Genomic DNA, 144179 nt, shown 5'->3' on the forward strand with positions numbered 1-144179 from the left:
GAGAGACAGGACTTCACAGACAGAACAGTACCTGGCATTGCTCGACTTGACCGATCACAGACAGCCTGCCTGTGTGAGTGTGTGCAGCTGCGTGCAACAGGTCTTTGCACAGTGCATCTTCCACCGTTCCGGGTGCCACTTGGTGGCCACAGACAAGACACGACAGTGTGACCAATTGACAGACTGACACAAACCTCATATATAAAAAGTGAATTTCATAGAAATGATGGCAGAAAATGACCAAATGGTCCATCCAGTCTGCCCAGCAAGCTTATGGTAGTAACTGCTGGCCATTCAAGCCACCTTTATAATTATCAGTTTCCCAGACTGTCAAAGTCAGGGCCCTTGTTGGTTGCTGTTTGAGTCCAATTCCCCATTACCTCTGGCCATTGAAGCAGAGAGCAATGTTGGAGTTGCATCAACAGCATTAAGGCTTATTGGTTAAGGGTAGTAACCACTGCATCAGCTAGTTACCCCTATGCACTCTTTTCATTCACATCTTCTAGCCTTAAGGGATCCACAGTGTTTATCCCAAGCCCCTTTGAAGTCTTTTACTATTTTTGTCTTCACCACCTCTTCCGGAAGGGCATTCCAGGCTTCCACCACCCTCTCCATGAAGAAATATTTCCTGACATTGGGTCCGAGTCGTCATCCCTGGAGTTTCGTTTCATGACCCCCCTAGTTCTACTGATTTTCTTTCCAGTGGAAAAGGTTTGAAGTTTGTGCATCATTAAAACCTTTCAGCTATCTGAAGGTCTGAATCATATCTCCGCTGCACCTCCTCTCCTCCAGAGTATACATATTTAGGTCCTTCAACCTCTCCTCAATAATGGAGACCACCCACCATTTTGGTCACCCTTCTCTGGACTGTCTCCATCCTGTCTCTGTCCCTTTTGAGATACAGTCTCCAGAACTGAACACAGTTCTCCAGGTGAGGCCTCACCAAGGACCTATACAAGGGGATTATCACCTCTTTTTACTTTCTGGTTATTTCTCTCTCACTGCAGCCCAGCATTCTTCTGGATTTCGCTATTGCCTTGTCACATTGCTTCGCCATCTTCAGATCGCTAGCCACTATCACCCCAAGGTCTCTGTCTTGTTCCGTGCACAATAGCCTTTCACCCCCCGATGTTTTGCTGATGAAATGAGCTTCCCTGGGTCCTTTTTGAAGGAAGGCAACATATAAATTGAAAAATTAAATGGCACGAAATTATTCAAAATAATTAAATGTGAGCTGATTGCGAGGAATTGCAGGAGGAACTTGCGAGACTGGGTAGCTGGGTATCTAAATGTCTGATGAAATGTAATGTGGGGAAGTGCAGAGATGCACACAGGAAAAAAAGAATCCCAACTATATGTGCACAATACTGGGTGCCATTCATGGAAAGGAACTTGGTGTGTGGCAGGAGGAAAAATAGAGTATTAGCAATTATTCAGAAAGGAATGAGGATGGGGAATAAAACGGAGACTGCATGGTACAACCATACCTTGAATATTGTGTGCAGTTCTGGTCACCCCATTTCAAAACAGAACGAGCAGAACCAGGAAAGGTACAGAAAAGGGCACCAAAAATAATAAGGGGGATGGGAATGGCTCCTTTGTGCTGCCCAGTTTAGAGCTCTTCAGCTTGGAGGATATGATAGAAGTTTATAAAATCACAAGTGGTGTGGAACAAGTAAATAGGGAATGGTTATTTGCCCTTTCAAATAGTTCTAGGACTGTTGGACAATTCATTAAACTATCTGGAAGTGGATTTGCAACATTTTAAGAAAGTTAGATTTTTTTTTTAAGTCAATGCACAGTTTTGCTAGAATGTGTTGCTAGAGGATGTGGTCAAGGCCAATAGCAGAGCTGCTTTAAAAATAACAAAAAAAAAAACCCCAAACAAAAAAGATTTAAAGAAATTTATGGAGGACAGGGTTTCATTAAGAATTATTAGCCAGGTAGGCCTAGGGCATGCAGCCTCTTACTACTGAGCGCTAGGAGTGAAAAACAGGAAATGGATCTCCCCAGTGGGATCTGATGGGGACTTCTTCCAAGTGACCCCGATTGGGCACTGTTGGAGACAGGATGCTGGGCTGAATGAACCATTGCTTTTATCCAGGATGGCACGTGGGATTATCCTAAAAATAGTAGTAATGTAGAATAGTGACATTATTTTTAGGAGTAATTACTATATATTTGTGACATAACTTGTGAATATAATTACATTGTAAATCGCTTTACTACATTGATTTTCTGCTATATTAAACTCAGCTGTTGTGCACCTATAATACTACTGATCCATAGCATTATGGATCAAAATACAGCACATGCTATGTATACCTTCTGCCATGAGATTTTTTTTTCTTTGACCAATTTTTTCTTCTTAGTGGGAAACATTGGTAGGATGTGTCCTTTCTGATTTGCAAACCTGTGAAAATGTCTTCAACAGGAGAGACAGCGTTAACATAAACGACAGATACCCACATCTAAATCTGACTAAACTAATTGAGGTAGTAACCTATTTCTAGAGTCTTAAGACAGAAGGTAATAAGAGTTAGCACTGATAGATTTAACACACTTTCTTCCCCAAGAGTGACATCTCACCGTTTCACAAGTCAAGAAAGCAGCTGCTGTCTCGAACCAGTGAGCAAGCTTTGCACACGGCACTTCCTGACATCTGGCTGGCTGTCAGGGTGAGGGGTGCACACTTTACCTGTGTTAGCCTGAAAGCATTGGTGCTGTTGGAGAAGCAGAACCACCAGTGCTAATTACTGGAAGGATTGGACTTTAGAAACCTGCTAATTCTCCGTGAATGTCTAATGGTAGGCCAAATCCGATAGCTTTGCTTGGCACCGACGTACTAAGCGCTCCCCGCAGGAGTTGGGTATGGATGCATATGAGCTCCATCGCAAACTTCTGCAGGAAACTGTTATTGAGCCCAGCTGGTTAAAAAAAAAAAAGAATAACTACACCTCATTGAGAGTGGGGAGACTTTACTTCTCCACCCCATCTGTTTTGTGGAACCAGTATGCTGTGTTTTGCTCAATTCTGAATTAAGGAGCTGCTGTGCACAATAACTCAGAATGCCAGTAACCTCTGGCAGGTGCTGGACCATGCATGAAGGTTTACTATTTTGCAAAGGGGCAAATTTGCAAATTTTATTGCAGTTAGGGCTTCCATGTGAAAAAACAATTTAAAAAACGGACAAAACGTTGACATGTTAGCATTTTCTGCACTTTTTCTCATTAAGGCCCCATTTGTGAAAGCATTTTGCATGGTGGTAGATGTATTATTTACATCTGACAATTATTTTTTTTTGTATTACAAAACTTTAACCTCCTTTTGGGTGGACAGTAAATGTTTTAAAAATTAAATTACCGTAAATTAGCTAGAACTTACCTTTCATCAACACAAACCCCCAGAATGGAAAGTACAGAAATAGTTTTATTCCTTCTTTTTATTTTATTTACATGTTTGGAGCCATGCTCATTAGGAGCAGGGCCTCAGTTTCAGCTAGGTTTAGAGGCCCAAACAGGGCCTAGGCATTTATTTTTAGTCTCTGGTATCCCCGTGAGAGGGGGGACACCAGATAAGTTGTTAGAGGCAACGTAAAAAAAAAGGGGTAGAAATAGTCCAAAATGGAACAGCAGAAGGTGCTACAAGCCAGAATTTGAGATGCACTGGTAGATCAGCATGGGAGGTCCAGGATCAGAGCAGCATTTGAGATGAATGGATGTGGAAGATTAGAACACCAAAAAGGTGTTTGCTGGTTAGGCTTCTGGTGTTGACAGAACCATAAAAAGTACTCTGCCAGAACTTCAAGTCTGAAGGCAGACTTGAAGTTCACCAAGAGAAGAGATGGGTCATGGCAGTCATATTTAGCGGTTTTGAGTGTTCAAATTTCAGTTGGGAGAATAGAAACCTTTGAAAAAGAACCAATCAACTTTCATCCTGGTTCCTTCTAGAGGAAGTGTCTTTAGATTATAGACAGTCTGCAAAAGCAGCCATTATTATGTTTGTCATGGTATCACTGCTTTTAGACTTTCATCGTTCTACAAAACATTAACCACAAGAAATAAGGTGGAAAAAACAAAACAAAACACCAGAGGCAACTCAGTACAAATAGATATCTCCCTTTTATTAGTAAGTAGTTCAACAAAATGTTACATTAATAAATGGAGGTTTTTCTGATCAAATAAACCAAAACAATGCCAATAAAAAACAGATTTATTTTTTTAAAGGGAAAGGGGAAACTTCCCTGCCCCCCACCTGACAAGATAAACTGACATAGTTCAAGTTCCATGCAAAAAAAAATCCAGGCCAGGTTTTTCTTTTCCGTAAAAATGCTAAAATAATTGTTAAAAATAAACAGTGCTCTCTTTAGCGTCATTCTCAATATGTTCCCACCTGAAACTTGGGACAGTAGCACCAGCTTCCAGACCGACACAGCCAAGCGCTGGGAGGCTGGGACTGCTCAGAGACTAAAGTGCGGATATCCCCATTAGAACTTCTGAATGCCTCACCGCAGAAATCTGTCCATATGCATAGTTTGCTTTTGCATTTCCTCCATCCTCAATGCCTGGCCATATTCCTTTGCTAACAGGAGCTCCCAACCTCTCAGCATGAAATAAATCAAAACTTAAAATGGGAATTTTTTTTTTATGCTCAACATGCACGCAAGCTTCTCCTATAGCCGGGCTGCACAGGACGTTTTCAGCCTAAGAAAGAGGTCAACTCACTTGACTTGGTGAGAGAGTTTCCCCGAGGCTGCTGGGAGCAGCAGAAAGGCAGCATTTCCACAAAACAGGACCCGCTGCTACTGCAGCAGCACAAAATGCGATGCCTCCAGCGGCCACAGGGAACCGTTTTCAGACTCACTTGGATCTAAACCTTCTTGTCCAGTATCTGGCCTCACCTTATGCTGCGTTGAAATATTCTGAACACGGGAGGTTTCCTCAATGGTTGCATCAAGTTACATCCCTTTCATAGCTGGTTACGTAAACTGAGAATGCTTTCCATGTTTGTTGCTGTCCCAAAGCATACCGTGATGCAAAATTTAGAAATGACTTTGCAAAATGATAGGTTGCTTGTTTAAATAAGTTAATATCAACCCAATTTGACACCTCAGAAGATTTTTCCTCACCTCTTTCTTTTCTCCTCCTCACTTCTATTTGACACATTCTACCTGGGTTACAATTTGAACTCCAAACCATCTCCATTTGTTTTTATTTTACTAAGGGAATGGTATTACATTATATAGTCATAACATTCACATCAAGTTCTTTTTAATGAGATGTTGGATTCCTGAATCTTTCGTGCGTGCTTCGCTTTTGAAGATGTTTCACTTCTATAAAATAGGATGGAAGCAACTTAATTCCAAAAGCTTTACTTTAAAATCAAAAACAAAAACAAAAAACATGCAAACGCTTCTGCATTTAGAAGCACAGAACTGTTTTCAATCCCCCCCCCCACCCCTTAAAAAAAATAAAAAATGACCAATTCACTGGTAACACCACTCTGGCACTGTCTATTGCTGAATGAACTCTCTGCTGGTTCCCAGCAGCAGTCAAGTCTTTGGCCTCGGTGTGACCCTGACATTGGGCTGTGGCCAGTTTTCAGGAATTTAGGGTCCACTGATTTTGGGCAGCAACAAGTTAAGGCTACCTACAGTTTAAAAGACTGGGACGCGTGACACATTTATGCCCCCCCTTTAAAGGGAGGCTTTGATTATATTTCTACCAGGGCAGCTCTTAGAATGGAGAATGTTAGTGTTCCCTTTTACAGCGCCTACCTTCTACCCCCACAGAGCAATGGGAGGAGATAACCAACGTAAACACTGACCTCCCAGTGTGTACACAGAAATACAGGCTTATTTATTTATTGTTCTTATTTTTACAAAGTAAAATGGAGCAAAAAATGAAAAAAAACACAAAAAACCTTGCTTTAATTGTACATAGACCTGCCTGGTCATAAAAGGCTCCTGGGACACACGCGCCGTGTGCAGATCTCGCTTACTGACAGCAACCCCATCCTGCACATGCAGAACCGGAACGGTTACCCAGGGAGGATCTCCAATTATAGATGTCTCGGGTACTTCCAAGGAGACTGGGCCAGTTTTCAGCTAAACTGTGTTGAACATTAAGACTGGAAGGGTGGTAGGATAATCGTACACTCAACAGGAGACAAACAAAACACAGTGGTATATTATATTCTGTACAATGTGGAACAGTTCATAGGTTATTCCTTCTCGGCGCAAGGTGCAAATACAAAATGCTGCAATGGACTTTCTTTTCAGCTGCCTTGCACAGCGTTTAAGTTTCAGTCCCAGCTATGGTTTATCTTGCATAGAACATGCAATCTGCTTTACTCTTTAACCCCCTTTCACATTTTATTTTGTTCAAGAGGAAAAAAAAAAAAAAAAAGGAACCAGTTATCAACAGAAGGTACTATTGCAAGCAGGAAAAAAAAAATCACTTCCCACTGGTAAATAAATTAATGCAATGTCACTGAATATTAAGAATGGACTGTGCCAGTCAATAGTAGCAGTTCCATGACCTCACCTATTCTTTGAAATCTTATCCTCTAGTTCAGTTCATCAACACCAGAAAAAGAAAAAGAGAGAGTAACCAGGTATGAACAATCCCCTACCCAGTCCTTAGATGTCTGGTTTTCTAGTTTCATTTCAATCAAACACAAAGGAAGCAGGACTCTCCAAAGCTAGTCAAAAATATATAGGGCCCATTGCTTTCAGTTTCAGTCAGTTTTCACCAATAAATTCCTGGGTTTTTGCCAAGGTGATTCTCATCTTAATTTCAAACACATAGCTGCAGGTTCGCAATGCTGTCCAGCATCTCCTCTCCCAGAAGACAGATGAAGCATGTACAAGAATTGGGCCTAGACCGTACAGGCAAAAGAAAAGTGGGCGCGGCATACACATGCAAGCTGCAGCCATGACCATATGCCCTCACCACAAGAGGAAGGAAGCTGCCGACGGAGGGAGGGAGCGGATCTACTGCTAAAGATGGAGTCGCCACTGGAGCTGCACTGGTGGCAGTCCCAGACTTGCTTTTGGGAAGGAGGGGTCAAAGCTGCTGCTGGAACTGCTGCTGAACAGGGAGGCACGGAGAACTGTGGTCTTCGGGAGGTCAAGGGTAGGGATGCTGGAGAAGGGAAAGAAAGGTAAGCCACTGGATGAGGGGGAGGAGAGATAGGAGAAAGGGAAAAGGGGAGACACTGGAAGAGGGGAGGGCTTGAAAGGAGATGTTAAAAGAGGGGAGATGCTGAAGTAGGAGGGAAGGAAGCAAAGAGATACTGGAGATGAAGTCATTCAAATTTTCATCTGGTCCTGGCAATGATTTTGAAAGTTATGTGGCTTTCTTCACAAGAAATTGGGAAACTCTGCTCTAGGATCTTAAGCTGTTTTACATGTATACATATAGTTTTTTTGTTTTTACTGTCCTGGCTTCTGTCTACCACATTTAACTGATATTTACTTTAAAAAATGGAGCCATTTTTCTTTAACACAGATTTCCTCCCATTTTTGTTCTTGTAATAAATACTGATCAATTCACAGGAGAAATAAAATAAAAACTGAAAATGAAGGTCTCACACGATATAATCTTCAGGTTAAAAAACCCGCAAGCACCTGTAACTTGTTTGTTGACGTTTATTTCTATGCTATTTAATTGGACTGACATGGCAAGCACACTATTTACGTCTCCTCATCATGCAACAATAAACTTTTTTCCGCATCCAAAATGGTTACCCCGCTCCTCCTTCCAGACTACTCACTGTCAGCCCCATACAGACAAGTCTCATCCTGTTCCCCTGTCTCTTTGCTCTGCTCAGCCCATCCCTCACCTGATCAGACAGGCAGTCTCATTATTAGCTGCTACAATGAAGTAATTATCACCTTGGCACTAGCTGTGAAATTGTTCTCTGTAATGCCACCAAGAATTACCTCCAGGGGTTCTCATTTGCTCAGTCGCCAGTTAATAGCATGAGGTGCTGATGAGTCAGCAACACTGAAGAAATGTAATCTCTTTGTGGAAATTGTGATGTGTAGGGCGAGAAATACCTTCCTGGACAGAGGCACAGCTTAGGTGTGGTTGTACAGGATGCCAAATAGATGGGAATCCTCGTGGAGGCCAACGAAGCAAATGTCCCAAAGACCAATCAATGGTTTCTCCAACACGGGCAGGAAGGAAGAAAGCCTTGATCAATCAACCCTGCAAAACGTAAACCAAGCTACAGTGGAGATGCTAGCAAAACTTTACGAAGACTGTTTATTGGAATAAATAAAGAAACTGAGAAATATCTTTACAAATCTTACTGCCCAAGGGGCCCCTCTATCTTCCCTTTCATGGTTTATGTCACTAACACCACTCTTCTTTTTTTTTTGGTTTTTACAAGTATTATGGTACAAAGGAAGGAGGCCCTGAACATTGTTTATTTACACTCCCTGGGAGAGACAAAATGTTTTCTAGAGAAATGGAGGGGGTAGCCTAATGGTTAGAGCAGCGTGCTGGGAACAAGCCAGGGTTCAAATCCTCTTTGTGACCTTAGGCAAGTCACTGTCTCCGGTGCAAAGTTATGGCCCTGTTTACTAAGCATTTTCCCCATAGACACAAACTGGGAGAAAGCCTGGAGTGAATTGACTCTCCACTTTACGTTGGCAGGGACATTTCTACCTGTACCTGAACTGGAAACTCCATTTTGAGCATGGGTTTGCAGCGGCAAGTAATGAAGTCCAACTAGGTCACCCACTCCTTTAGGAATGGGAGAATGTGTGGCTCCAAGGGTACGTAGCCATAAATTCAAAAATAGTAACAGTAAAAGCCACCTGATACGCAACTGTACCAGCCTGGGGAAGAGAGAGGGTATTGCAACATTATGTTTATGTTCTTACAGGTTGATTTTAAAAGTATTGCTCATGCAAAAATGCCCACATATGGGCCGAGCATGAGCAGTGCAGTTATGAGGAAGAAGGGGGCAGAAAAGGGGGAGGGGCATGGGCATTCCGTTTTCGGGGGGGGGGGGCAAGGCTTATGCGCCTAGCTCCAAATTTTAAAAACGGAACCCGCAGCGCGCGCGTACGTTAGATATCCGCGTAGCTTTACTGCTGCTCCTCAGGAGAGGCAAGTCGGTGGCTCTCGAGTTTTACGGCTCTTAGGACCGGGTCAACTGGGCAGCTTGCAGGACGAAGAACCACAGGGGTCTGAAAGGCCTCGCTATTAACTGGACAAACCGGCGGACTAATTGGAAAGGTAGGAATGGGCCCTGCACGAGCACGTTTTAAAATTTGCTAACGCAGGCGCGTAAAAGCCGACGCGGTCCTATTGAAGACACATGCGCGCTAGCGGTACTAGAGTAATCTCTTAAAATTAGAAGCATCCGTACGCGTGATTGGTGAATTTTAACAGATATGCGTGTAAGTGCACGCACGATTAAAAATTCCAGCGTATCCTTGCTTGCGCGCCAATATGCGTGTGTATAGGCGCAGACGCTCGTTTTAAAATCAGCCTCTTAGGTAGCAGTCCTGTCCATGGATTACAATTATTACAATTAGTTTTCTCCTCCGGCATCCAATCAGGGACACATTTGCATTTACTCGTTTATAAAATGGTTGAGCAAATCAAGCACTGCAGTTTGTCCAACTGCATCTTGTGATTTTGAATTCAAATCCATCAGTGTAGAGTAAAGACCAGAACGGCAATGGAATTCAAAAGAGCATGGGACAAACCAAGACTAGAAATGAAAAAAAAAAAAATGGGGTAACTTTTCCTTCACCTAAACTTTACATTTCTGCCTGGGGCAGCAGTTACGATCCTAAAAAAAAAACTTGCTGGACAGACTACAAGGACCAATTTGCTCTCTCCTGCTGTCATTTGCTGTGTTACTATCACATCACATGGTAGTGATCAAGGACAAGGAGCTTTGACAATGCTTAGCGACATCACAATGTGTTTTGCCCTCAAGGAGGACTGAACTGAAATTGAATCTGAAGTACAAAAATAAAGGATACAAACTGGACATTTTTAAATTTGAAAGCAAAAATGCTCCTTTTATATATATATATATATATATATGTATAGTAACATATTATGGAGATATGTTCTTAGTTTTCAGATGGTTCCACAACTGTTTTAATCTCCAGCTTTGTGCAGTGAATTTTTAATAGCAATTCAAGGTAGGTAGTTCTTAGAGATAAAAAAAAAAAAATAAAGAACGAACCAGAAAGCAAGGAGATATGGGGATCAAGGCGGGAGGCGCTCACGATCTGAGCAGATTAGAATGTGTGTTTTGTTTTGGTTTTTTTTTTACTTCAGACCTGCTGTACTGAGCATTTTTCCAATAGAAATACTGGAGAAAACTCTAACACATCTGGTCCATAGACAACAGCTGCACATTGATTTTGATACCTGGGCTAGGACTCAGATCCCCAGGCCATTTGAGGTAGGGGGATGTTGCAGAGGCAGTGCTCACCGCCTTTCAGGGAAGGCAGTCGAGATCCCGGAACAAGGGTGGTACCTGGTGGCCAGACTCGGGCGGGGTCCATGTTGCTGCATTCCAGAGGGAGGCATGGTCCGAGGCCCATGATCGAGGATTGTTGCAGAACTAACTGAACTAACAAGCACATCTTAAAACGTGCGCCCGTAAACACGCTCAGTTTTATATTGTGCTTGCAAATACGCGTGTACCACTTAAAATATCCCTTCCGCGAACGTGTTGGAGCCTTACACTCGTGCAAGAGAGAGACTGACTCTTTAAAGGGCCAATCGGACACTCTATAATCTCCCACTGTAAAGAGGGCACGTTCAACTTAGGGTGGGTTTTAGGGGGGATGATGTTAGAAGGGACTACAGACCCTTGCACCCTAAGCAGATCAATATAACACTGCTCCCCCCCCCCCCAAAACAAAAACTCACCCTGAGTTGAACGTGCTTCTCTTACAGTGAATAGAGAGTGTCAGATTGGCCCTTTAAAAGAGGCTCGCTCTCACGCGCGTGTCGCCATGGTCAGCCTTGCAAAATTCCGGCATTACGCGCTTATGTCTTGGCCCCACCCTGGAATGCTCATTCCCCGCCCCTTTTCTACCTCTGTATTCTTAACGCGTGCACAAGTTTGTACGCTTGTACTTCCCGCTTCTTAAAATTCGGCGTTGCTCGCACGCGGCCCACAGATGCGTGTATGGGGCGGTTTTTTTGCACGAGCAATGCTTTTAAAATCTACCTGGGAGATGGGAGGGGATATGAAATACAGGAAAAATCCCCCGGCAGTTGCTTATAGGTGCTGGATGCCAACCCCAGTTTTGATCGAGCTGGATGCCCCAAGAAGCAGGAGGAAACCGCTGGGCCAAAACTTTTTTTTTTTTTTTTTTAAATAGAGCTGGTGGAAAGTTCTGGTAAGATGCTTGGCCTTCAGTCTCTCAAGCGTGGTGTCTTGTTTGTGACCCTTTGTTGGGCCTTCTTGAGGTCTTCCGCTGCACATTTTGAGGAGATATCCGCATGCGAGTGAGTGTTTGTGCCTGTCTAGTCACGCATTGTCCTACAGTCTGAATGGCACAGTCTGAATGGCGGGAGAACGCGTGCACGTAGCGGGAACGCAGCTTGCACGTGGCTGGGCGTAGGCGAGCGCAAGAAGCACGAGAGGGCCGAGAATGGTTACAGCGCAGAGTGGGCCGGAGGGGCAAGAGAAATGAGTGCAAAGTCACCGAGAGTAGACCCGTTTTTTTTTTCGGTGGGAAAACACTTGTAGCTCAGGCCTTCTGAGGACACGGGACTCTACCCTGAGGAGTAAAAGTTTTATTCCATTCAGAAAATGGACACCAATGCCATCTGAAGTCTAGTGAGGGAGCCTCGGTTTAAAGCAGCTGCCTAACTAGACCCTCAGCTTGCTGAACAAATGAGAAATTAACCACCCCCATATGAGAACAATTATTTCCTTTTGGGATGGGGGATGGAGGGGGATGGGGGAGTGCCCTGCAATTTCCTGCATTAGGCTTCCAGCTCAATCGGAACAAGCCTCTGCTGGTCTAAGGCACCAAAAGCCTTCATTTGCAACTCCCCAGGGGATTTTTTTTCCCTAATCTTCTCCCCCTCCCAACACCGCTCAACCATGGCAACAATCCTTGGCCAGGGGCCATAGACTGCGGCTCCATGCGGGAGGCAGCTAATGTGGATGCTAGATATGGACGTCAGGCAGCAGCAGCAGCGCCGAGCCATGGCCGAGATTCATTCCCACCCCCCCTCCCCCTTGCCATGGGCTAGTGAACGCTGCACCCCCAGCCCCGGCCAGCCCTAGAAGCAGAGATCAGGGCCCCCCGCCAATCGAACGCAGGGAGTCCGTGCACCGGCTCGCCTCACCGCCAGTGAAGCCTCCGGCCCCGCTGGCCTGTCAGCAATTATTTCTAAAGAGTTTCTTATTCAAAAATGCCCAATCTGAAAGTTTCTTCAGCTAAAGCTGAAACCGTACTTTTAACCGGCTCCGCATGCCGTTTGCTTACAGAAGGGCAACCGCCGCAGACTTCCCCTATTTCAATTTTTAAAGCGATTCGAAATAAACGCTGGACTGCATACTTTAGCGTTAGACATTTCCAGGCTTTTACAGCTTATGTTGAAAAGGCAGATCATGAGACAGCCTAACTGAACACAAACCCCTGGAACAGGCGAGTGCTTTGGATCATGAAATAAGACTCTCATCAAAAACACTACTCATTTGCTGCGTTTTAGTCAAAGCTAATTTACTGACTCTATAGCTTGGCTGCCAGCTCTTATACTACTATCTGTACCCTTCAGAAGAGTGAAGACAACTGGGAACTTTCCAAACTCAAAAGTGAAATAGTCCGCATCATAAACTGCTTATCATCCGAAGATGTGCCACTCTGGGCCAGGCCCAAAGGTCCATCAAGCCCAGTGTCCTGTTTTCAACAGTGGCCAATCCAGTTCACTAGCAAGTCTCCGGCGGATCCCAGAGGAGAAGCCCCAGTCCACCTGGCTAATTGTTTAATGGTCCTTTCCTTCAAGAACTTCTCCAAACCCTTTTTAAACCCTGCTACGCTAGATGCCTTGACGGCATGCTTCGGCAACAAATTCCACAGCTTAATTGTGTGCCGAGTGAAAAAAAATATCGTCTGCAATTTGTTTTAAAATTTGCTACCTGCTACTTTCACTGAAAAGAGACTCGGGCAATCTGATGAGCCTGCTTGGAGATTTTTGCCAGGTGTAGCTTTAGAAATAGCCGAATTTCCATTTGAATCAGGGGCACAGAATATTTTTCTGAAACACGAGAGGAAGATCCTGTACCCAAACAGGATCTAGAATAAGGAACAAACTACATGGGGTCAATCTTCTGCCTGTGTTTATATTCCACACTAAGCAGCCTTTACATTTAGGTGTGGCATTAGTGTTAAAACTTTAAATAGTTTGCAAACTGAGACTGCAAATATCAGGATTCGGTCAATCCAGCAATCTAACTGGCCAAAGCACGTGACATCAGAATCTACCAGCTAGCAGCAGACGTAGCCAACGCCCTGCATTACAGAAGGAGAAGTTTCACCAAAAACTGGGAAAATTAGGCTCGGGCCGTTCTGGCTCCGTTCACTTTTGCTGACAGGGAGGGTCATTTTCAGAAGTGACCTCCGAGGGTAAAACGGCGTTCCACGGGCAGAAATGGCCCTTTTACAGAATTCCCAGCCTGGCGTGCGGGCAAGCCACGGTTTGTCACGTTCGCACAGACGTTCACCCCAATCGAGCAGGGGTGAAGTTGGGGAGGGGGGCGCGGACTTGCACACAGATTTTCACGGAAAACCCGTCCGGACGTTTTAGCGGGCGTAACTCGTGTGGCGTACCAGATTGTGCGATCGTTTTCCCAAGCGGACCTTATGCGCCTAAGTCCGCCCTGAAACTCGGAGTAGCTTACGCACATATCTGTCGGCTCGCTTCTGCGTGATGATGTTACAAAAAAAAAGAGGGGTGAATGAATAAAGGAACTCCTTTTTAAAAAAAAAGAAAAGAAAAGGAACGGGTGAAAGGGTGGAGAGGGAATTCCACTTTTTAACCCATTTACTAAAGAGAAGACTTAAAAATATCATTATTAAAATGACAAACTGCAGTATCAGAATTAGTGCTCCACCGTTAGGCTATTTCTCACCTGTTATGCTTTCGCATGTTAAAAAAAGAAAATTATCTATACATAGGGAGGGTCATTTTATAACATGGCAGATAACTTATGCAGGACTACGAGCACAAGTCTGCTTTGAAAATTACGTGAAAGAACGCAGACAAACTTCCCCTCCCACCCAGAGTCACTCCTGCTCTATGGGGGGTCATAAGTTGTGCGGGTGAATTTCCGCAGAAAGTTTTAAAAGTACGTGTGAAAACCCAAACTCCACCCCCGGAACACCTCTTCCTGTGAGTGCGTGAAAGCGTGAACAAACCCCCCGTGTTGTCCGAGGGGAAATGGTGTTGAAAATCCACCCCACCATGGGGAGGGCGCTTTTCCAAGTGACTTACACAGGTTAAAAAAAAAAAAAATAAGGAAGAGTTTCACCCCCATTAATTGGCCGGCTGAGAATCCGCCTCCCTCGATGTGGCATGGGACGACGACTTTTAGCTACACCGAGAGGAGGCACTTCCCAGGGCACATGCTGAGGTCAGGGGATGAGAGAACAAGGCAAGCAGGTTGTGCATTTCCAACTCTATGTGCGGCGATTTAAATGGAGAAAAAAAAAAAAAGTTACCCAGCGAAAAATGCTGGCGCAAACGTCCACGGGTACTTTTTAATCCACGGCAAAATTTCAAAGCGAACGTAACGTGCACACTTTCACTTTGAGAAGCGGAGGAAAGTCCGCAGGAAAAAGTACTCGAGGCTTTTGTTCAAACAACGTGTGGGAGTGGTGGTATGTACGTCTGCTAGCTGACATCCAGTGAAAGGTTTTCCCCATCCCCTCCTTTCCCACCTGCAAGGCCCCCAGTAACTGCAAAGCTTTACAAAGCTTTACAATGATGGGGAGTTTATAGTTGTGTGGGGTTTGGTTTTTTTTTTTGCAGACCTCTTTCTGGTGATTTCTGTAGTTGGCCCATAGAGAACTCCCCCCTCGTGGCCACCGGCGGTATAGCATGGAATCAGACAGACACCACTTTTCTGGACCCAAGCATATTGTAGACAGATACATACACATACAGTTATTATGAATTGGGGTTTTTTTTTTTATATGAATCTCATGTGATCTTAGAATTAACATTTTTTGGCTGAATTCAGCTAAGAATAGATAGTGCTAAAGTGAAATTTTCATTGAGAAAAGTATTTTTTTTTTTGTAACATGACTATTTGGAAGTTTGTAGGGGGTCCCTTATTGCTGTCTGACCTCCATAAAATATAATCATCACGCAAAAAAACATGACACCCACGTTTTAAATGAGCTGGCCCAGCATCAGCGTGTATGCGTGTGCTGGTAATGCACTGCAGTATTTGTAGACTATTTTTTTTTTAGTGATTTTGTAATTCAGATAGCACCACAATACAGATGGCATTCTTCCTTTATAAAGAGTCTCTATCCTGGAGGTCATTCTTCACTTGTTCATGCTGTATCTGTATTGGAGGCATATAATGGCCCGACTGCTGAGTTTATGGTACCAGGTTTAGCCTTAAAAAGGGGTGCCTGAAAGTTTCACTTATTCTAAATTCCAATTTAATCTGCACTTCTCTAGTGGTGCTGTATACAGAGGATTAGACAGAGCCCGTGCACTACTCTCATTACCTACTATATATAGAGAGTGGGATCTGTGTTTTCAGCTTTAATTTTATTTTTCCTAAGAATTTTTCAGTATTTATTTGAATAAACAAAAATGGGAGAAAGTCAGTGGGGAAAAATGACTCCTCTTTTTTTATCACTAATTTTTCTCCTATTTCTGTTACAATAAATCACTGAAATTCCCAGGAAAACTAAACATAGAACCCCAAAACAAAGATCCCTATTATAGAGAGAGGATTAGATAGAGCTCATGCTCCCCCAAATAACTCTCTTAATTGAGTATTTTATGCTTCTTTTTTCCAACCTTCTCTGGGAAAGAAAGAAAAATATAAAAAGTAGTCTCTGCAAAAAAACCCCCAAAAAACAAATCTATTCCGTTAACTCAGTTGCCAGTGCTGGAAGCCCACTTGGGGAGGTAGCTGATGGCATGAATGCACATGCCCAGCCGTCCCAGGAATAAGAGGCTACAAAAGCACTGTGTTGCGTTCAGTCTCAGCTAATTCACAGTTTCATACTGTTCTCTCTCCCTTTGTCCTTAACTTGCTACAAAAAACGAAAAAGCTGCAGCCGGACGAGCGCAAACCATGGAATCTTGATCAACTTTTCTTTCCTCTGGGCCTCATAGATCTTACCGATCTGGGACTCGCTTGGGAGATGCCATCCTCTCTTCTCACCCTTCCGTTCTAACAACAAAACTCAAGAGGCAAATCCTCTTGAGCCCTTGTAGAGCCCTTTGGCTAACCTCGCCGACGGGCCCCCGTAGAGTACATCCGGGAGGCTTTCATACCTTCTGATCGCCACGGTTTAAGGACACTTACCAACTTAAGTGACTCCAACCACGGTAACTCGTGTGCCTTTTCAATGACCAACGGATGGCAGCCCGGCTGCTGCTACACAGCCCGCGTTCTTGGAGGGCGTCTTCACCATGACTCATCGACAATGCTACTGAATCGGTCCACTTTGGGACAATTCAAGGGCTTGAATAAGAAATGTTAATACTGAAATATCCTTTAAGAAAAAAAACCAAAAAAACAAAGAAGTGGACAGAGCAGCACCTTACTATGAGTTGTACCCTCATTAAAAAATAAATCATATTATCTGTCAGCCTATGGATTCGTCAATCAGACTCAGAACATGTCCACCATTTGGCATAAGTGTAAAAATAAACCGTGACTTGTACTTAACGTCTTTTCGGGCACAAACAAAATAAAAATAATAAATATTTAGCTATTTCATATTTCAAACCCCCTCGAGTAGCCCTAAACCCCTCCCCTTCTAGCCCAACAAGGGCCAGACGAGTGGGGCAAGTGCAGAGGGCTCAGGCACCAACGCCCGCCTGCAGGACTGACAGATCAGGTAGGCAAATCACACGGTGATGGTCGTGCCCCCTGGTGAACCTCAGTCTGTTACCACAGGAAAAAAAAAAAAAAAGACCACATACAGTATGTATATCAGAACTGAGCACTCCCAGTTATAATCTTTCATGCCAAGCAGTCCGTCCAAAACTGCATCTGAAGAACCATGTAACAATGTATAAACACCAGCTCTTCTTAAAAAAAAAAAAAAAGTCATAGCTTTCCGCTCCTACAGACCGGTTTAATGCAATGTCATTTCATTTTTATGTCCCTCATTTACAGAAGTCGATCTGTATTTCCAACGGGACCCCCTAGTGCTGATGCCATTCGGCGACTGATGCAGCTGCCATTGTCCCTCTAAGCTTGCAAAGATCTCTTGCCATGCATCCTGTAAAATCCCCTCTCCGCAGCTCCCTGGGCACACGTCCTGTTCTGTGGTAGTGTTGTAATCCTCCAGGAAAGCTGAGCAACGTGACCCTCCCAACTCTGTAGTGGCACTGGCAGCCCAGAAATGGCATCAGGTACAAGAAACCATTGCACAACAGGACCTGACCTTTAAAACAGGCAATTCCCAAGTCTGTACAGGAGTTCGCGGAGGGGGGGGGGGGGGGGGGGAGTGCGTTAGAGATGAGTCAGTGGCGTCCGCTGACAAAGCGATGTGGCACTGGCAAACCAACTGAGGGACTCCCATTACCAGAGAGCTCGCCTCAGGCGCAACCACCACAAGCTCCCCCAGCCGTGGCAGGTTTTTCTTCTGTATTGCTCGGAAAGGCCCCTCCTCCCCCTCTCTCTCGTGTGCGACGTATTGCTTGTGGGTTGATTCGGGCTGTTCCCGGAGAGCCTCTCTCCTCTTGGCTCCAACATGGCAGGTGACGGAAGCAGCAGCTACCTGGTGTTCTGCAGCTCCTCTCTAAGCCACGTCGGCAGCGTCTGGCCCATTTTGTACAGTAGCTTAGAAAGCTCAATGTTGTGGTCCCTATAATAGTCTCTCAGGAAGGCTCTAGACTGCAGGAGGAGGAAAAGAAGGAGGAGTTAGCGTGGGGGGGATACCATGCAACCTGTCTAGACGCCGGGCACTGATTCGTAAGAGCTGCAGCTATTGGTCTTTTCAAGCTTTCCATGACATATAAAGGATTTTCTTTTTACCATGCATTCAGCACTGTTTGTTTATGTAAAGAGGACATTTGTTAATATTTTACAAAATATGCTCTCTTATATCCAAGGTTGGGTAAGCAGGGGGGAAAGGACCTGTAATTTTTGTTCACTCACAGAATCACCACAAAGGCAACATTTTATTTCACAGCTACCTGTCTGCTTAAGGGCCACAATGTTTTTTCTCCTTCTCCCCATAGCCTGATTTCCCTGGGATGTCATTTTGAGTTGCTTCTTTAACTGTAGCCATTTCTTCACGACTCTCCCTGATCCACATGTGTACTCCTGAAACACAGGATGCCCGGGATGCCCTGTATCCTTTTGTCTTCCATTCTGATTCTGGCAGGGTCCCGTGGAGTAAACCCACTACACTACACTACAAAAAAAACAAAAACAAAAAAACCCAACCCCCCTCCCCCAGAACTGCAGCAAAGCAAACGAGGATAGAGTTCTAGCAAAAGTAGCATTGGAGAAACAGCAGGAGGTGGAAAAACCCCACAGTAATGATCTTCCCTGGAAGGAACAGTGAGGAAGCTTTGAGTACAATTTGGAGACACTGATGGGGCATAATGAGTGTTGCAGAGACCGAGATTTCATCCTAATGTAGTTTACAAAAGCGGCTTGCATGACTTCTTCCTATAATGTCATTAAAAGAAGTTTATTTGGAGAAAGTCAATAAGAACAACTATTTTTCTGTAACTGAATCACTACAGGGGTTGGGCACTCAGGAAAAAAATAAATAAATCTCCGGTTTCTTTGCCATCTGCAGGGCATGAGTAAGAGTTTTACTCCCACACAGCCACTGCAAATTCCAACAGCTCGCCCATAGATGGAAGGCAAACCAGCAGCTCAACGGACGAGTCTTTTGTGTGAACGAACATGTCGCACTGCAGTGCCCGAACGGAGGGCACAGTACGATATATAGCAAAAAAGGCGGCTTTTTTTTTTTTTCTCTCCCCATTACCATAAAACCAGTGATCCAAACAACAAAGGAATAAAATTGCAGACCCAGTCATTCTCTCAAGGTTTGCATTCTGCAGTAGTCTCTCATTTCTGGACATGTGTAGCTTCATGCTGAAAGCGAGTGCTTTTTCTTTTTTTTTTTTTTTTTATTACTGCTCACATCATAGAATCCGGTGACAGCTGTAATGCAGATGTTTCTCATTGGGCAAACCCCTTAGGACACCCAGTCCCTAAAGGGGATTTCGCGGTGTGCCATCGGTGCTCTGCATGTGGGAGTTTGCATGCTACACATCCATAACGTCTCCTAGCACCAAGAAGCAGTAAGATTACTTGGATTGGGTCTGCAGTTTTTGGTTTGTTTTTTTTAATTACTTACATCGGAATCCATCTCTGGGTACTTTCTCCCTTTGCTTTTCCCTAAGCACCTGGTTTTCCCTCCTTCCAGAAGCTGGCACCAAAATCCTTTCTTTGGATCAAACCTAAGCAAAGGCAAAACAAAATCAGAAGAAAGCAAACCAGGTGTCTTGACAGAACAAAACAAATGCAGTTTCCAGCCAGCAGCAGCAGCAGCAGGGAGCTGCTTTGCATAATTATGCAGCTCATTAGGCTATTTCGCAGGTGGCATGCACAAGCTAAAATTTCCCGCGCAGTTTTTCGTAAATGCCGTTTTGCACACTGTCTGCCCTTTTTGGTTTGCAGAGCAGTTTGGTGCAGTGGCCCCCTCTATGTGCTCCCTCCCGAATAAGGGCTAGCAAGAATTTGAATCCCCATGTGACCAAATCACCTTCATTCACAGTATTCCCATTTACGCTCTTATGGTAAGGGTGACAGCCTTCCTTCTTGCCACTTTATTAGCCATTAAGCAGTTTGCAAGTGTTGAAAATGGCCATCTAGCCACCTATGCAGGTGGCAGCTGCCTGTGTTGGGTCTGCTCTCTGGCACGGGAGTCAAATGTTCTAAGCGCATGACCAAATCATCATCTGTGTTCCTTTCACCGGGTACATTTTTGGCAGTCACACGCTCAGTGCGCTGGAAGAGACACTGTTTTAGTGCGATGGCAGCAGGATCCCAGACTTCGGGCCCCCGGGACCATGCACTATATATCTAAGAGTGGGCCACTCACGCCAGGATTTTGTGATAGTCGATGATGTTGGTCACTCCCAGGAATTTCTGCACCGTCTCCATCACATTTGCTGGCTCAGTTCGGAGCAGCTTTCCATCCAAAACCAGAATCTGAACAAGGGAAAAAAGAAAAAGAAAAAAAAAAGAGGCTGAAGAAAAAGCCGATTAGCCCCGCCACACCCACCCGGTGTCTCCTCGTTGAGATAGGGGAGCTATCTAGCTCCCGTAGCTCTTCTCATTGCAAGAGGATTCCCCCGATGCCAATGCATGTTGGCAACATGATAAGCGAACCCGGTACTGGGTTTGTTCCTCTCCTTCAGGTTAAGAACATAAGAAGGACCATGCTGGGTCAGCCCAAGGTCCTTCGAGCCCAGCATCCTGTCTCTGACAGTGGCCCAGCCAGGTCCCAAGTCCCTGGCCCATCCCCAATAGTTGATCCATTTCTTGTATCTCACTTCCAGGTTTAAAGCGCTGGCCTTCCCCGAATCTATCTGGCTAAAAACTGTTATCAGTCCAACTGTTGAAATCTGTCCAACCCTCTTTTGAACCCCCCCCTGTTAGGTGGCCACATCTCTGGCAACAGATTCCTTAACTTGATTGTGCACTGAATGAGCAAATACTTCCTCTATTTTAAATCTAATCTGCTGCTAGTTTCATGGCGTGTCCCCTAGTCCTAGTGTTGTATGAAAGGGTAAATAACCAGTTCCCGTTCACCTGTTCCACCCCACTCATGATTTTATAAATCTCAATCCTATCCCTTCTCAGTCGTCTCTTTTCCAAGCTAAAGAGCCCTAATCTGTTCAGCCTCTCTCCATAAGGGAACTTTTCCATTCCTCTTTATACTTTTCTATGTACACTGTGTCTTTTTTTTTTTTTTTAAGATAGAGCGATCAGAACTGCCCCCAGTACTCAAGGAGTGACTGCACCATGGATCTATACTAAGGCATTATGTATGATAGTCTCAGTTTTTGTTCCCCGTTCCTTTCTTAATAAGTCCTAACATTCTAGCTGCCTTTTTGACCCCACGGCACACTGAACCGAAGATTTCAAGACGGCCTTTCCCTGGGTGGCGACTCCTAACATGGAACCCAGCATCCTGTACCTGTAAGTTGGGATGAATTTTTTCCCTACACACATTACTTTGCACTTGTCATTTATATGCACAGCCCCTAGTCTCGCAATGTCCCTCACAATCCGCTGCTATTTGTTAACCACTCAAAACAATTTTGTGTCATCTCACTCGTTGTTCCTTTCTCCAGATCATTTATGAATATGCTAAAGACTATAGGTCCCAGTACAGATCCTTACTGCACTCCACCAACCACCTTTCTTCCATGTCAAACAGGCATGAGCAGCAGGAAAAAAACAATTGTTTTGTCTGAAAATTAATTTCCTGGTGATTCCAATTTGTTTCCTTATTTTCAAAATGAAAAAAAAAAAAATCATTTTTTGTTTGATTTATTTTCGTTTGCCATGGAAGTCAATGGGGGAAGCATTACAGCCTACACTGGGCAGCCCAATAGGCTCCAAAAATTGGCATTTTCTAATCAACCGTCTTAGAAATTGGGGGAAGAAATCAGAAGGAGGAATGAACTCCAAGGTTCCTAGAAAGACTGTGGGGGCTGGATTGTGGCACCACAATTGGCATGAATAGCCTAGGACTCCCTAAGAAGGCAAAAGGGTAACCAGCGTTGGCAGATGTTCTTCAAATCATTGTGAGGAGTAAAAAAAAAAAGCAGCAAAATTGGGACCACCACCCTAAAGCTCAAAAAGAGGAACCAGCAACAGTGACATGAACCCTTGATGGCATCTCACGTGCCAACCTGGCATCAAAGGTGGAACCAGCATACTAAGGCACATGGTGAGATACGAAGCAGAAAAGGTGGTAGAAAAAAGCCCAAGGCAAGCACTGATCAAGGGGCCAAGAAGCACAAAGAGTGGCTTCAAAGCAACCTGAGAGGTGCAAAGCAGCACCCCCCAGACTGGCAAGGTATAAGGTATCGGGTATGACAGCAAGGCACAGGGCATGGAAGCAAGGCTGAGTGGCACAAAGACCCCCAAAGTGCAGCCACTATTGTTTCTAGTTTTATGTTTTTTTATTTTATCTCTATTTGTATATGTTTTTTTATTGGTTTATTCTATTTTATTGTTTTTTAGAATTTTATGTATGTATTCTTTGTAAACTGCTCCAAACGTCAGAGGAGGCGGTATATAAGAACTTTTAAGTAAATAAATACATAAATAAATGGGCTTTCCAAATGCAAATATTACACATAGCACACGGAAATGGTTTCACAATGATGGGGAGTTTATAGTTGTGTGGGGTTTGGTTTTTTTTTTTGCAGACCTCTTTCTGGTGATTTCTGTAGTTGAATTTGGACTGTTGCATGTCCTGATTTTGTGGTTTTACATTCGTACTTTAATCTCTTATAACCTTCAATACAGTAAATGTTTTCTCTCAAACATCTTTTGTCTTGTGCCATTATTTTGTCCTCTGAATGAGGGCTTTTTTTTTTTAAAGAAACCACTCCAGTGTAATCAACCATTGAACAGGGTGGGAGAACTAAGCTGAGATTGTGGAGGGGCTTCAACTTAGGTGCAGGACTACTACTTGGTTGTCACTGACACTGCCAACCTGGCCAATTTTGGAAACGTTTCCTTTACCTGCTCTGCCTTTCTCTACCCCTGACATACTTGATTCTGTCACTGGGGATGTGAAGATTAAATGAGTTAATGATTTGCAGAGGTACTGTAATACCCAATGACTGTGCCAGTGCTAAGCGCGTGTGTGTGTGTGTGTAACACAAAGACACTGCCGCAGTGAGAGAGTTCCTGTGCACTAGTTCTCTGACACCGATAGGCTTCACAACACAGCCTGGTATGTTTCAGTCTCTGTCCTGCCTCAGTGATCACCTTGTGCCCAGCTCACTTCCCAAAAACAGTACCAGCTCTTCAAGCAATTCTCCAGTCTGCCTCCAGTCACCACAAAGATAAAAAAAAAAGAACAAGCAACAGCCCAAGATTTCAGAACGATCCTCCAAGCAATTATTTTCTCAAAGTTAGATTACTGTAACGCTATCCTACTTGGGTCTCCCTTCCTCCTACACCAAACCGCTCCAATTGGTACAAAACACAGCAGCCCGTTTACTAACAAACACCAGGAAAAGAGACCATATTTCCCCAATTCTAAAAGACCTTCATTGGCTACCAATTCACTTCAGAATCATCTACAAATCCATCTCCTTGATATACAAAATCATCCATCAACACACCACAATTGACCTACAATTTCCTCTCCGCTTACACAACTCCACAAGTCCTACCAGAGACGCATACAGAGGATCCCTCCATGTACCCCCTACTAAAACCACCAGTCACATTACCTTAAGAGATCGCGCCCTCTCCACAGCTGGCCCACTGTTATGGAGCTCCATCCCTCCCGATCTCAGACAGGAGCCTTGCCTCCTAACCTTTAGAAAAAGACTCAAGGCTTGGCTGTTTATGCAAGCTTTCCCGGACTTAACTTAATGCACCTCGCCATCAACATATCCAACACAGCAGCTGTACCTCTTCTCCTTGTATATAATTTAGTCTCTGCTAAACTATCTTTATTTCCTCTGATCCCAGTTCAATAGTCCTTGTTAATTGTAACTGCTTTCTTCGACACGTTATTTCTGTTTTGATGTATTTATTGCACCCCTGTTTATTTGTAAACCAGCATGATGTGATCGCTTCATGAATGCCGGTATATAAAAACCTTACATAAATAAATAAAGTCTGCTCTCTGTGACACAGCGCTCTTCTGACACAATGCTGCTGCCTTGCTGCTTTCCTATAGTGTGTGACTGCCTGGTACAGTGACAGTCACAAAAGGGGAAATCAGCAAAAAAGTTGTTTGGAAAAACAATCTAGAACTCAGCGAGAGCTCAAATAGCGCCCTTCTTCACAGACAAAGCCTTTAAAAGAAATGCACAGCAAATCTCTGACATGCTCAGTCTGCAAGAGCAGCGTCACTGGATCCAGAGCGCAGCAATAGGACAGACTGGAAAATTGCTTCGCTGTGATACGTCATCCCTGTTGTCTCCTTGACAACATGTCTGTCCTACCCATGTCTGCTGGCTGTCTGCTCTATAATTTGTATCAATTCCTAACTTTACACCTGTTGCTCTCCTATTGATTTCCATGAGACCATGAAATAAATAGGATTCACTTAATTCGGGGATCCTCTCAGTTCACTTCAGGGGCCCCAGAAAGAAACAAATTAGTCCCTATTTGTTTTGTTTTTCAAAATTGTTTGAAACTAACACACATGCTTATTGTCAAATGCCTTCTAAACATTCAAATACACTGTTTCAACCAGTTCTCCTTTATCTGCATATTTACATATTTGAAAAAAAAAAAATCTAGTAAATTGGTAAGGCAAGACTTCCTTATGCAAAAATCATGTTGACTTTCTCCCAATAAACCATATCTATCTATGCGGTCAGTAATTTTTTTTTTTTTTAAGTATAGCTTCTACCATTTTGCCCAGCAACAACATCAGGCTCATCAGTCTATAGTTTCCCGGATCACCTCTGGAGCCCTGTTTAAAAATTGGTGACACATTGGCCATCCTCTGGTCTTTTTCTGGTACCATGGCCATTTAAAATGATAGGTTGTAAATCACCAGAAAGAGGTCTGCAATTTCATATTTGAGTTCTTTCAGAACTCTGAGGTAAATACCATCTGGTCCCAGTGATTTGCTATTCTTTAGTTTGTCAAGCTGATTCATTACATCCTCCAGTTACACAGTAATTTTGTTTAGCCACTCAGAGTCTTCACCATTAAAAAATGTTTCTAGTATGGGTATGAAGCCCCGCCCCCTGACATCCTATTCAGTAAAGACAGAGGCAAAGAATTAATTTAATTCTTCTGCTATTTCCTTATTCTCTCTGAGAACCCCTTTACCCCTTGGACAGCTGGTGACCTAACTGACTGATCAATAATATATTTTCAGAAATAGGAGAAGATTCATCACAAACCAAGCTATTCATCAAACCACGCTGTGCCGGTATCACGTGCATTAGGGCATTGCGGCAGTACTATGCAAAATTAGGGGAAAGGGAGGAGTGTGGGTGAGGTTTGGATGGAATTAGGTCCCAGCAGCGCTGCAGGTGATAATGTTTTCTATATTATTGCCAGCAGCACGTCAGGGAAATAACCACACCTTTCCCCGTGGCGCTATGGGTGCGAAACTGTGCAGCCCGGCTGCAACCGCAGCGGGTGAAAACGCACCGCCGCGATGCGGCCGGCTGCTCAATATCGCCCCCTGCCCCTTTTTACACGCATCTCATCATTCTGCTATAAATATAGCAGACTGATGAATCTAGGCCTTAATTCTGTTCATACAGAAGACGATTTTCAAAGACATTTACCCCACTAGATTGGCCTGTTTGAAACTTGCCCTCTCACGATCTGGCTGAAAGGGCATGCAGTCTTTTACGACCTACACATTTTTTGTCAGATCAAGGGGAGGCATTCCCAGAGGAGGTAAGGCGGTAGGATAGGGAAACCATGAGCGTAGGTTGCGCTTTCAAATCTACATGCATCTTCCTGCAAAAGTTTTGCCTGCTGAAAACATGGGTGCAAAATCCCTAAGTACTTTGTAAGCACAGGCAATTTTCAAAGGGACGTGTCCGAGTAGTTTTCCTTTGTAAATGAACTACAGGGTGTGCAGCTACAAAGGCTGTCTGAAGATTGCTCCCAAAAAGCTTCAGGAAAGTATTTTAATCCTTAGATGTCCAGATAAAAACAGCAACTCTTGTTGCATACAAAACACTAATTGATACTGTATGTTTTTTTACATTTCCTTTTTTATCTTTTTTTTTTTTTTTTTTTACTATTTACATCATACATTTGGTTAGGCATCTAATTATTTCCATCGCCTGTTCCCCAAGGCCTCTCACAAATGCAGACTCTGCACAGTTTCCCATCTTGTGGCTGGGTGCAACACGCTGATATGTGAAAGGCCAGTATGCAGAAAAGCACAATAATGGAGCACAGCTCATCCACTGAAAACAGTATAAAAATTAAATAGCACAGTGGAAACACTAGTTCCAGAAAAAGAACAAGCCCTATTTCTGGCCTTAGTGATTCATTTTGTTGGCCAGATCTGTCGCCTTCCTGGGGTATATCTCCTGATCTTATCTGCCAGATGCACAGGACCAATTCCAGCCAAAGCATGGAAAACCAACAGGGTAAGTTCAAACTGGATTCTGGAGGATGACTGCAACCAATGCAGAGACTTTAGCAACTAGGATGCTCTCTCCCCACCCAGGAATGCCAGTAATTGTCCTGGCAGCTGAATTCTGTTCTGTCAATCTCTTTGAGAAGCCTATGTAAATATCATTGCAGTAATCAAGGCTTTATAGGTTGGACTGCCTGTAAAAAAAGAGTCCTCACATCTTGACACAGGAAAAAAGGGTGAATGTGTAACTAATCGTAAAGACAGAAAAGCTTTTCAAGTGTCCATGAGATGAAATCAGAAACCAGAAAAACCAGGAAAAATGTGCCACAAAGAGACAGCAATACTATCGGTCATCAAAGGTGCTACTGGCCTGATTTAAAAGAACTTCTAAGATCACCTACATAAGCTACTGCAGTATATTGAAGCAGCTCCAGAAGGGAATTTTCTCTGGCACAATCCAAGTATTAAGTGCTGGCAGTAAGCAGGAGTCAGATTCATTCTATCAACGTGTGTACAAAAGAAACCCAATGAGAGACACTAACCCGAGGGGCTCCTATAAGGTCAGTGTCTCTTAGTCATCCCTGCGAAGACCAGATTTTATCATCAGAAGATTACAATGCTGCATTGGGGTAACTGACTTATCACAGTTTTCAGCAGAAAACGGCCACATTTCTTCTTCTCTTGTTCCAGTGATATTTTGTACATGATTTTAAATTCTTAATAAGAAATTATATTTGTTATTCCTGACCAAAATAAACTGCTATAAATCCAAGTACTATTGCTCACTTTCATACCTTGTCCTATACATTGATAAAACCCAATTTAAAATGTCAATAGTTCATGACCACTCATTTTGCTATTAAAGACATTAGACTAGGATTATACTGAAGGAATCACAGTTCTGCAGGGACAGAGCTCCATGGAAGAAAAAAAAACTGCAGAAAAAGCCGTGACATTCTACAACTCGAAGTAAATCCCTTGGCTCCCTTCCCTACCTGGTTAGCATGGTAATGGTTCAGCCAGCGTTCAACGTGGGTGGCATACCAGCCTGGTATTAGGCAGCGGTTCTGCAGTGCCCGGAGCTTCTGCGCAGAATCGTGCCCCGCCGTCACAACCTCGTGAAAGGTATACTTCAGGGCCACCGGGTCATCGTGTGCTCGCTGGTGCTTTTCAAAACGAGAACAAAAGAAAAATGAGTTTTCCTCTGTACATGCTGTGCCACCTGCCATCTCTAACACACATGGCCTGCAGGCTCCACACAATGCCACAAGGGGCAGCGACACCTACTCCTGGCAAATTCTGTTCTACTCAGGGGTCTTGAGAACTCGCATGTTATCAAGATCCTCCATTAGTATATGAAAGAAGAAATGCAAGGGGATCTACATGAGCTTTAAAAAACCCTGTTGTACTGCCTGAGTGATTGTGCCTTTGAACTGCATATCGTTGAGCATTTTTTCAGATGTCCTCCTAAATTATATTGTTTAGGTTGGATTGCTTGTGTTTTGTGTTTGTATTTCTATCATTTTTTTTTTTATGTTTGTATTTCTATTATTATTATTATTTCTTTTTTACCACTGAGGATTATATTTACATATACATTTTTTAAAAAATATGAATTGCTTTGTGTCTGGCAGGATGATCAAAAGCACTCTCAGCATACGAATTGTCATATAGGTCAAAAAAATTATTATGATATGCCATATCAACATATGCTTATAGCATTCTGTGAAATTATTTTGCTTTTTTTTTTTTTCCTTTTTGGTTATCACCTTAATTTTCTACAATAAAAATTCTATTCTAACTAAAGGAAGTATGATATCTCCATATAGGTCAGGAAAGAAGTAAAAGTGATATTTCAAATTTGGATCAAAACTAAACAAAAAAAGAAATAGCAGGTGGAAATAGTTTAAAAAAAGGTCACTGTTAATGCCATGAAATTTCAGTGAGCAACGCACATACTGCACTGGCCCGATGGCTTAGTGGCAGTTCTGTGTGGCTGCCGATTGAGAGAGCTGGGTTCAATTTTCAAGCCCAGCATCTAAACCTGGGGCCAGCAGGGCCGAGGGTGGTGTGTGGAGGCTGCACTTACAGTCCCCGAGGGGAGGGAGTCATTACAAAACCGTAACACCTGCTGGCCAGACTCAGGGGGCGCACACACCCGGTTCCACCGGGGAAAAATGCTGGGTCCAAAAGTAAAACCCAAAAGGCATATACTGACAGATGTTTGCTACTATAACTAACGTGTTCAATATATATATATATATTTTTTTAGTTTTTGATTTTTACAGGCAGTGAAATGCTGCTCGGTGTATGAAACAGTTCACTTCCCAATCAGGTGGACTCCTAAGGAACCGATCCACATGTCGGTTCTTTCAAGAGATACTAGAAAATGGTCCAACAGTACTGCAAATGTGGGTGCACATTGTTTAAATAACATCTTTCGCTTGTCAACGTCCGCGACATTATAGAAGCCCTGAAGAGATCCATTCTCAAGCCTCCACAAAAAAAAAACCCAAAAAAAAAACAGTCAGCAGAAGGAAAACTCAACCTCCCCACCCCCTCCAGAAAAAGGGCTGAGCCGATGAGAGGTCGGGGGATGTACAAGGGAAAAGGCTCAGTTCTATTCTAACGGAGTATCCCTGCCCACAAGCACATCAGTGTGTGCGGGCACCTCCTGGCAGGTCACTCCGAAACTGGATGTAAAGATCTCAGATAAAGCCAGGGCAGACACCAACATCCCCTGCAGAAGCGTTAAGAGCGCTGCCTGTGTACGGCAGGGAAAATGGGAAGGCACTTCTGCACGAGAGTGAGAGATTATTCCTCTCTCTCTCTCTCTCTCTTTCATTCCCTGAGCTCAAGTCCAACCCCGAACCAACAAGCAGGGCAAACGTAAACCTCCCACCTTCAGCCTCGCACGTGCACGCTTCAGGGCTGGCCACAAGCGACGGACGACTGCGGCGGCCGATCCTGCTAGGGCGACGCCGCGACTCCGAGCGGCACGACAGCGCGACGGGATTACCTGGTACCAGGAGTACGCCCGGTCCGCGGGGTTGATGAGGATCGTGAGGATTTTGGCCTTCGGGAGCAGAGCCGCAGCACGCCTGGGGCCCACTTCTGAATCAAAGTAGTTGGCGCTCTTCTCATAGTAAAAGTCGGAGGTGGTGTTTGAAGGGATAGGGAAGAACTCCATATACCTGAGGAAGGGAATTCAGAGTGAGACGTCCTGCCTGCACGGTGGCTTGTAATACTGCCCCTTTCTCCGGATGGGTAAGCAAACGGTGGAAAGGCCATTGCCTCTGTGAGTGGCTGCAGTTTTGTAAGCTCACTGGTCAGAAGAACATATCAACACATTTCACCAGATAAGTATTTTCCCATTTAAACAGGGGAACACAATTAACACTTCTTAATGCTAAATTACCCACAGTACATGTCATGTGCTACAACGTGAGGCCACGAGGGCTTGTCAGGATGATCAGTGGCAGTACTGTACCCCGCCATGCGGAGAACTTTGTTTCATTCTCAGTTCAGGTTTTTTTTTGTTTCTCAGGCTGGCCAGGACTGGGCACGCTGCAGAGCCAGCACTCAAAGTCACTGAGGGGAGGGGAGGGGAGGAGTCTCAGTCATTAGACAACAGTGACACCTAGTGGCTGGATGCAGGGGCCCATGACTGCAGGATTCTGCAAGGAGCCCCAGTGCCTGGGCCTGTGGTCGAGGTAAGTGGGTAAGAGGAGCTGGGAGAGAGGGGAAAAAAAAAAATTCATCCACCGGGTAGCTGTTAAAGAAGTTGCAGCCCACCGGATCCCATCCCTGGTCCCGATTCAACCTCCCGAAAAAAGTAAGAGAGACTTCTGTGTATTCAGCGATGTCGAGATCTATGTTGCATTTTCCTAGTGCCAGTTCTTCCGGGAGTGGGAGAAGAGAGGCAAATGAGGCTAGGGGGTGGAGAGGGGGGGGGGGGGGACAGGGACGCTGAGGTCTGGGAGTGAGAAGGGCTGTAGGACTGCTATAGCCCCCTTCCCTCATCTACAGAGACTGGGATGGGTCTGTGAGGAAGGCCAAGTTTTCGTTTGCCTGCGGATGACGTTTCAGGCGGGTGCAGTCAGAAAGATGGATGGGTTATTCTCCTGCTTCTGAGTCCTGAGTGGCTACGGCCCAGACGACTGAGTAAATAAAAACAAAGCGGGTAAGGAAGAAGAAGGGGGGAAAAAAACCTGGAGTGATGGAAGAGAAAAAAGAAAAAGGAAAAAAAAAAGAGGCACTGAGTTTGTCAGGTCCCTGCTCTTTTCTTGTTTTCCCTTTGATATTATTTTCCTGATCTGTGGATGTGGGTTTATTCGCCCTCTGATTTAGTGGATTGCTGTTTGATGGATGATACGATGAATGGTTGTATTTTCCTCGGGGGGTTTTTTTTTCCTGTATTGAATAATTTCTTGTATTCCATCATCTTTTTCCCTAACAAGTGTATTCTTAGATGTAATTCAGAAATCTGCATAAATTATAAATAAAAAGACACTGAAAAAGACTGAGATGATAAAGGGAACGGAGAAAGGAAGGAAGGAGGGAAGTGTGGATGCTACGACTGTAAAGTGATAGGGGGGGGGGGGACGGGATGATTCTCACAGCCGTTTACTTCTTGTCATTTCCCGGTCTGCACTAAACGCTATGCGCAGGCTTCCACAGTGCACAGACCTTCAAGCCCTTCGGAGGGGAAACGTTTCCCAGGGGCAGGGCCAGAAAATAACGCACGCAGATTTGGATTTTCAAAATTTAGGGTGTGGGCTGTTTTTCCAGCCGTAAAAAAAATCTGCCTGCAGAAAAATCAGGTGCAACCTTTGTACCTTTGAAAACGCGGCACGAGGTCTCCAGGTAGAAAGTACCCGTGGGCTCAGGCCCTGTGAAAGGAGCCCCTTTCTGTACAGTGTGCGTCTGTGCTTACTGTCACGTCCTGCACTCAGCTGCCGGCCTTGAAGATTGCACGAAGCAACCGACCGACCGCTGGGCGGGTGGGAGATCTTTATGTCATGCATTCCTCCACCCTGCCCCCCTCTCCCCCCCCCCCCCAATAGCAACGGCTAGCTCGTTATAATGAAACCTCAGGCATAACCTTTTAAAACGAGCGAGGGGGCAGGAAAGCGCATTACCAGTCAATGCCTTTGTGGTAATTGTGTCCATTGAAGAACTGGATCTCCTCAAAGGTCTCCGAGCTGGGGTAGTTACTGCTTAGGTCCGGGTGCATCCCCAGGAACAGGTATAGGGCCGTCGTCCCTTTTTCAAGAGAGAAAAATTCACAAAGTGAATCCAAGCATCTGCTAATACCTGGACAGCATACGACACCACAACGCATCTCAGCGGGCTCGCCGGCAGCCCGAGGCTTCCTTCAACCCAAGGAAATCCACTGAATTCCAGAAACTTTTACCCGCTACGAATAAGCAATAGTTTGAAGGGGCAAAGAACACATGTCTGGCTCATCCGTTATACGCAGACAAGTCATTCATGTCCATGGGTCAGATCAAAGAAAAAAAACAAAAAAAACAGGCCGCTCTATCAATGCTTTCAACTGCAATACTCTGTAATGAAGAAAACCCACATAAAACAAATTATGAAGTCACAACTCAAAAATCAAAAGCATATTGTACAGGAAGGCTCCAACAAAGGACTGTATGTCTAAACTGTACAATATCTTGCTAGGAGAACTAAATAAGGAACCCTCACACATTAGGATCTGGAACGAGTAGCTTAGAAAGCCACGGAAACCACAGCAATGACAAGTTCTCCGCACACAATGATTCAAGTGCTCATGTGCAGTCAACTCTAAAAAAAAATAAAAAATCCCAATACATAATCCTCCTCAGAGCACATCTGGCCCCAATGAAACAAACACTGGAAAGTCTGCAGTGCCGATGGGTGGGAATGTCCAATCCTAAGACGATTCTGCTCGTCAGTTAGGAGACTGGACAAGTAAAATTAAAAAAAAAAAAAAAAATCAGAGTCCAAAAACATTCCTATTGGGATACAGAGAAGGGAATGCAGGCTTAGGCGCATACACACACAAATCTGGTCCTACACTTATTTCAAAATATGTACATCCCCCGTCTATCCCACCACACTGGCAGAGAAATGGAATTGGGAAACAAACACCAACTGGTCCAGCTGTTGAGCAGTGGCTGGCCAAACCCTGGAGGACACCATGGAGAAATAATTGCATCACTAAGTACATAGCTATCTGGACACCCTTTGCTGGAGCAATGGAAGCAGCCTATGAATATGACCCAGGACAATGGAGCCTATAAGTAGGACAAGGTAGTCAAGATCATTGACCAACCCAATCAACAACCCTCAGAAAGCACCATGCTGTAAGATACGTAATTTAACTTAATCTGAGACTCCCCTGCTTCTGCTACAACTATATAATGATGAAGTCTTCACATGTTAAAGGGAGAGTGATTCACAAAGGTATGTAATAAAACTCAAAAGGAGATACACCTCACCAATCTAAAAAAAAAAAAAAAAGTACTGAATAGTTAAGGACCTTGTACATTCTGTATCTCTGTTCATGAAAACGCAGCGAAAGAAAAGCAATGAAGATCCTAGCACGCATAAAATCAGTTGTGAATGTTACATCTCTGAATTGTTTTTCCAGCTGATCGCCGTCACAGTTTGAGCCCCAGACATAATTATAGGGTCCACATCGCACAAGGACTCAAAGATCTCAGCATGCAAAAACAAGCAAAGCAAAACACTTAATGGAATCCAAAAGCTAAATAATCCAGAGATACACCTAAGGGGCATCATACAAAATGATTAATCCGAGGAAGCACAATAATTATCTTGTGCCTCCCCCCCTTGTAACGTCTCTCAAGCTGGTTCTCCTAATGACGACAGCACGCAAGATGAATTTTTCAGGAGTAAGCAGAACAGGTGAGGCGACAGGTGCTGGGGGCGCAGCAGGTGACATGGAAGGAAGTGACATTACCTGTTTTCTGAGGCCCAATGATGAGCAGCTTCGGGAACCGGTCACAGGTTTTCTCCTTCGACCAAATGTCTTTGTGCCGCTTGTCTTCACAGGGGTCCTGATATAACACAAGGCAAGAACGGCATCAGAAACACAGCTGGCGAGGAAAGCTTTAGTGGCGCTGCGGTAGTAGCTGAACGTTTTAGGCTTGTATTACTTTTTTCGTGCATTCCGTTAGTGTTCAAATAAGTCTTTCATACATCAGTGAATGCGCATTTTCTCTAGACTAACTGCAGTTTGCATTCCCTCACACGAGAGATCAAACCACCTTAATCCTGGACTACCTAGTCCCTTCCAGGTAGGCGGTTTCATTCCTGAACTAATTACTCCAGTAGCAAACAATACTGAATTAAATGTACGTGCATGCAAGTTTGACATCAACTCCAATAATGAGGAAGAATCGGACAGCAAACTAATCCACATTAATATTGGCGTAGAAATCTGATTAACTAATAAAGACCTACATGCCGTATTAACTAATCCAGAAATAAGAGGTTTTGTGTATAAAAAAAAAGTACACATTTTTTTTATACAATGTGCCAAGAATGTAGCAAGAAATCCATAAATCGTATTGGGACTAAGTCTTGTAAAACACAATAAATCTGCCTTCTTTCACATCCACCAGTCTACAGGATAAAGGTAAGATAGAATCGAGCAGGCTGCAATACATGAGCAGGTTATCAGAGAAAATTTGAGCTTGAAGAGTGAAAGGAAAATCTAAAAGCTTTTCTGTTATGTCCTGACACTCGCTCCGGGATTCTCTTCTCTTGTTCCCCCCCCATTAAAAGGTCCTATCAAGCTCCTGTACCTGCCACAGAGGGTCCTTCTCCTCGGGGAAGATCTGGAAATATCTCTGTGCAAGCTGGATGGGAGGCAGTGTCTGCAGCTTCAGGTTAGTCCAGGAGTTCAGGAAGCGGACCAAGTGCTTGAAGGTGTACAGGCCCAGGCGGTCATTCCCGTAATTCGACAGGTGAGTCATAAAAATGCTGATCTGAAGCAGAGGGGAGAGAGAGAAAGGTTCACCAGCTGGCCCTTACATGCACCCTTTTAGGGCTCCTGAAAGAATTGAAAATGTGCGTTTAAAATCTGAGAACAGGCCCTATCAATGCAGATTTTAGTGGGAGATCTCTGTCGAGCACTTCCTTCCGTCCACATTTCCAAAACTGCTATGCAGAATACGGTAAACCCGAATCTCTGCAGAGGGCAGGCCTGGAATGAGAAGGCAGGATGAGGACGACTACAAAGGCAGAAGACACTAGAGAATTCACCCTTCAAGGGGGGGTTGCTATAAACAGACATCCCTGCAAGCTGCCGGCTTCTGGACCATTCTGCTACCATCCGCGCGAGGTATTGCGACCATTTCTCACGAAAACTATACTCAGGTAGGAAAGGGTTTGGTACTTTTAAACAAGTTGAGAGTCTGGACAGAAGTTTGGAGGAATGCAGACTTGCACCCAGTTCCTCCTCAGTGTCAAGAACTAAAGCGTTATCTCAACCTCCCCCATTCCCAGGAGAGGGTGGTTACTCCGATTCAGGCTCGATATCATTTGAGGAGCACAGCGACGGGTAGTTCTCATTGCGACTCTCCCATCAGACGTGTAACATAACACAAAAAAAAAAAAGAGGCACTCACATTTGCAAAAAGTGTGATTTAGAGCATTTTTGGCCAATGAAGTGGCTCCAGCCCTTAACTGCCTAAATATTCATCGCTCTGTAATTCTGCGCATAGGATAGCCCCCCCCAACACCATGGTATTAAATAAAGTAAAAGAAAAGTCACGGTTTTAGGGAAAAGCTGCTTTTTCCTGGCACCGGTGCCTCTGTTCTCTCAGAAGACCCAAGTTCTAGGTTCGGCAGCACTCACGGGGTTCAACAGCACGGTCAGGAAAAGTTCCCCTCCGTTAATGATCTTGTCGAGTTCGCTCGAGCCACCCGGGTATTCGTTATAGAAGATGGTGTGTGTGAATAAGCCACAGGTCTGCCGAGGAAGAACCTGCAAGGAGGAAGAAGAATTAGTCAGGGAGGGTAAGCACTTCAGACAGGAAGAGAGACACCGGGGATGATACAGATAGCACTAGATTAAAGCTAACACTGTGATTGTACAGGAGGCCTGTGATACCTCATGGATGGCTGTTGTACATGATCAGAAATGTCCAGAAAAGCTAAGTCACGTCTAACTTGTATTGTTCCGTTCTAGATCACACCGATCTCCAAGTTGGTGATGCAGATGGGCCGACTGAGGCAACCGAGGATATCGACGTGGTTGATGAGGGAATTCCTATGATCTTCCATCACTCCCTGCCCGGCCTTCACTCCCCCAAGCGCATAGGAGGGGATTAGAGATGTAGGTTCAAGTGAGGAACATCTTCTCAACACTGCTACTTCAAGGAGGAGGAAGAGAACAAGAAAGAGAAACTTCTATAGGCCTCTGCTGGAGGAGAACACCCCCTGTGCCCATGTCACTGTCTTCTCCTGTTGCAGCTCCCGTCTCGACGACTCTCTTTAAATGCAGCCAGCGGGCAAGCTGGACAAAGATGTATCTGTGGTTGGCGATTTTAAACAGGCGTAGAGACACAGGGCAGTTGCATGTGCTACATTAAGAGGACAATCTTCAGAAAGGGATGTACTAAAGCGTGGGAAGGATGTGGCAGGCAGGCCGTCTGAAGACGGCCTGCCTGCCACATGGCCAAGCCCCATGTTCTCCTGCAATGCACGCACTTTTACGTAGATGGAGAGGAGACCTTATGGGGGAGTCTGGTCAGAAGAGGAAAGGTAGGATGACATTTTCAATTCTTCACACACTTTTCCAGCAAAATTCAACCCACAGAAGGCGCAGGTGCAGGTGAGAGCAGTTGTGCCCCCGGCAATCTTTAAAAGCAAACGTACACCCGCACTTCTGCTCTAAGAATTGGTGCAAAGCTCACAGGTAAAAAGACCAAGAGATCTTCACATCAGCGTTGGGCTATTCGAATGTTGCTCCCTTTTAAACTCAAGAGGTATTTTGGCGGTGTCCCTTTGTGACCGGCCGCAAGTTCTTTTGGACGTTTCTGCGGTCTGTGGTCGACTCGTTCTGCTGCTGCTCTCGCGGTACGACAAGAGGGGGGAGCCTTGTCACGCGATGCAACCCTGACAGAACGAATGCACCCGACGGACAGCAGGCACTGCAAGAGACTCCGGGACAATCAAAATAAATATCCTGAAGCGACACGAATCAGGAGAGAGACTTCTGCTTTATATAAAAGTAATGAAACGGAGAACTTTACTGCCTACTGTTTCGGAAAAACCTGGAATGGAGATTCACAAGTGTTAAAAAAGAAAAAAAAAAGTCATCCACAGATTATAAAAGGGATGGAAAAATTCCAGGCGACCACAAAAATGTCAATCTTGGTGCCTGCCAGCAGAACCCCAGTGACTAGAGAGAGAGGGAGGTGGTGCTGTGGTGCAGCAGAGTCAACGCTGCTGCAGCCCTGCCGAAATAGTGTATTTGTTTTCATGTGGATACAAAGGACATTCATGGGGTGTCTACATGGCTCTTCCTTCTGCCTGATCCAAGCAGCTTTTCTTCAGACCAACTTCTTGTTTTTCCTCACGAGAGGGAAAACCCTATCTGCTTTTGCCACAGCTGCTCTTCCGCACTTCGCTCTTCACAGACTACAAAGGAGCCAGCGTGCACCAAGCCTTTTACGTACATCACCTTTGAATCCATGTTCAAAACCCCTTTAAAACGGTTACTCAAAGGTTATCCATCTAAATAGAAAACATGGCATATTCAGCCACTTATCCAGCTAAGTTATAAGTTATGGCTGGATAAGTAGTTAATCGGCTAGAATTTAGCTGGATCCCTGCCGAGAGCGAAGTAGCATCCTTGGGGAGCACCAGAAGCATAAACCGAGCGAGGTCGGTGCTTCCAGTGCTGCCTATCGGAGGCAGCGCTAGAGCCGCCGGGTGAGCGAGACCCTCGCTCCCGGCAGGGATGGTTTCTGTCACCGGGAGGGGGGGGTCTGGACTAACTTCTTTTCAGACTGCGTGGGCGAGTGGGGGCCACAATTCCAAATTTTTAATTTAAAAAACGGGAGGGAGTGCGGGAGAGGAAGAGATTAGGTAAGACGGCCCAGAAACGATTGTTCTCCAGCAATTTAAACATAGCCAGTTAGGTTTTTAAAGTTATCCGACTACATGTAGTGTGATAACTTTACGCAGGTATATTCAGACGGACATTTATTCAGCTGACTATGCTGAACAAGTTATCCGGCTCTCGTCAGCCCGATAACTTCTCAACTAAACGGCCTCCTGAAATTAAGATAGCCGATGCAGTTGTGGAGCACATACGGATGCCGTCTCCACCTTTATCACTGCTAGTAGGGAACTTCCTCACCCAGGGCTAAAATTATGAAACCAGTGCCCATAACGCTTCCAAGACCAAGGTCTTACAAAATCCACTGCAAGCATCACTTCTCACTAAGCCACCCATCGGCCCAGGGGAAGATAAAAATAGGAGCGATCCATTCACAGACAGAGAGAGAGTCTGTTCTGTCCAGCCCTAGCAAATAGGTCATGAAGTGACATGCATCAAGTGAGATGATCCTAATCCAACTCGCCAAAGGAGATTAGACGGGGTTAGATTCTGAGATACGCCTAAGTCTCCATTATATGACCTCCCCCTCCGCCTTTTACAGCAAGTTTCACTGTAAGGGACTGCATCACCTACCATGATCCCACTGTGCATAAAGCCTCGTCGATATCGAGCTGGTTTTAAGTGGGGGTACTCCTCTGTACTTGTGATTTTGATGCCCCAGATCTGCTTCCATGCCTCATACAACTGTACATGAACCGGGTATACCCCAGAATGATGGGGGGCTACTGCATACGCCATATCTGTGGGAATGCCATGCTCCTGCCAGGAAAACGAAAGAAAAAAAAGAAAAATCACAAATTTTGGATTCCAGCGCCAGAGATCTCTTTCCAAATATTACAAATCCGATCAATTTCTCTCATTGGGTGACCAGAGAATTGGATCAAGGGAGAGCGCTAGACATAGTGTTCTTGGATTCTAGCAAGGCCTTTGACACGGTTCCACACAGAAGACTTATAAGTAAATTGTGAACCCTTGGCATGGATCCTAGAGTGACTGAGTGGGAGGCAACAAAGTGCAGTGGTAAATGGAGATTTCTCTGAGGAGGGGGTGGTTACTAGTGATGTGCCTCAGGGATCGGTCGTTGGACCGGTTCTTTTCACACTTTTGTGAGCGACATAACGGAAGAGTTGTCGGTGAAGGTTTGTCTGTTTGCCAATGATACCAAAATCTATAACAGGGTGGACAGCCAGGAAGGAGTGGAAAACATGAGGATGGATCTAGCAAAGCTCAAGGAATGGTCTAAGGTCTGACAGCTAAGATGTAATGCTAAAAAATGCAGAGTAATGCATTTACAGTATTGGAGGTGAAATTCTTCTAAGCAAAAAGGAAGATCGGGATCTGGGGGTAATTGTATCTGATGATCTTAAGGTCACCAAACAAATGGATAAAGCAAAGGTAAAAGTGAAAAAAAGATGCTTGGCTGAATAGGGTGAGGAATGGTCAGCAGAAAAAGGGAGGTAATATTGCCCCTGTATAAATCCCTGGTGAGATCTCACGTATGAAGTTGTGGAGACCGTACCTACAAAAGGGTATAAACAGGATGGAGTCAGTCCAGAGGGCGGCTACTAAAATGGTCAGTGGTCTTTGTTCTGAAGTATATGGGGGATAGATGTAAAGATCTAAACATGTATCCCCTAGAGGAAAGGCAAGATAGGGGAGATATGACAGGCACACTCCAATATCTCAAGGTTTCCATGCCCAGGAATTGAGCCTTTTTCAGTGGAAAGGAGGCTCTAGAACAGTGGTTCTCAACCTTTCTAATGCTGTGACCCCGCAATACAGTTCCTCATGTTGCAGTGACCCCTCGCCCCGCCCTCGCCCCGTGAGGGTGGGGTGAGGGCGGGGCTTTGGTCATATGGGGGCGGGGTTATGGATGGGGTTGGATTTTAGTGCACACTTATCATTTAATTATGACATTTATAATGTGAATGTAACTCAACTCACCATAGGTTCTCACATGCATGGCACCTGACCCATGATCGTCACGGGGCTAGATGTAAAAGTACAGTTTGTATCCACAGGAACCCCCCTGACCCACAATAATGGATGTAAAGCAGAATTATGACATTCCCCATACAACTCACCCTACAAAAAAGATATTCTGGTTCTAGTGACATCTCAGTAACAGCAACTCAAACTCCTTCTATTTCCAGGCTCAATAGCCCTACTTATAAAAAGACAGCAGTTTACCACCAATGCATGTCCTCTGAGAAAACACAACAAATAAGACCGATACAAACGCTTACATGCTAGCAAAATATCTCATCTCGGTAACAGACACAGAACCGACCTAACATACTCCCAGGATCTGTAGTAATGCACATAAACTAATCCGCACACAGTTACACCTGTATTATGGAATACACTCAAACAGGAGCAACCCTATCTATGAAAAGGCAACACTACAAATATTAAATCAGGTCCTAAAAACCAATACACCTCTTATTAGGAAAACAGAACTAGCAAGCAGCTATAGATCCCCACACAGAAATAATTGTAAAACTATACTATACTAATAAGCAGAATAAATGTTTCAAAACAGCTATGAACATCCAACAATTAAAAACACATAAAAACTATTAAACATTCTCCAAACACCAATAAAATATTTCAAAAAAGCAGACATCACACAATTAAAATGGCAGTCAAGAAAAATAAACTTAAAAAGCCACCTTTACTTACCCCCTCCAGCAGCTCTCCTACTCCCCTTCCCTGCAGGCCGTGGCACTCACCAGAAGCAGCAGTAGAAGCTAAGCTCTATACTTATGGTCCTCTTCCTTAGTGCCCATGTCTCTCACACACACACACACCATACCAGTCATGCCCCCATGACCAGTTTCTGTCTCTCACACACCAATCATCTCCCAAACAGTCTTTGGCACACACACACCAGTCACCTTCCTGAACAGTTTCTCTCATGCCATACACACACACACACAGGCTTCCCACTCCCGTGTTCTACTTACATATACGGGCTTCTCACTCTCATAATCACTTTCTCTGTCTCTCTCTCTCTCTCACACACACACACTCACTCACTCACCAGTCTCTCACTCCCATGCTTGTTCTCTCCACATGCACAGGCTTCTCATTCCCATAATCACTTTCTCTCTGTTACACACACACCAGTCTCTCTCATTTCCATGCTCACTCTCCACATGCACAGGCTTCTCATTCCCTGAATCACATTCTCTCACATTCACACACACACACCAGTTTTTTTCTCTCACACACACCATCACCTTACCAAGCAGTCTCTCTCTCTCATGCATGCACACTCACCCTGGTTTCTCACTCCCATGCTTTCTTTCACCCCCACAACACCAGGCTTCTTACGCCCATGCTTTCTCACATACCCAGACTTCTCCCTTCCATGCTTTTTCTCTCTCTCACACACACACATCAGTCACCTCCCTGACTAATGTCTCACACTCTCACACACACATCAGTCATCTCCCTGAGCAATCACTTTCATTGTCTCTCACATACACACACACACATCAGCTCTCTGACCAGTCAATCACACACAGGCTGGCTGGCTGCTTCTCTCTCTTTCTCTCACTCACTTCCTCTTCTCCCCCGAGCACAAATGGGAGCTGCAGCAGCCTCGCTGGCCAAGAAAGAAGAATCCCATCGGCCGCGGGAGGCTCGTGCTGCTCTCTCCTTTCTCCATTACCGGCTGCTTCAACTGCTCGGGGGCCGATGCTGCAGCCGCCGCTGCTACTTTTTCGCGCGGCTCTCTCTCCTTCCCGCGCACCACGATTCACTTCCTGTTCCGGGTCACGGGAGGGGGGGGGGGGGGCAGGCGCAGGAAGAAGAAAAGGCCCAGCCGCGGGTGCAGAGCTTCTTCTAGCGCCGCTGCCGTTCCTGCTGGGCTTGAACGTGCTGACAGCCCGGCGGCAACGGCAGCGGGAGAGACCGGGAGCGTGCGACCCCTGCGTTTTGGGCGTTCGACCCCCGCCGGGGTCGCGACCCATAGGTTGAGAACCGCTGCTCTAGAACGAGGGGTCACGAGGTGAGGGTGAAAGGGCCAAGACTCAGGAGTAATCTTAGGAAATATTTCATTACAGAGAGGGTGGTAGATTCATGGAACAGCCTCTCCGTGGAGATGGTGGAGACAAAAACAGAATCTATTTCAAGAAAGCAATGGATAAATACAGGGGATCTCTAAGGAAGCACTGAGATATACAAAGCTAAATTAATTGGATGGAAGGGCAGGCTGGATGAGCCATGTGGTCTTTTATTGTCATCATTTTTCTTTAAGAGGGTCAAGGGTCCTCTTCCCACTCCAGAGAAAATGAGAAGCAGAAACAACCTTGAAGTTGAACCAAGACATAACATGGCAGAAGGCCAAAGGCTCCGTCTGAAGGCAGAGATTCCTGGGAAGCTGTGAAGGGATCCTAGGGGATGGGATAAAGTGCATAACCAGGTTTGCTGATTTCTGCATTAATATCTAGATTACAGGTGCGTAGCCCTGGGAAGTGAGTCGAACTTGATGGACTTCTGCTCCTTTCTCAATCTACCTGACCATGATCCAATTTTCACAAGATTTAGGTGTTAAGATCTGAATTTATGCTCTCCTAACACTCAATATGAGCATCCGTTTTCTCCTGATACCTGCACAGTATGGCCTGGACCATGAATATTCTGGGTGTATATTGGGCACCCAGAATTTTTTTTTTTTCGCAAATTTATCTTTTTAAATGATTCCGCTTCTGTGGTCCCTCCTACTTAGTATCGCGACGATACTAGTAGGATGAGCCTTTGAGTGTGGCAGATCTTCACGCCAAGCTCGGGCTGGCATAAAATTTGCCGCATTGCAAGGGTGTATTGGCCATTTGGGAAATTTTTCGTATCGCGGGGATTAACTAACGGCCTCATCTACACGTACTTTACATGTGAAGAGCGCTATTAGCTACGCGCGCGATTGGAAGCGCGTTTTGGACGGGCTAATCCCCGTATTGCATCAGGAGTTATGGATGCGCGTCCAAAACGTGCGTCCAATTGCATTTCAAGCCATGCGCGGGCCGCGGTGCACGGTACTGCATCGGCCTTGCTAGTTAGACCCTGAATATCAGATTTATTTATTTAAAATTTTTTTGTACACCACTTAAGCAATGTAGGTCGATTACGGCAGTTCACAGAAGGTACATTCCCAATAAAAACAGAGCTAGCATAAAAACATACATTAAAATAAAGTAATAACAGAAAGTCACGCATTCAAAACAAAGGGAAAAAGAAGACAATGTTTCGTGGTACTCATGGGGGTGACAAGGATAGGGCGGCTCAAACAAGGCCAGGTAGAGCTTAGTCTGCTGTTGCCTGCCTGTAAGCGATGGTGCATAAATAGGTTTTTAGATTTTTCTTGAATTCCCTTGTATTCGTCTGAAGCCTGAGGTGATCTGGAATAGAGTGCCATAGGATGAGACCTGCCACCGAGAAAGCACGACATCGGGTGAGGTCAAGCCTGGCAGATTCTACGTAACCTCCAAAAAAAACCCCACTCTGCCTTTCATTTGTCCCCCAAGTCCACATCTGGCAATACTCACCATAGCAAACTTCTTGTTCATCATCATCTGCTCAGCCAGAACGGACTGATTGTGGAAAAGGTGCGGCTGCATGTGACTCCACATGTGGGGGAACCACCAGAATTCTCTGACGTAGGAGAGGAGCAGGTCGTCTCCCTCGTCCTCCGCATCGGTACCTGGCGGGGGCAGAAGGCAGAACTCTGGACGGTGCAAGAATCAACAGGTCACAGCCGACTGGTCGAGTCGTGTCACGTGGTCAGACAGCGTTACCAACCCCCCCCCCGGGATCGAGAACCTGAGGAAATGATTTGGGGAGTCTGCCGCTGAAGTAACGTCGGGGAACGCTAGGTATTTAGAGGCTGACATTCAGCGAGCCAGTAAGCGGGGGGGGATTATCCGGGTAACACAGCTATAGCCAGGGTAAGTGTTCCACTAAAGGTACCCGGGTAACTTTATACCCAGCTAATGAGTTATCCAGGGAGCAGGGGAAAAAAAATATTTAAATCTTTGGGTGTTACCCGGATAAACCCTTTGACTATCAACCTCTGAGCGGTTTTCTCATAGAACGTAAAATGGAAAAACCTCTTTAATATATCTGACCTGGGTAATTTTCTACATTTTAAGGATATATTTAAAGAGTTTCCCCGAGAGAGTGGTGGAAAAGGACTTCCAGTGGAGATTATAGGAGCCAAAACTAATTCAAGCCCGCATGGGACAGACAAAAAGGGACTTTAGCGGCAGAGGGAGGGAGGGAGACTACCAGTTATAACGCAGCAGGCAAATATTAGTATCGGTAGGGAGTGTAATCCTAGTCTCCTTATCCTATCAGACCACCTACTCCTGCACTTCAGCAGGACACTGCTTTAAAAAAAAAATAAAAAAAATCTAAGGGTAGGAAGAAACATCCCTCAATTTGGCAGACACACAGACTTCTTGGCCCTGCTCCATAAATCCAGAACGACCAAGCAGATTCAAACTCAGCCCTTTCCCGGTTGGTCCCGAGCCAGCTCGGGGACACGGCTCGTTTAGCAGAATTCCGACGACGCTGGGTGACAATAACTCTTCTGCTCATTCACAAATGCTCTGCACCAGTAGAAAACTCGCATGTTTGCCTTCCCAATGGAATATTGCGTTTATCAAGGGGGAAATCGCCTCTGAAGGCATCATTACTTGCAAACTTACTGGGATTTTTATTTAAAAAAAATAAAGGCCGAGGCAGGGAAATCCCTTAGACAATCACATACATGTAAGCACGTGCCCTGTGCATGCCACCCTTTCCGCGGCACACAGTGTAACACAGCTATGCCTGTATCCCACCCTACGTGATCTATGAGGGCAAAAACCAGGAATGCCAGGCAGCACGGCTGAATCTGCTAAGGGTTATTATAATGTGGCTCTTGGATTCACCTAATTCTATCCCAATGCAATCTGATGGGGGAGGATGACCCCTTCCCCCTCTCGTTCCCTCTCTCTCTTTTTAAGCCTTCAGATCTCCCTGTTTAAGCAGAAGCTGGCCCTCGTGCCTTCCTCCCAGCCGACAGTTAATTTCTGCAGGGGGTAAGGGAGCGACGGGCTACAGCCGTTAACTGTGCAACACATCTCACCACTGTTAAAAATCTTTGTGATGGAGATCCCTTGCCTGTAGCGATGGTCTCACTACGCAGTGATAAAATACTCACTTTATAAATAGTAAAATCAAAAACACATTGGCATGATAGACAGAGCTGTAAAAAAAAACAAAAACCCCCAAAACATCAAGATTTTAGAGCTGCAAGGGAAGTCTGAATTAACATCAAAAGAAGGCTCAAACGAGAGATTTCAATCCCTAGGGCAGGATTTAAGGAACCGGGCAAGCCAAGAGTCCCTTTCAAAACAGTCGCTGAATTTCCTGCAAACTTCTGGAAGGGAAACATCGCCACAGAATCTTCAGTAAAAATCTCCACACGACTCCCGCCCGTGACGGCTTAAGTTTAAGGGACGAGCCCAAGCCCCTCCGGTGCCTCGGGGACTGGCGTTCTGGCTCTGTGGAAGGTTTCCCCATCCCCAGGGTCTGCAAGAAATTCCATCCTCGGGCACAAAAGACACCACCGATTTCGAAAAAGCACACATTTCGTTAAAAAATCTGCCCCAAAACTGAAAGTTCACAGGCACACACTGGGCGCATTCTCGTTTTTTACAGGAATGACGTCTGACGCCGCTCAGATCCCCCGCTCAAGGCGGAGATTTTTTGTCTTCCTCTGTTTATACCCAGCCAAGAAAGTCCACTAGCAAGTATCAGGTATTAGGAAAGGCAACGCACTCTTCAGACCCCGTGCCACCCCCATCGCCGCTCTCCTGCTGAGCCAGCACCGCGTCCTCTTACCGGTATGGAAGAATTTCCCTGAGTAGCCCAGGTTGAAGGTGAAATTCGGGATGTGAGTGCGCAGTTCGTTCTGGGTGTCAAATAAAGCCTGCAAGAGGGAAAAGGAACCTGTCATGATCAAATGGGACCCAGTCGTCTAACTCCCCCATGTGAGCTCTGGAGTATCCCAGGCCTCACACTCCCATCCTCTATAGGCTTCAGGACCCTCAAGCTTTTGTCAAGATCGATGGATACAAATGATCGACGGCTGATCTAAAATATCCCTCACGTCATCACTTTGGCTTCTTTTTGGAGACGGGCTCTGCCTTTCCTTATGTAACCGCATGACTTGTATTATTCATTCATTGCGTTGTATATCTATCAGTGGTGGCTGGTAGGCCACAAAATAAGTGGTGTGACAAGGTGACATCTCCCCCCTTCACGTCCTCTCATGCCCTCTGCCCTGTCCATCTCTCTCTCTACTGCTCCCCACCCTCATCCTTATTTTTCTTATGGTGGCATCTCTGTGCTCTGTATAAAGCTGTTTCCATTTAGAAGAACAGGCATTTTGGTGGTGCAGTTGGACCACTGCATCTTAACCCCAGCCAGCACCGATATCTAGGTTTACCTCGTACTGCCTACAATAATCAGCACTGGAGAAAAATAAACATATGATTATACCTTCACATCTTCAACCTTCATACGAGTGCCTTCCTTGCCCACAAAGATGTCATCGATATCCACCAGGACGTAGCGGTCCAGGGCAAGAGAGAGTCTCTTGCCGGTCAGGAAGGAAACGGCATCCACAAACACCAGCTTGTGGAGCCAGAAGTTCAGGTTGTTGCCAAATAGCACTCTCTGGATGCCGTCATGGAGGCCCAGGTCCTGAACCACGGTGGTGTGCAGCGCCGCATCCACGCTCATGTGCGGTATGGACTCTGCGGACTTGGTCTTGGCCAGCAGGACTGGCTCGTAGGTGGAGTGGTTGGACTGGAAGACCGTCCAGTCCTCACCGGGGAGCAGGCCCTTCTCCACCTCACTGGGGCGGGTTATGTACAAGAGAGGCGATTTCGGATTGATGCTGCAGTCCTTCAGTCCCAAGTTGGAGTGGAGAAAGAGGGGGAAACCTTTCAGCTGAGCACTTAATAAACTGTTTTCATTGGCCTACAAGAGAGAAAAATACAACTAATATGAGGTGTCTTCAGCTATAAGAGAACCTGCAGGAAAAAAAAAAGTGCCAGACAGAGAGAAAGCGTGTGTGTGTCTGTGAGAGAGAGAGAGATTAAAAATAGCCAAATTCCTGAAAGGATATGTGGGAAAGAAGGAAGATATAAGCAAAGAGAAGAGATGTCAAGTGTAAGAGGAAACAGTATACAATACATATATATACCGGTATATATTTTTTTTCCTGCCTTTTAGCCACGTCAAAGCAGATTACAGTCAATCCCTAGATCAGCTCTGTAGCACCTCGCCAGTAACTGAGGGAGCTGGAAATCACTTATAACTGTGCTGCTGCCAGAAGCGATTCTAGACAGGTTAGAACGCAACAGAACCCAGGGGCAGGAAAGTTCTAATGGGGAAGCCGTCCAGACGTCTAATGAGAGGCAGGGCAAGGTTCCAAAGCCACTCGCCCGGGGAACCCTCCCTGCGCACGGGCGGAGCAGAAACTCTCTACTTTTATCCCTGGGATCTGGGAGAGGTGGAAATTCTCCTATTTTCAAACCTACGCCGTCCCCAGTCTCAGCAGCGACGTGCGCCCTTGGGGCAACCTTCAAGGGGAAAAGCACGCGCGCACCTTCGCTCCGAGAACTGGCGCAGCATCCACGAGGGAAAGCACCGGCAGACTCTGCAAGAATGCGGACGCTTGTGAATAGTTCCCCACCACACACGAGATTTTTTTTTAGCTTGGTTTGTTACCAAACCATCTTACTCCACAATAACGCCGAGGTGCTTATTTTATGGCTTTCCTTTCTCCTATCAGCTACATGGCGGGGGTTTCTCTCCAGCTCCCAGCACCTGACATGTTTTATCCATGGCTTGGAGGCATCCATTTCAGATCTGTAACATCCCTGGCTGCTGAGCCCGAGGTATGCAGGGAAGATGCAGACTTTCCGCATTATCCCGTTAGGCATTTAGGCAGCTATTTTCAAGCAGCCCACGTAAAGACAGTAAAAAACGCACACAAGTTGCACCAGTTTTATAAAGCACACAAGTCCACTTTGATAATTATCCCACCAAATCTACCCTCCAGAAAGTTGTCCCTGCTATTTTGTACACAGAAAGGTAAGGCATCCTCTTAAACCCACCCCAGGAATGCTTATGCCCAGACGTGACACATGCACGTAAGTTTACTCACACATTGCGGCGGGGGATTTTGCAGAAGGCGGTTATTTTCACGTGCAACGTTTGCGTCCTAGTTAGGGCATTAACTTTCCCCTGCAGCGTGAGGCAGGATATGGTTTGGCAAACAACTTTAGACGCAAAATGACTTTTTTCTACTTCCATGAGCAGGTCCCAATACATTGTGCTTCTCCCCCTTTCCCCTCCATCTGCTTTCGCTTTTCCCCATGCCAAGCCAGAGCACAGGAGCAGCAAAAAGAGCCACAAAACTCACAGATGGAGAATCACACACACACACACACACACACACACACTGTAATGTACGCAGCCAAGGTATGAGTGCACATGGCAAGCATGTGCTGATGTGGGAAGGTCTGAGACCGAAGGCCAGGTACCTCTAACCATCTTTGAAGTAGACAAATCCTCCTCAAAGCATGGTCAGACAGCACTTTATTTTTTTTTAAGTTTAGAATCGGCAATAAAGCAAAAAAAAGTGTTCTATCAAAGTTGTGCATTTAGTAAATGTTATAGACAACAGCAATAGACCAATAGGCAAAAGGCAATAAGCAAAAGAATCCTCTCCCATCAAATTAACACAAGGTGTCCACCAAGGATCCTCCTTCTCATCCACCTCTTCAATATTTACCTCCTACCCCTTTGCCAACTCCTCTCTGACCTCGGCCTCACTCACTTCATTTACGCAGATGATGTGCAAATACTCATCCCCATTCATGAATCCCTCTCCAAGGCCCTCAAGACCTGGGAAGAGTGCCTCACTGCCATAAACCTCCTCTTCACCAACCTACACCTGGCCCTAAACGCATCGAAAACCGAGCTCCTCATCATATCCGCCGACCACAACCTCGTGCCCTCCCCCACTCCATCACCTTCTCACAGAACATTCGAGACCTCTGTGTCACCATTGACAACCAACTTAACCTAAAAAAAGTTCATTAACACAACAATAAATGAATCCTTTTTCAAACTTCATGTCCTCAAAAAAAAAAACTTAAACCCCTACTCCATCTAAATGACTTCTGCACAGTCCTGCAGGTCACCCCCCTCTCTAAAATTGATTATTGCAACTCGCTACTCCTTGGCCTCCCCACCTCATCCATCAAACCTCTCCAAATGCTGCAGAACGCCTCCGCCAGAATCCTTACCAACACCCGCAAAACTGACCTCATCACCCCGGTCCTCAAAGAACTCCACTGGCTCCCAGTATCTCACCACATTCTCTATAAAAACCTCTCACTTACACACAAAGCCCTTCACACAACTGTAGACATACACTGGCTAAAGGATTCCTTCCGCTTCTCTACCTCCAACCGACCCACGAGAGCAGCCTACAAGAGGAACCCCTATTACACCCCCACCTAAGAACAGCCATCTCAAATCCATAAAAGACAGAGCCCTGTCTATTGCTGGACCCTCCCTCTGGAACAGCATGCCCCCTGACCTCCGTCAAGAACCTTGCACTCAGATATTAAAATAATAAAAAATGCAAGACCTGGCTCTTTAAAAAGGCCTTTCCTCAATAATATCTCTACTCCACCTTTTCTCCCCCGCCCTCTAACAACCCTCCACACGAAAAATAAACTCTCCTCCTAATCCCTCCTCCAATTTTATCTCCCCCTCTCTTCCCCCCTTGCCTCCCCCCTCCTCCCCTAAAGCTGCTCAAATCCTCTTTACCCACGTCCTTTATTTTGTATTGTATACATTTTTCCTTGCCTCGTCTTTAATAACCGCCCTTCCCTCCTTCCTTTTTCCCCCACGTCCTTTTAACATTTAGTAGTCCATCATAAAAAAGTATTATCCTACATCCGCTATTTATATATTTCTCTTTTGGACTCCCCTTTCATACAGTCACAACAATGCATTATAATATACTCGCTATAATTATACTATTTTCCGTTGACTCCCTTTCCTCCAAATTGCTTTTCTCCCTGATCCATATATGTATTTGCTTTATGTTCAATGTAAACCAATATGATGTATACTATTTTCTGTTGACTCCCGTTCCTCCTCTCCCTGTTCCATGTATTTTTTGCATTATGTTCTATGTCAACCGATATGATGCATCTACGAATACCGGTATATAAAAGCTGTTAAATAAATAAAAAGGTGGCTTTACTGCATGCCCAAGTGACCAGCATTAGCCAGTGAAACTCCTCAAACGAGGAACCCTTTCCATCTGCTGCGAATACTACTTGCTTTATTTATTAGCCACAGTTATCAGCGCTTTGATGGCAGCCTGCAGTCTGCAAAGAGAACCCGCTGCGACCGTAGAGCGCCTTTTACCTGGGGTGGCTGGGACCAGCCTCCTTCCAGATCATGGATTTCGACAGCTAATGCGGGAGTTTTCCCAACCCAAGAATTTCAGATAATGGGAGGTTTTTTTCCAGGAGGCCGACCAATTTCCCTGTAATAGAAGTTTGGGCGGATAACGGAAGACAGGCCCGCGAGTTTTTCCAGATCATGAGAGGATTTCTTTTTTTTGGGGGAGGTAAGGGGGGGGGGGGGAGGAGAATGAAATTTCAAATGTCTGCAGGTGGTCGCAAAGTCCACGGGGACATGTGTGCATCCTCTCTGTAAACCGCCTAGGGTTCAGGACTACTGAGTGTGGTGGTTCTAGGTATTTGTTTTGTGGTTCTAGGTATTGTTCTTGATTCCAATTTCTGTATTTTAACTTTTGTATCCGGCACTGGGCCGGACCAATACATTAGGCAACTGACAAATAGCCCCCTCCAGAACTTTGCACCTGCTATTTCTACAGACATTTTTTTGTCGCTGAAAAATAATGGGCAAAGTTTTGAAAAACGCAAAAAACTACACACGTCGAATCCTCTTTGCCCTTTCCTTGCCTGCAGAAAGGCTGCCACTCAGTGCAGGGGAAAAAAAGGAACTTTCACCTGCGAAATGCTCTTATAAAGATGCAGTTATGCACTGCCGTTCCCTACCACTTCTACAGTGCATGCAGCACTGCATGCTCCAGAGGCACACAAGACACCGCTCCTTACAATTTAGTCAGGAAACATAAGAGCATCCTCTAGCTGTGTTATTCAGAGCTTCAGCAGGCATTAGTTTGCTTTAAAAACAAAAATCTTCAGCTGGGACGCAGGTCTGCAGGGAAGCTGAGGTGGAAGGCGAACATGCTAAGAACGACTGATAATAACTTACTTTTATTTCCTTTCACCGACTACCAGTGTAGGCTTTGTGGTGAATCTGAGTGCAGGGATTGCCCTGCTGTACATTTACTGTAACCACAGAACAGCACTGACAGCATGCAGGGGCTTAGGCACCACTGGGCACCAATTCAGCAGTATTTCTCCCTAGAGTGGGGCCATCCTCGCCTATTCTACCTGTCTGTCTCGCTTCACTTGCTCACTGCTTCCCAGACTAGCGCTGTGTACACTGTCAGCACGCTAGATACCAAGCAAGCAATAATAAGCTGCTGACAGGAGTAGCACCATGCCAAGTACCGGCAGTTTTCTATAGAACTAGATGAAAAGCAAGTTCTGTGCCAGTTGTTTTACGCAGCGCACACCTGTATGGCCCAGATGTGGTGGACCGAGTTAATTCAGTGAAAAGAGCGACATAAGTGAAGAGAAACTGGTGTGTGTGTGTGTGTGTGTGTGTGTGTAAATGTGAGAGAGTGAGTGAGAGTGTGAGAGAGTGAGAGAGAGAGTGTGTGTGTGTGTGTGTCAGGGGGGTGCAGTCAAAGCCGTTATTCTGGACTGCAAGCAAGCTTGTAAAACAGGAGTGCATGCCACACACCATAGGCTAGGACACCGTGCCATACCCGTTCCATCTACTGACTGGGGGTTAGGGTCAGCGGACCGTGCTCAGAAAAGGCGTTTCCTTAAAGTACCCCCCCCCTCGCAGCAGCCACATTGCAGGATTCCCCCACTCTGACTCGAGACGCAGCAGCCCAGGTTACCGAAGGCACCGAGCAGCTCCCGCCAGAAGTCTGCGACCGGCCGTGCGCTGAACTCCTCGCCATGTCTCACCCTACATCGCAGAAGAAACGTTGGCTATACATCCTTCCAGCAGGAGCTTTCACGCTGCTGGGGCAAACCCAGCAAAGTGGAAACAAACACTGATTTATTTTGCTTCCAAATGATAGCTCTCTGGGGAAGTTAGGGGATGCCTCGATTAGGGATTTTTTTTTTTTGGATGCTGGGACAGACAAGCCTTTTGGGCGGCTCCCAAAATTCACAGTATTATCCTTGGAACTAGTGGCTGCTATACTGTGTGTTGCTATTACAAATGCGGGTGTTAGGGTGGAGGCTGTAGGGCAGAAGGGTTTTTCCAGGCCCTGGTGTGGATGTTTAGCAGACAAAAAGCCCAGCGCATCTATGTAATGCAACGGAAACCAATAAAAAGAAAAGAGCAGCTAAAAAAAACAACACCTCCCTCTTGACCTGCGTTTGCATAGGCTATTTTCAGAGAACCCTTCCACACACGAGACTAATTACTCCACTACTGAGTTCCGTCTTCATTAATCTGCTTCACTCCCTGTTCCAGCCAAAGTGAGAAACTGCAGCAGGAATAAAGTCGGCTAAGTTTCCTGCCGCGCTCACCCTTAATGGCGCAGGCGGCACCAAAACTTCACGGATGTCTCTTCAATCCTGTACTCGTCGCTCCTGAAATTGCCAATCCATGGCTGGCGCTACAACTCTGGGACTGGGACTAGTTACTCCAGGCTTCATCTTCAGGGTTGGCCGTGCTCTGCCATGCACAAGTCCCAAGTTTAATTCTCTGGCTCGGCTTCAGCACCCCCAGGCCGGAGGGATTGGGGGAAGCAGGGATGGAAAATGTCTGGGCGCCCAAAATTTGGCACGTGGCGCCTGCTGATCCAGGGAGAAGAGCTACTACTGCGGGAGGTCCCGCACAAAAAGAACCATTATCGCCAAGGGAGACCCAAGCCCAACACAGCCCACCCCTCCTCCCCAAATGGTCTGGACTGCCCCTGCCTGCTCAGAAGATGACAGGTTGGTGAGGAAGAGAAAAGAGAGGCCAAAAGAGGTGAGCAAAGGGGGGGGGGGGGGAACCAAAGAAAAAAATACCCCAAGCAAAAAAAAAAAAATATATAAAAAAACAAACAAACCTAAGGAAAACAAAATCTGAAAAGCAAGCCCAAAAAAAATAAAAATATGAAAAAGGCAACACAAAAACAGACAAAAAGAAGCCAAAGGAAAGATTACAAGGAACAAATATTTTTTTTGCCCTGGCACCTACAATTTTTGGCTGGCACCCAAGTTTGCAAAATATTTTTCCAGATGGTCCTTGGCCATCACTCAACAGCAGCACCTAGTGGTCGGACTTAGGGTAAGCCACAGTTAGCGGCCCCCCCCCCCCCTCAGCCAGGGACTGTCAGTGCAATGGCTGGGCAGAGTTTGGAGGGGGTTACAAAATAGGATTAACCCCCATTCCTTGCCAGGGAGCTGCAGATGGAGACTCACAGTACCGTAGCCTAACAGAGAGCGATTCCAACTGACCTGGTGGCACAAGAGGAGGAATCCGGTCCCCAAAACTACCCCTCACGTTCCCAAGTTCATAAGAAAACACAAGTAGTGGGGTCTAGCGGAAAAGCGCATTCATGACCCTGTTACAGGTGGGTGCGAAATAGAAATTAGAGGCTATGTAGGCATGAAACGAGTATTCCGCGTCACGGCCTGGCGTCTCCTACTCCTCCCCCCTAATCATGCGAGTCCTAGTGCAGTGCCTCCGCCTGTTGCTATGGGGATTAAAGTAATATCACCTATTAAGCATGAACCTTTCATACTCGGGCAGAGATAATGAGCAAGCAAGGAGAAAATGATTAATCTCACTCATAATTAAGGAAGCTTAACGAGCACTTACAGGACGGAAAACAGGTTTACTGTGCGTACAATGTGCATAGAAGACAAATATATTTTTTTAAAGTTGTTTCTAGTCTCTCTCTCTCTATAAAGATAACTAAACCACTGAGGACAAACCTTGCCAGCCAGGTTTTCAGGATAACCTCAATGTATATACAGGAGCTAGATTTGCATTTAAAGGAGGCAGTGTATGCATATATATATCTCATGCATATACCTAGACCATGGGTTCCTTCCATGAGCGCTGGACTGTCACCAGGACGACCAGCACCCTGGCAACTGGGAGAGGGGGGACGACCCATCTGTAAAGTTTTGGTTGCCATGTTGAGGAAGGACCTCCCTGGCTGACCCAGCCCCTACCTAGTGACTGTATAAAGTGCTCATAACACATCCTACTGCTGCTGCAGAGCCAAGCAGCACTGGCACCCCGCCCCCACGGAGAGGCACGTTGGCGCCTACCATGCCTACCCTCTTCCAATCTCACTTAGGAACCGATTCATTAAGGGTTTTCTCCCATGCTGTGCTTATGGGAAATAGATGCTTAGTAAAATCGGAGCCTGAATTACCTAATGCTCATGTCCCACGAGACTTCTGTCCAATCCTAGTTTTTTTTTAAGCTAGTTGGTACAGATCCGTATGAACTGCAAATGGAAAAATCAGCTGTGTAGCAAACCACCCTATAAAATGGGATTAGGCTGGCAAAGGCTCTTTTAGCTGCTCGCAGACCCTGCACAGCCATTTTAACGGAGGAAAATCAACTTGTGTCTTCCCCTTCATGTCATATCAAACTGAAGGCAACAAGCCTTAGGCTCGGGAGCAACACATGACTCATGCTTAAAAATTCATAGATGAGCTACTGAGCAGACCGGTCATCCCTCAGAGCCAGTCTCCACTAGGGTTACCTTCACCCCCACCCCCATGTACACACAGGCTGGCTTTGCCCCACTGCAGTGCAATTCTGATTTGCCTAAGAAAACGGGAAGTACAATTCCATGCATGCAGTGGGGAACGCCCCTCAAAATTAGATCAGCCTGATCAACTTGAGCTAAGAACGTAAGAGGTGCCATGCTGGGCCAGACCAAGGTCCATCGAGCCCAGCATCCTGTCTCTGACAGTGGCCAGTCCAGGTCACAAGAACACATCAGATCCCCAATGGTTGATCCGTTTCTTGTATCTCACTCCCAGGGCTAAGCGCTGGCTTTCCCAGGTCTACCTGGCTAATAACTTTTCCTTCAGGAACTTGTCCAATCCTCTTTTAAACCCCAGTATGTTAGTTGCCTTGACCACATCCTCCGGCAACAGATTCCATAGTTTGATTTTTCACCGAGTGAAAAAAAAAATACTTCCTACAATTTGTTTTTAACCTGCCGTTTGCTAGTTTCATGGAGTGTCCTCTAGTCCTTGTGCTGTTTGAAAGGGCAAAATAACCGTTCCACCCCACTCATGATTTTATAAAAGTCAATCCTATCCCCTTCTCAATCATCTCTTTCCCAAGCTAAAAAGCCCTAATCTGTTTAGCTTTTCCATGCACTTGTATCACCCTTCTCTGTACCTTTTCTATGTCTTTTTTGACCTGCTGGAGATGATAACGTTTTGCTCTCCATCCCCTTGTTTCTCTTCACACTTCTCTGCATTTCTGCTTTTAGAGCTGGCTACATCAGAATGCCAGGTTTAAAGGTTTGCAGGCCAGCTGTATGCCCAGGCACGTCAAGCTGCCCCCTGCTGGCAAGCTCATGTCACCTGCCATGCTCTGGAAAGGCTTTTAAAGAAGTATATTAGACGGATCATATTTCATAAATGCTTCATGCTGCCAGCAGCCTTTCTCTGCCAGAAGAACAAGAGCATATCATTGCCAAAATTAGAAGGAAAAAAAGGAAAAAAAAATGGATGACAATCATATTTAAATTAAATTCAAATAGAACCAAAAAAATAAAAATAAATAAATAAGCTGTCACGTGTTCCCAAGCTGAGATTATTAGAAACAGGAAATGTACAAAGGCTGCTGGAGATGAAGTCGCCCCTTTGCCACGAGGGGAGCTGCACATGAATAGGGCAGGATTTATCGAAGGCAGGGTTTTCCATCCCAGTGCCGGAGGCACACCTGTCCCAGTCGCGTTTTCTGGATCGCCAGAGTCAACGCGCACGACGCAGATCTGCATGCATTGGGTCACCGACGCATGCAAATCTCGCTCCATGCATATTCGCTACAGATACCGTGAAAACCCCGACCGGTTGGGTGCTCCTCTGGGACGGGACGGGAGAGTCGCCGCCCTACGGTTTACTCCGGTGCAAACGATGCTCCAGATTTAGCAGTGAAAGTGGAAACGGGAGCAATGTCTGCACTGCAGCAAAACGGGGCTTAAACCTGCCCCGTAGGGAGCAGGGATGTTTAGGATCGGGGTTCTCAGTCTGGTCCTTGAGAAGCACTCACCAATCAGGCTTTCGGAATAACCACAATGAATCCGAACGCAGTGGAGGCGTGCATGCATCTTTATTGCGGATACCTTGAAAGCAGGGCTGGCTGGCTGGTTCCCAGGATTACATCTGTTACACCAGGGATTCGTGTTAGCACCTGTTCTACGATGCCTGCTCATTTTTCCTTTTTTAGCTCTTTATCACATTCACAAATGGATTGAATATCTGCCAGTATGAAGCCCACCTCTGTGCTCCTTGACATCCATCTAGCAATGTGAACTGAAGTGATTAGTAACTTTGTTACCTGAACTGCGGTGTATAAAACTGTTAAATAAAATAAATAAGGCTACTAAAAATGGCTACTGTACTTGCTCCTGCTGGTAACCTCATGAGGGTCTCCTCCCAATACACTTACAAATAGCGCTGGTCCACCTTCACATTTAGAAACCCTCTCTTCACAGACATACACTGGATAATGTTTGGCCCATTGCCAACATACCAAATTTGTTTTGGTATGTTGGCAATGGATTTTTTTTTTAATGCACAGTCCATCTTGGATCCGTGTCAAGCTGGTTTCAGGCCAGGGTACAGCATGGAAGCTGTGCCTCTGGCGCTAACAGATGTGATCCAAGGAAAGACAGATCAGGGATTGGAGTCCCTTGTGATTGTAGCCCTTCTTCTACTAGGGGGTCACATACAGTCCCAGTCTTTACTGCCCTGGGGAGTGGATTCTCCAAATGGAGGGTGGGGAGGAGAAGGAGGAGGAAGAGGCTAAACCTCCAGGGCCCAAGGCTTAGAGGTGAACCCTCTTCTCTGGGAGTACTTGTTGTTAACTCTGTGTAGATGCAGAATAAAGAGGTTGGACACTATGGCTGGGTGTCTCAAACTAAAAGTTCGGTAGGTCTTCCAAAGGGATCAAGTTTCACTAACTACACTTGTCTCTGATTACATCCACCTTTTTTCAAGCTCTTCCTCTCTCTGTAAATGTGTCCCTGAGATGTTCCTACCCTCCAGAACTTGGACTGGTAAAGTATCCCAGAAGGGCAGGAGTATCCTAGGTGTGGTGGGATCCCTTCTCCAACTGTACCCGAGATCCCGGTCTTCATCCAAACCTCCCAAAATACAATCCTCATCCTTTCTTCCTAAGTGAAGACTCCAATAGGGGGGGGGGGGGTTTTTCGCCAGTTGATATGAAACTTTACTCCTGTTCTCCTCTCAAAATGGTAAACTTGGCTCTCTCGGACTAAAAGGTCCTGCAGTAAGGAAAAGGTCAGCACCTCTCCTTTCCCAAACTACTGGGCAGGGAAAGGGGAAGCAAAAATACTTCCGCCCAATTCAAAAAGCAAAACTCTTCCCAAATACTAAAAGCCAAGGTGCTCCTGTGGTGAGTCAGCAGTGTTCCCTCCACGCGTGGTGAGATGGGCGCCGCAGGTCTTCTCTACCCCTGTCCTTTCAAAGGCAAGGCTCTTCCCTACCTAAGCCAGGACAAGGGATTCCCAAAACTGAATTTCTAGGAAAATAAGTCACTTGGCTCAAAAACCTGGAGGTAAACCCTACCAGATAGTGGGTACTGAACAGGTGTATGCCCCCTTTTCCCTACGCCTCTGACCGTGGGGGCTAGAAATAGAGACGAGGGAACATAAGAGAAACATATCCTACCCCTTCCAGAGCAAGCAAAAATGCCGCACTGTTCTCCATCTACAATTGCAGGGTCCTCACGGGAGGTGCTGTTCTGTGCCCCTCCTGTCTCCTAAGCAGGGGGTCTCTACATAGTGCCTGATTACTCAGCAGCATTCAGTACAGAGAGCTGTATGTTTCTTCTCATCCCCACTCGCCCTCCCACAGAGGTGATGATTGCGTCCTATGAAACATCCCCAGCCCTGGCTGGGGATGACCAGAAGGGACATCTCCCCAAGTCACCTGGTGATTAGTTATTCATTGGGCTTTTCTTCCAGGCACTTGTCCAAACCCATTCGGCCAACATGTGGATAGAAGAGCTCAACCGGAGCCGGTCCCAACTAAGACTATGTACCGTGAGCCTTCGATTCACGGTTACCTCTTCCAGTTACAGCTCAGCCACTGAAGCATCACTTCGTCTAGTGTGGCTACCCGCACAGTCAGGCACACGGGGGCTGAGACCGTGTCTCCTCGCCATCCGGGACTGTGAACACCGGCTCTGCAGCACCCCAGCCCTTGCCAGTCTGAGGAGCAGACACAGAGTATGGGAAGCAGCGATGTAGCAGTCCCATGAGGTTACAGGGCTGTACTATCTTTGGATCAGGCTTACGTGCCAATAATAAAAAAAAAAAACAAAAACAGATTTTCCCTGAGAGTAAGACATTTCATAGGACTCTGGGCTGCAGTTTGAACAGCAGAGAAAGGAATTTACTTGAGGCAAACAAAGAAATACTTCATAGTCCAGTCGTCCTCACCCCCTCCCCGAGACGTTTTGATGGAACCCCTTTGGCTGGAATGAGCTGTACAAAGAGGTACCAGCAGCCTGCCGAGCAGTTCACACCTTTGGGGAAGGATGAATGGCGCTCAGCCATCCTGACCATCTTTGTGACAACTAAGCAGAGGGGGCCAGGTCACCTCTCTGGGCTCTTCAGTACTTCCCCCAGTGGCACCTTAAAGCAGCAAGAGCAGCTGCAACATGATTTTATTTTTATTATGCTGTTACTTCAAGCAACAGAATCATTAGCTTCCTTTTATAGTACTGGCATTTTAGTCTTGAGGGAATCTTGCTATTTAAAACGTGTGCCGGTTCCTCCCACTTGGCCGTGCCTAGCATTGTGGATGCAAGTGGAAAGGCGGGACCTCGTTAACGAGACCAGTGAAAAGAAAGCCAGAAGGTAAGGGAGACCTCGGGCACTCTAGTTTCTCTTCAAATGGAATAAACTGGAGGGTCGTGCTCCGCCTCTTTTTGACTGGGATCCAACCGCTGGGTCTCCTTTCGGCTGAGATTGAGAACCTGTACAGTATGGGGGGCGCGGGGGGGGGGGGGGGGGAGAGTCTCTGTCACCTGACCCCCACTGGGGACAAACCAGGGAGAGCAGGGGAAAAGCCACAGGCAACATCCAAGGAAGGGGGTCCTTACATCTTTGAACTTTTTTTTTATAGTTTTATCAAACAGGTACCATCTCTACCCAACTGCTTAATTTTCTTTCACCCAATGGCATCGTTTTTTCAAAATTTCTGTTGGCGGCAACCCTGTAATTCCCCTGAAGCACTGGGAGTAGCCATGTTGGGAAAAAAAAAAAAGAGTCACAAATTCCTTCACCCCGGTTGAATCATCAGACCAGTCCAGACTGGCTACGATGTCACGCGTGGCGCTACCCACACTCTCACTGCATGAAACAAGCAGATCATTTAATAAGGGCCAGTTCTGCTCCCGTAGCGCTCCATGCACCTCCTACCCTCCCCAGACTGACAGCGTTTTCAGCCTATCCCAAGGAATATTCATGCCATAAAACAGATCAATGTAAGGATTTCCTGGCTAGAGAGCGCCCGAGGACTGGGAACAGCCCCCAGGTTCCCATGGCAGCTTAGGGGTAGACTAAGAAAATTATGCTGCAGTTTTGGGTTTTTTTAAAATGAGGTGGCAATTTGCATATTAAATAATGCAAATTTTATTTTGCTTCATGTTCCTTATTGATCTCTAATGCGTCTGGGTAATTTATTTTGTCCTTATTAAAGATTTTTTGATGGAAGATGAGGGATCTTCATGATCAGTGCGGGGATGAAAGGGGGTGGGGGGTGGGGGGGGGTTGGCAGGGGGATGTGATCGGAAATGGGGGAAAGGAGAGGGAAGGAAGGATCAGAAGTGGAGGGAGGAAGAGAGAGAAGAAATGGAAGAGGAAAAGGGGAGAGGGGAATAGTTCTGGGATCCAGGACTAAAATCGGGGAAGGAGAATCAGGAAGGGGGGCTAGGGGACAGGAGTGGGTTTGCTCTCCATTGATCCATTGAGATGTCAACCATCTCTACTGGCACCGGTTATCAGGGAGGGCAACTTGCAAAGCTGTTTATGCAGGTAAAGTGGTGCCTCATACATGGATTGTGGGCGTAGACTTAGGCGCACATCAGGACAGATGTTCCGGGGCGGAGTCGGGCGGGGCCTAGGATTTAGCTGCACGATTTTTACTTTCGGAAAGTACATACGTAACTTCTGCTGGAAGAGGTACCGTGCAAATAGCGGGCGCAAGCCTGCGCAGCCACTTTTTCTCTGCATTGCTTCTCGGAAATGGGGAGCTTTCCCCCTTTGAACGTCTGACAAAGCCTGCGGGGTTAAAAAAAAAGCCACCCTCCGCACTTCCTTAGAAATTAGCCCCTTTACCGGCGCGGACGACGGGCTTCCGGGGGGGAACTGAACGCGAAAACAAAAATTTCCCCCCAGAAGCCAGGCCCGACTGGGCCCGTTTTACCTTGAAGAAGCCGATGACGCCTACGCCGTACTCCACGCAGTACTTGTCGAGCAGCTCCCGGTTCCAGGCATCCAGGTTCACGTACTTCAAGATGTTCTCGTAGACAATGAGGGCGAAGCGACCCCGGTCCTTGTCGGTCAGGGTGGGCATGTCCCCTTTCCCGGGGGCGATCTCCGTTCGATACTTGAAGCGGCTCGATTCCAAAATGGCCACGATCTCCTGGCCCAGCTGGGAGTAGAGGCTCTCCACGAACACCAGCACCAGAGGATCCGTGCGGGACGAGTCGATCACTTTCAGGGGCTTCAAGGGGAGCAGGCGGGACGGGGCTACCTTGGGCTCATCGCAGTCTGGGGCCAAGGCATCCCCCGAGGGCTCCAGCCCCCTATTCCACCCGTACAAGTAATACGCAGAGATAAAAACACTGAGAAGGCAAAAGGCAAAGAGCAAAAGTAGCACCACCTGCGGGCTCACTTGTCGGTAAACCCTCCGTACCCTCAAAAACACAGTCATCGTTGCTTTATACCCAATCTTTTTTTGTTTCCCCCTCAAATTGTTTAGTTAAAAAAAAAAAGGGGGGGGGGAGTGAGGAGGGGGGGGGGGATTAAGTTTATATTTTCCCTCCAGTCGTGTCCAAGTCTTTTCATGTCACCATGGCAAGTCCATTCAGAGTCCTCTTCCAGCGCGAAAGAATCATCAGCGTTCCGGTGATGGCCGCCCCCGCTCGCTTCCCTTCCGGCTGACCCTGCTCATTTCCATGCACCAGGTTGACGAGAAAGCAGGCTGTCTTACGGGGAAGACATCCATCTTGGCTTTTTCGTGGCTCTGCAGCGATTCCTCAGAGCAGCACATGCTGAAAGCGAGAGAGAGAGAGAGAGAGAGAGAATCAGTGAGTTACCCGCTCTGTCGTGAGTGGAGGCGGTGGAAGAGTCGCCGTCAGGCCAATGCAAAAAGGTGTGTTCCCCCCCCCAACGCACGGTTTTACCTGCAGCTGAATGCACATCTTGTGCACGTCAACGTTACTGCAGATGCAGGAAGGAGGTTTACGTGCGCTGAAAACCTCGAGTCACCGCTTAGGGCCCTCGCATGGAAATCCCATGCAAATGAGGACCCTGAGCAGTACTCCCCAGTGCAGAGAGAGAGGCACTGGGTGATAACTCGCATTTTCCTAGCACTGGAAATTTTACTCCTGGCCAGAGGTGGAGCAAAGTTTACCCAACGCTGAGGGGGCCTGGAAAACCCACATGGGTCCGAGCCGGGCCTGGCCTGTCGCCAAGTAACTGGACGTATCTATGCATCAGCCCCCTCCGGACCATAAGGAGCATCACTGAAGTCTGCAAAAGTGTGTCCGTGCAGCTGCTCCGTGCCCAGCGCAGAGCGCAAATCTCTTTCCCTGCTCCCCACCGGTCCAGTCCCTGTCACATGTTAGTCCCTGGCGCACGCACACACACACACACACACACACACACACATACACAAACACACACACACTGCTGCAGGTTTCCAACTGTGTCCTCACACCCTGCCCTGGCTCCTGTTGCCAAATGCTTTCCCTGACATGCACGTGCGTGTCTGCCCGCCTACACACACACACACCTCATCCCACATCATTGTGGCGCAGTTCACCCGCCTCTTCTGCCAGCTGCAAGCGAGTGACCGAGCTGCAACACCTGCCGTTCCCTACCTTCCCTGGCTGCTCAGTACTGTGTGGCCAGTGCTGAGGGATTTCCCCAGCCAGCGGTTAATGGTGAGATCTTGGTCACTCATGTATACGACCGAGCATCCCTCCCATGATCCCCCTTCCCCCCCCCCAAGTTAAAATACGCATTCAATCTGTGCTGAATGCACATTTTAACTCGTCATATGCACGTTTTAATGCCCGATGCATTAGTAGAGAATTAGTTTACTGCATCAGGAGTTTAAAAAAATGTAATCTGTGCATTAAGAAACTGTGCACTGGATTTTAACGCACAGATTATTGCATCGACCTGTGTGTTTTCCAGGAGTTGTCTATTCATCTTCACATCTCTTTTTAAAAATGAGCCAACATAACTTCATCATCCTCATCAACTTCACCCATAGCACCACTCTGTCTCCCGATGGAGTGGATTCTCTAATTGCAACAATCCCAGGCTGAAGCACGGGGCTGACGATTGCCATAAAAGACTCTCTCAATTGGCACTGAGGCCAGCAGCAAGGGAGAATGAAATTCATTAGTAAACAGGCATCTCCAACACAATACCATATCGTCCACCAACCATTAAACCTACCAGCCGTATTCATATGAGCAGGAACTCAATAAGAGCTCAAAAAGTTGCTGGCATAAAAAGAGAAGAAAACAGAAAAATAAATCAAGTTAGTGATACAGATCTAGTTTCCATAAAACAAATCAAGGGGATGAAATACCCTGTAAAATAAAAATGTAAACCGAAACTGAATGACGGTATACAAAACACGACAAATAAATAAAATAAATAAATAAAAAATAATTAAACGTCAAAAAATGAGAAAGGAGGAGGGGCTAAATGGACTTTGCACCAACTTCCTAGCCCATACCGCTCATGTAGAGGAGTTCCATCAGGTTTATTATTCTGCTTGGAACACAAGGACAGGATACCCCTCAGCAATGGCAATTGCATGCTGGGTCTTCATCTAGGAATCTTTTTGAACTTGCTTCTTTTCCCCGTCAGGAAAAAAAGTGGAAGGTGGAGGCTGCTGCTGGATCTGACCTGTACCTTTTTTTTTTTTTTTTTATTTAGAAAATTACCACAGCCTCTCACACTACTGCCAGTGCAACACCGTCACTCGACATCAAGCAGCCTGACTGCCTCAAAGACTCAAGGACACCTCTACCCAAATAAAAAATGTATTCAACAAAAAAAAAAAAAAAAAAGTCTAAAGAACAATAAGCATCTTCCAGCCGAGCTAAATAGTGCTAAGAAGGAAGCCATCAAAGCCATCTTTTAAAAATAGAAAGCAGGATAGCAAATTACATGTAAAATATTAATAAAACACGCCAAGAGAGAATTTGAGGGGAGACATGCAAAGCAGCAAAAGGCACTAAAACCTTTTTCTAGTACATTAAAAACAAGAAACCCATGAAGGAGTCTTCAGGATGACCTGAAGAGGGGAGGGCAGGGTACGTGAATTAAAAGGGTACTCAGGAAGGATAAGATCATAGCAGATGATCTTTACTCTGGAGGATGTTGGGGAGATACCCATGCCAGAACCATTTCTTACTAGGTGATGATTAAGAGGAACTGAATCAAATCAGTGCGAATCTTTGTAATCCACCTAGCATAAGAAGCCTTGATAAAGGTGGAATATAAAAAAAAAAAAAAAAAAAACAAAACTTAAATAAACAAATCTGGAAGAAACACTACAGTAAACTAAACAAACAAGTAGCAAATTGCCAGGACCTGATGGTATTCACCCCACAGTGCTAGAGAACTCAGATATAAAATTGTAGAGCTGCTACTGATAATCTATAATCTATCACTCAAATCTGCCTCTGTCCCTGAAAATTAAAGGGTAGGAAATGTAATGTCAGTTTTCAAAAAGTGCTCCGGTGTGACCCAAGTCACTACAGACTGGTGAGTCTGACACCAGTGCAAGGTAAAATGGTGGAAGCTATTGTTGAGGACAAAATTACTGGTCATATGGATAAAACGGCATAAGAGGGAAGATTCTTACAACAGATGTCGACAAAATGTATACAAATGCACCAGAAGAATACAGCTCAATTCAAATGATATATTCACTTTTTCCTCTCTCTTGGACCATCATATTAAGCACTACCTTCATTGCTTTACACATAATCATTGGTTCTTGTGTACCAACATTTTTTTGTTTTTGCAAATACATTTTTGTTTTCAAAAGCCATTTTATCTTGTGATATTTTTCTTAATGATTAGGAACCCCAAAGTCCAGAAACATGCTGCATCTACATCAGGGGACTCTCTCAATTGGACGGTAAACGGTTCTTCCACCATTGGTCAATAATATGTGGCAACTGATTCGAATCAACCGGTAGTGCTTAATACAATGGTCCAATAGAAAGGGAAAAAAAAGTGAATACATCATTTGGACTAAGCTGTATTTTAATGGGGGGAAGAGCCAGCATGGATTTAGCAAAAGGAAATCATGCCTATATTAGAATAATTTGAAGGTATGAATAAAGCATGTGAATAAAGCTAAGTTAATATCGTCATTTGGATTTTCAGAAGGCATTTGATAAATTCCCTCATTGAAGTCTCCTCAGGAAATTAAAAATTCATAGGCTAGAAGATTAGGTCTTACTGTGGATTGGTAACTGGTTAAAAGATAGGAAAAACTAGGGCTTAACAGTCAGTTTTCCCAATAGAACGAGGCAAATAATAGAGTGCCTCGGGGATATGTAGTGGGGCCAGTGTTGTTTAATTTATTCATTAATAATCTGGAAAAGGGAGCAATGAACAAGATGATCATATTTGCAGATAATATGAAAATATTCAGAAGTAGCTAAAACAAAAAAAGACTGTGAGGAACTACAGAAAGATCTTGCTAGACTGGAGGATATCTAAAATGGCAGATGATATTTAATGGAGACAAGTGCAAAGTTATACACACAGGGAAAAATAATCCTAACTATAGGTATGCAATGCTAGAAAGCATCGCTCAGGAAAAGGATTTTCAGCAAGAAGTTGAAATCCTCAGCTTAGTGTGTGGTGTCAGTCAAAAAAAGCAAAATGGAAAGTTAGGAATTAGTCAAAAAGGAAAGCAGAACAGAACTGAGAACATCACAGTGCCTCTCTGTGTAGATCCATAACTGCACCTTGGTTACTGTGTGCAGTTCTGGCTGACCCATCTCAAAAAGATACAGAAGAACCAGAAAAAGCTACAGAGAACGGTAACAAAACTGATGAAGGGGATGGGAAGGCCCCCCTTCCCCCCGCCTTATAAAGAGAGGCCCAAGCAGGTTCGGGCTCTCCAATATTGTCAGGGTGAATGGAGCTAGAACCGAGGACCCTGAAAGAGCAGAGGCTGGGAAGCTACGGAGGAGCCGCAGTCAGGAAAAGGCCGAGGGGATGTTTACCTTGCAGTTGCCAGGGAAATAGACACACCCTCGGAAGGTTCCATTCACTCAGCCCAAGGTGTGCCCTGATTGGCAGACCTGGTGACACTGAAATTCTCATACACACACACACACACACTCTCCCTTCAAATGCACATATAATTAACATCCTCGCATGTTCACTCTCTCATTCTCCCACGTGCACACCCACACACTCTCTCTCTCTCTCTCTCTCTCTTTCACTCTCATTCATTCCCTTCCTTCCCATCCCAAGTCTCCTGCTTCAGGTCCGAACAGATGACAGGACTCCTCCTGTCATCTGTTCCGGCCATGCCAGGCTGATGCCAGCCCTACTCTTTCTCCTGGCTGCACAAGTCCAGGTGACTTCTTTTTCTGGAGCAGTGCGTCACCCGTGCTTTTCCAGTGTTTGCCCAGAGACCTGGAAATTCCTTTAGTATTCTGGGGTCTCCAGGTGAAATCCAGAGAGTTCCTAGATATGCCGATGGACGACAATACTTAAGGGAGAGCAACAGAGACACGCTTCTGCCGATATAACAGGCTCCCAGGATACATCCTCCAGAACCTCTGCTTGCCTGACCTTATTCCGGCACTATGTTCAGCTCTGCAGTACGCCCCAGTGCTAGGCTTGCTTTTACTGGCCTTGGCTCAGCCTTTAACCAGCCATCCAGTCTCTTCAGGTACACCTCTTCCCAACACACCATTTTCTAGCAACCAGACGTACCCTGACAAGCTTATTATTAGGAAGGGAATGGTTAATAAAACGGAAAATGTCATAATGCCTCTGTATCGCTCCATGGTGAGACTGCACCTTGAATACTGTGTACAATTCTGGTCGCTGCATCTCAAAAAAGATATAGTTGTGATGGAGAAGGTACAGAGAAGGGCAACCAAAATGATAAAGGGGATGGAACAGCTCCCCTATGAGGAAAGACTAAAGAGGTTAGGACTTTTCAGCTTGGAGAAGAGACGGCTGAGGGGGGATATGATAGAGGTGTTTAAAATCATGAGAGGTCTAGAACGGGTTAATGTGAATCGGTTATTTACTCTTTCGGATAATAGAAAGACTAGGGGGCACTCCATGAAGTTAGCATGTGGCACATTTAAAACTAATCTGAGAATGTTCTTTTTCAGTCAATACACAATTAAACTCTGGAATTTGTTGCCAGAGGATGTGGTTAGTGCAGTTAGTGTAGCTGGGTTTAAAAAAGGATTGGATAAGTTCTTGGAGGAGAAGTCCATTACCTGCTATTAATTAAATTGACTTAGAAAATAGCCACTGCTATTACTAGCAACAATAGCATAGGATAGACTTAGTTTTTGGGTACTTGCCAGGTTCTTATGGCCTGGATTGGCCACTGTTGGAAACAGGATGCTGGGCTTGATGGACCCTTGGTCTGACCCAGTATGGCATGTTCTTATGTTCTTATGAGAAGAGATGACTGGAACGGGATATGATTGAGCTCTATAAAATCATGATAGGAGTGCAAAATGTAAATAGTGGATGGTTAATTAACCTTTCAAATAATACCAAGACTAGTGGACACTCCATAAAACTAACAGGTTGGAGAAAGTATTTTGCTTTTATCCACTCGGCAAACAATCAAGCTGTGGAATTTGTTGCCAGAAGATGTGGTCAAGGTATCTAATATGGCTGAATCTAAAAACAGTTTGACAAGGTCCTGGAGGAAAAGTCTAAAAACAATTATTAGCCATGTGGATTCTGGGAAACCCACCACTTATCACCAAAAGTAAGCAACAAGCAATGGATCTAGTCTTCAGGATCCTGCCAGGCACTATTGCTTATTAATTAATAGCAGTTCATGGATTTTTCCTCTCGGAACTTATCCAAACCTTTTTTAAACCCACTTGCACTAACTGCTGTAACCACATCCTCTGGCAATGAATTCCAGAATTTAACTAGGTGCTAAGTGAAAAATAATTTTCTTCAATTTGTTTTAAATATTACTTGCTAACTTCATGGAGTGCCCCCTAGTTCTATTATCTGAGAGAGTAATTAACTAATTAGCAGTGCCTATTCTCTAAGTCAATTTGATTAATAGCAGTTTATTAACTTCTGCAGGAACTTGTCTAAACCTTTTTAAGCCCATCTGCACTAACTGCCTTAACCACATCCTCTGGCAATGAATTCCTTAATTGTGTATTAAGGTAAAAATGAATTTTCTCTGATTTGTTTTCAATGAGTCCACCAGTTTACCCAGTCAGTCCCTAGGTCATCAAATCCTCCCTGGTTCTTCAGCCTGCACTCCCCTCAGTTTACCCAGACCCTTCACCGAGTCAGAAATTGGTGTTATTGTGACTTACACCCGATAAAAATCAAAAGTTAATGAGTGCAGGTAACAGCCACACATGTGCTGTTTTGCGCCGATTATAAGATCAGAAGTTATGCTGGCCCTGCCCCTATTTTAAATAGGCTCTGCCTGTGCCAGTCAGTGTGAGGTTTATAAAATAGGTTGGACACGCGGTTGGTCATGTGACAGATGCACGTTTCTTGGCACGCACATCTCTTCTAACTTGGCTCTATTCTTTCCATATTCCAAGCATGCCTGAAAGACATCAGTGGGGAGGCAGCTTTTTAACTTGCGGTGCTGGGTCATCTCAGACAAAATGTTCAGAATGCATTTTTTTAAGTTAAAGAGGTCTCTCGTGCTCTATTTCTTTCTTACCCCCTTCCTGCCAGGCACATAGTAACATGCCATTGCTTAGCTGGTGGGAAGATCCACTTCCCTCCCTCACTAAACAGGGAAAATTCCTGACTCTTTGTTTTGTCTATTTGTGTTCTGTTTTGGCCTTGAGAAGTTTTAATTCCATCAATATAGTCCAATATTCTATTTATCTGCAGTCATGTACTAACAACACATTTCTAGTGATGAAATATATGAAGTGAGTCCAATCAAAAGGCATCACCTCACTTTTTTTGCTTTTATGCATTAATCTTTATTTCCACGCATTCAAGTGGCCGAACACAGCAGCCACGCTACTTTATACAAAAATATCCCCAGAATCCAGAATGGATCTGGCTATAGCAGAGTTGCTTACCTGTAACAGGTGTTCTCTGAGGACAGCAGGATGTTAGTCCTCACACCCAGATGCAGTCTCTCTCTCTCTTTCCACCTCCAGTCCCTACTCCCCCCCGCTCTGCCTTCTACCCTCTTCCTCTTTCCCCCCACCACTCGCTGCAGGCCTCTCTGCGATCTCCCGTTGATGACAACATCTGCCTCTACCCTCTCGGTGACTCTCTGCCTCCCCCACGAGATGCTGACCCCCATCTAGCGAGGCCAAATGGTCCCATGCTTTTAGCCGATCGGGTTCTCGTTAGCCTCCTTGCTAACGCGACCCCCTAATTTAAATATCGCATGGCGTCCCCAAGGGAGGTGCATTAAGAAAGCAGGCGCTGATAGTGGGCCGAAGAGATTTTACAAACATCACAGCTTGACTATAACTATGTACGTGCCTTTTATTCCAAAGGGGTGTGAAAGGAAACAAAAAATGTATTAAAAAACCCCAAAAGGCATCCAGTGATTAAGATGAGACAACAGCAGAGTTGTGAACCGGAGGCGCTGATATTTTGGGTGGCCACAAAGTTTGATACATGCTCTAGCTTTTGTCTTTTTAACGTACGTTGGTTATTTATGTCATATGGAGAGTGGTATATAAATTAGATATGCAATGTAAAAGGCTGAATCAGGAAGTGGATTAGACAGAGACACCCCACAAGTCATCCCTTTACATTTTAAGCCTTCTCATCTGAACACGTGAAATAATTTCCACCTTCCTGATCTTTCCCGGGCTCTGGCTTGGGAGCACATGAGCTGCGGCTACCGTGGTTTAAAAAAAAAAAAAAAAAAGTGGTGAAGTTTCCTTGGCATTTCCATAGCTACCGGAGCATCTCTGCCATTACTGCCTGCACCTCCGCAAGGGAGATGGGCCTCTGCCCAGTGCGGGCGACTTTGATGAGTGGAGGGTCATCCACCGGCTCCACTTTTCTTTTAGCCTCACTGGCTTCTGATTTTCCTCTCAGACCAGAAGGAAGCAGGACCTGCAAGCCCATGGATGGGGCAGGTGGAGGTGAGGGCCAAAAGCATGGGACCATTTGGCAACACTAGATGGGGGTCAGCATCTCGTAGGGGAGGCAGAGAGACACCAAGAGGGTAGAGGCAGAAAATGTCATCAACGGGAGATCGCAGAGAGGCCTGCAGTGAGTGGTGGGGGGAAAGAGGAGGAGGGACAGAGGAGAGGGTAGAAGGCAAAGGAGGAGAGCGAACGGAGTAGGGACTGGAGGGAGGGAGAGAGAGAGAGAAAGAAAGAAAGAGAAAGAGACTGCACCTGGGTGAGATGAGGAGTGGAAGAAAGAGAAAAAAGCTGCATGAGGTAGGTGGCCACTCCTGCCATCTGCCCCTCCCCCTCCCCTAAAAATAAATTAGTGGCAGGTGGAAGGTGGAGGCAGGAGCAGATGGTGATCAAGTCCTGGAGGAATTCGTCACTGTCATACAGCAGGACCCAAGAGCAGCTATTTCACTGGGAGACGGGCGTTTCTTTTTGCACCCCCTGGAGGCTCCACTAGAGAGAGCTCCTAGATACCTACCTGCTGCATTCTGGAGAGAGAGTGTGCGCAGACACGCCTAGTGCTCTCTTTTACAGAATGCACTATAGCATTTGTGAAAACTAGAGCTTCACTATTATTTAGTAATTCAATTCACCTGACTGCTTTTTCCTGTCCCAATGTCACTTTAGTAAATAATGTCAGCTGTGCTGTAGCCCTCATAGCATTCACGGTAAAAATACAGCCGGCTTTAAAAAAAAAAAAAGGCGCCATAGCACTGCCACGGGCCAGCGAGAGCAGCACGGCCAGCAGTTCCTCAGCAAGAGAACTAAAGCAGCGCGGCCCCATGAAGTTGACAGCGTGGTCGACATGGCCGCGCTGCTGATTCTGCTGGGGCCATGCTTACCACACGGCAGATTTCGGCGAGGCTGCACTGCTTTGGAAGAGGAGCGCACCCTGCCCCGCTGGAAGGAGTCCAATGTTAGAGCTGGGTCGGCCCCATGGCCAGAAGTCGTTCCCCTGGCCGCAGGAACTAAAGGAGGAGACTGCTGCTGCCTGCTACTGTAAGGAGGAAGTGAGAGAGAGCATGTGTGTGGGAGGGTGAGAGAGAGCTTGTGTGTGGGAGAGGGAGAGAATGTGGGCGTTCCATGTGCCTGCTGTTCCATGACAAATTCAGGGCATCTGGAAATCAAATGTTCTCAGGTATGGATAATGGGGGATTTAAAAAAAAATAATCCTTATTTTAATTGTTGGGTGTCTGTTTTGAAATATTTTATTGGTATTTGGAAAATTGTTATATTTTAATTATTGAATTAGTTTTGAATTGTTCTTTTTATTGGTATGGTTTTACTAATCTTGTTTTATGAGGAATGGTAATGTTTCTGTTTTTTACATTGTTGCCGTGCATACAGAATTTGGCTTGATGCGGTTTCCAGTTCAGTTTTTGTCTGTACATTTCTGTTTATACTGTATGGTCTCTTTATTCTGTCTTTGAGAGTTTATCTGTGTTTTGCAAGTGTGACTGAACCCAGTTATTCCATTAGTGCATAGTTTCTGTGTAGGAATCTATACAACTTGGCTTGTTCTGTTTTCTTAATAGGGGGAGGAATACCATTTTAGGCCTGGTGTAATATTTGCAGTATTAACTTTCATACAGGCCCATACAGTAAACTCCGCGGGAGAGCCGGAGCTCTGAGGCGAGTGCCCGCTCTCCCAACGCGCGCGATTCTCTATTTAAATTAGGGCCCGCGCTAATAAGGAGGCGCTAGGGACCCCAGCGTCGGTTGTCAAACCCGTTGACAGCCACGGGTTCGGAACACGGACGCCGGCAAAATTGAGCATTCGTTTTCCAACCCGCGGGCAGATTTTTTTTTTAAGAAGATTTTTTTTTTGTTTTTAATTTTTGGGGCCTCCGACTTAATATCGCTATGACATTAAGTCGGAGGGGGTACAGAAAAGCAGTTTTTTCTGCTTTTCTGTACACTTGCCCAGTGCCATCTGAGATTAAGGCAGGAGTTAATTTCTGAGAGTAAAATGTGCGGCTTGGCCGCATGTTTTGCTTTCTGTATTGCGGGTGACTAACTAATAGGCTCATCAACATGCATTTGCATGTGATGAGCGCTATTAGTTTCGGGGGGGGGGGGAGGGGTTGACCACATGTTTTCCACGCACTATTACCCCTTACTGTATAATGGGTAATAAAAGCGCGTCAAAAATGGGTGGCCAAACGGGGACTAATGGTGCGGTCGGCTGAGCGCACCGTTCTGTATTGGCCTGATAGGTAGTGTTGTTGCTGTCTGAGTGCTGGCAGTTAGTGCTGTTTTGATAGAGAAATTCTACTTTCTTGTTGCTCTCTGTGGGTCATGCCCATGCCTGAGATGCAATACAGTAAGCCAAACAACCATATAAGTTCCAAGTGTCTCTTGCTTTTTTGGTTGGCACGACTGTAGTACATATTTTAAGTGATTTTTTACCTCATAGGACTGTGCTTTGAATGTCCTTTGTCATGTAAAATCTGTTATTATAAATGCATATTATTTTATTCTGTGTGAGGAGGGTGTGATGAGTACAAGGCTGTAAAAAGGTTTTCCCAAGAGCACCGAATACCCTTGCACTGGCCATTTTTTCAATTCCCCGAGGCCCACAGTAACACCTTGGGGCACATCCTTGCACATTTCAGAGGTAGCAAGAGCACTTTCGGTTCTTTGCATGGCACCCTGTGGTATCCCGACACTCCTGCGTTTGGATGTGTGGCAGCTGGATTTGTCGCTTTGCCCATTCCTAGTGAGAGTAAAGTTGGTACGAGTTACGCCTCCAGGCCGTTAATGCATCATTGTATTTAATAATGCATCTGTATTTTATCGATATTTATGGTATTATTTTGCTTGTTTGTAAACCTCTTTGGGTTGAGTTTTGTCCGAGGGAGGTGGTCTGTACAAACATTGAACAGAATCTCCCAACTCGTGGCGTCATATGTTGTGTAACGGGTGACGGCGCAGTTTTTCACTTGGCCAAAAGGTGCCAAATTGCCTGGGTAGGGCTCTGGAGTCAGGGTTTCAGATTTAAAAGCAAGGAAGAAATGGGGAGGGAGGAAGCGGTCAAGCATTCGGGGAAAACGTGCAGGCCTGGTCATCTCCAGGAGAGCATCTGGAGATAGCTCGATGAGGTACATTTATGTGGGGTTTTGGAGGGTAAAGTTTGGGCAATATTTGTTTCTTCTAGGAGATAGGGTAGGATGGAAATTTATCTTATGCAGGCTGTTCAATGTGGGGGGGGGGGGGGGTTAGGATGCTTTTGTATAATTTTTAGATGCAATGGTTTTTAATGTCTGTATTTACGGGTGATCACCACCATGGGCAGACCATGTGTCTGATTTGGCGATATATAACTTCTCACCCACATGAATCAATAAGTAAGGTGAATCTACACTGTTTTGATGATATGCGCTTATTTATTGACTCCCCACTGTATCTCTGTGGTATGTGTGTTTATATATCGCAGAGGGACAGTGTCTGCTGCATGCTCCATGGATATGGCAGAGGAAGTAGGAGGCCAGCCAAGTGCTTCAGGGGAGCTCCGGAGGGCAGGGCTGGCCCTGCTCCCCAGGAAGTGCAGCGGGGGAGGGGGGGGTCCTGGGAGCAGCCGTTGCATACTCCGAGGCAGCAGGGGAAATGAAGGGCGGACCTCATGCTCCAGAGAGCGCATGGGAAGTCCTTGCTGTATGCTCCGCCATATAGGGATGGTTACGTGCACTGGGAAGGGCCGCTGTATGCTCCGGGGCTGCAGCAGTGTAGAAGTGTAGATCTAATTATGAACCACAGGGAGTGCAGGAGCCGCTCATCTTCAGGACACAATCTCAGACAGCAGTAGCCGGGAACCCACTGCCTGCAGGACTGCACAGCTGCTAGGACCTCACTTGGGCTATTGTGGGGTAGGAGCTGTTAAGTCCCTCAGAGGTCAGACCTTGGTTTAAAAAAAAAAAAAATATATATATATAAAATGTATAATGTTATTTCCCGTTTCCTTTAGAAAAAGTGTATAGCTTCCTAGTAATGCTCTGTCCAAAGATTCCACTTCCAGACCCCCTTGACCCCCAGCTGCCCTCTGCTGGGGGCAGAAGCTAGAAAGTGGGTCCAGGTACATCCACCCGGCAGCGGAAATGTGGTGCATGCCCCCTCTGAACCTCCTTATTTACTCTTGAGTGTTAAACAGCAATGCACAAACTGTTAGGAAGTGCTGGAAGGGGTGAGCGGAAAATATAAACCCAAGAAAATGATTGTCCAGGAACGCTCTGCGTTTCTAGCACGCTATCCCCAGCTCCCACCGCCAGGCACGCAGGCTGGCTGTCCCTTCAGGCCGGCTCACAGTCTTCCCCCTGTCATCTAGCTGCACCTCAACAGGAACCCATGGGCTTTCCTGAGGGTCCGTGCATGTTCTCTGTGATCAAAAAAAGCCTGGGACAGGAACAGATAATCTCGAGTTACCAAGGAGCCGGGGGACTCTTATCTGGATACACAGAACGGATAACCCAAAGCAGGAGAACCAAGGTCGTTAGAGAAAAAACAAACAATAAACGCAAAGACGCGTGGTAAGCCCTTGCAAGAATTCTTGGGCCCCGACAGAAAGCAGCAACGATGTAAAGAAAGTCGCAGATGACAAAATAAAGGCATCCGAAAAGATGCTCCAAACGGTCCGGCACAACCTCAACAAGGCGTCGCGGAGAGCGTCTAAAAGGTAAATGGTTTCACGCTAGGTAGGCATTGCACAGAAAAGCCTCTCTGTCACTGATGGGCAACGCGTTAGTTACTACAGGAAATCTGAGGATAAATCAGAAATGCACCACTCGAGATCATTTCATGATATCGATACCGCTGTAACGGCAAGAAAGGATGTCAAGTGTAACTTGAATGACTGTGCAATAGAAATAAAGTTTAAAAAAAAAAAAAAAAAGAAGCAAAAGCCAGAGGTCAGCTGTAGTCTATGAGAGAGTAATGGGGCTGGAACGGAGGTCCTGCATTAATATTGTTGCATTATCTAACACCGGAACTGGAGAATGGGGATGAACAAGCTGACCGTTTCAGCTCTTTTAAAGCCCTATTTTTCCAAGGTTTTCTGTTTCATACACTCACAGCATCTCTTTTCCCCCCAAAGAGCTTACAAATCTCCAAGTTCACTGTATAAAACGACGAGCTTCTCATCCCCTTCTTTCATAAAGGGATAAAAAATAATAATCTACATACACAAAGAAAAAAAAAAAAAGCAAAAAGTTTCCGCATGGCTTATTTCGTTTGCCAAGCAATGCAACGCTCGGATTTTTCCAGATTTATACCATGGGAACGCTACATGAAAAAAAAAACGCTCTCTCTCTGGGCTGGACCAGCTCTTGGTATCTCTTGGGGATGAAAAAGTTGGTCCCATAACCAGGAACCGGACAGGAAAGAAGCCATGTCCTTGCTTTCAGAGCTGGTGTAGTGCAGTGCCTAGCAGCTGCAGACCGAGAGGAGGAGCCCGATAATATTATCCAGCCACAGCTGGATAAACCCAGGCACAGGCAAGTCAACTGATCCCACCAAGGTCACACAGAGTCAGTAAGAAGACTTCAAGCCAAGGGACCAAGATTTTCCGATGGTCCCTCCCCCCCCCCCCCCCCCCCCTGCATCTACCACTGCTTTCAGTCTGTGGCCATGAGAGGAAGCAGCAACCATCCCCTGTCAAGTCTGGTGGAAGCCTCAGGCCTTGTATTCGCAGGACGTTTTTGCGTCAAGAGCCCAGCAGGGCAGAAAGCATTTTAAAAACCATGATCCTTGATCTCTGGAGTGGCTGCCCAGAGGACTCTCACCCTTACGTTTCATGCAGTGATGCAGTGCACCGCACTTTAAAAAAAAAAAAACAAAAAAACTTTTCCATTGCATTTCCCCCCCCCCCCCCCAACACTATTGAACTAAAAGTCCATTATCTCTGTAACGTTCCCGATTCCCCCTCCCCCCTCCTGGCAATGCTAGTTACATGAGTTAATCAGCTGCAGGGGAGAGCATGTAATTGCATTCACTCTGCTCAGTGGATTGGAGATGCTTAGTCCACAGTTTATAAAGAGAGCACTCTTCAGTCTGATGTTCCCTGCTTATTGGGGCCAGCCTCCTCTACTGGATTGTTATTTTTTTTTGTCCTCTAGTCAGGAGCATTTAACAATCTTCCCTTCTTTCCTGGGAGGCTTACATGAGGAATGTTTGCAGGAAGACAGAGGCAGGTAGGTTTGGGTTAAACCTTCCGCAGTTCCCGGGATTTCCCACGGCACAGCCTGAACCAGTCCGGCATTTATTTCTGTTTAAATTAAGCCACACCTCGGTAGGTAAGAAGCCCTCAACCGATTATCTTTCCAGGTCGGAGAACTCACATACACCAAATTTAAAATCCGAGTCAAAGCTGGGAACGGCCCACCGTGCCGCGCAACACCAGTGTTAAACTATTTCCTGCCTGGGTGTTGCGCTGCTCAGGAACTTCACTACAATTTTCTCTCAGAATCAAGGGTCCGGCCTGGTTGATTTTCAAACCACTTGAGTGCAGTTAACTGGAAAAAAGCATGATTTATTGGCTTGTAAACTAATAATCAGTCTTTCTTTCCTCAAAGTATCTCTCAGGAATCGGAGCAGGAGATTCCTTCTACACCGTTGTCCTGCTAAGACCCCCCTGGGATCTGATTTCTTCTTTCTTAGGACCATCAGTCCATTTCTTTGGCTGGGATAAGACCAGATGTTGTGGCGATTATTATTATGGGTGGTCCTGCAGCTTGGAGAGTTTCCAAGCACGTTGTACTTTTTCCACCTTAAGACTGAAACAAAATCTGATCCCAAAGATGAAAGATGCTTTATCCACACGAGAGGTCATCATCCGCTGCCCCTCCTTCCAGACTCTTAAGGGCTAGAAAAATATATTACCTGTCTTGCAGCTGGGATTCAGTGACAAGAAGCGCAGAGTCAAGCATCTGGGGTGTAGTAATCCAAAAGATCTATAAGTAATGGGGGGAGGGAACGACTAATGTGCACAGACTGGGAGAGGGGCCTTGGTGTGATAGTGTCTGGCGATCTGAAGGTGGTGAAGCAATGTGACAAGGTGATAGCTAAAGCCAGAAGGATGCTGGGCTGCATAGAGAGAGGAATAACCAGTAAGAAAAAGGAGGTGATAATGCCCTTGTACAGGTCCCTTGGTGAGGCCTCACCTGGAGTAGTGTTCAGTTCTGGAGACCGAATCTCAAAAAGGATAGAGACAAGATGGAGGCGGTCCGGAGAAGGAAGACCAAATTGGTGAGGGGTCTGTATTAAAAGACTTATAAGGAGAGGCTGAAGAAGCTGAATATGTACACCCTGGAAGAGAGGAGGTGCAGGGGAGATATGATATAGACCTTCGGGTACCTGAAAGGTTTCTATGATGCACAAAATTCAAATATTTTCTGTTGGAAACAGAACAGTAGAACTAGGGAGTCACGAAATGAAACTCCAGAGGGGACACCTCAGAAGCAACATCAGGGAGAGGGTGTGGTGGATGCCTGGAATGGTCTTCTGGAGGAGGTGGCAAGGCCTGAAAACAGTAAAAGAATACAAAGGGGCAGGGGATAAACACTGTGGGTCCCTAAAGGCCAGAGGTTGGACATGAAGAAAAAGGGGTGCATGGGGGTAACCAGCATGGAGCGGCAGTTGCTACCCTTAACCGAAGGCATGGGGATCACTACCCTTAAGCCAATTAGCTTTCACTCTTTTGATGCAATTGCAGTGGCTTCGATGGCAGCGGGGGAGGAGAATTGGATTCAGACGACAGCCAACCCGGCGCCCTGAGAGTTTACGGTCCGGGATACGGACACGCAGACATTAGGGAAAAAGCACAGGACTGCTTCTACAGCCAAATCCGAAAGCAAAAAAGCACATTCAAGCAGCAGCAGCACCGTATGAATCATCAAGAAGGCGGCTCACCCCGTAAATCGTTGATAGCAGTAAACTTTAATATGGGTTTGACAGCGACTTGTGTTGATTGTTACTATTACCCTTAACAGAAACACGGGGGGGGGGGGGGGGTAACCTGCATGGAGCGGTAGTTACTACCAAGGGAAACTTGCTGGGCAGACTGGATGGACCATTTGGCCAGTTTCCGCCGCCATGACTATATTACTGTGTAAACTTTCCCGCAATCTTTCAAGGGGGGGAGAAGAAAGAAAGAAAAAAAAAAAGTTTGTAGAAAAATCGCTCCCACGGTTCTCCCAGCACAAAGCCTCGGCAGGAAAAAGGCACTCAGATTTCCTCAGGACGCCGGGCTTTTCAAGCTCTCTCTCCTAATCCGCGACGCCTGCCAAACAGCATCGCCCATCAGCGCGGACCCTCCTGTGCTGAAATGCGAGGGGGGGGGGGGGGGTCATTACCATTTCCAAACCGAATGGGCTCGCCCCCCCATCCCCCATCCGAACCAATGCAGGCCACCTGCTCGCCGAGGCGCAGCGCCTTCTGGGAAGCTCGGGGGGCGCCGCAGGCAAAGAGAGAGAGAGAGAGAGAGGCTTAAAGTTCTGCGCTGGACAGAATCACCGCCACAACAAAGTACGGGATTGTTCAAAATCTACTTACAAAAGGCTGGGAAAAAAAAAAAAAGCCAGATTCTTCTGACTTACTCCGCGCGCTGGGCTGGACTCAAGACAGAGCTCCAGATTGTTTTCCTCACTGCGTCCCTCTTCGGCCTGCCAGCGTCACGCTCCTCATTGTTACCCTTGGCATGCTGCACTCACAGGAACAATAGCCCAGAGCTCTCAGCAGTAACATTAGAAAAAAAAATAAATACAAAAAGTATATTCTGCGTACTCTTCCCTCCCTGTGTTTGCCAGGTTCTGTGGTGGGTGCACAGAGGAAAAGCACGTGCGCCCCCTTTCTCTGCCCCCCCCCCCCGTCTCTCCAGTAATACAAACAGGTACAGTCAAGTCTGCAGTCTCTCACCCGCAAGCACCCTGCCCTGGTCACGTGCATTTCCCTCCCTAACGCGTCACGCAGGTACAGACGCGCGCGCGCGGGGGCAGGACCTGCAGAAGGAAACCGCTCCACCTTATCACTCACTCTCCTATTGTACACCTTTCCCGGGCCCCCAGTCACCCCCCGCCCTGCAGCCTCCTCGCTCGGGGAGCCTTAGAGAGAGTGCAGGAACTTGCAGGTTAATTACTTCCTTATGCAGAAGTAAAATGACTTTCTAGAACGAAAGAACTCAAACTAATAATCAGATCATTTTCTAGGTTTTTTGTTTTGTTTTTTTTTTTAATTCAGCATCTCTGTAACATCTCCCCCCCCCCCCCCAGTTCCTGCAGCGACGGCCACTCACTAGGCCTGACTGTCCGAAAGGGGTCATCGTCTCCACATAGGTTGAGTCTGTAAATACCGTGACAGGAATTAACCTCAGGACGTGTTGCGTACAATCTCAAATGGACTGCTAATGCTGCTCTTAATGCTTGCACTGTGCCAGAGAGAGCGTCCTTCTGGACCTCCTATGGTGCAAGCACGGTTATAGAGCCTAACATAGCATATGACAGCAGTTAAGCACCAGCAGGCTCACCCGGTCTGGTGCGCTAGCAACCTGGGCAGGTGGGCTTGAAAGTTCGTTTTTTTCAGGCAGGTCTGCGGTGGCCCAGACAATTAGTGCTATTTCCGTATTTTTTCCTGCGGCTCTTTCCTGGCCTCAGACTGCAGCACAAGTAGCTATGATAATTCTATTAGTGGTGCCTTTCTTGTGTATTCCTTCCTTACCACAGTATCTGGATTTCTGGCCCCCCGAGTCTGTGCTGTGGTTCCAAGTTTCTGATCGAGGGGCTCCTGCCAGCACTGCCCCACTTGGTGAGTCATTCTCCGGATCCAGAAAATCCTGCAATAAGTAGCCCCGCGGGGGCCGCCAGGAGTCTCCCTCCAGCGCTACGCATTCCCATGCTGTGCTTTGGGAAAGATCTTTTGAAAACGAGAGCTCAGGCTGACTTTGGAAACCCTAACACGACGCGTTTCTGGAGGAAAAAGTCCATAAACCATTATTAAGGTGGACTTGGGGAAATCCCACTGCTTATCCCTGGGATAAGCAGCTTGGAAGCTCTCTACCTACCCCTTGGGGGATCCTGCCAGGAACCTGTGACCTGGATTGGCCCCTGTTGGAAACAGGATACTGGGCTTGATGGTCCCAGTATGGCAAGTTTATATCCTGCATGCTCCATTGTTCGCAGCAGGTTACGACATAAAGATACATAACAAGTACAAAATTAAAGAACACCTATTACGGAGGAAAGTAAAACATCAATACCAAATTAAATGACTGCATTTCCATAAACATGTGTACGGAGAGAAAGGCCTTTGATAGGGCTGGACAATCAAGACCTTGCAACGCCATCTGGAAGAGATGAGGAGGGGCTTTTTTTTTTTTTTAGCTGTGTAGTTTGGGACAAGAGATTAAACGATGGTACTGTGGTAACAAATTCCACAAATCGGGGACCTGCCATCGGTCACGCGTTTCACCAAGCCGGAGAGACGGCACTTCAAGCCGACCACAGTCAACAGAAGGCAGAGATCTCGCTGGGCGATATTAACGAAGGCTCGTGTTTAAAAAACAAAGGCCTCATTTTTATGTTCTGTCGAAACCTCAGGCTGGCATTAAAAGCAATCTGAAAAATAATTGGCAGAGGATTACAACCAAGAAAGGTCACCACCAGTCACTTTTGTGGGCAAGTAATTAGTAGTCTGCGAGCAACAGGGAGGGCCACCCAGAGGCTCCGTGTGGACGGCGGCCCTAGGCCACTGCGTTGCCCTCTTCCGAATGAGGTCTGGAAGGAGCTGCCTCTTTTCATATCCCTAATACACATGGGAGGAAGCAGGGGAAAACTTGCAATAGGGGAGCACCTGTTGCGTCTCCAGCAGCACGCACACACTTCCTCTCTCTTTTCTTACCAAAAGTTAACGTTTTCCAGGACTTTCTGCTCAGACGTCTCTGGCTACCATGCGTCTCGCCCGCTCTCTCACCCCCATACTCCCGAAGCGCAGTTCGACATCACTGCCTGCACAACACGGGCACACGAGTAGCAGTAAAAAAAAAAAAACAAAAACCTGGAAAGCAGAGACGCGTCGTCGATAGCCTCCACCACCTCTCCCCCGTTACCAAGTCTCCCCCCCCCTTTTCTTTTCACAGTCACCGGATCACCGATACCCACAGGTAAAAGACAAAAAAAAAAAAAAAGCAGACAAACAAAGTATTTGCCGCGCTCCCCACTGCGTCACTCAATGCACCCAGAAGCACCGGGCAGGCAGGCAGGCAGGCTCGGAGAGAGACAGAATGGAAAGCTTCAAGGACACTAATTGGCCACGTGGGATACGATTTTCCTCCCGAGGTGAAGGGGGAAAACTCCATGTCTGAGAAAATACCAGTTACTCCAACAGAGCCTCGGCAGCAGCAAACTTAAAATTGAGAGCACAGGACACCGAGACAGGGGGGGGGCTGGGAGGAAGTCCCCGATGCAAAGTCACGGCCCTTCGTTTTATAAGGCCCGGTCCTCAGGACGCACCCAGCCAGCCAGGTTCTCAGGATATCCACGAGGTATGTGCACGGAGACAGATGTGCATACAAAAGGAGGCAGTGCATGCAAATCTCTCTCGTACATATTCATGGTGGATATGCTGAAAACCTGACCAGGCGGGGGGTGTGTCCCTCCCCCCCCCCCCCCCCGAAGACTGGCTGAAAACCACCGCGCGCAGGCCTGATCTTTCCAGCCTTCCGAATCTTTAACAGGTACACGGCCTGTTGGCCTGCCCTCTCGCAAGGGCAAGGTAAGGCTGGCTGCCTTTTCACAAATGATTAACCAACCGGATGCCTGCAACCCAAGGGCCGAAGAGCGCCGTCCCCGTGGGTCGTCACCCAACTCCCCCTGCCCCCACCTGACTCCGAGTACCTCGGTGCAGCGATCCTCAACCTTTCGTATGCCAAGGACCGGCTCGCGACCTCTCTTAAATTCCATGGACCAGGGACAGCGCCGATGCGTAGGGAGGGGTGTCCCAGAAAATTAAAGAGCGGGGGTGGGATGAAGGATAAACTCCCTCATCCATCCGGTCTTTAGACTCACGGGTCAGCCCCACAGCTGGCTTGTGTCATTTTAAGAAGATAACTAGCCACTTTAAGAAAACTGTTTTCTAAAACGAACAACTTATTTTTAGAAAACAATTTTCTTAAAACTAGCTAGTTACCTTCCTAAAAATGACACAAACCAGCTGCACAGCTGATGTATGAGATTTTAAAAAAAAAAAAAGCCCCTCTCTCCTCCATCCACATCAACAGTATTGTCCTCAGGAAAAAACAAAAAAACCTTCTCTTTCCCTCCCCCATCCATTTAATAAAAAATCCTGCTCTCTCTCCCCCTCCCGAGTCAGCCTCCAGCTTATTCTACATCTTTCCATCTCTCACTCCTTCCCCCAGCAACACTACTACAATTAATACCTTAGCCCCATGGACATTTGATTCCAGTCGGGGCCCGTCCCAAGCCCTGATCTCCGGGAGGGGAACAACTGCAGCTGAATGTTAAAAAGCCGGTGTGAGACAGAGTCAGCTCCCACTTTGCTCTCAGGCCCCTTGTGGCCCTGTTTTCCTCACCAGCCCAGACCGGCAGATAAATCAGCCCGTGAAGTAGAACCGAATGCATCAATACATTCTGGTGCAAGGAAAGAGACAGGACCATTTTCTCTGCCTGTACTGTCCCTTTAATGCAAGCTGACAGTGACCTTTGGAACCACACAAGATAAAGGAAAAGTCACACCGAGGCTGCACATGTGAGTGAAAGCTGGATGGTCAGAATCAGATTAGGTTTGTAGTAAATAAAAATGTAACAAGGACAGAAGATTGCCATACTGGGTCAGACCAAAGGTCCATCAAACCCAGCATCCTGTTTCTAACCGTAGCCAATCCAGGTCACGTGTACCTGGCAGGATCCCACACCGGAGATCGATCCCATGCTGCTAACACCCAGAGATAAGTGGTGGCTTTTCCCAAGTCTATCTCGTTAATAACAATTTATGAACTTCTCCTCCAAGATTTGTCCAAAACCTTTTTTAAACCCATCTACACTAACTGCCCTTACCACATCCTCTGGCAATGAATTCTGGAGCTTAATTGTGAGTGGAGTTAAAAAAAAGATTTCTCCGATTTGTTTTAAATGTGCAACTTACAAACTTCATGAAGTGTCCCCTAGGTTTTGTATGTTTTGAAAGAGTAAATAAGAGATTCATATTTACCCATTCTATTCCATTCAAGATTTTATAGACCTCTATCATATTCCCCTTCAGCCATCTCTTTTCCAAGCTGAAGAGCCCTAATCGCTTTATCCTTTCCTGATAGGGATGCTGTTCTATCCCCTTTATCAATTTGGTCATCCTTCTCTGTACCTTTTCCAGTTCAGTTCTATCTTTTTTTAGATGCAGCAACCAGAACTGCAAGCGGTACTCTAGATATTATCTCACCATGGAGCGATACAGAGGTATTATGTCATTCTCCATTCCTTTCCTAAATTCCTAATATTCTGTTTGCTTTCTGATTGCCGCCATACACTAAGCTATGGATTTCAAAGTATTGTCCACGATGACACCTAAATCCTTTTCCTGGCTGATAATTCCTAATATGGAACCTAACTAGAACAAGGGGGAAAGCAGACAGGCGCTCAGCAGCACATGGTTCGGAGGGAAGTATCCTGGAAGGATACTAATGAAATGAGAGAGTTAAGGCATCCCAATAAAAGTAAATGTACTCCATGTGCCTATAAGTCAAGAAGCACCTGAGTTAGGAGATCCCAAATTATCCCTGTCAACTGAAAAGTAGATTAATACAAACAAATAAAACTCATAATAAAAAACTTTAAAAAATATATCCAAAGCAGGAAAACTGTGAGGGAGTTGGTTGAACGGTTAGATGATCAAGGGGTTAAAGGGATATTTAGGGAAGATAAGGCCATTGCGGAAAGACTAACTGAATTCTTTGCATCTGTGTTTGCTAATAAGGATGTTGGGGAGATACTGGTTCCACAGATGGTTTTTAAGTGTGATGAGTCAGATGAACTGTGAACCTGGAAGATGTGGTAGGCCAGATTGACAAACTGAAGAGTAGCAAATCACCTGGACCGGATGGTATACACCCCAAGGTTCTGAAAGACCTCAAAAATGAAATTTCAGACCTATTAGTAAAAATGTTTATTAAAATCATCCATTGTGGCCAATGTAACCACGATATTTAAAAAGGACTGTAGGGTTGATCTGAGAAACTATAGACCGACAAGCCTAACTTCAGTGCCTGGAAAAATAGTGGAAACTATTCTAAAAAACAAAAATCACAGAGCATATAGAAAGACATAGTTTAATGGAACACAGCTAGCATTGATTTACCCAATCAAGTCTTGCCTCACAAATCTGCTACATTGTTTTGAAGGGATTAATAAACCTGTGGATAAAAGGTGAACCGGTAGATGTAGTATATTTGGATTTTCAGAAGGCATTTGACAAAGTCCCTCATGAAAGGCTTCTAAGAAAACTAAAAAGTCATGGGATAGGAGGCGATGTCCTTTCATGGATTGCAAACTGGTTAAAAGTCAGGAAACAGAGTAGGATTAAATGGTCAATTTTCTTAGTGGAAAAAGATATACCTCAGGGATCTGTACTTGGACCAGCGCATTTCAATATACATATATGATTGGAAGGGGATACGACGAGTGAGGTGATCAAATCTGCAGATGATACAAAATTATTCAGAGTAGTTAAATCATATGTGGATTGTGATAAATTGCAGGAGGGCCTTGGCGAGACTGGAAGATTGGGCATCCAAATGGCAGATGAAATTTAATGTGGACAAGTGTAAGGTGATGCACATAGGGAAAAATATCCCATGCTGTAGTTACACAGTGTTAGGTTCCACATTAGGAGCTACCACCCAGAAAAAAGATCTAGGTGTCATAGTGGATCATACATTGAAATCATCGGCTCAATGCACTGGGGCAGTCAAAAAAGCAAACAGGAATTATTAGGAAGGGAATGGTGAATAAAATGGAGGATGTCATAATGCCGCTGTATTGCTCCATGGTGAGACCATACCTTGAATACTTTATGCAATTCTGGTTGCTGCATCTCAAAACAGATGTAATTACTCTGGAGAAGGTACAGAGAAGGGTGACCAAAATAATAAAGGGGATGGAATTGTTCCCCTATGAGGAAAGGCTGTTCAGTTTGGAGAAGAGACGGCTGAGGGGGGGGGGGGGGTATGAGAGAGGACTATAAAATCATGAGAGGACTAGAACGGGTAAATGTGTATCGGTTATTTATTCTTTCAGATAACAGAAGGACTAGGGGACATGTCAAGAAGTTTGAAAAGTAGCACATTTAAAACAAATCTGAGAAAACTTTATTTACTTAATGCACAATTAAACTCTGATATTCATTGCTGAAGGATGTGGGTAGGGCAGTTAGTGTAGCTGGGTTTAAAAAAGTTTTTGGATAAGTTCCTGGAGAAGTCTATAAACTGCTATTAATCAAACTGACTTAGGAAATAGCCACTGCTATTACTGGCATTAGTAGCATTGTTTTTATTTAATGTTTGGGTTCTTGCCAGGTACTTGTAACCTAGATTGGCCACTGTTGGAAACAGGATATTGGACTTGATTGACCCTCTGTCTAACCCAGTATCACAACTTCTTATGTTCCAATGTTCTTAACATCATATTACTACAATGGGTTACTTTTCTTTATGTGCATCACTTTGCACTTGTCCATATTAAATTTCATGTGATTTGGATGCCCAGTTTACCAGTCTCGCAAAGGTCTCCTGCAACTTCTCACAATGCGGGGATAGGGAAAAACCTATAGTACCTGAATGTAATCCGCTTTGATGTACCCTGTGATGTGCCGAAAAGCGGAATATAAAAAAACAAATAAAATAAAAATCTGTTTGTGATTTCACTACTCAGAATAATTTTGTGCCATCTGCAAATCTGATCACCTCATTCTGTTTTCTAGATCAGTTATAAATATATTAAAAAGTGCCGATCCCAGTACAGATCCCTGAGGTACTCCATGGTTTATCTTTTTCCACTGAGAAAACTGACCATTTATTCCTACTCTGTTTCCTATCTTTTAACCAGTTTGCAATCCACAATAGGTCATTGCCCCCTATCCTGTGACTTTTTATTTTTCTCAAGAGCCTCTCATGGGGGAATTTGTCAAAACGCCTTCTGAAAATCCAAATATACTATATCCACTGGATCACCATTATCCACCTTGGTTAATCCCTTCAAAGAAATGTAACCGATTTGTGAGGCAAGAGTTTCCTTGTGCAAATCCATGCTGGCTGTGTCCCAGTAAACCATGTCGTTCTAGATGTTCTGTGATTTTGTTCTTTAGAATGGTTTCCACGATTTTTCCCAGCACAGAGTCAAACTGACTGGCCTATAGTTTCTCAGATCACTCCTGGAGCCCTTTCTAAAGATCTGCATCACATTAGCCTCCCTCCAGTCTTCAGGTAGAATAGATGATTTTAATGATGCATTACAAATTACTAGTAAAAGATCTACAATTTCATTTGCTAGCTCTTTCAGAACTCTGGAGTATAAACCATCTGATCTCGGCAATTTGCTACTCTTTAGTTTATCAGTCTGCCCTATTATATCATCCAGGTTCACCATGACTAGTATCAGTTCTTCCGAATCATCACCATTAAATACCATTTCCTAAACAGGTATCTCCTCAATACCCTCTTCAGTAAACACTGAATCAAATAATTCATTCAGTCTTTCTGCTATGGCTTTGTCTTCCCTAAGTGCCTCTTTAATCCCTAAGTCATCTAACGGTCCAATCGACTCCCTCACAAGCTTTCTGCTTCAGAAATATTTCAGAAAAGTTTTATTATGAATTTTTGCCTCTATGACCAGCTTCTTTTACAATTCTCTTTTTGTTTTCCTTATCTAATGTACCAATGCTTATGCTTTTTCCTATTTTCTTCAGATGGATCCTTCTTCCAAGTTTTGAAACAAATTATTTTGGCTAAAATAGGCTCATTCACCTCACCTTTTAACCTTCCTTTCATGTCTTCTAATGCATGGAATACATCTGGTCTGGGCTTCCAAGATGGTATTTTTAAACAATGTCCATGCCAGATATAAGCGCTTAACCTTTGTGGCTGCACCGTTTAGGTTTTTTTTTTTCCTATTTTCCTCATTTTATCAAGTCTCCCTTTTGAAATAATTTAATAAGCCTCATTCTGTTACTCGTCAAGACTTCGTCTCATGGGCTTCCTGTGACAAGCCGCACTGCCAACTGAATCATCTCTCGTGCCTCATCGCTTCCCAAGCACGGAGTGTTTTAATCAAAGGAAGTCATTAAGAATTAAAAACACACTCACGAGATATGATGGAGAATATTGGTAGCTGGGTTCAGGGTGGCACCTCAGACAGGACTGCCCTCTGTCGTACACTTCTGTAGGACGCATCTGCAGAGCAAAGCCCGACCTAGCAAATCACAGCTTAAAATTAAATAACGGGGGGATAACTACTTTATTCTTTGGCAAACCCAGTCTCCACTCCCACTGCTTCCTTCCGACGTGGGGATACCACAGTTAGAACCGATCAAAGCTGCTCCTGATGACAAAAGGATATTACTGTGCCTACCAGAGACGTTTGCCATGTTTCCTGTCATATTAATGTCTTCCCTCCCCCCCCAGATCATGATGGCAGTATTCTCACTTTGAAGTAAATAAAACATTTTTTCCCCCCCAGGCAGTCCTGACATCCGGCGTCTCCCACCTTTGAAGGGATCGGATTCCGCTGACATTTCTTATGCTTCAGTGACAGAGCCTGTCACTACTTTCCCACCCCCCCATCCCCCTCTCGCCTGGGGAACAGAAACTGCCCTCTCCCAATCTCATGCTCACTCGGTAAACACAGTGTATGGAGGTAGCCTCGGCCCTCCACCCTACATTTATCCAAGCCTGCAAGCTCTCCCTTTGCTCCCCTTTCAACAGGTGCCACCTGTAGTATTTTCCATTTTTACCCTTCCTCTCTCATTTATTCCCTAAACAATAGAGCAGTCTCCAGTGGCCGAGAAAGCAGAATGCAGCTTTGTTTACCAGCCCCGCCCCCCTCTGTGCCAAAAAAACCTCCCCCCAGGCCTCTACAGAAATGCATACGTGCTTCATGCTTGGAACCGCACCCTCCCATGCATGTAATGTTTTTCGCGTGTGCGGCACATTGCTGTGGGCTGGGGGAGGGGGCTTGCACACCAGTCGGACTGTCAGACATTGGCCCCTGGCTGTGTCTCGCTGTCAGAGAGGGGGCTACACAAGAGCCTGAGGAAGAGAAACTGACTGCACACCTGTCGGCCTTCCTAAATACCTAACTCAATGGCAAGCGATGACAGAACGTAAAACATGCTCGGGGCAGATACGGGGGGCAAAAGAAAAGGCCAGGGAGGGAGATCTCCACAGATCGAGCAGGGTCTGCGGCTCTCACAAAAAAGGCAGGAGCAAGGGGTTCTTACTTGCCAGCAGCTATCAGGGTACCGAGCACGAATAGAAGATTAAGGCTCGTTTTCCTCAAAACAAAGGGGAATTCAACTGATGCATTTTGCAAAATCAACAGGAAGCTAATCTTCTGTAGCACCTGCTACAAATGTTCCTAGTTCCCAGCATATGAGGGGTGTTTTACATATTGGGGTCCTGCCCCTAGCTGTACCCATCCCTCTTTAAGGATGGGCTGGTTCAGGGTGGGTATATATTGTCCCTCTGAGCATGAGCACAAGGTCTTGCCTGCTCCACAGGACACAGACCAGGAGGAGCGAGAGGCAAGGAGTTTTGGAGGGATTAGTGGAGTTTTTGGGACCAGAAACCTGGAGGGAGGGTAAGAATCTCCCTTGCTGACAGGACTGGATGCAGGTGAGGGTCGGCGCCATGAACAGATGAAGTGGGGAGGGCTTTGGCCTGATTTTGTGAATTTTGGCAGAGTGGGTCAGTTTTTTGAGAACGGGTCCCTAACTAGCTAATGCTGGAGGGAGCAGATCAGTTTAGACCCCTCCGAGGAGAGGGAATTGTGGACACTGATCCAGAAGTGCCACATAGGAGGAGAACAAGGACACTGCTGGCCTTCTGGTTTTGATCTTCCTTATTCTTTTGATGACTTTTACTATATTGGTTTGGATATTTTTTTTTTTTTTTAAACTTCAGTAAAGATTTTTGCTGAACACCATATTCTGTGGCCTGTGTAAAGTCCATCGCTGAGTGTGATTTGTCAAATGTGAGTACGGGGATCCCTGCATCCAAGTGGGGCAGAGAGTGTGACAGACTGTGGGTACCCCGAAAAGACCCCCCCTTGCACCAGGGGCCCGGAGGTTTTCCTTCCCCCTCCCCCCGCCAGATGAACTTTCATTTGAATAGTTACATAGTCTATGTGCCTATTTGTAAACCGTTGCGACGCTATAGAAAAGTTTTTAAATAAATAAATAAATACATGAAGGGGGGGGGGGGGGGGAGGGAGTTAACTTCCTTTAACCCAAACAAACAATCTACCAGCCAAGAGAAAGAAAATAACAAAGTACTGGACCCCCTCACACTGCAGGCTTACTGAATCCGGCACGTGCCTCCAGGATCAGACTACCCGAGGAAGTCAGAAAGACAGGCCTTGCTCTTCAAGGAAGAAGATCATTGCATGAATACTCAAGGACATTTGAGATTTGAAGAATTCTCCACTTTCCCTACAAAACTAAAACTAGGGCCAGCCCGGAGGCTCGAGGCCGTGCCTGCTTTGCTGCCACACGGAAGACCTGGCTTCTGTGACCTAGATCTGCTGGGAATGCTGCAGAGGCGGCGCTTACAGCCTCCTTGTGGCGGGGAAGGAGTCTCAGTTATCACTTAATGGGGCCCAGATGTAAAGGGTTTGTGCTGCGGCCTCCAGAGGGAGCTGCAGTCTGTGGCTTCCCCAGCTAAGGACCATCGCTACAATAACTGGGCTAAGTGGAAGATTATAAAATAGGAGGAAAACTCTGAACGGTTGTGAGTGAAGGCTCAACTGCATCAGCAACAACGGGAACGAGTCTCCAACTGAGCTGGAAACCCTAAAAGAGCAGGCGGAAGCTGCCAGGACAAACTAATAATAAAAAATGAGAAAACACAGACTACAAGTCCATAGCTGCAAGGAAGAAAAAAAAACAGTACTGGCCCAGTCTGTCCCTTATGACAGGGCTCCCCAAATCTGGTCCTCAAGGGCTGCCAACTAGTGGGGTTTCTGAGATGTATTTGCATGGACTGCGGCCATCATATGCAAATATCTCTCTCCTGCATGGTCATTGTGGAAATCCTGAAAATCTGACTGGGTTGCTACCCTCAAGGGCCAGATTTGGGGAGCCCTGCGCCTTATGGTATAGAGCTGATTTACAACCCTGGTGACAAGCTAGGAAATCAATACAATCATTTTCCAGTAAATTAATCAGCAGATCAGGGGCTGCTGGGTGCAGCTACCAAAATCGACAGATACCAACCGGTCCACACAGCTGAATTATCACAATCTCATCTTAGGTATAAACAATAATAACGTAGAACTCTTTATATATTGTCAGCAGGAAGGCCGAAAATAATTGACATGGTTAGAATATCCCTGTTCCAAAGAGCTTGTAACCTAAATTAGAGCCCAGGGAGAATAAACTGACTGTGACCTTGAGCAAGTCCATGTGGTAGATGGGGAATCTGTATCAAGGCTTCACGGATCTGTGCTCCAACTGTTATGCCACAATGCCAGCCCGAGCATGAATCCTCTAACCTCGGGCCGTTGGGTCTTCCATACCTTCCCAAGAGAGCTATGCTGGGGAATTAGGGGTTCTGCCCAAGCTCGGCTTAGGAGGCCAAGCTCCATTAGATGACAATTCTGCAGGAAAACGGTAATGTCGACAACTTGGTGACGTGGAAGGTCTGACCTTCAGAGCTCTGCTTTATTAAGAAAAATTAACTCGACAGATGCCCTAAACAAGTACGGCCTGGTCATAGTGCTTGAGCAGCTCATTTCTGACTGCAAGGATCAGCTTCGCTCGTTTCTGGGCAAATGTAATAAGGTGCGCTTGGCGGCGGGCACATTTCTTTCTGTACTAAACGCCCTGTTAAATCAGGAATAAAACCGGGAGATTAGCACACGCAAAATGTGAGCAGAAACGTGAGTAAAACTGTGCGCACAGATTAGTGCTCCTCCATGCAAATCCCATGCCAATCAAGGCATTAGCTCTTACTACCTAATGCAGAGAGGAGCTGTGTAGGCTTAACTCAGGTTTTCTTAACCCTGGAAATGTAATTCTTGGTCAGAGATGGAGACAAGTTTCGGGGGCTAGTATGAGTCTATTGGGCTGAACCTGGAATTCATGTTGCAGGGGTCCTGGACTCAGGATTTATGTGCAGAGAACACTATTTGTACACATATTTTCTGCATATTAAATACAATTTATGCACAATGTGTGTATTTCCTTGATTACTTACCCTACCCTTTCAGCCCGGACTGTGTTACATAGCACTAAATCTTCCTAAAGCATTAGAATGCTTACTAAGTACATTCCAAATAACGCAATCCACCCAACCAGCCACTTCCTCCCTCAACTCCTATCCCCATCCCTCAACTCACAGACATGACTCGCATTCCCCAATTCTCCACCTCCTATAAGATAACCGACTCAATTTAAAAAAACAAAACATTAAACGTCCATTACTGAACCTCACCACAACTTTCCTCACCAATCATGGCTTCCACAAAAAGCCAGGATTTCAACAAATTTCTCCAAAAAGACAAAGTAAAGATTTGTGTGCACAGTCCATGTTTTATGCGCACTGACCACGGCTCTGTGCATACTGTCAGGTCGGCGCGCTTCCTTAAGAAACTCCCAATGCCTTAGCAAACCATTAGCTTTACTGCACTGGGAGTCAACCTTTTTTTAGCACGAGAGTAGAGAAGGCGTGTGCCGAACTTAAGCGCGTTTTTCACTCGCGTCTTATTACATCCGGGCCAGGGAAAGGCCAAAGTGACCAATAAAGAAAGCTGAGATGCAGCCCTGCAAAGCCGGCTCCAGCCCGTACAGGACAGCAGCACGCACATAAGCGCATCAGTCCAGCTACGAAAGCAGGCCCGGGCGTAGGTTAAAGAGAGGGGGTTCCAGGGGGAGGAGGAGGATGGAGGGAGTGTTTAGGCCAAGGGAGGAAAGCTGCATATACTTAGCATTTTGATAAGCGCGCGTGCGTTAATTTTCCCCTTTTTCGGCGCCTGAACAAACAGCAGCTGCCAAGCTCCCGGGTGCTTTTAACCCGCTGACGTTACACTAGCCAACCAGGAAGTGCCCTCTTTGAAATTAGGTGCAGTGGGGGCGTGTTAAAAACACCCACTGACTTCACAGCTACGTGGGCTACTCAAAGTTGCTTCCCCCACCCCCTTTTTAATTGCAAAATTGCATTTTCCAGATGAATATAAGGGACGTGGATGTAGTAGAGCCACATGGTTTAATCGGTCACCTCATCCGAAGTGAAGAAAGTGTTCCTGTACAATCCGAGAGGAGCATGGACAAGACACAGTTCGATGAAAAGCAAGCGAGTTGAATTTGTTCTGCCACCTCGTCGCTTGCCTTCCCATTCCCAATGATAAACAAAGAGCTGGCTGGTGCCAGTGACACGGAGGTCAGTAGTTTTCTGATCATTACTGTGGAGCAAGGCTCGGGGACATCAAACACGATGGGCAACGAGGCCGATTAACGTGCTGGGAAGGTTCATCTGGAAACCTGCTAGGATGCCAAGTAGCTGGTCACCAGTCACCTTGGTCCACAGATTCAAACCCAGCTCGGGTGGCAAAGTTAGGAAAATGTCTGGACTAAAACCCACTATCACGGCCCCTGTCAGACTCTGTGAAATGTGTTGGCCACCTGTGCCTAGATGTGCAGGAATCTGACAGAGGCTGTGATGGAGACGGAATTTTTTGGGGGCGAGAGAGAGGATGACAGCAGGCCACACGATCCCTTGTGCATAGCTACAGCACCCTAAACAACATGGCCTGCTTTTCTAAAAAGCTAATTATCCTCAATCAGTATCTCAGGATTGTGGATTAGATCGGTGGACTAGTCACCCTTTGTTAAAGGAAGATAAATTAGCAACTGTGAGCACACATCACCTGAAAAGGCCCTGCTCCCTCACCTCCAACCAAAGGAACAAGGCACAGCTCAACCTGGTAAACACCGAATCTCCTAAATGCTTAGCAAACAGCGTTTGCAACGGTGAAAGGATAAAGAGGTAGCAATGGCTTGAGTGTTGGGGTGGAGGAGGTAGGTGTCAAAGCTGTGAAGCTGCATCACTCCCAGTCTGTTTTCTCAAATAATTCACTCATGGGTTACAGTGAAAAATTAAATAATAAAAAAAAGGGGAATCTTACAGAATAAAGTGCATGTGAATTTCGATGCACAGAAATAAAATTCAAGAAAGGAGTTGTAGGAGATCGTCTTCATTTGTCATTAGCTTTCATATTCCCTTCATCAGGTTTGTAGGGGAGGAGTCAACTGGGGGCAAATTCAAACCACCGACCCTCCTCTTCAGCTTGGCCATGCTCCAGTCCGATTAGGACTTATTGGGAATACTGGAGAGGGGGCGGAGACAAGATTGCCCAAATCTGAACTAAACACGTGCACGCTCCATGGAGAAATGTCCCCAGGGGGTTTCACTCTGTGGGTGCCCCGCACCCCCTCCCCCGGGAATCCAATGATCAGAGTTTGTATTCTTTAATATTAGGGTTATGGGGCCGGCCCAATGGTTCAGGGGCGATGCTGTACGATGCCGGGATCTGGAGGGAAGCAGGGTTGGCGCCTCTTGGTTAGAGGACGGTCACTGGGAGGGGGGGGGATTAAAATAAGGGGAAACCCCCAGGATATTGGCTGGTTCCAACTGAACTGAACCCAGGATGTAGAAAGAGGAAGCTGCCAAGCCAGAAGCTTCCCAAGACTTAATTGCCAGAGCTGCAAAACCCCTGGGAGTCAGTTTGTCCAGGTGTCTGCAGCCCGCCTCTGGCCTGGGCAAAAGGATGAATAAGCCGAGCCCACGCTGAAGAGAACAGCCAACGCCACTGCTACAGCCAGGCTGAGTCAAGCGGGGTCAGCTCTGTGGATGCATGAGCACCCCCAATATGGATTAAACTCCTTCGCTGGGTAATTTGTGTTTTCAGCAGCCCCACTCGCTTTGAAAAGTTGACTCCTATTCCTAACGCCCAGGCGAAACAGAACTGGAGGGAAGACACCTGCAGGCCGATGCGATGCAGTGCGCGCGGCTGAGCGCACGACTCTACCGGCGCGTGAACGCCCGCGTCTGGACACTCGTCCCAACGCCCTCATGCAACGCGGGGATTAGCGTGTCCAAAATGCACGTCCAAACAAGCTGGAAGCTAACAGCGCTCATCACATGTAAATTCACGTTGATGAGGTTATTAGCTATTACTCCCAAGGCAAAAAAAAAAAGGAATATATGCACCCGAAGTGCACATTTTTACTCTCAAACGTTTACAAAAAGCAAAAAATGACTGCTTTTCTGTAGTTCCTCTGACTTAATATCGTGGCAATGTTAAGTCTGAGGAACCAAAAAAAGGAGAACAGAAAAAAAAATAATTTTAATTTTAAAAAGGAGTCACCGGCAGTCAGGTTAGGAAAAACGGCCGCTCGTAAAATTGAGGGTCCGTTTTCCTAACCCGTTGACAGCCACCTCTCCTGGGCGTCTGATGCCGAGGAGGCGTTGGACACAAAATTGTCCCTAGCGCCTTCTTTCTACTGCGGCAGCCCATTTAAATCGGATGCCCAGGAGAGGTGGATCGGCGCGCATTAGGAGAGCGGGCGTCACCCGTTTCCCCACAGGCAGATATTGCCTTGGCCTGTAAGAAAGGGTGGAGTAGCTGAAAGGGTGGGAGGAGAATCAGCTGAAGGGAAGGAAGAGGTGGAAAACAGCTGGAGTGAAGAAAGAAAAAAGGAAAGGGAAAGGAAGAGTCAAATGTAGGAAAAATGCAAAAAGTAGAAAAAGAAAATAAAAAAAAGCCAACCTAAAAAGAGCAGAGGAAGTGCCAAAAATATTTTAAAAATAAAAAATAAAACCTATACAAAAAGTCTGTGAAAAATCTTTCCTGGCTCCAAGCCATTTTCTAACTATTTTTCCACGTGCCCGCTCGTTGCCCAGATTTCAGGCAACCCGGCATTGCCTCGCAGCAATGGGCCCCTGAGCTCCGTGGGCAGCTGGGGCCGCTGCTCTACGTCAAGTCGATGTTCACGCTAGAATTTCTTTGTTAACGCCGGCGGGATATTTCACCTGCAAGTGTGTGCTCCAAGTACGTCCCTTTTTCAGATTCTGGCTTGGTAACTGGAAATGAATAATTAAGTTCTCTCTTATTTGTACAGCAGGCTGGGAAATGGACTCCGAGGGGAGATCCGCACATAGCCAGGCTAATGTACTGCAAGGAATAAGAAAACCGTGCACCACGGGCCCCAAGGTATCAGATTCACTTGTCAGAAGATAATCCAGAAATTCTCTCTTTTAAACGTTATGCTCAGTCAGGGTGGGAGCCAGCAAATCTCCAAATCCTTGATTGTCAAAGACCGCCCCCTTGCCAAAAACACTCAAATCTTTTCTGCAAGCCACCTCTTCTGCTCCACCGTGTCTTAATTGATAATTATCAACTGAGTTTATTTTATTCAACTATTTGTAATGCTGTCTTCCTGTCAGGAATGCCCATACTCAGGCCTCAAGGCTACATCCCAATCGGGTGCTCAGAATTTCCACCGTCAATATGCGCGAGGTCTACTTGCATGTACTGCCTCCGCTGTATGCAAAATAGATCTCGTGCATAATCCTTGACGAAATCCTGGAAAACCTGCCTGGCTTGCAGCCTTCGAGGACGGGGCTGTCCAGGATCTCTCCAATGAATCTGCATGAGACAGAATTTCAGGTAAACCGAGGTAGCATGCGTACAAAAATCGGTCCCTTGCGTGTTCATTGGTGGTATAGCCTGATAACCGGACCCATTTCCAACCCTGAAGGACTGGAGTTGGACACTTCTACCAGGCCACATCCACTTGCCCGCCCATCTTATTTAAAGCCTCCTAAAAACAAACCACAGTCAGTGCGGGTCGTCTTCTGGGCAGGGATCAACAATCCACTTGTACCTTGTATATTAGCTGTTGGAATATAGACAAACATGAGTTAATGATTCAGCAGAACATCAAACTCATGCTGCTTAGATCAAATTTCAGCTCTGATCTCTAGTGGTGAAATGCTAACGCACGAACCCTAAAACAACACCACAGACAATGTATTTCAGGGATAAAACTTGGGGGGGGGGGGAACCTGGTTTCTTTTGATCCCCGACTCTTCCAGCTTCTATCATCAAACACATTGTGCTATGTTTTTCCATGCTAGTGACGCTCATGACTTTTTAGTATGACTGGAAAACATTCAGCAGGAGATCAAAGCTAATTGTCGTCTTTCTCTCTCTCTGAGAAAGATCCATGTTTCAGGACAGGCAGCTCAGACAGAAGCACGGCTCCTGAGATCTATTGGTCTCTATGGTAGCACTGCTCAGTCATATCTACCTGCAAGAGTTCAGCAATATGCTAAGTTGTTATTAGGATAAGCAAAATTAGCAGCTGGTGGTGTTCAGGATTGCAGAATGTTGCTATTTTGAGGTCCAAACTTGTGCAGTATCTTCAGTGGTGCAGCCGTGCCCAATATCCTAAAGTTAGTCAGATCGATTTATCCAGGAAACTTTAAGGACAGGTGCATGGCCCGCCCGGAATAAGTTATATGGCTGAGTCAGCTCCTCCCTGGAACACCCGCCTTATCCGGCCAAATTCTAGCCGGCTACGCAGATATCCAGCTAGAATTTAGGCAGATAAGTGGCCACATTTTCATTTAGCTGGATACCTTCTCAGTTATCCAACTAAACGTGTTTGAATACGGTCCTCAATAGTACTAGCTTGGAAATCTGGTTGGGCCATTGTTGATTTGGATGGCTTGAGGGTAGTGGGTTTGGAAGGGGGGTGGGGAGGTTAAATAGGTGGAGTAGAAGGACAGAGGAAACATTAGATGGATCTTATGCGGAAGAGACGTTCTTATAGAAATGATATGGGGAGAATGGCTGGGAGCGAGAAAAACTGAAAATTGTAAACTATATATATATATATATATGTATGTCTTTGATCCAATGTTGGGTCTGATTTGTTTGTATGATGTTATCTTAATAAAAACTGATTAGATACTAAGAGCTCAGTCATGCCACGTAATATATGATTCAGCGTTCACATTTCCACTGGAAAGGAGAAGTACTCAGCTGAATGATTTGTTAACACCTCTACTCTGGCATTCTGTATTTCAGATGAGGCTTAATAAGTAGAAATATGGTGGGGGGGTTTCTCTCTCTCTCTCTTTTTGTCTGTCGTCTTCTGACATTCCAACATCTGAAAAAAACAGCAGGGGGACAGCAGACAACAACAGCAGCCTGACACTCACAGAGAGGCAGAGTGTGTGTGTGTGTGTGTGTTTTTAAATGGTCCCTGCCAGGCTCCTCCCTCTGGAAAGCACAGCATGAAATGGTACAACAAAAGGATCTCCCCCCCCAATAGATGCCGTCCTATCCCAGCTGCAACACTTGGTTTTATACCATGGTTATTCCAGCATGGACTGCTAGGGATCATTTTTACTTACTGGACTGGGTTTTGTCGAGATGATCTAAGGCAGAATGGCACAGGCCGGGCTTCGTTATTCTGCTGCGATTCGTTTAGGATTTTTAATATATAATTTTCTATCCATTTCAAATATAGTTTTCGGTTGCCCACTTAATTGACTGGTTGCTATTTCCTTCTTTGTATGATTTTGTCAGTGGGGCTTTCTATAGTATCGCATATTAGACAGGACCATTATGTGCTTTATCCCCGGAAATTCACAAACAAATAAGCAATGCACAAAGGATCTGGAAGGATAGGAGGAAGGAACTAAATTGCCATTATTATTATTACTACTACTACAATGATCCAATTACTGCAGGATAGACTAAGGACCTGATATACTAAAAGGGTTTTCTCCTTTTACATCTACGACAAAAATGCTTATTGCTTCTGGCCCCTAAGGCACAAGGAGACAAGAGTCACTAGCCCGAGAACATACAAAAAGGAAAAAGGGATGGGCTCCTGGTTCCTAGCCCCTTCTCTCACAACAGATCATTCCCCATTCTTTTCCCACTGCTGAAATTAAAGCCCCTTCTCATTTGATTCAGTTTTTGCCACGGAAGTGCGACGTCATATCCAGGATTCTGGCATCACTGAGTTAATCCAGCAGCAGGAAAAAAAAAACAAAACAAAACAGAAAAATAACAATTCTCCAAGAGAAAAAGGGTCTGTTGCACTCAAAACGCTTAGCCAGGGGCAACGGCAGACATGAAATATGATAAAACCTACTCTGAAGTCAAGCAGGAAAGTGATCAAATCTCATATCTGCATTTAGTAACTTTCCGAAGCATGGCAGGGAATCTTTAAATCATAAGCCTTCGACACATCTTTTGACCTCCAGGCGAAGGTCACTGGAGGAATTCTGCGACTCTCCTCGGGGCTGAGAAACATTCCGTCTGCTCCAGGAGGTACCGTAAGTACATGTTTGGCCATGTTTCTCTACCTCCCATCCAGTGGGACAACCCTACTCACAAAGTACAGCACCTTAACCGCAAACTGCCTCGAAGTAGCAACTTGCTTGCCTAACACACACACACCAATTTGTTTCCGACTCCCTTCGTCCAGCACCACAATTAGCCAAGCAGTTTCAGCTATCAATACACAGCATTTAGGCCATAAAGGGGCATTCAAAAGATCTCCGACAAAACCTTCATCTGACTGGGTCATTCCATCAGGAAGTCGGTGGGTGAGGGCAGCAGCTACTGCAGTACTGGATGGCAAGACGGAAGCTCCCATCAGACCAAAAGAAGTAGAAAGTGAAGTGTGAGGACCATGGTTATCAAAACCCCTAAGAAAGCAGTGGGGAACACGTCGGCCTTACATAAAGCTTTTCCATAAGAAAAATCTTCATTCTGCTTGGACACCGCACCTTTCGCTTGATTGGTTCTTATGAACTTAAGCGGCCATTGTCCACTTGGCAGAGGGCAGGCCTTCCCAAAACCACGCTGGTAGCCCCACCGGCCAGTCGGATTTTCAGGATATCCCCAAGGAGCCTGTAGGCGGGAAATCTGCATCCTTTGGAACCCCGATTGTAAACCAATCTCTCTCCTGCATGCTCGTTGCGCACATCCTGAAAACCCCCTGTGGGGGTCACGATGGCAGGAGGGCATCCTTCCCTCAGCAGTGGAAGAGTTCCCCCCCCCCCCCCCCCATGTCTATTTTGTGGCTTTGCCAGCTGCAAGTCAAGGCCCCTTTTCGCTGGGTTTACGAGTTCCTGAAACCTTCTCGCTCGGGGCCATTGCATACTTTCTCTCTGCACCTTTGAAGAATACGCCTTCTCCTAATGTGTAAGCAGACACTCGTCACCTGCACTCACATGTTCTTTCAGAGTATGCATACCTGAGCTGAACTGCTAAAATTAAAAATCGCCTTCTCAACAAGACACTTGAAGAATACAAATACGACAAAGCCAGAACAGACCCAAATCTTGGCTCCATCCTCATTTTCATTAATTGTTTCAATTGGTTTAAGGATGACCTTGTGTAACTTGTTTACTGCAGTCAAATCTCTTTTAAAAAGCCTCATTACAAACAAACAAAGTTGATTCTAAATTACAGTTTCTTTAACATTTAAAGAAACATTCAATAGCCCCTCCTTTTTTCCCCACCAATATGAATCAATCTCCAACACTGAAGGTTTTCTAAAGGCTGGAATATTCCATTGACTCTTTGACACCATTTTGAACAGCGCACTAAGAATCTCTAACCTACAAGTCACAAAGTAGATAACCGACATACTGAATGCAAAGATCTGAATCGTTTTGTCATCAAATCCCCTGTTTGCTTCAGTTGAAAACGTCACCATCTCCTTCTGGGTATCACACAACTACCAACGTCACGCGCCTAGTACTGCAGACAGACAACAGAGAAAGCGTAGCAAAACTCGATCCAAAAAAACTTGGTGTCCTTCTAGCTAGCTGCTGTTGAGCTCTGTTGGTTAGATCCATTAATATGGTCACTACTGGATTTCTGCCACCGTGAAGGAAAAAAAAAACCCATCCTTTCTGACAGGCCTTGACAACGTTTATTTGGATCTAGGAGTCAGCCAAGAGCTCTCTCTCAACATCCCCCTTGTCCCAACCGCGTTGAGGAGCAGGTGGAGGAGGAGTGGGTGAGGCGAGGGCATATCCCCTTCCAAGGTGAGCTGCAGCCGCAAAATTACAATTAAACCAGCTGCAGCTTGTCTCTGCCCGCCCCTCTGCTCCAGTTTGTGTTTTCCTTCCCTATCCCCTGCCCTGTCCCCCAGCAGGCTCCCCCCTCTCTCTCCCCCTTTCTCTCCCCCTCAATCTATCACCAAGTGTCTTCCACAGCACACAAAGGATCATTTTTAAGTTGTTCACACTGAGACAAAAGACGGTGTGTGTGTCCTTTTTACCCATGGGGCTTTGCGCCAATTTTCAACGCAAAAATGAGGGAAATTGCTGTAGGTACAAAAACCCGCACAGTCCCTCGCCCTGCTCTTCAACGTGGGCAGAATTTGTGCGTGAAACATACGCCCCAAGATTTTAAAACGCAATCAACGTATGGATGTGTCCTCCCCCGAGCTAACCATGTCCCTGCAACACCTCCTGACCATGGTGGTTAAACGTCCACGGGCTGCACCCCTTTAACCACAGTGAAGAGAGGGCAGGACTGGTGGTTAGTGTGGATAAAATGCTTTACAGCCACGGAAATAGCCTTCACAAGGACCGACGACTCCTCAAACATCAGACATGATAAAGAGCAGTGTTTTCCTCTCAGGTCTTGCCGGGATTTATTGCGAATCAATCGCAGTGAGCAATCTCCACTTTATACCTAACCGAGAGGTTCTCGCTACCTGCTCTGAGACAGTGTGAAGAGGGTCTCTCCTGGCCTCTCAAAAAGCAGCACGCCAAGGGCCCGCTGGCCCCAAAATGACACACAGTTTCCTGTCTGACCCTGGACTGAGTGGTGGCGTGCATCACCATACAACCAAAATCATCCAGCTAATCCCTCAGTAATGGACATCTCCTACCTTCAAATTCTCATCTCTATAACCTGCTGGGCACAAGCAGAGAGACAGCAGATCCTAGCTCTAGTCTACAGCAGGAGACTGCTAGAAAGAGAAGAGAGTTTTTGGTTTGTGGCGCATTATTGTTAAAATGTAAATGTTCTGCAAATCAGAAAAAAAAAATACAATTAAGTTCCCCAAGCCAGCATCCCTTCCAGATCCTGGACGATAGTACGTAAAATGCCAAATAAATAAATAAATAAATGCTAGTCTTGATGACAAGATTTCCATATTATGATTCTAGTCTCAGTTATTGTCATTAGTTAAAGAAACACACTGTCTAGTTTGATTTTCATAAGGTATACGTTGATGCAATATGTATTTGATTTCTATAATCTGTAATCCTCTTAGGACAACTGTTAATGAAGGTGGAACAGAACTCTTTTAGATAAATAGTTTATACACACTCTGTTTGGGGCAGATGCAAAACAGTGCACGCAGGCGAGTGCACTGTTTAACCCGGGTCGGGCACATTTTTTTTTTTTTTGATCTGGGGAGCATAGGTAATAGCCTCATCAACATGCATTTGCATGTGATGAAAGCTATTAGTTTTGCGGAGGGTTGTTCTGTACATCCTCTGACTTAATATCGTGGCAATATTAAGTAAGAGTAACCAAAAAAAAAAAAGGGTGCCGGCGATCAGGTTAGGAAATTGGACGCCTGTTTTCCTAACCAGGGGTGCACATTTGTCCCTAGCGCCTCCTTGGCAGCGCGACCCCTCATTTAAATATTCAATCTCGGGCCCAGAGAGGTGCTGAGCACCCATTTTCCATGCTGATTTTTTGCATCGGCCACCATTGTTATAAAATGATCCTTGCTTCAAACTAGCTGTTCTTATTCAGTGACATCAGGGAAAGCTAAAGAAAAAATTTAAAAACACTCTCCTAAGAACTTTTAGTGACACTCCCGACATCCTATGAGGAAAAGAATTAAAACTCTTATTGACTCATAACAGAAACTGTGTATAACATTAGAGGTTTCAGTGGCCCTAGCAGACAGGAATGTGTATAACCCTGGGGTACTGAGTAGGTTCTATATCATTAGGGAAATGTATAACCTCAGAGATGTCAGTGGCCCATACTGCCAAGAATGCATATGACCTCAGGGATATCAGTGACCTATACAGAGAGGAATGCGTATAATCTCAGGGGATTCACAGGGTTCTCCACCATTAGGGATTTGTAGAACCACAGGGAGGTATACAAAAGATGGTTTTCAGAAGTCCCTACAGATGGGAGGTGGGGGGTGGGGGAAAGCAACCTAATCTTCTGCCGCTCAGCCATCCTCATGGAGTGGATTATTTTACGCGTGACCTGCAATTACAGAAATGCACCTTGGTTGCAAGCTTCTCCCAACTCCCACTGCACAGGTTGTAGGCATGCAGCCACCAGGCATTGCTGTGGGTCTTGAGCAAATATGCAAATGATGTTTTCCAGGGACACTTAAAAAAAAAAAAAAAAAAGTTATTTGGCTTTACCAGTGTAACTCTGGGAGTTATGTAGGCAGAGCGGACTACCTCAAAACTTACCCTTGCTTAGTGGTAAGCATGCACGTGTTTCACAACATGCGTGCTTTTATCCACATTTAAATAAAGAGCATTCCTTGGGGGGGGGGGGGGGGTTGAAAACTATATCATTTGCTAAAGCTTACATAAGCTTTAGCAAATGTTCAAAGAGATGCAGTTTGTTTGCAAACAGCTACGAAAGTACCTGTGTGTCTTGCCACCTGCTCCCTTTATACTGCAGGGTTAGGCCAATGTATTCAATGCTGCCTTCAAGGTTATGCGACAAACAAGAACCACAGCCCGAGTTTGGAGGGGCCACATGTGGCCCTCTGCTAGGGCTAAGCCACTGGTCCCCCCCCCCAAGAGAAAGTTTTCACAGGTGCAACACCTGAGCTGCCATGGTTTTACTTGGAGGTTTCGGCCCCAGCACGCAGGCTGTCCTGGATTACCAACTGCACAGACTCCTACCAGGCCTAGCTCGATATCACGAAAAAGGGATGATTTCGTTCCCCTAGAAACGGCTGGAGGATGCCCCTAGGACCCAGAGTCTCCGGTAGGGTTTGCTTATGTTTGCAGCATTATAAAGGCAGCTCTTGAAAGATCCCATCTGCATCCTGTACCTCCCCGGGGATTTACAGTGGGGAGAAGTCTGCTCTGGAGCACCTCCTTAGCCGTTCGGTCACAACCATGAAACCTGTTGTTGTCAGACTCTTTCCCTGAGCCTTTAGACTGGGGGGGGGGGGGGGGGGGGGGTCAATGCTTCTCTTGCAGACCCCCAGGTGGAAAGCGTCCCCAGACTCCCAGGTTAAACGCAGAAGTCTCCCGGAATGGCAGTGCAATATGACGAGTTGGACCACGGAGCTGTCAAATGCAGAAACTTAACTGCAGCGGCAAACTTTCTCTGCAAGCCCTCGCCGTGTGACACTGACACTTAACCTCCCCAGGTAAGATCTGGGAGGATGGGACCAGACAAGGTGGGCAATGCTCTCTGTAGGGGCAGCCATATAAAAAAAAATGACCAGTACTGTAGCCCCCTTAGTGACTCGGTTACATAAGAACCTTTTGGGCCACTCCTAGTCCCCTTTACAGAGTCCTCGCCACCCACCACCACCACCACCGGAGAACAAACAAACAAAAAAGGCACAAAGTGAAAAGCCTCCAAGGTCTTTCCAGCCCCCATCTCATGTCAGGATCCGGGAGTCTCTCCCCCCTCCCGGGAACAATGGGCAGAGGTCGTGCATCTGCACAGAAAGCAGCAACGTTAGACGGTGCAAGCCGGGAGCAGAAAGCCCCCCCAGGACGGGGTTCCTGTTCCGAGCGTGCAGCCAGCGCGTGGCTCCCCCGGGGCTGGGAAGGGACCCCCGGCTCGCGGGGGCTCCTCCTCGCCCTTTTGTTCCCACCGCGCGCCAGACCGGGAGGCTCTGATCGGGCGCCCCGCGCACTCCAGCTCCCTGATTTCACTTTAGCCCCCTGCTTCAGCTTCCCAGCCAAGAGCAGGCCTGAAGGCGTCTCTCCCTCTCCCTCCCTCCCTCACCCACCCCAGCCCCATTCATTACCAGAAAGAGGAGGGGGGGAAAAAAGCAAAGGCAGGGGGAGCCCCCCCGGCCCTTTCCTTACCTGTTGTGTTCATGGTTCCTGGCGATCGCCACCTGGGCAGGGCGCCGGAGTGCCAAACCCCGGGGCTGGCTCTCGCCCGCCGCTCGCTTCTCCGCCCCAGCCCCTCGCGCTCCGGGTCCCGATCGCCGCCCCGCCGGCCGGGCTGAGCATGGGAAGTGTGGGGAAGGCGCGGGGAGGGCATTCAATCCCCGCAGCCCGGCAGGAAGAGGCAGGGGGAGGGGGCTGAATACATTAGCAGAAAGGGAGCCCTTCTCAAAGGCCACGGCACCGTCTGCGGGGCCGGCCGTGCTCGCAGCTCGCCATTAACCCCCTGCAGCCCGGCCTCCCTGCGCGCGTAAATCACAGGCGCTGCCTGCCTGCCCGCTCGCGCTTAAAGGAGCCGCGCGCCGCCGTGCTCAGCTCGCCAGCTCCGAGCTCCTGGTTGCCACTTGGGGGGGGGAGGCAAGTCGCCCCCCCTATCCAGTCAAACCAAGTCGCTACCTGGGAATGCATATGCAGTGCTGAAGATTAGGGCTATGGGCAAGCTCAGTAGAGAGCATAGGCTTGTTTAGTAAAAGTTATTTGCTCTGACAATTGGGGACCTCTACAGAATGTGTCAGATGCCTGCCCCCCCCCCCCTCTATCCCTCTCCATCAACAGGGGCCCTCCATACTCCAATCAGCTCCATAAGAGGACCCCCCCCCCCCAGGGGCATCTCCAGAAAGGGACCGACCGGTGGGCACCAAGCAGTTATTTGTTTTTGTCTTAGGGTTTTTTTGTTTGTTTGTTGTTGGTTTTTTGTTTGTTTTTGCAAGTCCATAGCACTCTGTTTTAGTGCTACATATTAGCCAGGGGGCATCACGTTCTCCCAGCCCACACTGTGTGAGACTCAGTCTGGTTGCAACGCTCCAGTAAGAGGAACCACTCTAATCTTACTGGTTCCAGTCCTCCCACCGAGGGCTCTCATGCCGCCCAAAGCAACTGTAGTATGCTTACAAATACCTCTCCTCCCCCCTCCTCAAGAGCCTCCCAACGCATGCACTTCTTGTCTGCAGCTTTCACATGAGGAGCTGTGCTGAGGGGACCCTCCCATCTGTTCTCCGAGATGTCACCTTCAGAGCGAGCTGTTCGGATACCCTAAGGGGCACTGCTGGGCGCACATTTGCCAGAAGCCTAATTCCGCAGATACAGAAAACCACCGCGCAGGGTTTCTGGAAAATAAAAGAGATAGGTGACCTCTGACTCCATTACTAATTACTTTTGGGAAAGGGAAACAATTCCACATTAAAGTGTCCAAAAAAAAATAAATAAAACCTAGGCTATTTTTTTTTTAACTCCTTCAATGCTGATGTCACACTCTGGTGTATAAAAGCAGCTGAGGCACCTGGCTGGCTGACTTCCTTTTGATTTGTAAATGATAAACAGTCAGGCTGCCTTACTTCCGTGTCTTATCCAGGATCTTAAAAGGCCGGAAAATCCTACCGGGAAAACCAGGTAGAAGGAAAGCGAGGAGCCTGACAGTCCTGCACGAGAGCAGAGATTGTTGGAAGGGATGGTTGGGGAGGGATTCAAAGCAAGGAACAGTAGAAAAAGGCAGAGCACCAGATTTCTCACTCCTTTTTTTCTGTTTCAGTCTGGTGCAGCTTCCTTTTGTTTTGGGCCTTCAACTCAAATTGAAACAGGCTACTAGGCCAAGTTTCCCTGGATGTTCAGGCAACCGCTTGGATAATTTTGGCAGTTGTTTAGAGTATTACAAAGTTGGGGGGAGTGAGATTGGGGGGGAGGGGGGTGTTGGATTAAGTCTAGGATCTTAGTGCTCATCTTCCTAAAAGGGTAAAGAACCAATGAGGAAGAAAACTCATTGGATAATGAGCAACATCCTACAAGCAGTCAAGCTTCTCTGCCTGGCAGCTGGGATAGATCCTTTCAGTGTCCTACAACCAGGCAGACTGGCTGGGCCAATTGGTCATTTTCTGCTCTGTTGTGTTACTATTGCCATTCTGTAGTTTGGCAACAAATGTAAAACTGTGTTGACAATAAAACGATCTGAATCTATGTTTCACTTTTGCTCGAGGGAGGGTGTATAACTGCTATAAGAGGGATTCAATCTGCACACTACACTTAGCCAAAAAAAAGCTGAGGACCATCTCTCCAGAAACACGACAGCTTCCCATGAGCTGCAACAATGGGCTTGCAGTTTGGGGTTTGTGAGGGGGAAGGTCCATCACGGTCCTGCAAGTTATGAACTGCAAATGATGGAAAACCTCACGAGGATAATATATAATTCTTATGCCAATACATAGCATGGCCAGCAAAACTTTCTACACCGTAATAGCATTAATCAAGGTGGGAGCCAAGAGTGTACGTATCATTAAGCAGCAAGGCAAGAAGAAAAAGATATCCATAGCGTCGGTTAGACAGTAAGCAGCCTAGATGTAAATCTGTCCCTTCAAGGAGCATCAGATAAAGCAGAACTGATATGTCCTTAAATGACACAGTAATGAAAGCCACACAGGTTCGAGCACGGATCAAAAGTGGAGGCTTCTTTGAAAAGCAGTTGTTAGAACTTTTTACTTGAAAGTAAATTCAGATAACAGGAACCACTATTATTGCTTTTATTAACTGGTGAGGGATTTCTTTCTTTCTTTTTTTTTTTTTTTGGTAGTCTTGTTTTCCATCTTTTTCTCATCAAACACTATTTTCAAGTTATCTTAAGTTGCCCTCCAAACCTTGACCTCCGATCGGAGCTGGATGGAATTCCCGACAGATGTCAGCTCTGCCTCAGGCCTTCAGAGAGCTGCTCCGGACTATTGTCTAGGTAGGAGGATTTTGTGGTATGGCTTCCCCACCAATCAGAGCTGAGCAGAGACCCACCCATCCCCATCAGCATCCCATGCCAACCTCTGGGAACTTTTGTTTCTTTAACTCCTGCACCATTTGTAGCCTTCTTTCCCCTTTATGAAACTACAGGATGCCAAGCCTGGAAGCAAAGCACAAATCGAAGTGACTAGGGATAAAGTCCTGATGCTCACAGAGCCCACTTGATTGGCAGGAGGAAGGTAAAGATGGGGCAGCTTAGTGGTCAGAGCAGCTGGCCCTGAGCCAGGGATGCTCAGGATTCAGATCCCACTGTTGTTGCTCCTGGCCTTGAGTTAGTCACTTTCCCTCAGCCTTAGATTGTGAGCCCTCTACAGATAGGGAAATTCCTACAGCAGGGGGGGGTCAAGCCAATTCTTGCCCCAGCCAGTTGGGTTCATAGGATATCCCTAATTAATATGTATGAGATTTATTTGCATGCACTGCCTCCTGTGTCTGCAAATATTTCTCATGCATATCATAGTGGCAAGGGAGGCCCAAAGACCAATTTGAGCACCCCTGACCTACAATACCTGAAGGTAATCTGCTCGGAAGTGCCCAAAGGCAGAATATAAACAAGTAAGGGCAGGCAGAAGGCACTTAGCTGGTAGCCATCTCTGCACTAAAGGATCAATCCAGTCAGTTACTTCTGGCATGCTAAAGAGACAAAGTGGGATTGGAAGCAGGTTAAAAGACAGGAAACAGAGAGTAGGATTAAATGCTCTGTTTTCACAGTGGAAAAAGATAAACAGTGGAGTGCCTCAGGGATCTGTACTTGGACCGGTGCTTTTCAATATATTTATAAATGATCTGGAAAGGGGCACGATGAGTGAGGTGATCAAATTTGCAGATGACACAAAATTATGCAGAGTAGTTAAATCTCAAGTGGATTGTGATAAATTGCAGGGGGACCTTGTGAGACTGGAAGATTGGGCATCCAAATGGCAGATGAAATTTAACATTGACAAGTGAAAAGTGATGAATATAGGGATACATAACCCTTGCTGTAGTTACACAATGTTAGGTTTTATCTAAGGAGTTACCACCCAGGAAAGAGATCTAGGCATCATAGTGGATAATACATTGAAATCGTCGACTCAGTGTGCTGTGGCGATCAAAAAAGCAAACAGAATGTTAGGAATTATTAAGAAGGGAATGGCAAAAAAATAATGTATGTCATAATGCCTCTATATCACTCCATGGTGAGACTGCATCTTGAATACTGTGTGCAATTCTGGTTGCCACATCTCAAAAAAGATATAATTGCGATAGAGAAGGGCAACCAAAATGATAAGGGGCATGGAACGGCTGCCTTATGAGGAAAGGCTAAAGAAGTTAGGGCTGTTCAGTTTGGAGAAGAGATGACTGAGGAGGGATCTGATAGAGGTCTACAAAATCATGAAAGGACTTGAAAAAATTATTGTAAATCAGTTATTTACTCTCTCAGATAATAGAAGGACTAGGGGGCACCCCCATGAAGTTAGCAAGTAGCTCATTTAAAACAAATCGAAGAAAATTCTTTTTCACTCAGCGCATAGTTAAGCTCTGGAATTCATTGCCAGAAGATGTGGTTACAGCAGTTAGTGTAACTGGGTTTAAAAAAGATTTGAATAAGTTCCTAGAGGAAAAATCCATAAACTGCAATTAATTAATAAGCAATAGTATCTTGAGATTTATTTAATGTTTGGGTACTTGCCAAGTACTTGTGACTTGGACTGGCCATTGTTGGAAACAGGATACTGGGCTTGATGGGCCCTTGGTCTGACCCAATATGGCAATTCTTATTTTCTTATGTTCTTATGGACCGATGTGGAACTTTTTTTTGCCAGATCAACAGTAAATTAAATAAATTCAGCTCTGTGAGGCACCAACAATCAAGATTCAGATAAAATTGCTGAGCAAGAAAGAAAATCCCTGTGCTATTCACGTCCTGTTACATGGCATTAGCAGCCACTAAACTTAAGGCAGGATGTCTTATTTCCTATCAACACCTTTATATATGGCCCAAATTAGGGACAATCCTTTATGACATCTGGTCTTAAGTTTAGTGGCTGCTAATGCCAGGTAACAGGAAGTGAACAGTAGTGCTGCTTCCTGTTCTAGAGAATGTTAATAATTAACTTTCTGTAGCAAGTCAGAGGTAGCTGTAGGTCCTGATCCCAATTATTGAACCAAAATAGGCCTAACTGAGGTTGGCCTGGAGGACATAGGTTGGATTCCCAGGCTGGTCTTCCTCCCTTAGACTGGTAGGAGTCATTGCTTAATGGGGGCGTCTAGTGGTCTGACTCAGGGTCCATGGCAGCCAGCAGGAAGCCCCTGCCTGAGGACTGCTGTTAAGATGTATGGGGTTGAGTTGGGAGGAGGAGGAGGCGGGGAGGGCTCATGATGGAACAGAAGTGAATACAAAACAGAATCATCATCTGAAGACATTCTCTAAAGCGGGGGAAGGGAGGAGTGAGGGTGATTGCTGTTTTATTATGAACGGCATATTGTAACCCATTCTGGGTGGCTTTTCGTAGGATGCGTAAAATATCAAAATCAATAAATAAGAAGGGATCTTTGTGGTGGGTTGTTTGGGGGTTTTTTTTTTAACATTTTTTGACCTGGCAGTTTCCACCTGCTCCGTTTGGCCTCCAGCTTAGTCAGAACCAAGGCTGGGATCCTGGCGCCTTGAGCCTTAATTTGCAGCTACCCAAAAATTCTTCCTCTGTTTTAACCCCCCTCCCCCCCCCCCCCCCCCCCCGCTCCCTGACGTAGCTAATCTAATCTTTGCAGCAACAGTACTTTGGCCTGGCCGCCACGCACTAGGGCGTCTTCTGGAACCCTGCAATTATGGGTCCTGATTCCGGCCGTTGGGTGTCACCCTTGAGCAATGACCATGGCTTCCCTACCCCCATTGCCACCCCCACCCTGCCTCCATCCCAGTGGGAGAAGCTGTGAACACAGTGAGCACTGCCTCTGCAGCATCCCCAGCCGACCCAGGGAATGGAAGCGCCGACCTGGGGAATCCGCTCCCACTGAAGCCACCAAGTCAGCCTCCAAACATCTTTCAATTACTTCTACGCTGCTCAAGCTAAGGTATCGCAGCCTGCAAAGAATCCGCCACCAAGGGGCCGGAGGGCCTCAGAGGACATCTCATTTTACACGAGCGATGCAGGACAAGACGGAAACCTTGCAGTCAGAGACATGTTTTACTGCTGTTTGTGCTAGGAGTACTTTGGATATTGGTTTCAGCATTTTACGTGGTGAGTCTGCAATCCTTGTTATTTCTCAGGCAGTGCTGGTGGGGAGAAAGTGAGAGCAGCAGAGATTTGTAACCAAAATAAAGCAGTAGTACCAACCACCAGATTCTTTTAAAACTCATCTTGCTCCACTCTTAGGTGGCATGTTTTTTTGTTTGTTTTTTCCTTTGTTTGCTTTCATTATCCTAATTGCTTCCTTTTCTCTGTTTGCCCTAATTTTTGTTTTTGATATTTCTGAATGCAACTCATTTGTTTACTCTTTCAGAAAGTACAGACTAGGGGACATGCAATGAAGTTGCTAAGTAGTACATTTAAAACAAATAGGAGAACATATTTTTTAACTCAATGCATAATTAAACTCTGGAATTCATTGCAGGAGGACTTGGTGAAAGAGGTTAGTGTAGCTGAGTTTAAAAAAAGTTTGGATAAGTTTTTCTGGAAGAAAAATCCATAAACCATTATTAAGGTGGACTTGAGGGAAATCCACTGCTTATTTCTGGGATAAGCAGCATGTAATCTATCAAGTTTTGGGGATCCCATCAGGTACCGGTGACCTGGATTGGCCACTGTTGGAAACAGGATACTGGACAGAACATAGTAATGATAACCAGAAAAAGACCATCTGGTCCATTCAGTTTGTCCAGCAAGTTTCTTATGGTAGTAACTGCCGCTCTGTGCAGGTTACCCCCAAGCATTATTTTAAGAGAAATAATATTTACAATCAAAACCAAGCAACTGTCAAACCCATAACAAAATTACAGCTAGTGACATTTTTACGGAGTGAGCAGCCTTCTTGATAATTCAGACAATGGTGCTTGAACGTGCTTTGCTTTTGCACTTGGCTGTAGCAGCAGTCCCGTGCTTTACCACTAATGTCTACTTATCAGTACCCCGGACTGTAACATCGTGGCTCAGCTTTGGCTGTCTTCTGAATCCAATTCCCCGTTTCCCCCTACTATCAAAGCAGAAAGTGATGTTGCAGTTGCCTCACAAGCATCAAGGCTAATTGGTTGCTGGTAATCCCCGTGCTTTCTGTTAAGGGTAGAAACTGCTGCCTCATGCAGGGTCAACCCCATGCACTCTTTCCAACCTCTAGTCTTTAGGGATCAAAAGTGTTTATCCCATGCCTTTTGAATTCATTTACTGTGTTTGTTCTCACCACCTCTTCCAGTAGGGCATTCCCAGTATCCACCACCCTCTCCATGAAGAAATATTTTCTGATATTAGTTCTGAGTCATCCCCCCTGCAGTTTCGTATCATAACTCCTAGTTCTACAGTTTCTTTTCCAATGGAAAAGGTTTGAAGTTTGTGCATCATTAAAACCTTTCAGGTATCTGAAGGTCTGTATCATATCTCCCCTGCACCTCCTCTCCTCCAGGATATACATATTCAGATCCTTCGGCATAAGTCTTCCAATACAGACCCCACACCAACTTCTTTGGACCACCTCCATCATGCCTCTATCCTTTTTGAGATACGGGCTCCAAAAATAAACACAGTGCTCCAGGCGAGGCCGACCCGTTCAAGGGATTATCACCTCCTTTTTCTTACTGGTTATTCCTCTCTCTGTGCAGCCCGGCATTCTTCTGGCTTTAGCTATCGCCTTATCTCATTGCTTCGCTGCCTTCAGATCACCAGAAACTATTACCCCAAGGTCCTTCTCCCAGTCTGTGCACATCAGTCTTTCACACCCCCCCCTCCCCATTCACATACAGCTCTTTTGGATTACCGCACCCCAGATGCATGACTCTGTGGTTCTTGGTATCGAATTCCAGCGACCACTCTTCATCTCTTTGCGTTCTCTCTGTCCACTCTATTGCAGATCTTAGTATCACCAACAAACAGACAGACGTTACCTTCTATCCCTTCCACAATGTCGCTCACAAGGATATTGAACAGAACCAGTCCCAAAACCGATCCCTGTGGCACTCCACTTTACACCGTCCTCTCAACAGAGTAGGCTCCATATACCATTACCCACTGTCTCCTGTCCTTCGACCAGTTTGTAATCCACACCAGACTTTAGGTCTGACCCAGTATGGCAAATCTTACATTCTTGTACACTTTTATGTTTTTGTTATGATGCAAATGGCTTAAGAATACAAGAATTACCAAATTGGGTCTGTCTAGCCCAGCATCCTGTCTACAACAGTGGCTTGGTGCAGAGAGGAAAGGCGTATGCATGTGCAGTTGTTCAGTTGCTGTCATACCTTCTCAGTTTTTGTTTCATTTCCTGTTTATTTCATATTGGGTTTTTTTTCTTTTTTTTTTTTTTTTGCTTTTTGTTTGTAGTGCACGTTATTTGAAATGATAGAAAGGAGAAAAAAAATAAATGCTGTTATTTTCCCTATCATTTTGTTTCAAAATGACAGAAAAAGCCATTGACGTTTCCTGTGTCATTTCAAACAACTGCACTCCTCCATCCAGTTTATAGCAATCAATGTTGAAAGAACAATCTCCGATTGTCCTTTCAAATAGCCTGGAACTGATCTATCTTCCATAAATTTGTCTAATCCCTTTACTAAAAGAAATGTCCTTGTTCATCTCTCCTCTTTGGTTGTCCAAGCTATAGGCTCACTTTCATTTTCTCAGTGGGATAACCTGCATGGGGTTCAGATAAGGGCAAGTGACAGTCGTCGCACTGATTTTATTTCATTTCCAAAATGAACGTTTTGTTACCACCACTGCTTTCAAGAAGTAGGAATTTAAATGCAAATGGCTGGGCCAAATAAAATCTCAACTTCGTTGGGGGGGGGGGGGGGGACGGACAAATCAGTATTTGTAACATAATGGTATTTTTTGCTCTGACGTTTTGGAATATTCTTATCTCTGATCAAGCTCCAAATATCTCCACCCAATGATATGTCTTCATCAAGTGATATGTCGCAGTATTAACACTAATGCAGGTTTACATTGCACCTGCCAGCCCTATTTGATTTTTTTTAAAACATTATGGCTGGTAAACCTGCAATATTTGTTGCATCTTTTCTGGTGGGCACTCTCCAGGTCACTAGGAATGCAACAAGGAGCTGCACTCAGTAAGCAATGCTGCAAAGGGGAGTCAACGACAAGCCAAGAATGTTTGAGTACGAGCACATTCAACAAGGATCACCGAGGCTGGCCCGGAACCTTGGTTCCATGCCTGGGCCCAGAACACTGCACAGGTAACATGCAAGGTCCCAGGGGTGGGGGGTGGGGGATGGAAGGAGTCCCAGGCACAGTGCAAGGGGGGGCACCATGTGGCCAGACTTGGGGGCCCACGATTGCAGGGTTCCAGAAGGAGGAATGACTGGGCTCAAGTGAGTTGGGAGGAGGGGGGTATAGAGCAGGGGGAAAAAATCTCTGGGTGATTGTGAATGAAGGCTCCCAGGTCTGGATCCAATTGAGATGGAGCCGCGAAGAAGCTGGAGGAAACTGCCAAGTCAAAAAAAAATAAAAATAAAGGCTTACTCATGCAGTAGGGCAAAGGTGGCCCCAACAAGCATTTTGCCCCTGCTTCCTCCTGGAGTTGTGCCTTGATAATTTTTGGTGCCTGCTTTGAAATCTTCCTGCGTGCACGTTCATTTCTTTGGAATATAGCGCTGCAGACATTTTTGCCTTGGCGCCCATATGCGGTCCCTGTGCAAAACCTGTTCCTTTGAGTGTCAGGATGTCCTCTTTTTTCACCATGGATGGTGCACGCTGGAGAAGGGCTCCCTGGAGATATTTTAAGGCTCTGACTGCATTGGAGTCATTCGACATTAAAAGCTTGACCGTGCATACCTGTGACTTTTTGTTACGTGCTGAGGCACAGCTTAGGGCTTCTTAGCTGTTAATGTGTGATTAATTAATCCCATGGTAAAAGCTGGAATGGCTCCAACTGCTATGTGATGGAAGCCTTAAAATGTTCCCAGACCATCTCTCTCTTTCTCCTTGACTCTCATTTCTGTGTCTGACTATAGATAGCGAAGACGGGGAAGATCTCCCTAACCCTTTTTGGTGCCCCACGCATGGTGAGGACCCAAGACATGTTTTTAAAAGTTTTTTTTTTCTCCATGGCACACCACGTGAAGACTGGAGTGGCTCTCCCTGACCCCCTTCTCTCTGGAGCGCTATAACAAATCTTTTTAATCAGTTCTAAGCACCAATAACCATCGGAACTTGGCACGAGGAGCTTCAATATTTTGGTATTTTAAAACGTGCTTACATTGTGGACATTTTCAGCAATGACACTTTTGGGGAAATTGTGCTAGAACCTTCAATGTAAAACGAAGGACCCTATGGAGGTACAGAACGGTTGTCATTGTCTGGGAGCTGATGTGACATTACGTTGATCAAAAAAAATGAAATCCGACGCCTCTATCAATCCTATGGATCAAGAAACCCACCAAACAGAGGTGCTCCCAATGCATCATTTTGTTAAGGCACTTGGTATCAAAGTCTTACTGTGCTATAACAATAATCTGATGCCTCTGGCTTTGCAACGGGCTGCAAGCATATTCAGAATTTTTCACTTCCCCTCATCTCATTATGCCATATAAAATGATTGTTTTGGGGGCACCTCTGTCTGGTGTGCTTTTCTTTAGCTTACAGACTTTTTTTTTTTTCTTCTTTTGCTGCGCATTGTTTAGCAGATCTATGAGCGGGTAGCCGTTTGGCTCTCCTCCACACCCCCCCTTATTCCCACCATCCAAGTTTCGGCAGATTGCTAGGGCCTCACCTCAGCTCAGGATTCTAAACTCTAGCAGAAAGGTAACCCCAGGCGGTTCATTCCAGCAGCTGAGGGTCACGACTTACTCTAAATCTGCCCCGACTTGTAAAGAGATCCTTTTCATTCTTAAAAGGAAGAATGGCCGTGCAGAGCTCCTTTGTGCCAGCCCTTGAGGCTAGTGTAGGCTTTCAGTGTTTGCAGGGCCACTGCTAGTTATGTATTTGATCTGCATGCCTGTCAACCAAATACATTTGTGTTATCTGTTATGTGGCATCCTTCCCTCCCTGGTCCCCAAAATGTGCCTCAGACCTTTCACACCCCTAATCCTGGCTGATCACATTTTCTTTAAGTTTCTCGTGGCGTGTTGCAATGGCTCCACCCTGCCCATCCAGCTTTACCTACATGTTTTTATTTCTGTGCAAGTTCCAGTGGTCACCATGGCCAACTGTGGGGTTTTTTTTCCCAAAGTTGACCCACCTTTATTTATTTATTTTATTTTATTTAACGTGTTTTGCATGCCGTCATTCGGTTTCGCCATCAGAGCGGTTTACAGAATCGTGAAACAAGATAAATATTAAACAATTGATGATATATATAAAATTGATGTTACATATTAAAGTTATAAAATTGATGTTACATATTAATGTTACATATAGAAGTTGGTATTATGTTGGATTATATCTAAAATTCTGAGAAGCTAGTTGCTCATACTTAACTTAGTTTGGCTAATGTAAGGAGTTATTTAGTTGGTCGAGGGATGCAGCTTCCTTCTTGGTGTTGGGTTGCGTGGGTACTTGGTGCACTGGTTGATTGAGTGAGTCTGAGTAGGCTTTGGTTGAACATCCAGGTTTTCAGCTCTTTTTTGAAGGTTTTAAAGTTCGTTTGAGTTTTTATTTCAGCTGGTAATGAGTTCCATAAGGCGGGGCTGACGATGGATATCGCTCTCTCACGTGTTGTGTAGTTTTGGGGTGCGGGGTTATGAGGAGGCTTTTGTTCATTGAACGTAAGTTCTTTTTTGGAATATGGGTTCTGATGTATTTGCTTAGCCAGTTGTTTTGTTGTCCTATGATTATTTTGTGCACGATTGTAAGTATTTTGTATTCAATTCGGTATTTTATTGGGAGCCAGTGTGGTGAGATGAGGGTTGGTGTGATGTGTTCATGTTTTTTTGATCCGGTCAAGATTCTGGCAGCAAAAACTATTCACCTCTTAGCTTTGATTCTGCACTACCACGTCTTGCAGGCTATTGGTAAAAATCACCAAATTTGTTTCCTTAGAGCATCACTAAGTTCTGTCGGGCACTCACCTGGATTTTATTCTTGCACTTCGGCTTGGCAGTTTGTTCTCGCTCCTTTGGGCAGTCAGCGCAGTTGGAAGTGAGATCTCGATCGGGGAAACAGCCCCAGTCGCCATGGCCCGGGTTTTTCTGCCTAAGTTCATGTCCTTTTCCAACTCTCTGAGCTCAGTCACTGCACCTGCACGTCACAGACTGCAGCTGCCTCCGGAGCAGGGTAGCGCGCACCCACAGTCTCGCCACTAGGTGTCGCCATGGAGCGATGGCTGGGGTTCTGATTGCGGCCTCTGCTGCATCCCCAGCTCTGGATGGGCCAGGGAGCAGAAACAAACAAACAAACAAAAAACAAACTACCAAGTATGTTAAATAGCGAGACTAAGAGCTCCGGAAGTGGAATGAGGAGAAGAAAAATGTTGTGTACGACATTCTACCAGGGACCTGGCTGCATGCCTGTTCCGGAGGGCTACTATCACAAAGCATGTTAAGAGCTTATTTGCAGGGCCGGATTTACATCTTGCGCAGCTCTAGATGCAAGATTTTTGGTGCCTTCCTCATTTCCCCCCCCCCCCCCCCCACCTCCCAGCTGGCAGTGAGAGAGGGAGAGAGAATTGCACCAACATGATGTCAAAGTGTGAAGCCCACAGATTCACCGCAGATTCACATTTAATATTATCAGTTTCTTTATAATGAAAAAAAACCACAAGCTTACCTATCCACTTTTAACCCATGGCGCCCTGCAAGATGACCTCCCCCTGCCCCAGGCAACTGCCTGCCCTGCCTGATGGGGAAATCTTGCCCTGCCTGTTGGCTTGGAAGGTGTTGAAGAGCTGCAGATCATTGCTAGGCCTCCGTAAATCTCGCAGCCCAAGCACAGCCTTGCAAGGTGGCGAGCAGGTGCGCTGCTCCTCTGGGTGACTCAGAAGAGCTGCCCCCGTTTTCACAAACCACTCGGGTTGGCAGCCTCAGTAAATAATGAATCAGCCTGGGATCTGTAAAAAGAAGCACCTGGACGGCTCTGAGGAAAGGCTGCGGAGTGAGCAGGGACGGTGCTTCCATCAGACAAAACCAAGCGGTCACCTACAGCGCCAACATTTGGGGAAGGGGGGAGGGGACAGCCGAATCCCAGCAGCACAAGGGTGCGGAGGGGGTGCTGAGCCGGAGCCAGTATCACCAAAGAAGGGGGAGCGAGCTGGTGCCAAAGCCGCCAGTGAGAGGGGGTAGTGGGCTGGAGGTAATTTCGGGGAGGGGCACCAGCCCTGGGAGTGAGACTCGGAAAAGGAAGGCGAGGGGAGGCGAATCAGAAGGTGGCCACAGAGAAATCTAAAGCTGCAAGTAAAGACGGCCTAGTGGTACCTGAAAGCATCCCTGCTGGCTGGATTCTGTTTCTCCGCTCCGCCGTCTCCTCTTGCTCCCCATTCTCCTTTCTTTTTAACCAAATATATTTCATTTCTCATATTTTCATTTTGACATCTCATTTTAAGGACTGAATTCCTTCCATCCATTCTTCCAGTGTTCGTTCTGTAGTACAGAGCTTCCCAGACCTGTCCTTCAAACCCCACCGGCGATCAGACTTTCAGACTATTCACAGTGCAGGGAAGGACGTTTTTTTACGTTATTGATTTATTAACCAGCTTTTTGAAAGGAAACTTTCGCCCACAGCACGTGCCGTCTTACCATCTGCTGATACGTCTATCATGCTTGGTGAGCAGGAGGTTAACACTACCCGTGGGTCAGCTAGATACACCGATTCTATTTCATGACTTACACACATTTGCAGACACTGATAAAACAAATGATTCGCCATTCGCCTTTTTATCCCCGCTACCTTGCCTCCCAGCACCTCCAGTACAGAATTTGTATCATTGTATCTGTGAATGCATAACTTACTGCACGCCCCATTATTGTGTTGTATTATACCCCTATTCCTACCTAGTTCTGTCTGTATACCCCCTACACCTCCCTAGTTTTATATATATATTCCCATATCCCCTATCTTATAACTATATTCGCTATTATTATTATTAAGCCTGTTTCCTCCCCACCCCCTCCAAGTTCCTTGGCCTCCCCCTCCAAGTTCTATGCACCCTGTACCATGTACTACGTTTATGTTCATTGTAAACCGATATGATGTCCTACGAATACCGGTCTATAAAAGCTATTAAATAAATACAATAAATAAATGATGCATAGGAGAGGAAATTTGCACAGCTGAATTTACAGATTCTATAACAACAGAATGCATGGATTATATACCCAGCATAACGGATGTAAGAGTCAGTTAAAGGGTCGGCATCTATAGAAAAGGATCAAATTCATAGGACGGACAATGGTAAATTCTTCCGTTTCCAAGCCCAGTGTTGGCAAATCCCTGCTTGGAAGCTCGAGTTTCCAAACTGGCTCTCTTCGTTGCATACGCTGGAAATGGCATTCACTGGAAACCCGGTGCATGCAAATTCCTCGCAAGCAGAGTCACCGGGGCGATCCCTGAAAACCCAGCTGGCTGTGGGGTTGCCAGGACAGTACCGTCTGGTCTTCCCGAACCTCAGACCTGGCGTCAGGATATCCACCCAGAATACGCCTCAGGTGCGTTTGTATGTCTTGGCTAACCTGAAGCCCAGACCTGCGTGTGGCTCTCTGTGATTAGGATTCATGCGGCAGGACTCCAGATTTCCTTCCAGGGTGCAAAGTAAACTGTTGCTTGGCCCAGATGTGTGCAAGCAGAGCTCATGGTGGATATTCTGAAAGCCAGGCTGGGCTGAGAAACCCAGGGACAGGATTTGGAACGCACTTATTTGGAAGACATTGGTGCTGCTGCTGTGTTTGCAAGTAGAAATCTATGCCAATCATCACCAGACCAGACCAGATAAATACAGCATGAACTGTTAGAGAACACCTTCTGGAGAGATATAATCTGCATTTATATTAGAGGTATGCTTTTCATTTTCCTTCCTTTCAAAGATCTTTATTTTGGTTCATTTTTTTGTCTTAGTCGGCGCTATTTTTACTTTCCTTGATGCCGAGGTTAACCCCATCGCGAAGGCGAGGAGGGGGGGTCAGGAGTCGCTCCGGTACTGCTTCTTGTAATGCTGGGGCCGACCCGAAATTTTGTCCTAAGACAAAATTGTGCCGGGCTCTTGGCTGCCTGGTGCCGTTTTGTTGTGCGGCAAAACTTTGGGTTGGATGGCACCATTGTGAGAAGCAGCACTGCGAGGGGGCAGGAACGACTGGGGATGACTCCCGTCCCTGGGGGTGTGGGGCCTGGCATTGTAGTAAGTGAAGGGGAAGTCTGGGGGCGCCCACAGGTGCCCGTGAGAGAAAGGCGGAAGGAAGCCCAGGAAGGCCAATTTTAAAAATGGTGGCTGGGATGTTTTTAAATGGCCACTTGAAATAACATGGAACCAAATTAAAAATAAATGTGGTTGCCTTTTTTGGTTGTTGTTTTGCTTAGTCTGCGTTTTTCATGGCATTGAATGCCCTCTCCTCATGTCTATAGGGCTCTTCATCCAAACCAGCTCTCAGCACACTTTCGGAGCAACCTAAGACCCCTTTCGAGAGATCCCTTCTGGTTGGGTGCAAGGCATGCAAAAACCCTCTAGGTCATCACCCAGGGACCAGGTGCTAGAGGGAGGATCCTTGGACCATCACCTTAAGTCTTGTCTATGGATTGTTTCCAGAGGGAGGGCTCTGTGATATTTTGGTTCAGATTTTTTGTAAAGAGGAGGGTAGGGTTTTTTTTTTTAAGTTTCTCCCCAGTCTCCAAAATTAGGCCCTGAAGCCTGATACTAGGGAGAGGGGAAGAGACATATTCCTGCCCGGTACCCCTAGAGTCTGCAAGGGGTTGTCTCAGAGGAGAGAAAGGCTGCGGTAGGTTTTTGATTTTGGTGTTCCTGCCTCCGGGAGGACTTTTGGGGAAAGAGCTGTGACTCCCTGCCTGCCCTAGAAAGGTGGACAGCAGTAGGAATGAATTTAACATTGGCGCACCCATGGGCAAGGGAATAAGGTGTTCACCCCTCCTCCCCCCCGAAGGGACCCTAGAAGGTCCCCACTCCCATCTCAGCCATGTCCTTCCTCCTCTCTCGTCTCACTTTCACCTCAGGTCTGCAAGCCGCAACCGCCGCCGACCTCATAGCAGACGCGACACGACAAAACTTAGCAGGGAACCTGCCCGCCTTCGTGCTCGGATAGCCCTGCAGCGGCCCCCCTCCACCCCTTGCATGGGCTTCCATGATAAGTGCGGGAGGGCTTGCTCTTTTTGGGGTCGACGCCAGGGTGGTGACATGGCTGGCGTGGCGACATTGGCACTCTGGCGCCTATGATGAAAATATGTTGCTGGAGGCAGTTGCCCGTGCATACATCTGGGCCTGGTCGGCAGTGCGTTGCCTACACAGAAGTTGCTGTATTTTTCAAGTAAATAATGTTCCTTTTCGTTGGGAGGAATTTTTTGCTCACGATTCCTGAACGGGAGAAGGAGCTGAAAAGTGCACATTTTGCTTCTTGTGGGACGCTATCAGGGAGGTCCCTTGGAACATCAAAAGGGAGACAGGAGACTTGTACCCCGTCCTGGAACCTGGCTCCCATCACCTGAAAGCAAGGGTTTCTTAGTGCTCGCCAGCCTAAGGGGCACATGGGTGGAGCAACAGGACTGAGACTGCTATAACCCTTGGATTTGGTTTGGAAGATTAACTAAAAAGATTCCCGTGATCGACTATGATTACAGTAAAGCTTTTGTTCTGTACCACCCCAATCGAGTGTCCTGGGAGTCATTTGGTTCTGGTCTCTAGAGCCTGTGTGGACAGAGCCATCAAACTGTGAGTGCACCTAAGAGACACAGGGGGATGGGATGCCTAGTCACAAAAACAGAAGTAAGAAGGAGGCCAGGAATTACAGACTGGCTAGTCTGACCTCAGGAGGTGAGCAAATTAATAGAAGCACTGCTGAAACAGAGGATAGTGCAGCTTTTGGATTCCAAAGGATCGCAAGATCCGAGGCAACATGGTTTTACCAGAGGTAGATCTTTGATTGGGGGACCAGAGAGCTGGCTTAGGGAAGAGTGCTAGACATACTGTACTTGGATTTCAATAAGGCCTTGGATACGGTTCTGCATAGGCAACTTATAAATACATTGGTATGAACCCTAGAGTGACTGATTGGGTTAGAAAGTGGTTGAGTAGGAGGCGACAAAGTAGAGCGGTGAATGGAGTTCCCTCCGAGGAGGAGGGTGTTACTAGCATTGTGCCTCAGGGATCGGGACTTGGACCAGTTCTTTTCAACATTTTTATAAGAAACGTTGCCAAAGGATTGTCAGGAAAGATCTGTCTTTTTGCCGATGGTACCAAAATCTGCAACAGAATAGACAGCCAGGAAGATGTGGAAAACATGAGGTGGAACCTATCAAAGCTCAAGGAATAGTGTAGGGTCTAGCAGCTAAGATTTCATGCTAAAAAAATGCATTTAGGGTGCAAAAAAAACACACCTAACAAACCCCAAGGGAGAGGGACAGTATAGGGGTATTTTTGATAGTAGCCAGAAAGCTATTTCAGAACTCATGAATTATCCTCAATGGCAGAATCTTTTCTTAAATACTATCAATGGTGGAGGCTCAACCTGCGCTATTATTGAAGATAATGTAAATAGTTTAAGTGAAATTGAGCCCTGGGAAACTCATGGTTGATGTGACGTGCATCCTTTCTTGAAAGTTTCTGGAAAATAAATAAGACCAGTTAGATCTTACCTGGGACTGAAGAGTCTGCTTATTTGGGTGGCCCTCAAGTGGAGCACCACAAGGCAACTACTACCCAGAGGAACTCCTCCATTTTACTCCACCATACGAGGGCCACATCTAGAACTTTTCACTGAAAAGACATAAATGAGCTGTTCGGGACCCCTCCCTGATCAGCAGGCTACACATACACACAGCCACCACTGGGATGGAAAGTTTGACCACCAAATCAGATGCCTGATCTGCGTAAGAACTCCAAAGCTGGAAATACGGCCTTGTGACTGTTACTAACCCACTACAGCTGGATAAACTGAGACACAGGAGATCATGGGAGATACACTGAGTCAGTGCAAGAATAAGATTTAAACCTGACTCTCAGTTTATGCCCCCCACTCTTTTCTATTTCACCACTCGCCACCCCCTGTTGCTGAGGTCCTGCACAAAGCGATAGCTCGGAGAATGGTTGCAGTACTAAGGGTGTTAACAGGGCTCTATTTTCTAAACTGCAATATGTTCTCTCACAAGCCTTTTATTCACAGGTCCCATTACCAATCATTAACGTGTGGATTGTAGCGAACAGTACAGTTAAGTGAATAATAATTCAGAATAATACTCTTTCTAGTACAAAAACATTTCCTCCTGGAAGAAAAAAAATGGAGTTATATCAGGCCAACTTGAGTCCAACAAGGACTTTGAGGGCCATTTGGGCCTCCTAAAACCCCCCAGACTGAAATCTTTAAGGACCCTGATGCTGGGAGGCAGAGATCTTTAAGAGGCCTGAGGGCATCGTTCCCCTCCCCCGTACACTGGATTCTGTTGCTGGCGAGTGGAGAGAACGTCTGGGTCCAGGACAGGAGCTTCAGGTCTGGGGCCTGCCAGCAAACAGCAGCATCAACGGAGGCCACAGAACGTGAGAATGCAAAAACCTCAAGCTCTCAGCTGTCAGGCGCCTTCCCTTGTTAATGTGCCTTGAGCAACAGGCAGGCCCGGCCCGGGCTGTGCACAAGTCAGCTCTCCAGCAACACCGATTGCTTCTTCAGGCAGCTGATCCTGCTGCGCCTGCTCCTTTCTCTTCATGCCTGACATTGCTCTGCTCTTGTCGCTTCTCCTTCCTTTGGCCATGCAGGGCCCATCTCTGCTCCACTTCTTCTTCCAGCCATGCAGGGATGATGCTGCAGCCTGCTCCTTCCTCCTTCCAGTGTCGTCCATGGCATCGCCTTCATCTCCCCCACGCAATACCCCTTCCTCTCTCAGGCCTGGGCAGGCGGGAAGAAGACGATGCCATCCCCAGGTCTGTGGCACTCTAGGTAGCCGCCTAGTCTGCCTAATGCTTTCCAATGACCCTGCGGTTATATTTCCCGTAAATTATTCAGACTTCTTCACCGAACACTGACGACCACTCACCCATATGAAGTATGGCCATTCCTGGGCTCCGTTAATGTCAGGTCCTCCTGAGATTAGGGAGGGCTGTGTGTGTGTGTGCGCGTGATTGCGTGTGTGTGTGTGTTGTAGGGGAGGGAGGATGCATGAACTTTCTCTCCGCCCTCCCAGATTGATAGGGTAGGGGATGCAAACTTTCCTCCCCCCCCCCTTCTCCCTCTCGATTCTGGTTCGTGTGAATTAGCGGAGGATGGAGCACGCCTCCCTCTCTCCACCCTCTCTCACACACAAACGCACCCTTTCACTTTCTTCTGCACCCCCTTACCCTCCATCACCAGCACTCTCCCATCCCAGGCTGGCGCCCACCACCACCTCTAACCCTCCTCCCTGTCTACTGCTGCTGTTTCCTCTTCTCCATGGAACAACAGACGTGTAGCTTCCCCGCTTCCAGCCCGCGCAGGCTTCCTCTGAGTTCCCAGGTACAAGTAGGCCCAAGTGACCTCACATCATAAAGGAAAAGGCTGAGTCAGCGCTGGGTTTCCCCATTGCATGTGCAGCTTTTCAGCTTTTTATTTAGACAGGCACACAAAGAAAACCAGAAGTGCATGGACATGTTGTAAGCTCTGAAATACAAAACCATTTAAATAGTTAAAGCATAAGCAGAAAGGCACATTCTCTAGCTCCCAAAGGTGACATGATCAAAAAAAATATATATGAGTTATGACCCCCAACAACTTATTCAACAATCGCCTAAGGCCGCCGCCTCCAACAAGGGGTCCATGCAGGACCAGACCCATCGGCTTTGAGTCCTGCAAGTGCCCCAGCTCCTGAAGACCTGGCGTCACCTCCCGGCGGAGCTGCTGACCCCAGGAGTGCAGCAGCCCTACCCCCCCCCCCCCCTTGGTTACCAGCTTTGTGGAGACCATCTGACCTTCCCCCCTCCCCATGTGCACCCAGGCCCCTCTGGGAACATATCTGAGTGCTTTACAAGCTGCTCTAAGGCCAGGGAAAGGAGGGGGGAAACAACTCCGCTCCGTTTGGATTTCTCATTTTCTTAGGGAGAGGAAAACATAAGAAAACCACCACGCGTTTCACTGGCAGCAGCTGGAAAACCCACTATTAGTATCTGGCCATCCCGGTGCATCCTGAGACTTCAAGGGGAGTCATGAGGTTTAGGGACTGATGTAAGCGTGCAGGAGTTTGTGTGTGTGTGTACGTTTTCTACCAAGACTCGCACGCAAAAAAGCCTGGTGGAAAACCTGCACACGGACGTTTCCCATGGACAACTTTGCAGTAAAGGTGACTGCACTTCACTGAGGTGCAGGTATCTTGTCTGTGAAAACAAGGCCTGCACTGGCCTTTTTGTGCACGTTTTAGAGCTGCACACAGTTAATGAGCGGCTGTGCATGACTTGCACGGCAGCAGCTCCTTTACTATGGTTTCTGCACTCACACTGACTGCTTAGGAAACCAATGAAGATTCAGAAAGTCTGCTTTGTGGGTAAAACGGGAAATGGGACACAAGTTGCTGTTTTTACAGACAGCGTGAACTTGGCAAAATTCAAGGCACTTAAGTACTTTGGCTACTTGGAGCGCTCCTAATGTGCTTACACATTCAGAAGTCTCAAAATATAAAAAAAAAGATTCAGATTTGCAAAATAGGTCTCAGCAGGTTCAAGGCAGCTGGACCTGGTTATAACCTACATCCCGGGGTATTCTGGGATGTGTAGTTCAGCTTCTTTAAAAGAAGGGATTTTCCTGATGAACAGGATCTTGTTCCTATCATAGCAGATTCTGGAATTTATAGTCTTAGATTTCTTTAAAAAAAAACAAGATTTTAGCTGTGCTTTTCAATAGCTTAGATGCAAAGTCATGAGCACGCTTTTTCAAATGAAATAAACAGGGTTGCAAATGGCACAATGCAATGTGATGCAAACACCAGGATTGCCTGAAGACTGGGTGGCCTAGTGCAGGAGATCTTAGATCCCTTTTTTCTTATGACTGCAGTCGAAAAACCCTGGTCTACTGAGAACCAGAAGACCGGGGTTTAAATCATGCTGCTGACTGAAGCTTCTCATGACATCAGGGACCCTTATAAATTTGTAAACTCTGGGGAAGGATCTCAATGTACCCGTATATGATTTGTTGTAAACTTTCCTGGTTCCTGTGCTCTATAAAAGCTGTTTTATTCCCCTTCCATCCCTAGTAACCTTTCAAAGAGTGCCTAGCACTAGGAGCGTGCATTTGATTTGAAACGAAATGAGAAAAATGCAACAAAACAGCCCACATTTCCAAAACGAAACAAAACAAACACTCCAAGGAAATCCACTGAGTTTTCCATTATTAAAAAAAACAGCAGGCATCCACTCTGGCCTAGTCTCCCGCTGTTTCTGAAAATTCAGCACTTCCGAAATATAAAAACCGAAACCCTCACCCAGGCATTCCCGGTGCCTCTTGCCTCTTCTGTAGGGGTCTCCAAAGTCCAAATGGGACAGGAGCGATCCCCAATTGCTCCTGCCCTGCCGGATCTCAATTTGAAAATGGCACTGGACTCAGGGCCAGCTGGTACTATTTTCAAATCAGGACCTAGTGGGACCAAGAGCAACTGGGAATCGCTCCTGCACAATAAACGCACAATAAAGCTCTGGAATTTGTTGCCAGAGGATGTGGTTAGTGCAGTTAGTGTAGCTGGGTTCAAAAAAGGTTTGGATAAGTTCTTGGAGGAGAAGTCCATTAACGGCTATTAATCAAGTTTACTTAGGGAATAGCCACTGCTATTAATTGCATCAGTAGCATGGGATCTTCTTAGTGTTTGGGTAATTGCCAGGTTCTTATGGCCTGGTTTGGCCTCTGTTGGAAACAGGATGCTGGGCTTGATGGACCCTTGGTCTGACCCAGCATGGCAAGTTCTTATCCTCTGGGCTCTGGAGGCCTCACAGAAGGGGTAGGAGGTATCTGGCTTCACTTTTTTTCATTTGGGCAGTACTGAGTTTTTGTTTTGACACGGAGAAGGGGGAATCAGGTCCCTTCATTTCTTTTGGGTTTTCTTTTGTTTATTTTTTTTCTGTTCCTTTTGATTTGTATTTCATTTCAAGCAAATGAAACAAAGTGAAATGAACACCAGTGGAAACAGAAAAACCTCCACACACAAAAAAAAAAAAGAAACGAAACCAAATCCATGTTTCTTAGTGCATGATCCCTGCTTAGCACTGCTCTTTCTACACTACGGCAGCTCGGCAGATCTTACATGCAGGATCATTGAACCATTGTCTCTTGAATTTGAAAATGGAGGCTAACAGTCCCAGGCAGAGAAAGATTTACAATTAAAGCAGCAATGTTAGGTTATTGGTGAAAACAAAGAAAACGAATCACCAGTGGTGTTCTCCTAATATCCTTTCATTCATTCAGCGCTGTGCACCCCATACGATGGTTCCACCATAGTCACGCGTGGACAGTGCATCCATTGAGAGCCAGTGGATCTGCTGTAGGTGTTCTATTTGCCTGGAGCTTTCAGTCCAGTCCTTGGGCTGGTTTTCAGGATACCCACAATAAATATGCATGAGCTAGAGCTGCATGCACTGGCTTCACTGTTTGCAAATCTATCTCATGCATATTCACTGTGGAGATCCCAAAAACCCGACAGGCTAGGTGTATCTCAAGGACTGGGTTGAGAAGCACTGATCTAAAAGACCTTCCTTACCAATTAGCAGCCTTTAAGTCAAGGGTGGGCAATTCCAGTCCTCTAGGGCCACCAACCGGTTGAATTTTCATGATATCCCAATGAATGTGCATGCGAGAGACTTGAATGCATACTGCCTCAGTTGAATGCAAATCCATTACATCTGTGCTTCTCAACCCAGTTCTCAGGGCAGAGGTTGAGAAGCACTGAATTAACATGCAAATTCTTTAGGGTTAACCTGACATCCTTACTGGTTGGTGGCCCTGAAGGACCAGAGCTACCCATCCACTTTAGGTAGATCTTAATTAGAAAATCAGGTGGGAGACTGAACTTTATAGAGGAGACCAAGTGCACTAACAACCAAGGAACATGCAGCTACCTCTGGGACTGGGAGAGTAGCCACAATTAATATGCACTATCGTAGGGATGGCTGAATCTGGACTTCAAGCACCACAACAGGTCTGATTTTCAGGATATCCAGAATGAATATGAACATAAGTGCCATGCCGGGTCGGATCATCAAGTCCAGCACCCTGTCTCCAACACTGGCCTATCCAGATCTATATAGTAATATTGTAACATAATAAATGGGGACAGATAAAGACCAGAATGGTTCTTCCAGTCTGCCCAGCAAGATTTGAAAATTATTATTATTTTTTTTTTAATTCTTTATTTCTCAATTTTAACACAATACACAAAAAATATAATTTTGTTTGAAACAATTTCATGAGATACAGGAAACATTATTATAAGAAAAATCATATTCATTTTATCGCATGATATGTAACTATTGACAGAGTCCTTCTCATTTTGATATCTCAACAAAAACTAAACAGGAAACTTTGAGGGGAGCGTATTTACTATACTCGAGAAGATCATAGGTCAATTACCAAAAGTAAACACAAATAGTTCCCACATAGATTACTCTTTTATTCTAAGTGGATGGAGGCTGACTCTTACTAAACAGGAATTCTCTCAAATGATCTGGATTAAAGAAAACATAAACATTATTAGAAATCTTTACTACACATCTGCAAGGGTAGCGAAGATGGAAACTCGCTCCTAGAGCCAAGACTTCCGCTCTCATAGATAGAAAATTATTTTTTAAGGTTATTAGCAACTGCCGCTCCGTGCAGGTCATCCCCAAGCCTTCTCTAAGGGTAGTAGGAACTGCCGCTCCGTGCAGGCCACCCCCAAGCCTTCTGTAAGGGCAGTAGGAACTGCCGCTCCGTGCAGGCCACCCCCAAGCCTTCTGTAAGGGCAGTAGGAACTGCCGCTCTGTGCAGGTCATCCCCAAGCCTTCTGTAAGGGCAGTAGGAACTGCCGCTCCGTGCAGGCCACCCCCAAGCCTTCTCTAAGGGTAGTAGGAACTGCCGCTCCGTGCAGGCCACCCCCAAGCCTTCTGTAAGGGCAGTAGGAACTGCCGCTCCGTGCAGGCCACCCCCAAGCCTTCTGTAAGGGCAGTAGGAACTGCCGCTCCGTGCAGGCCACCCCCAAGCCTTCTGTAAGGGTAGTAGGAACTGCCGCTCCGTGCAGGCCACCCCCAAGCCTTCTGTAAGGGCAGTAGGAACTGCCACTCCGTGCAGGCCACCCCCAAGCCTTCTGTAAGGGCAGTAGGAACTGCCGCTCCGTGCAGGCCACCCCCAAGCCTTCTCTAAGGGCAGTAGGAACTGCCGCTCCGTGCAGGCCACCCCCAAGCCTTCTGTAAGGGTAGTAGGAACTGCCACTCCGTGCAGGCCACCCCCAAGCCTTCTGTAAGGGTAGTAGGAACTGCCGCTCCGTGCAGGCCACCCCCAAGCCTTCTGTAGGGTAGTAGGAACTGCCGCTCCGTGCAGGCCACCCCCAAACAGCAATGTAAACTTTAGGTTTAATAGAAAAGTTACCCCATATCTTCATCTCCATTCCCTAAGCAGCAGGGATCCTTCCATTACCGTTCTTGTCTTCACCCCCTCTTCCGGGAGGGGCCTTCCATGCATCCGCCACCCTTTCCATGAAGAACTATTTCCTGGCATAGTTTCTGAGCCCTCCCCCTTGGGGTTTCATGTTGTGACCCACAGTTTCGCAGATTCCTTTCTGCTGATTTTTGCGCTTCTTTCTCTAAGAAGCGCCTGGCAGATCTCAAAGAGTAGATCCATTTCTTGTTGCCCATTCCCACACACATAAGTGGTGGCTTTCCCCAAGTCCTACTTGGCTAATAATTTGTTTATGGATTTTTCTTCCAGGAACTTGTCCAAACCTCTTTTAAACTCAGCTCTGCTATTTGCTTTGACCACATTCTCTGGCAACAAATTCTATAGCTTAATTGTGTGTTGAGTGAAAAAAAATGCTTTCTCCAATTTGTTTTGAATCTGCTACTTGTTAGTTTCATGAAATGTCCTCCTAGTCCTTGCACTATCTAAAAGAGCAAATAACCTTTCCCTATTTGTCAGATCCACCCAACTCATGATTTTATAATCCTCTGTCATATCCTCTCTGTTGTCTCTTCTCCAAGTTGAAGATCCCTAACCTGTTCAGCCTTTATTCATAAGGGAGTCATAGCCTTTCCATCCCCCTTTATCCTCTGTACCTTTTCTAGCTCTACTGTATCTTTTTTGAGATGGGAAGACTGGAACTGAACACACAATACTCAAGGTATGGTTGCACCATAGATCCACATATAGGTATTGTGATATTCTTGGTTTCATTCTCCATTTCTTTCAAAAGAATTCCTAGCATTCTATTTCCTGTTTTAAGCACCGCTGCACACTGAGCTTTCAATGTATTGTCCATAATGACACCAAGATCCTTTTCCTGGGTGGTGGCTCCTCATATGGAACCCAGTATTGCATCACTATGTACTTGTCCACCTTAAATTTCATCTGCTCATTTAGATGCCCTTCTGTAGTTCCTCAGCTTGTTTTTTTAACTACTTTGGATATTTTTGTGTCATCTGCAAATTTGATCACTTCACTCATTGCTCCCTTTTCAATAGGTAAACACCGATCCCAGTACAGATCCCTGAGGCACTCTGCTATTTACCTCTTTCCATTAGGCAAATTGACCTTCAGTTCTACTCTTTGATTCCTATCTTTTAACCAGTCACCTATCCACAGACCATGGTTCTTATCACATGACTTTTTAGTTTCCTGAGGACTCTCTTGTAAGGGACTTTATCAAAAGCCTTCTGAAAATGTTGACTGGCTCACTTTTTTTTTCCACTTGACCTAATAACTTAGCAAGACATGAACTCCCTTTGCTAAATCCATGGTGGCTCTTCCTCACTAAACCAAGTTTATCCATATGTTTAGTAATTTTGTTTTTAACAATAGCTTCCACCATTTTACCCAGCAGCAATTCCAGTCTCATCAGTCTGTACGTACTAGGGTCATGCTTGGAACCCTTTTTTGAAAATCCGAGTTACATTGGTTACTCTCCAGTCCTTAGGTACAAATGCATATTGGAGTGTTGCATTACATTTTTAACCACCAGCAGGTGGTTAAAAATGTAATGAACTCAAATATGCTACCAGCAGGTGGTAGCATATTTGAGTTCTTTAGAACTCTGGGGTGAATACCATCAGATCTTGGTGATTTGCTAATATTTCCTTTATCAATTTGTTCTAGTTTCAATTTGATTTCTTTCATTTTCTCTGAAACATCACTAAAACAAATGGATCTGATGTATGTCCTCAACATCCTCCATAGTAAATACCATGGCAAAGAATTAATTTAGTTTTTCTGCTATGACCTTATGCTGCTTCAGCAGAAAAAACTAAATTAATTCTTTGCTTTGGACTACTGTAGAGAATGTTGGGGACATGTCCACACTGGAACCATTCTTTGTAGGTGATGATTTGGAGGAACTGAAACAAATCAAAGTGAACCTTGAAGAGATGCTAGAGCAAACTGGCAAATTAAATTTGTATATAATGAGTCTCCTTGATATGTATATTTATTTCATGCATACTCATTATGGATATCCTGAAAACCTGACTAGCTGTGAGGTCCCCAGGAAAGATTTGGGAAGCCCTGAACTAAATAGTGAAATATGCATGAGATAGATTAGCCTCCACTGCCTCCACTGTATGTAAATCTATCTCATGCATATTCATTGTGGATATCCTGAAAACTAGACTTGTTTGTGACTCTTGAGGACTGGAGTTGGTCACTCCTGCACTACTATTACATATCACAGTGGAGGATCTAGTGAATGGAAAGAAATTATTGAAAGCATAGGGCGAAGTTCAGGGAGATTAAATGATTATTCACTGATTAAATATCTGCAGTTAATGAATCAGAGATGGGATCTGGAAATGAGAAATCTTACATTTTCTAGTTCAGTGTCTAATCACAGAAAACTACACTGCTAATTTCAAATCAGATATCAAGCCAAGGTGCTTGCTGGCATTTAATGGATTGCATTAGGGTCTGGCAGTGCACAGACTTATTTAAAGCACCAATCCAATAAGCTCACTGCAAAACTCCATTATGGATGGAGGGGAAGGGCTAATAAAAATAATTTGGATTTACATAGCATTTAATGTGTTGCACAATTGAGTCTTGCTGCCTGTTTTCTTACATAGTGTCTCAGTTAAAGTGGCCCACTCAAATCCACTTAAAAACCCAGCTTTTAAATCCTAACCTTGGCTCTCCCTGAGTGTGGCCTGGTTTTAACCAGGGTTTATAATAACTGAGTTCCTGAAACCTTTTGTTTGTCTTGTCTGTCTACCTTGATCTGATTGTAAGCTCCATGGAGCAGGGACTGGCTCTCTGGGTTTGCATAGCACTGCATACGTCTTTTTAATGCTACATAGATATAAATAGTAGCACAATTTGATACTTCAGAAACACTCATGCAGCCATCCCTGGGGTGGACAACCTGGCAGCACTGCTTTATGTTTATTGCAATTTGATATACCGTATAGTTAACAAAATCAACGCGGTTTGCTGAGAAATACATACATAATTTATCCGAAAAGTTACCAGCAGCTACTAATATGGAACGCAGCATTGTGTATGTATAGTTAGGATCATTTTCTTTAGAGGAAGAACAGTGTTTTTATGATTAAGCAATTACAGTTGGGCAAATTTATTTTTACTTAATTATTTTTTAGATTTAGCTTATATCTTTTCATTGATAGCACAAGGTGAGTTACAATCAGGTACAGTAGGCATTTCCCTATCCCCAGAGGGCTCAGGCTTTTCTCCCATTCTGTGTCTATGGGGACGCTTAGTAAATAAGGCCCGTTGTTTGTATCAGAGGCAATGGAGGATGCCCAGGGATTTAAACCCTGGCTTTACTGGCTCCTAAGCCTGCTGTTCTCTAACCACTAGGCCATTCCTCCATGCTGGATGGAAGCTCTGGGAAATAAAGGGAGTTTTCCAAGGTCATGCAGCAATGGAAAGGATTTGAACTTGTGTCCCAGGATGTCTGACTGATGGTTCACTGTTTCACTTACTAGAGCCTACCCTGCATACGTTCTCTATGCAGGCTCAGGTTTCTTCAGACGATGTGGGGAAAGCAGAGTCTCCTCTGTAAATATTTCTTCAGAGTCTGGAAGCTTATCCGCCCGGGAGAGCCTCCTCCTCTGCACCGTCCCATAGCCCAAGCCACTTACAAGTTGCCCCAATGGACTGCTTAAGGGCTCTGGCCGGCGGCCCAGGGTGTGACCACATGAATTCTCCTGAAAGAATCAATTTCACGAAAGGGAAGTGCGGCAGAAATGGGGGGGGGGAAAACAAATGCATTCTCATCGGACCCTTGCAACATTCCTGCATGGCTGCCTTAGGGCATTGGCGGCCGGCTGAGGGAGCTGGGGCCATTGCAGCCGGGGTTTCACACTTCCCTTTCTGTATCCTGGCCCTGTAGTTAGCGCTTCAGTTGTCAGCAGCTGCACAACTATCCATTTCAGGAGATAATTACAGTTATTGTATCTCCTCTCAGTCTAAACTTCTAACAGAATCATTTCAAACCATAACCTTTAGTTACTTCAGGGCTGATTGGAAATGCTTAGACTTTTTTTTTTTTTTTTTTTTTACTAATCGCTCCAACCTGTGCAAGTCCTTTACAGACTACTCTTGGGTTTATCCAATGCAAAATAAACTTCTTTTGGAAAAATTAACCCCACCCCTTCCCCTCAACAGGACCCCTCCAGCTCTCCCCTGAGTTAGTCAAATGTCCCTATTATGTTCAGATCCCTTGCTTGATGAGCTGCTGAGGGAGTAAGAGCTATAGCGTTCATCTTTAAGAAGTTGTAAGGTAGACAGTACCGACAAATAAGGTTGCAATGGCTTTCATCTTTTGCATGCAGCAACATTTAATCACATGAACAAATTTGAATTAATGACTGGAAAGGGAACAATAAGTAAATCTACAGCTCTAGCACTAAACTTTCAGAAGGGAGACCTTGATAAAATGAGGAAGATAGGGAAAAAAACTGAAAAGTACAGCTACAAAGGTTGAGTGCACATAGGTGAGGACATCGTTTAGAAATACCATTTTAGAAGCACAGGCCAGATGTATTCCATGCATTAAGAGAGGTGGAAGGAAGGCCAAATGACTGCCGACCGTTAAAAGACAAAGTGAAAAAAGCTATTTTAGCAAAAAAAAAAAAAACTTCCTTCAAAAATTAGAAGGATCCATCTGAAGAAAATAGGAAAAAAGCATAAGCGTTGGCAAGTTAGATGTAAAAAAATGACAGGCTAAGAAAGAATTTGAAAAGAAAGTTGCCCATAGAGGCAAAAACTCATAATATAATATAAACGTTTTAGAATTTATCCAAAACAGGAAGCCTACTAGGGAGTTGTCTGGACTGTTAGATGATCGAGGGGTTAAAGGAGCACTTAGGAAAGGTACAGCCCTTGCGGAAAGACTAAATTAATTCTTTGCTTCAGTGTTTATTGATGAAGATGTTGGGGAGATACCTGTTCCGGAGAAGGTTTTCAAAGGTGATGGTTCAGATGAATTGAACCAAATCACAGTGAACATGGAAGATGTAGTAGGCCAGACTGACAAACTGAAGAGTAGCAAATCAACCGAACTAGATGGTATACCCCCCCCCCCCCCAAGGATTCTGAAAGAACTAAAAATTTTATTAATTTGTAACCTATCATTAAAATTGTCCATTGTGCCTGAAGACTAGAAGGTGGCCAATGTAACCTTGATATTTGAAAAAGGCTCTAAGAGTGATCCGGGAAACTATAGACTGGTGAGCCTGACTTCAGTGCCTGGAAAAATCATGGAAATTATTATAAAGAACAAAATTACAGAACATATAGATAGACATGGTTTAATGGGACACAGTCAGCATGGATTTATCCCAGGGAAGTTTTGCCTCACAAATCTGCTAAATATTTTTGAAGGGTTTAATAAACATTTGGATAGAGGTGAGCTGGTAGATGTAGTGTATTTGGATTTTCAGAAGACATTTGACAAAGTCCCTCATGAGAAGCTCTTAAGAAAATTAAAAAGTCATGGGATAGAAGGCAATATACTTTTGTGGAATGGAAACTGGTTAAAAGACAGAAAACAGAGAGAAGGATTAAATGGTTAGTTTTCTCAGTGGAGAGAGGTATACAGTGGAGTGCCTCAAAGTTCTGTGCTTGGACCAGTGCTTTTTAATATATTTATAAATGATCTGGAAAGGGCAATTGAGTAAGATGATCAAATTTGCAGATTACATATAATTATTCAGAGTAGTTAAATCACAAGCAGTGATAAATTGCAGGAGGACCTTGCAAGGCTGGGCATCCAAATAGCATATGAAACTTTATGTGGACAAGTGCAAGATGATGTATATAGGGAAAAATAACCCATGCTGTAGGTACATGGTTAGATTCCATATTAGGAGCTACCAACCAGGAAAAAGATCTAGGCGTTGTAGTGGACAATATATTGAAATCATCAGCTCAGTGTACTGCAGCAATCAAAAAAAGCAAGCAGAATATTAGGAATTATTAGGAAGGGAATGGTGAATAAAACAGAGAATGTTATAATCTTGTGTATTGCACCATGGTGAGACCACACCTTGAGCACTGTGTTCAATTCTGGTCACTGCATCTCAAAAAAGATATAGATGTACTAGAGAAGGTACAGAGAAAGGCTACCAAAATATTAAATGGGCCGGCACTGCTCCCTTAACAAGAAAGGCTAAAGAGGTTAGGGCTGTTCAGCTTAGAGAAGAGATGGCTGAGGAAGGATATGATGTAAGTCTATAAATCATGAGAGGACTAGAACGGGTAAATGCGAATTGGTTATTTACTCTTTTAGATAATACAAGAACTAGGGGGCACTCCATGAAGTTAGCAAGTAGCACATTTAAAACTAATCAGAGAAAATTATTTTTAACTCCACGCATAACTAAGCTCTGGAATTCATTGCCAGAGGATGTGGTTAGGGAAGTTAGCTTTGCTGGGTTTAAAAAAGGTTTGGACAAGTTCCTCAAGGAGAACTATTAGTCAAGTTCACTTAGGGGGTAATTTTCAAAGGAGTTACACATGTAAATGTGACATACTATCGTAGCAATTTTCAAAAGCTATTTACTCGAGTAAAGTGCACTTACTTGAGTAAATCCTATGGACAATTCAATGGCATATATTGTAGCAATTTTGAAAAGCCCACTTACTTGAGTAAAGTGTATTTACTCGAGCAAAAACCAGTTTTGCTCGAGTAAATGCTTTTTAAAATCAGACCCTTAGGGAATAGCCACTGCTTGTTGCCAGCATCAGTAGCATGGGATCTATTTAATGTTTGGATACTTGCCAGGTACGTGTAACCTGGATTGGCCATTGTTAGAAACAGAATGCTGGGCTTGTTGGACCTTTGCTCTGACCCAGTATGACAATGTCTTATGTTCTTAAAGTGCTCAGGGACCTTTTCTAGAAGGCTTCAAATGCCCAGAATATTCAGAGCTAAGAAATGGGGTGAGGAAGGAACTGTATAGAGCTAGGTAGATGAAAGATAAGAATAGGGTGGCCAACTGGATCCATTTTCTCAGGTCAGGCTGATTCAATCCTTTTTTTTTTTTTTAATCTCCCTTCATTGCTAATATGAAGTTGTACACCTGCTTTTCTTAGGTAAAAATCTAAACTAAACTGGTTTTATTCCCTGCATGCAATGGAATAAAACCAGAACTGGACCAAGTTCAGGAACCGAGGAGGAAGGCAAGTGCCAGCCATACTGTGACATTTCTCTTACTGGGTCAATATCTCTCTCCCAAGAATAAAATCTAGAGACTCTGCTAACTGTGCCCACATTATTCCAAACTGTGATTACAGACATGACCCTCACCGGCATTGCCCCGTGACTCTATTTAGACATAAAGATATGTCTCCAGAGGCAGAGAGCTGGTTCTTATTCATGCCTAACTTCCAAACCATAAATATACTCGGAAAAGCACAAGATAAACCACAGACAATGTACATACACTCACATGTATCGATGAATGAAATTGTATCTCTCTATATTCATATAATATATAGTCAACATGTTTTAGGTATGTATACATATGAAGCACGTTGAATGCTGAAAGCCAGCCTTTGAATTCTGTCCAGTTACAATTTCTTTAATCAACCCATCTGATGTGTTGGGTTTTGTTGTTTGCTTTTTGGGGAGGGTGGGAAGGCTTCCCAGAATATCACACCTTCTCTTGATGAGTTAATTTTGCAACTTGGACACAAGAGGAACAGGCACGGTGTTTGCTCACGATCAGGCGTGCTGCCAGTATAAAGCTGCCCTTGACCCCCACCTCGCAGCCAGATGTAAAGAGAGTGCCTGAGCAGAGAACGAGCTGCCCCCGTGTGGTCACTCTCAGTACTTCTCCCTGTCTGCCGCCTCCTTTTACATCCCGTACACAAAGGACAAGGAATCTGAGGTTCCTGCAGTTGTTAGCCCAAAGCTGCTTGGAAAATGTACTGAGTGATGTGCTTTCTTTTTTTTTATAGTGTGGCAGGGGCCATCAGTGTACATAGCACGGTATCAGAGAATTCACAGAGGTGCAACGTCCCTGGCCCCGAAGAGCTTACATGCTGCAGCTGGCACGCTGAGAGGTCACGTGATTTGCTCAGGGTCACACACTGAGTAATGGGGGAGGCTTACCCTCATCCATCCTAGGGCACTTGGTGGCTGATTGTGCTGTGGCAGTCCAGCCTCAGATAAGGGGGTTGAGGCAGGCCCTACATACTCTCGGTACACAGCCGACTGCAGGTGGGCTTCCTTACCCAGCAGACAAACCAGGAAAATGTCACCATTAATATTTTTGCTGAAACTATATTTTTACTTCTTGTACTCAAGTCGTGTATGGACTGGACTGTATTCCTGTGACCATATTCTGTGCAGTATTGACTATATTAGGATCCTGCTTACCATGCAGATTGTAATACAGCAGCCTCTGTATCATGAAAACATTCCTTGACTTGCTGTCATATTTATTTTAGCAAATGTCTCGTGTTGGACAGGGCTCAGGTAACAGAGAAGATAACAGAGAGTAAAACGAGAGTTTCCACAGCAAGTTTACAGCCAATGTCCCATTGGAAAGTTCTGATATTAGTTCCTGGGTAGGAATGGGCTAATGAGATGACCCAAGAATAGTGAAAAAACTCGCAGTCCCAGCAGACGTCTCAACTCAGAGGAAATGCTGCACTGGAAGCCGCGACTCACGGCTAATTCAGCTTCAGCCCCTTTTGTCATTGCTAGTTTTCCGTGCTGAAGGTGTAGGGCAGTAGTGGGCACTACTAACCCTGTCCTAGCACTGCACTTTGGGTCCAGCCGGAGCCCGGGTGACAGGCAAAAGACAAGGATCTGCCATGGCTTTTTCCTTGCTTGACTCGGCAATCCTAAATTCCCAGCACCCTAAACACTCTGGGATTTGGGGAGAGAAAAAAATATTCCCTTTCTGAGTTCGTAAAAGGAGCTGAATCTCTGAGCCTTTGGAGGTAACTAGGGTTTACATAGTATTTGTTGTCTTCTCTTGTAATCCCTTTTATAGTATATCACTGCTGATGACATCATTCATAGAAACATAGAAATGACGGCAGAAGACGACCAAACGGCCCATCCAGTCTGCCCAGCAAGCTTCACACATTTTTTCTCTCATACTTATCTGTTTCTTTTAGCTCTTGGTTCTATTTCCCTTCCTCCCCCACCATTAATGTAGAGAGCAGTGATGGAGCTGCATCCAAGTGAAATATCAAGCTTGATTAGTTAGGGGGTAGTAGGGGTACTAAAGTAACCGCCGCAATAAGCAAGCTACACCCATGCTTATTTGTTTTAACCCAGACTATGTTATACAGCCCTTATTGGTTGTTTTTCTTCTCCCCTGCCGTTGAAGCAGAGAGCTATGCTGGATATGCATCTAAAGTGAAGTATCAGGCACATTTGGTTTGGGGTAGTAACCGCCGTAACAAGCCAGCTACTCCCCGCTTTGTGAGTGTGAATCCTTTTTTCTTCTCCCCTGCCATTGAAGCTATGCTGGGTATGCGTGAAGTATCAGTTTTTCTTCTCCCCTGCCGTTGGAGCAGAGAGCTATGCTGGATGTGCATCGAAAGTGAAGTATCAGGCACATTTGGTTTGGGGTAGTAACCGCCGTAACAAGCCAGCTACTCCCAGCTTTGTGAGTGCAAATCCTTTTTTCCACATTTCCTCTTGCTGTTGAAGCTTAGAGTGATGTTGGAGTCACAGTAACCATGTGTATGTTTATTGAATAAGGGTATTGTGTCCAGGCAGTAGCCATCATTCTGGAGAGTCACCCACTCTTCATTGGCGGCCTCACATCTGGACAAAGGTGGCGGGGGGGGGGGGGGGGAGAGGGAAGAGAGTGGGAGGACCTGCTCCAAATACAGATAGGAGAGGAAAGCCAGGAAACCCGATTTCCAACCTGAGATGGTTGAGGTCTCAGTCCTGGAAGTGACCACAAACTTTCCAGGCCAGATGTTGGGCAGCGTTCCTGGGCCGCGTACAATGGTCGGAAACCACAGCTCCGAACTCCAGGCCAGACTGCTGGCTGCAGCGCTGCAGAGGTCTGCACTAGTGAGCTGGAGCAGCTGAAAGGAGCTGTGGGTCTGCGGCAGCAGAGTCCACGCGTCTAATGACGCGGGCTCCTGTCCTCGAAAGCCTAGGGCCTCGTTGACTCGGGTGGGACTACTCTGGAAGGAGCCGCCAGCCCCCGTGGCCTTCGGGGCACGGGGAGCGCGCAGAGCTGACGGAATGCGGCTGTTTCTGCCCCTTCGGCGGGGAGAGGGCGCACTCCTGGAGGATCACCTCGCGCTGCACCGCTGGCTTTGTTCTCGAGGGGGGGGGGAGGGAGCCCGAGGCACCCCCATTGCTTACCAAGAACAGGGTAGAAACAGAAAGGAAACTTCAGCACATCTGCATCTGCTCTGGGCCGGAGGAGAGCAACAAACAAAAAAAACCAACCCCAAAACATTTTCATTCCCCTTTCCATAAAAGCCCCATGAAAATGGACTTCAGAACCGGATTTCGGGGTGTGTGGCGTTGTTGCTCGGTCCGGATCCTGATGTGAATCCACGGCAGCCTGTGTGACCTGTGGCTGGGGAGAAAGGGGGTGGAAGAACAAGAGCAGGGGGAAGGTTTCTGGACCTGGGGGTAGTGCGTGGGGTAACTATGAAAATAAAAGCCCTGGGGGTGGAATATCTTCAGAGACACGGCCGTTCCTGGGGCTCATGAATTTTACAGGCTGGAAGCCTCCGAGATCCTCGTTGAATAACTTTATGTGGGAACGCGGCCCCCGGAAACCAAATGAGGTTTTGCTTCCGATCCATTGGTGGGACTGCTTCCACTTGAGCAGACCCCAGTTTCTTAATCTGTGCCACCCCCCGGCCCTTCAGAGAGGCCAAATGACCCCCTCCCCCCAACAGGATGCCTTACTTTCAGAGTCTCCTTCCACTGTATCCTTTCCATCTGTTGCGTGCTAGCGGGAATAACCCCAGGAGCCCCTGTGAGATGCACGACCAGGTGGATGGGGAGAGGGAGGGGGGGTCTGGCACGGGACCCTAATACCCGAGTCTGCAGCGTGTGCTCTCGGGGCCTTACCATGCACAGACGTGGAATGGCAGAAGGAGCAGGACCCGGGGAAACAGCTTCTCTTGTCCAAAGGTAGCGTACGGCAGGCTTGGGCAGTTTATAAATACAAATGAATTAAGATTGAGAAGGATGTAGGCTGGGGCAGGTGTAAACTCACCTTCTATTGCTTTTTTTTTTTTTTAATTTCTATTGGAGAAGAGAGGTAGAAATCTCAAAGTGCCATGGGGGAGGTCGGAAAGCCACCTCGAGGCATCAGGTCACCCCTCTTCCACCCTGCAGCACCGACGAACTCACTCTGGCTGGGCCAAGTCGTCCCCTGCAAAGCCAAGCCTCGCCTTTTCTGGCCAGATTCATAACAAGAATCCCTTTTCTAAGGAACAAACTTCAAAATGTAAAATGTACACTTTATCATGATTTCTTCCATGTTTTCCAGGATCCAAACCTCGGACCGAACCAGTCAAGGATTCCTCCTTCCCGCACTTCCTCTCTCCAACCGCCCTCCCCACACTTTGGCACAGAATTCATTTACCTGAAACGTTAAAATCTTCATGTCGCTAGGTGCATCTTCAGATTGGAGATTTTTCAGTTCTGGTCCTAATTATGCTGGTTCTTACACCAATCGTATGCAAATGCATCTGATGAATATTCATCGTGGAAAGCCAGATGGGTTTGCTTTAGATGTAGCCAGGGCAGATACCTCCGCACCCAGGGCCATCGGAAGAGGCATGCAAGGTGGGTATCTAGCCCAGGTGCTAGGCTGGGAAGGCGCCAGATTCCCAGACCATGGAGGCAGAAGAAAACTGCTCCACTGTGGCCACTCCTGTGCAGTTACATTATTAGGGCGGGGCTAACGTTTCTATCCCTGGCATCCCACCTGGTGGTCGCGTCATCGGAGGGAGCCCCGGCAGCTGCGTCATGCCGGACCACCTGGGTTGCCATCTAGGCCAGACGGCCGCAGGCAGCTGAGAAGGGAGAGGGCCAGAACGACTGCACGTGAGCCAATGTGATTGAGGGAGGAAGGGGGGTGTGAGTATGTGTGTGTAAGAGAGAGACTGGGAGCGTGTGTGTACATATGGGCGTGAGAAGGTGTGTGTATGTGTGAGAGAGAGAGACAAACGGAGGGAGCCTTTGTGAGGGAGGGGGTACCAGAGATCACTGGGGGAGGGGGGACAGAAAAATGAACCTTGGGGAGGTATCCACCCCAGGTGCCAAATACTTTTGGTTTGCCACTGCCTAGAGGCTCGAGCCCAAACATTTTGGAGGGCAGCAAAATCCAAGAAATAAGAACATAAGAAGATGCCATACTGGGTCAGACCAAGGGTCCATCAAGCCCAGCATCCTGTTTCCAACGGAGGCCAATCCAGGCCATAAGAACCTGGCAAGTACCCAAAAACTAAGTCTATCCCATGTTACTGTTGCTAGTAATAGCAGTGGCTATTTTCCAAGTCAACTTAATTAATAGCAAGTAATGGACTTCTCCTCCAAGAACTTATACAATCCTTTTTTAAACACAGCTATACTAACTGCACTAACCACATCCTCTGGCAACAAATTCCAGAGTTTAATTGTGCGTTGAGTAAAAAAGAACGTTCTCCGATTAGTTTTAAATGTGCCCCATGCTAACTTCATGGAGTGCCCCCTAGTCCTTCTATTATCCGAAAGAGTAAATAACCAATTCATATCTACCCGTTCTAGGCCTCTCATGATTTTAAACACCTCTATCATATCGCCCCTCAGCCGACTCTTCTCCAAGCTGAAAAGTCCTAACCTCTTCAGCCTTTCCTCATAGGGTTGCTGTTCCATTCCCCTTATCATTTTGGTTGCCCTTCTCTGAACCTTCTCCATCGCAATTATATCTTTTTTGAGATGCGGCAACCAGAATTGTACACAGTATTCAAGGTGCGGTCTCACCATGGAGCGATACAGAGGCATTATGACATTTTCCGTTTTATTCACCATTCCCTTTCTAATAATTCCCAACATTCTGTTTGCTTTTTTGACTGCCGCAGCACACTGAACCGACGATTTCAATGTGTTATCCACTATGACACCTAGATCTCTTTCTTGGGTTGTAGCACCTAATATGGAATCCAACATTGTGTAATTATAGCATTGGTTATTTTTCCCTATATGCATCACCTTGCACTTATCCACATTAAATTTCATCTGCCATTTGGATGCCCAATTTTCCAGTTTCACAAGGTCTTCCTGCAATTTATCACAATCTGCTTGTGATTTAACTACTCTGAATAATTTTGTATCATCTGCAAATTTGATTATCTCACTCGTCGTATTTCTTTCCAGATCATTTATAAATATATTGAAAAGTAAGGGTCCCAATACAGATCCCTGAGGCACTCCACTGCCCACTCCCTTCCACTGAGAAAATTGTCCATTTAATCCTACTCTCTATTTCCTGTCTTTTAACCAGTTTGTAATCCACGAAAGGACATCGCCACCTATCCCATGACTTTTTACTTTTCCTAGAAGCCTCTCATGAGGAATTTTGTCAAACGCCTTCTGAAAATCCAAGTATACTACATCTACCGGTTCACCTTTATACACATGTTTATTAACTCCTTCAAAAAAGTGAAGCAGATTTGTGAGGCAAGACTTGCCCTGGGTAAAGCCATGCTGACTTTGTTCCATTAAACTATGTCTTTCTATATGTTCTGTGATTTTGATGTTTAGAACACTTTCCACTATTTTTCCTGGCACTGAAGTCAGGCTAACCGGTCTCTAGTTTCATCCCCAGGAAGGCCTGGTGCTTCCGGATCTGCCTCACTGAAGCACTCCCATGCTCTCTGGCCAAATCTCAGTTCAAGTTTGATTGCGTGGGAGCTGTTAGGAAGTCCTCCCCATCCACTGCTGGCTCAGTCTCTCTCTCTCTGCCTCCTCCTCACTCTCGACTCATGGCGCTAGTCATTGCAGAGCCCCCGCTGCTGTTTTCCCTGCCCTCTCCTTTTGTCTCAGTCGGTAAATGGGGGGTAGTGATAGGAACAAGCTCACCTAGGCTGCCTGATACCCTTCCACTGGCCCTGTCTGGAACTGCACAATCTTGGCTCAGCCCCCTCTCCACCATTCCCAGTAAGTCCTACAGACTATAGCACAGCTAAGCTGAGAATGAAATGATTTTTGTTTTCTTATAGGAAATGGCAGAATTAGTTAATGAGGTTCTCTGATTGGTTAGCTCAGCCTTTTCCTGTGAATAAAGTCATGGTAAGTGGGAAGAATGGCTTGAATTGGCCCTAATTGACTTTGAGTAGATTAGTCAAGGCTAGTCGTATAGCTGAGTTCCAGAAAGGTCCCAGGGGATAGGTCCATTAAACTTCTTGGTCAGATAAACCTGGGTATCTCCATACTTGGATTGAGCATCAGGGAATGGGTCCCCCACCCTGCCTTCCCATTAGGATCTCCAGGTACTTCTAAGTGATCTAGACTGGCCACTGTCAGAGACAGGATGCTGGGCTTGATGGACCACTGATCTGACTCAGCATGACATCTCTTACGTTCTATCCAAGCATGCCAGCTCTTTTTAATAACACCATTTTATAAGATTCTGTGCGCCTTGGGATTTATAAAGGAATTTTTAGGTAAAACCAAGGAGGCTAGAATAGTATGGCCTGGAGCGCAGACAAAAATGTACATAAACCATTACTATATTCGTTAGTACAACTCATTAAAAAAATAGAATTTAGATATCACCACATTGTAGCATGCAAGAACACAGCAGGTTTAATCCTCGTCTAGCTCTGTATGCCATTTCCAATAGAAACAGTCACCCATAAGCATATATATTAATTACTTTATGCATGCCAAATCGAAAACATGATTGCATCAGTAGTCAAACTGGGAAGAAGGCATACAAAAATATGCAAAGGATGTTATTTAACTATGTTTATTTTGTTTACCGTTGCAGTCTGCTATATGTCCAGCAGATGGCAGCAACATTCCAATGAGCCTGATGTGCCCCACAGCTCTATAGTTTGGGTTTTGGTGGCCGTTTCCAGTACTTTTCTTTTCTTCCTTTTGGGTTTCCAACTCATTCACAACCGCCCAGGGATGTTTCCCCTTTGTCACTCTCTAAATTCAGCCCAGCCACCACAGTGGTAGTTGTTGAGGAGGTGTCACAAAGCCTCCAGAGCCTGAAAATTTGGAGCCTAA

At 45.9% G+C, this 144179-nt stretch overlaps 1 protein-coding gene across 2 annotated transcripts; it reads right to left on the reverse strand.

Annotated features, from left to right (window-relative positions):
- Window positions 1-4102: 4102 nt before the first annotated feature.
- On the reverse strand, window positions 4103-104482 carry NDST1 (N-deacetylase and N-sulfotransferase 1). 2 transcript variants are annotated; one of them, XM_029583277.1, is made up of 15 exons: window positions 104161-104482; window positions 60614-61463; window positions 46254-46736; window positions 45594-45681; window positions 43253-43407; window positions 38277-38462; window positions 35433-35561; window positions 34378-34560; window positions 33531-33627; window positions 31699-31822; window positions 29577-29751; window positions 27553-27723; window positions 20333-20442; window positions 19586-19688; window positions 4103-18099 (listed from the first exon to the last, which is right to left on the reverse strand). In XM_029583277.1, the coding sequence occupies exons 2-15, from the start codon at window positions 61121-61123 to the stop codon at window positions 17980-17982; spliced, it is 2634 nt and encodes an 877-aa protein (XP_029439137.1). In that variant the 5' UTR covers window positions 61124-61463; window positions 104161-104482; the 3' UTR covers window positions 4103-17979. The 2 variants fall into 2 exon arrangements, with proteins under 2 accessions (XP_029439137.1, XP_029439138.1); XM_029583278.1 differs by lacking the exon at window positions 104161-104482 and adding an exon at window positions 78395-78653.
- Between the last annotated feature and the right edge of the window lie 39697 nt (window positions 104483-144179).

Source organism: Rhinatrema bivittatum, chromosome 18 (genome assembly GCF_901001135.1).
Source record: "Rhinatrema bivittatum chromosome 18, aRhiBiv1.1, whole genome shotgun sequence".
NCBI lineage: Eukaryota > Metazoa > Chordata > Amphibia > Gymnophiona > Rhinatrematidae > Rhinatrema > Rhinatrema bivittatum.

Excerpts from the sequence above, each read along its gene's own strand:
- NDST1 (XM_029583277.1), bottom strand. The coding sequence starts at position 61,123 with ATGACTGTGTTTTTGAGGGTACGGAGGGTTTACCGACAAGTGAGCCCG. Across the intron at positions 33,628-34,377 it reads AGAAGGACCCTCTGTGGCAG|GACCCCTGTGAAGACAAGCG; the intron begins GTACAGGAGCTT and ends GTGTTATATCAG. Across the intron at positions 31,823-33,530 it reads CATTGGGCCTCAGAAAACAG|GGACGACGGCCCTATACCTG; the intron begins GTAATGTCACTT and ends CTCTTGAAAAAG.